At 45.0% G+C, this 135,533-nt stretch overlaps 5 protein-coding genes and 1 long non-coding RNA gene across 10 annotated transcripts; 3 read left to right on the top strand and 3 right to left on the bottom strand.

The window, feature by feature from the left end:
- The first annotated feature begins 19,835 nt into the window (after positions 1-19,835).
- LOC114843299 (uncharacterized) lies at positions 19,836-28,907 on the top strand. The gene is made up of 5 exons (XR_003783564.3): positions 19,836-20,200; positions 24,150-24,326; positions 24,603-24,920; positions 26,052-26,561; positions 26,741-28,907. It is a non-coding gene; the product is annotated as an uncharacterized LOC114843299 (long non-coding RNA).
- A 334-nt stretch (positions 28,908-29,241) lies between these two features.
- bckdhb (branched chain keto acid dehydrogenase E1 subunit beta) lies at positions 29,242-64,318 on the bottom strand. The gene is made up of 11 exons (XM_029129772.3): positions 63,889-64,318; positions 62,848-62,925; positions 61,910-61,978; positions 59,565-59,698; positions 57,852-58,007; positions 56,129-56,237; positions 53,632-53,729; positions 51,906-52,016; positions 36,926-37,012; positions 31,273-31,424; positions 29,242-30,012 (listed from the first exon to the last, which is right to left on the bottom strand). The coding sequence occupies exons 1-10, from the start codon at positions 64,061-64,063 to the stop codon at positions 31,284-31,286; spliced, it is 1,158 nt and encodes a 385-aa protein (XP_028985605.1). The 5' UTR covers positions 64,064-64,318; the 3' UTR covers positions 29,242-30,012; positions 31,273-31,283.
- A 539-nt stretch (positions 64,319-64,857) lies between these two features.
- On the bottom strand, positions 64,858-73,090 carry ttk (ttk protein kinase). 2 transcript variants are annotated; one of them, XM_029130336.3, is made up of 29 exons: positions 72,954-73,090; positions 72,365-72,452; positions 72,048-72,270; positions 71,823-71,929; positions 71,604-71,747; positions 71,372-71,459; positions 71,232-71,295; positions 71,010-71,125; positions 70,825-70,912; positions 70,555-70,715; positions 70,389-70,467; positions 70,167-70,282; positions 69,993-70,080; positions 69,808-69,907; positions 69,452-69,662; positions 69,140-69,246; positions 68,874-69,020; positions 68,541-68,707; positions 68,175-68,323; positions 67,945-68,068; positions 67,152-67,244; positions 66,879-67,036; positions 66,585-66,736; positions 66,367-66,491; positions 66,192-66,266; positions 65,919-66,095; positions 65,650-65,746; positions 65,488-65,573; positions 64,858-65,405 (listed from the first exon to the last, which is right to left on the bottom strand). In XM_029130336.3, exons 1-29 carry the CDS (start codon positions 72,954-72,956, stop codon positions 65,337-65,339), a joined length of 3,402 nt encoding a protein of 1,133 aa, XP_028986169.1. In that variant the 5' UTR covers positions 72,957-73,090; the 3' UTR covers positions 64,858-65,336. The 2 variants fall into 2 exon arrangements, with proteins under 2 accessions (XP_028986169.1, XP_028986173.1); XM_029130340.3 differs by lacking the exons at positions 69,993-70,080; positions 70,167-70,282; positions 70,389-70,467; positions 70,555-70,715.
- Positions 73,091-73,442: 352 nt separating this feature from the next.
- On the top strand, positions 73,443-77,902 carry ebag9 (estrogen receptor binding site associated antigen 9). Its single transcript, XM_029130243.3, has 7 exons — positions 73,443-73,755; positions 74,186-74,280; positions 74,415-74,496; positions 74,750-74,905; positions 75,082-75,192; positions 75,839-75,930; positions 76,448-77,902. The coding sequence occupies exons 2-7, from the start codon at positions 74,198-74,200 to the stop codon at positions 76,563-76,565; spliced, it is 642 nt and encodes a 213-aa protein (XP_028986076.1). The 5' UTR covers positions 73,443-73,755; positions 74,186-74,197; the 3' UTR covers positions 76,566-77,902.
- An 843-nt stretch (positions 77,903-78,745) lies between these two features.
- Positions 78,746-85,936, bottom strand: sybu (syntabulin (syntaxin-interacting)). Of its 4 annotated transcripts, none has more exons than XM_055503233.1 (8): positions 85,726-85,936; positions 83,364-83,410; positions 83,073-83,259; positions 82,641-82,787; positions 82,015-82,114; positions 81,766-81,924; positions 80,607-80,762; positions 78,746-80,441 (listed from the first exon to the last, which is right to left on the bottom strand). In XM_055503233.1, the coding sequence occupies exons 2-8, from the start codon at positions 83,385-83,387 to the stop codon at positions 79,364-79,366; spliced, it is 1,851 nt and encodes a 616-aa protein (XP_055359208.1). In that variant the 5' UTR covers positions 83,388-83,410; positions 85,726-85,936; the 3' UTR covers positions 78,746-79,363. The 4 variants fall into 4 exon arrangements, with proteins under 4 accessions (XP_055359208.1, XP_028985776.1, XP_028985777.1 ...); XM_029129943.3 differs by having other exon boundaries at positions 82,641-82,841; positions 85,722-85,935; XM_029129944.3 differs by having other exon boundaries at positions 82,641-82,841; positions 85,726-85,935.
- Positions 85,937-87,445: 1,509 nt separating this feature from the next.
- Positions 87,446-94,161, top strand: gdf6a (growth differentiation factor 6a). Its single transcript, XM_029130531.3, has 2 exons — positions 87,446-88,035; positions 91,847-94,161. Exons 1-2 carry the CDS (start codon positions 87,675-87,677, stop codon positions 92,824-92,826), a joined length of 1,341 nt encoding a protein of 446 aa, XP_028986364.1. The 5' UTR covers positions 87,446-87,674; the 3' UTR covers positions 92,827-94,161.
- Positions 94,162-135,533: the final 41,372 nt, after the last annotated feature.

Below are 135,533 nucleotides of genomic sequence, written 5' to 3'. Positions count from 1 at the left end.
CAGAAAGCGCTGTTGTTGAATGTGAGGGGATAAAAAAGGGGACTTTAACGCTTTGTTGCAGTGAATATCATTGCCTGCTCATCAGATTCTCTCTGTCCACCCCCACCTCCCACTGAGTACACAGCAACGGCACAGTGACTGTGGTCTCGGCAGAGATGATGGTTAAAACTAGCCACAACAGAGCAGGTCACATGACAAACTGGCCCAGATGCATGCTGATATGGAGTATGACACCGTGCTATAAATAACAGACCTGATAAGGACATTATTGCTTTGACTTAAGCGCATTTAGAGCTAATTAATGTGAGCCAATAAAGGAATGAGTGACAGGCTGAGGGCAAAGCATTCTGGGACACACCCGCACAAACAGCTCCCCGTCTGGTGGTCTGGTGGCTCAATGGGTAGAGCGTTGGTCTGGGAAGTGGGACGTCACCTGTTCGGACCCAGTTGATCCCACCAAGGTGGATTCTACCTTGAGCAAGTCACTTCACACACTGCTACTCCTTGTGTGTGCATGCGATAACTGTAGAGAAAACCATTTCCCCAAGGGGATCAATGAAGCCTGCTTCTACTACTACAGTCCAACCACCACCTTCTATTTTCTGCAGCAGAACATACACCATCACGATTTTACTATGGATGCAAGACTCACTTCATAACTCAAGCTCAATGTTACGTCAAAGCAGTCAGTGAAGAATATTTGGAATAGTTCATTGAGGCCATTGTAAGTCGCTTATGTCTAACCTTAATATCTGCAGGTAACTGACACAAAGCCTCAGGCCTTGAGGCTGCATCACTCCGTGTCCTTATCTTCACAGTGGATGTAAAATGAGCTTTAATATCGTGGTTGTCACTCAGAGGGATGAGCCCTGGGAGAATCACCGCCCCGATGGTACAACGGTACCGCTCATCCCCGGATTCTGACAGCGACGGACGAGAAACCTGTCTCATCGATCACACTCTCACTATAGTCATTAAACACAGCTGTGTTCATCGAAGACAGGCGTTCATGCTTATCGTTAGCTTATAGGTTACTCATGAGCAATGTTTCATCTAGCAGCGGTGGATCTCTCATGAGGACCTGCCCCTAATCCTACTCTCAGTCTGAATTTCCAGCGTGACTTTACTTAATTCCTTCTTGACAATCTTCCTCATTTGGCGGTTGCTCTAAAGAAGTAAGTCTGATGTAACAATGGCGCCAAAGAGCCTAAATCCCAGCGCCTTAATTTGAGATGGAGGATGAGATGAAATAGCTGTGTTCATTTGAGAGCGCTTCCACCTGAAAGTTGACACGGGGAGTTGTGAAAGACTCCTGACTGGCAGAGGGCAACAGGTAAAGCCGGTGGCAGAGTGAATCCAGGCAGCGCATCTTAGCAAATATCTTTATAATTACCTCTTACGCTTAAATAAGAGCTCAGACACTTCATCCGTCATCCAGTTTCCTGATTCCTGCTCATCTGAGTGCTTAGCTGCTCTCTAATGACTTTTCCAGTGCAAGGACTGGAGAGGGGCCAGCTTCATAGGATTTTCCTTCCCTGTTGCCGTGAAGATTTTTTTCCAGTTACAGTTTTGTCTGGAATAATTGTAATGGATGACTTGACTAAACTAACTGCTCGCTGACCAGTTCGCCGGTGACGAGCTGCTGCCGCGGCCAAGCGGCTGCGCCGTTTGGATTAATGACGTGGCCTCGACTCCAAAGGCTCGGTAATGAGAACATTTCAGTCCTTTCGTACTCGTCGCAGCAGTGGAATAACACTGAGCAGAACGCATGAGAGCAGAAAGCGGGGCCTGTAAACAGATTCCAGAGGGGTGAGTTCAATACAATGATGACGGCTGCTCGCTGCCATAGAGGACCTCACTCCTGGTCAGCAACACCCTGCAACCTGCACGTCTCACTGCAGGTCTCATCGTACATCACACAACGCCGGCTTCTGCACCCGGTGTGTGTGTGTTTGGAGTTTGGAGGCAAACAGCTCAAGCAAGTTAAAGCTGCACTGGTCACCCGTAGGCTTGAAACAGGAGAAAATGCTGCAGGTGCATTGCTTCTGCAACAATGTGGTGAAGTTTCCCCCAACTCAGCCAAAGTGTTTAAACGCTGCTGTTTTAGTTCATGCTGTTGGTTGTTTTCATGTGAGATTCTTTATTCTTTACCGAATCAATAGTTTTACACTATGTTCCAGGTGAAAATGTATAAAAATGTCAATATATGTATGTCAAAACATACAGAGCAAATATGGGTCAGAAATATGAGAAAGGGTCTGTAGCAATGGGTTTGTTCAGTCAAAAGGTAACGCAAGACACCACTGTTGTCACACTAGCACAATCTGCGCCATTTATATCAAAACACAAAAGGAAGACGACACCAAACGCAGAGAATGCAGCACACAGGCCTACAGGTCAGCAGGACATGTGAGCGTTGTTGCTAATGTGTGAAGATTTATCGACTCCTGCGGTGCATTCAGGCCGACGGTATCATTACCGAGAGGAAATGCCGCGCTCAAGCCGCCTGAATGGAGCAGAGTGATTCATAGACGTTGGATGAGGTTATAGAAGAAGAAATGGGAGGGAGCTGAGACACAATCATAAAGAGGCAGTTGTGTGATAAGGTGAAGGAGTGCAGAGAGGGAAGGTGATCCTCTTGTCCCAGAGATTAGTGTCAGGGAGGTTGGTGGGTTTATCTTATGTAAGTCTCATAGCTCACCTCAAATCACTTTACAGAGCACAGATTCACAACAAACCTTAACTCAACACTCAAGAGGAGTTTATATAAATAAATACGCATGAACGATAACGACGACGATGACGCCAAGAAGAACAACAAGAACAAGAACAAGAACAAGAACAAGAACAAGAACAAGAACAAGAACAAGAACAAGAACAAGAACAAGAACAAGAACAAGAACAAGAACAAGAATAAGAACAACAATAACAACAACAACAACAACAACAACAACAACAACAACAAATACACATGCACACAGCTCTGTGCCTGAAGCACTCTGATTGGTGCAAAAGGAGCTTGATTTGATCATAACCTGCAGGAAAACATAATTCCATCACTGCAGTGAGACGGGCGATGAATTGTTTGTTGTACGAAACAAGTCAGAGTCAGGTGACTGAGGGCTGATTGGAAGCACCAAAGCAACACCAGCAGCAGATTAAGCTAATGTCGATTGTTCTCACTGACAAATAATGTCTTATTAAACTTTACAGGGAGCTTTTTTGCATCTGCATCTGCATCTTTATCCGAGTCTGCATCTGCATCTGCATCTGTGCCTGCATCTGTGCCTGCGCGTTGGCGCAGGTGGACAGGGGTGTGGACGGGTCGGAGGCAGGTTTTCACTGAACGCCAACAACAGGAAGCAGGTGTGGTACGTGACGTGATGACGGGAGTGAACTCAGCGTTGGTCTCGTGCTCGTCGCCTGTTTCATGTCAGTCATAAGACATGATCCAGAGGAGCTGGGATGGGAAGTGTTTATTTTCCTGCCTTTATCCTTCCATGGGGCCTGTGGACACTCCCTGTCATGCACGGCCGTGCTCGTTGCCGTGGCTCCGACCTCCACTTTGTAGCCGTCCTTCCCTCTGAGCAGATGACATAACTGGCTCAGATTCAAACCGGCACTTTGAATGCAGCAGCTGCTTCTTATGAATGCATTCTTTGGAGCATTCATCGCAGCCCTAAAACTATAGTTACACACTTGACTAAAACATTTCAAATAAATACACACATGGTAACATGTCATATTATTGTTAGCAAACCATGTTATGTGACCCGACTCCCAAAGCCACACAGGCTGTTTATTATCTGATGCGCTGCCTAACACAGAACTGTTATATTAACATTGCTGCATTTACAATTCAAGAAACTCACAGCAGCTTAGAAGATTTGCAGGATAACACACACAACAGCATTCAGTCTGACAAGAATGAAGCCGTTCACTGGCTCATCAGCGTCTGGGGTGATTGGATCCGGACCCAGAGCTCGTATGAGAGCCAGGTAATTTCATACGAGAGTGATCCTCCCAGGCTCACTATACGTTCCCTCAGCAGGAATACTGTTGCTTCCCAGTTGATTCTGACTGGCTGCTGAAGAAGCGTTAGGAGCCCAGGTCTCCCTGATATGATGAATAATATGCAACTGGACGCACAGAGCAAGAGCCCACCTGCTTCTGAGCCATGAATCCCAGTGTAACGCAGAACTACTTCTACAGAGTCGGCTTCTCCGGGTTGCGAGTTTATTCTGATGTTGATTCGTTCCCTCAGATCTGCTGTCGTGAACCGTCCCTCGCCGTCTCTCGTACGAGCCTCTCACGTCCCCTTTGCTCACTGTGTTTCCATTACGGATATGGCTAAGAGCTGGATGGACATTTCCCAGTTCTTCACTCTGGGTTTTGGTCTGCACTCGTTTAAATGGATGGAGAGCTGAAGGAATGCACAGGTGCAAATATCACTAGAATATGTTTCAGCTGTTCACTATTCTGCTTTTCTGCTCGCTGTCACATCGTCATGGTTACAGGGACACTGCATCAGAACTTCTTCCACCTATACTATAAGCTCTTTGAGCCTATTATTCAGCTTCACGTCTCAAGAGAGAGCGACGATTGTGTTACATCCCATGTACAAGTCCTGTATAACTTGTTCAATATGTCACATAAGAATTCTGTATGTATACGTCCAGACAGCTTGTTTGACTCAGACGCAAACACGACGTGAGCTATACAGTAATCCCTTCAGCCGAGCTGCTCTAAGAGCCACTTGTGAGCCATGTGCTCACAGTTGGGTGAGACTGAAGCAGCATTTAGATGTGGAGGCTCCGGGGTTCGGTTCACGAGGGTCAGGCCGTGCTTGTGCGCTGTTTGCATTGCGGAGCCACGCTCCTCCCCAATCTTGAAACGGCAGGTTATGTTTCGTGTCACTTAAGCCGTCTCTCAATCTAAGGTCGTTCAAACCGGTGTTGAACCTCGGCTCGAGGGTTGTTTGTATATTGTACGTCCACTCCTGCGCTGGTCCGGCCGCGGCGCAGTAACTCATTGTCTGACAGCTGTTTTCTTTTCTGTGAGCCTGCCCCCGTTCGGGTCTTAGGGTGTAATTCTGTACACAAGACCAGCTGGGAGGTAAGAGCAAAAAAAAGAGCAAAAGAGCAAAAAAAAGCCCATGTGCCTAGCGATGACACATCCGCCAGCAAACAGCATCAGCAGCGCACTGGATCTCAATTCATCATCGTCTCCTCTGGATACTTTATATCCTCCCGTTTTGTTGCCAAACTACATAAAACTGCAGTTGACCCATAATTTAATTAGATTTAAAATCCAATCATGCGTCAGTGGGTTTCAGACTTTTTTGGACATCGTCACAGACACCTGCTTCTGTCTCTCAGCTCAGGAACAACTTATGTTAAGTGTCTTCTGGTACGCAGAATTTATTCAGGGCCTGATCTATATTTTGTCTATTAATATTGTTTCACACATTTGGCTATACTATGTCATACCCCCCTGGATCAAATGGTTCATTTCAAATCCTGTCGAAGAGCCAAGCAGAATAATGGAGGAAAACATTCCATATAACATGAGCAGGAGGGGTGATTCTGGGTTCATCGGCAGACTGCACCTACTGTCACACAACCTGGAGGCGGAACCTCTACAATATGGACCCAAGTTATAGCAGGAATACAAAAGCAGGCATAGTGTGACTCATTTGACTCAACATGCTCACACACATTAATACGCAAGGGGTAGCGGATAATAAAAGTACTAAATGCTCATGTATTTTAAAAGAACCATAAATCCAGCCAAACACTGTGCTGCAATATAAGTTTTACAGCATTACTACTGTTATGAAAAACAATTTTTTTCATTGCACACAGAAACATTGTAACTAATGGCTGGATTAAGTTACTGGCAGAACAGCGGAGGTTGGAGCGCGGCGAGGGACGAGCTCCGGGCGGCCTCGCTGCGAGCGCCAGGTCCCTTGATGAGTCATGAGCAGACGTTTTATAAGCAGTTTCCCTTTCATTTCCTGTCTGCATGACCCGAGACTCTCCGGTGGGCAGCTCGTAGCTCGCTTTGGGCACCACCTCTGCTCCTCGTGTGCAGACAGGATGTTTAACGGACCGCGTGGTGAGGTCATGGGAGGAGAAGCCCCCGGGGCCCTTTTCCCCAGATGCTGCGAAAACATCCGTGTCCTCCACTCAGAGCTGTTGACAACTGCTCGCCATTACTAAATATCTTTTAATCACTCTTTGCAAAAAAAAAGAAATCCAGATGAGGTGATTTTCATAGTTTTGGAGCAGCTGAATGATTATATGAGCAAATACTCTGGCCTCTTGGCCTATGAAATGCTGATTTCCACTTTTTGGGGGTGGGGGCATTATAAACTGCTGTTTATCCCAGTGGGCCGACAGTGTCCACGCTCAGTTAGGACAAAATCCCTCGGTGGGTGAAAAACACAGTAAAAAGCAACAAACGGAGCTGTGACGAAGACTTTTAAAGATACGGACGGCTGGGAGCTTCGTTCCACCGGCGCGGGTACCAATTTCCAACATACCTCTCTCCTCAAGTGCTCATTAAAGCTAAAATTACACCAGTTAAGGGCTTATAAAGCGCTGTATCACTGCAGCCTGACAGTGAAAGCTCAGCTCCTCAAAGCCATTCCTGTTTTGCCTGACAAGCCGTGCTCGCGTCCAGAGCTGTTGTTCAATATGATCTTATTAACCACATGCATGGTTTCCGCTCAATGCTTGAAAGTGGCTTGTTTTACCCTGTGAACAGGCTGCAGGCCTCTCCCCTGTGCTTCATGGGGTCATTGTATCTGAGTTACAGTCCCGCTCCGGGTCACGGGCCTGTCCAGTTCACGCTGAGGCCCTCATGTGATTGTTGCTATTGTTCGGGGGTTCCAGCAGCGCTGGTCCTCGAGCGCTGCAATGTTGACAACTCCAGAGAGAAATCTGGAGCGGGAGGGAGGGGTGAGACTAGAGAGGATGCTGCATGGAGAGAAAAAAGAAGAGAACAGAAAGAGGGCGAGCCAGCGGGGTTTAAATCTTGTCCGGTCGCGGCTGCGATGCCAAGGGCTAAACAAGCGTTTTATCAGTTTCTGGAGCTCAGATTTATTCTGCTGTTGTGCGTTTCTGCCTCATAAATCAGCGCATGATTCAGCCTGTGAAGAGCGTATTGAGCATCTGCTGGATAAGAGGGGGCCTCTCATTCAAGCAGACTGACGATAAAAAGCTACAGTTCCACTTCAACCTGAAACCCAAATGAGTCAGATCTTCCACAGACCCTGAAGGGGAAAACAATATTTAGCCGTTTGAGCTATTATTAATGGGACTCCTGCTCCTTGGAACGGGGGGGTTGGACTTTGGTCTCCGCTCCGACCACAGTGAGGTGAGAACAGGCGTGGGGCGGACGGAGCCCGGGTGCTGGGCCGCGTCCGTCTCCGCTGACACGTGCTGTAATTGCAGACACTCGGCCCCACCGCACAGCTTTTGTCTCAGGTTGCTGGCTGCACATGCTCCTCAGCTGAAACAATAAAGGGATCAATGCCTTTGCTTTTCTTCTCCTCTGTACGCCAGCATTTTATTGACCTGTTTCGCCCCCCCCCCCCTCCCCCACGTGCTCGGCTTTCAGACATGTCAGGAATCCGTTCCTGCTTCTTATTAGGCGCGACCGCAGCGACCCTGCGCTGCGTCGCTTCCCACAACAGGAAACACAATCACCTGCAATTAGCCAAACCAATACGGGATCTCTGGCTCTCATCACAAACCTTCGGCGCTGACTCGCTGGACGGGGCTGTGGAGACCGTAACGCACAACACTGGGATTGCCTAATGCAACGGAGACAGTTCCTGACTGTTCCAGCAACGTGGCCCAGGAACATTACTGGTCGTGATCAGTCGATCACGACAGCTCCTTGGTTCAGTAACAGATAAAGTAATGCACGACTTGGCAACAAAAATGGAAGCTTTGATTGGATCTGGGTGCAGCAGCAGTGATCCAGTTGGAGAAAGAGATGCGGATTAATCTGCCTTGCATCCTCGGTCTCTCTCTGAGCGTAGAACAGTAGCGCCCTGCGTCCACATGGTCGTTGGGCGTCTATGCGTTAGTCACTGGTGGGGGCCGGGGCCGTTTCCATACATACATGCTGGATCAACAGCGTGTGATGTCATGATCCGCTGTTTCGGACGGGGCTGCAGCAGGTGGATTCAAAGTGCGTGAGTTCAGGTCAGTCAGATCACAGTGACGTTAGCATGAGCGTTAGCGTGACGTCTCCCAGTAGCACTGAAAATGTTGCAGGGGTGAATCTGTTTTCTTCCATTTTGCAATCACAGTTACAGTTTTGTGTTGCTTCACCCAAGAGCGATTAAGTGGGGGAATGAGGACGAACAGTTGCATGTGTGAACCCGGCTGCCTGTGGAAACAGGGATCGCACCGTAAAGGGAGTGCTAGTTTAGATTAGTCACTCCCTTAGATCAGAGACAACTACTGAAGCAGACGCAGGCGCTGATTTCCAAGCGGCCGGAGCCAGAAAGCGAGATGGATGAGGACGTCCGAAAAGCTGGCCAGAAAGCGTTCGACTGGCGCTGCTCGGCATCAGCTCTGAGGGGAAAGATCTAATACACATAACTTTGGGTCTGTCACGAAATGTTGCGTCACACGACACCAAACTAGCACGTTTAAAGCCCATAAAGCATAAATCGCTGGGAAAGGCGCGCCTGAGGATGAGTCAGCTGCAGCGAGCGTTCAGAACCTGAGCGGTGGCGTCGGAGGTTGAAGCTGCGATGAGAGGGTTAAACGGGCCGTAGCTGCATTAGCCTGAACCCTGAGGTGCTGAAGAGCAGATGTCAGGCTGCATTTTAAAAGGAGGAAGAAAAGAGGGAAGTGATAGTAAAATATTAAGACCGTGTGGAGACAAGGTCACTGTGTTGACTGACCCCCAATTATCTACCTGCTGCTCTGAAACTTCATGTAAAGCGCATATTTAAGGTCTTCTCTTCCTCTCTCTGTTTCGATAAAGAGAGAAATGGTCGACTACCAGACACATTTGGAGAGAGAGCAGACCTCCTGTTGGAAAAAATGACAACATTAATCATTATGAACACAACCTGGACCCGTTTTTGATGAAACACGATGAACCCAACACAAGGACAATGTCACTAATTGACCACAGCACTTGTTTATGTGTCGCGGACATATATATCGTATCTCAGTCGCTTTTTCCAGGGCTTTTTCCAGAAGCTAAGCGATGAGGTGACGGTTAGACGGCGAGGCCATTAGCAGCGCTGCAGACCGACGCTCTGGACCCCGAGGACCCAGCATTAAGAGCACAGCTGAGGCCGGGAGACGGATTTGCCTCTGCGGAGCGGTTCCCAGGCCAAAGTTTAGACAAAATATGCAAACACTTAGCAACAAACCTGGGAGTCTCGTCCTCCCACATGGATCCATCTACAACCAGTTGCTCAATATGCGTTTATGAAAGCTGGCGTTGAGAAGCTTGCCGTTGCATTTGATGTCATGTTAAGTGACACAAACGTGTCCAATGTCCTCAGACGAGGTTCCGCGTTGGACATGGCAACAACAGGAAGAGGGTTCCTCCAGGAATCCTCGCACTCCTGCTCCGTGCGCGCATGTTTAGTCTGGGCCATGTGCTCAGCGCGAGGCACAAATCACTTACTGCGTGACTCACTGGTGAAACTGAGCAACTACCTCCATTTATCCGCCGCGAGGGTGTGATTCACCGGTCCCCGCGGATGAGCAGGCGGCAAACAAAGTTCTAATGGGCTCTTTGTTGGTTGCAAATGCAAAATGACACAGTCGTACGCTGAGCAGACCAACAGGTGGGAGGTGGTAAAAATAAAAACAAAGAAGTGAATATGCTGACATAAAATATCAATCAATCAATAAATAAAATATAGCTTCCCCAGACCCTTTGTAGAAGTGATCTGCCGTTTTGTTTTCATGGAACCTACAGCACAGGAGCACATCGGGCGTTTGAGAACAGTGTAGATGGTATTTCTGAATTTCACTCAAGGTTTCACAATCTCAACTCAAAGCATTTAGTCTCTGGACCAGGACAAAGTGACAGCAGTGAGTAGGTGGAACCACAACCTGTGAACATAAAAATAACTGCAATGCTTTTTAAACTTTACCAAAGAGTGTATTTGGATCTCAGTCAGACTCAGACTCTGAATGTGCTTGTGCTCAGACTAAAAGGGGCATGTGTGCAGTACTTAGTGAATATTATACAACATAATAGCATTATACCAACGCGATTTAAGGATGCAGGTCATCTCGCGGTTTATTCAGGTACTGGACACTGTTACAGATTATAGTGAACAGAAGCAAATGTAGCAGGCGGCGCTCACATGTCATTGTTTCTCAGTAGCAGCGACGCATTCGTGGCACGAGAGCATGTAAAGAATGTAAAATTAGAAGGGCCACTGAGTTCAGACTCCCCATAAGGTTGAGCTCCACAGTCTATGGATTCAGTAAAACCACCACAAACCCTGAAGCTCTGCTGGGAAACGCTCTGACTCTGTGTTGAGTGAAGCCGGGGACTGAGGGACGGTCCCAGATGCTGACGGGTCGGGTGGAGGTGTTTGCAGCTCCATCCTTCTCTACCGGATGTCCATTAGATCACGTTCGGTACCAGCAGCCAAACGTAGGCGTCACCGCTGCATTAGCCAAACCCCGGCTAGCGTACGGTTTCACTTTAAAACACAAACAGAAATGTAAATCCCAATGTCTTCAAGTCTTGGGTGTCCCATGAAAAGTGAGCCTTAAAACAGGTTCCTGTCAGAACGACGCACATGTCTAATCTTTCATTTTCTGGAGCTCTGGCACAAAATGACTGTGGTTCCTTGAGTCCCATTCCTGCTACATGTACTGAGAGCAGAGTCTGCTTCAGTCCTTTACATCATGGAGGTTTGTCTTATACGTTTGCCTTCAATCTAGTTTTAGAATGTGTGAAAGTTTGTTCTGGGTCATATTTATGCAGGCGCAGAGCGATTTCAGAGCTTCACAATATTATTGTGTTCTTTAGTCAAAGCCCTGTAGATGAACAAAGAGTAGTGTCACTTCCAGTAACTCGACAATATTCTGCGATGATCTCACCTGGAGGAACTTAACAGCAGCGAGGGGGACTTCGATGGAATCCACAGTCTGACGCGCAGAGAAATAGCAGCATATTGAAGGTACATGAATGCCCAGTGGCTCCGTGTGACAAGCAGCTGCTGCATCCATCAATAACCGCAGCGGCACAAGAGGAACTCTCCCGTCTAATAATCTGCAAACTGCATGTTTACAACCTTTCAGGCAGGCGAGCTGAAAGCACCACACAGGGCTGGTGGCGATGTGCGTCTCACTCTCTACACACACGCACGCACACACACACGCACGCACACACGGCCACATTATAACCGTCAGCCAGAACACACACTTCACACAGCAGTGAACACATCGAGATCCAAGGTCAGCGCTTGACGTCAGCCTCCGCTTCGCTTCTCTGCTGCTTGGAAACACAGGCGCGCGCACACACACACGCGCGCGCACACACACACGCGCGCGCGCACACACACACACACACACACACACACACACACACACACACACACACACACACACACACACACACACACACACACACACACTATACATCGTAGGGACACTCTCTAATCCTCTACCGCTCTCTCACACATAAACACATTAACTTCCCACTCTAATACACGATGAGTGGTTGTGTTCAGTCTGTTGTCAGACGTTGATGTGAGGCAGCAGGTTGCCATAGAAATCAATACACAGCCTCCATGGATAAACTAGAAACAACAGGAATGGATGCCAGGGTTGATCATCGGTTTTATTGAACTGAAAATCACCTCTGATTTATTAGTTAATCTCAAGGTGAGATGTAAGAATCTAAGATGGTCAAGGATTATGTGAATTAATCCTGCATTGTTTTGATTCTCATCTTTATTATGAGTAACCCCGGGTGCTGCCGACTGAAATCCTAAGACTTTTCACTTAAAGCTAACAAACTAAACGCTTTAAAATATTGACTGCTGAGGACTGAGTTGGTGCCACGTCTATTCACAGCTGCTACAATGGACTGACCCACTTCCATGGTTACAGTAAAGCACAATAACAGCCGCGGAGTCTTCTTTAGCATAACACATCTATCCGCTGATCAGCCGTGTGTCTATGACGCACTGAACACATCTGCATTTCAGTGCGACTCTAATGCTGCAGCAGACCTGTGACCCGACCCAGCTGGCCCTGATGGTTCTGGCTCCGCAAAGCATTTCAAATTTCACATCTTCCCATGGAACAATGTGCACCACGCACAAAATGTCAGGGTCCCAGCATGCGATAGCGGAACCCTAAATTATTTGTCTGATTGTGCCCAAACGTCTCCCGCAAAAGTCCGGTTGAGGCAGGAATGTTGGAGCCGACTGGTTCTGATAAAGTTACATTAATAATGAACACTGGGTCCAAGCTGTAATTGATTCCCATCATCTGGCCATCATCTGCTCACCAGGTCAGATAATAAGGAGCTGTCTTCTAGGCACAGCTCCTCAGTGCATGAACGTTTAGATGCCCGTGAAAACTCAAGACGAGCTGAAGCTTCGGTCTGAAAACGAAGGCCAGATTTACGATGGCAGAGTCGCAGGGCGTCCTAATGATTTTCAGCCTTGGCCTCGTGTTATGTAAGCGCTCCGAGCAGCAGCATCACTCAGTGACTCCTCTTCCCGAGGCCTGCTGCTCTGACACTTGGCTGCTACGGCTGCAAAGTGGTGACGAGCAAAAAAGAGAAACCAAAACACTGCACTCGTAGCGGCAGAGAGCGGCGCCGTGATCGACGGAGACAGTTCAAAGTCGCGTCCCTTTTCTTTTTTGACAAACTCGCTCGTGTTGCTTTGCTTGCTCTCCAAGAGACATGGGAACCAGATGACTGGCCGCGCTGCTGCGATCTAATCCCAGAATGCATCTGTGTGGCATCCGCGCCCACTGGTTCACCCCCGTTCGGGAGCGCACGTCCAGGCAGTAAATCGCAGGCTTTGGTCTCGTGCTGCATAGTTCCCGGAACGCGTGAGCGGCGCATTCAGCCACGCTCGTCATCTCGCCTCTAATCAGCGCGTGCGTCTGTTGCCTTCACACTCTGCTGATGAAATACAGCCGCTGTTGAACAAGCCCACGATCTGCTTTCATGTCCTGTGTCGGGGTGCTGCATCCGACCCTCCGGGCTTCACCTACTGACGCACTGCTAAACGAGGACCCAACGAGATGCTGACGCTGCAGGAAAGCCGAGCAGATGTTTGTTTCGGATCATAAAAGCCTGAACGCATCGCTCACTGGGTTCTGATGACTCTGTTTTAAATGTCCCATGTGAAAGAAACATAATGACATCCTCATCGTGGCATCTGTTGTGTTCCTAGGTAGTGAGCACAGTCACAGATAACCACCGTGTTCCCTAATGCTGAGCCCTTACCAGTAATTTCTATGTGAACACAGCTTTGAAGTGAGGGAACACTCTCACATCCTCAAACATTCGTGTCGTGCACATGCAGTAATTCATTCTCAGTTCCTTTAGCGCGCCTAGTTTCCAGTTCAGATCCCTGCCAGTTTCCCTCTCGTCCCGTCTCTCAGGTGGAGGAAATGACAGGACGTGCTGCACATGGTGTAACACTTGTACCACTGTGCCTGGTGGGGAAGGTTCAGCCTCTCACCGTGGTGAGATGCTGGTGTTCAGCAGGGCCCCGTACGAGGTGCTGTGGAGGAGTGGGATTATTCGGCCGGGCCGGAGGAACCGGATTGATGACCAATGCTTGGTCATTAGCAGCCCGGCGAGTTGGTCTTTAAAGTGCAGCTGTGAGCTCAGCTTGTTAAAGCTGGAGGAGAGAGCTTCACCATCAGATCCATGGTCCATGTTGGGTTTCCACGTTTACTGCACAGCCCTACAGAATCATGACCTTCAACCGTACATATGGAAATCTTCTCACAAAAAACTGAGGGAGCGATGTCTATGATCTGTATGATCTGAGTATAACAGAAACTGTGGGTCTCTGTTTGTAGGTGTGGGAACGTGGACCCGCTCATTCAAACGCTCCCACAAAGGCAGATTCTGGGCAGTTCTCCACGGAACACTGACGGCACGTTACCGGGTCTGTTTGGGCCTGTCTGACGGCGAAATGCACCAACGAGGCGGAGGTTCGCCGTGAGCTTTATGTGAATGCGTGGGCATGTGTATGAAGGAACGGGAAGCTAATATGCACCTTAGCACCAGCGTATGTGTCCCAGTGAAGCATCTTTACCGTAATTACACAGTCTGACACGTCTGAAGAGGAGATTCAACATGAGGCCAGTGTGATGTGTGGAAACCAGTGTGTGTGTGTGTGTGTGTGTGTGTGTGTGTGTGTGTGTGTGTGTGTGTGTGTGTGTGTGTGTGTGTGTGTGTGTTCTGATCCAGGACAGTGAGCAAGTCCTTGCTTTAGACCTGCCCTGTGCTGAGAGGAGTGAGGAGCTCAGGGCTCATTCGGTTCTCGTCCCTGATTTGGATCTGGAACTGGCAAAACATTTTCTCTCCTACAATAAGGCAGGTCTGCCCTGTAGCGATGCGTGTCGGTGCAGCCCTCGCCGCGGCCCGTCTCTTCTTGTCACTGAACTCTTGGTATTAACTAGGAGGCAACAAGCTCTGAGCAGCCAAACCATGAAATCATCAGAGACACGTTCATGATGAATAAATTAAACTGTTTCCCCCTCAGTTCCTGCGGAGCTTCCTGCAGGATCGATACACAGCTTTGTACATTTTGGGTCGACTGGGATCGAATCACCTGCTGCACCAGGACCGTGGTGCTAGCGGTTAGCCGCTGTACAGACACAGCACAGCTAAATTCCTTCAACGCCTTTGACTTATGGAGCCTCGCATAATAAAACTCAGACGTCTCATAAAAGTGACATTTTTATACAACTAAACCTAAACACTGGTTTGTTGTGGAATGAGCTCGGTGTCAACATAATAAAGACATCGTTTATATAAACGACAAACTGGAGACATGCTGATGGTGAACATGTAAATAAAACACTTTTCTAATCCAGAGAGAGATATAAGTGTTGTATTAATACACCATGATTGACTCCAGGAGCCTGACTTTATGCCCGAAGGCCGTGTTTAATAAAATGCCTGCTGAGTCTTTGATGGCGGCGGCGTCGTCAGATCAGTGCAGTGAATTGTCAAACTGCATTAATCACAAGAGCACAAGAAAACATGGCGTTGAAGGTTTATTCCATTAATATAACTTCACATCCGTGAACATCAGCATGTAACAGAACCGGGCCGGTGCTGGAGCGCCGCTCCTTCGTGCACGACCAGGCCCGGCTCATTTCTCTGTTCGCCACACTGGTGATGTTTGAAACCTGCGACTTTATGTTGTGCTGCTGCGTTCTTTATTTGGGATTGGGGGGGGGGGGGCATCGGCGCTTTGCCTCAACCGCAGCGTTGCGAGCCGAGCCTTGGCACCGGCCACGACACATTGTGTGTGAAACGTGTCGCGTGAAGCCAAACACAATGTGCCCTTAAACATCGGGGTTTGACGTGGGTTCGCGTCAGCTCTTTTTTTATTAGTTACTCGTTGTCCCAGAGCTGATTTATGAGTAGTAATGCATCAAGTCTTTAGTTAACTACTGATAAGACTGAAAACATATAGTGGCTCATTAATCTCTGCAGACTGTGTGACACAGCATGCTGTTCCCTGGTACTGTTCTACTATGGTATGAGCCCCAGCAAGTCTACAAAATACTGTTCATATACTGAAATACTGTTTTAGTTATATAATATTTATATTGTAAATTTTGAGCCTGTGACTGACTCGATTGAGTGTAAGACTGTTTCCAGCAGTGAAAAGCAGTTTAAACGTGATCATAATATTAAACATGAGGGAGCTGCACATACAATACGTAGATGATGAATAATGAAAGTGCTGATTTCTCTAGGAAACATGTCTTTCATGCCGAGCCTAACGGACCCAACGTGTTCCAGCATCCTAAGAGAAGAGGCTTCAGCGAAATGTGGAGAACATTAAGTTCAATGTGGCTGATAAGAACCAGCCACAGATGCTCTCCAGTGTTTTTAACGAGTCTTTTCATTGAAGGCATTTTGACGTGTCACTATTGTAAAAGCCCAGGTGTCATTAATAACATTTAGCTGCTCGCGATTACTCCGCTGCTTCGGTTTTAGGGTCCATTGGGAGCTCAGTGTGCGTGCGTACTACTGTATAATTAGTGCTTTTCAACATCTACTGACAAAACACCATTGTAAAAAACAAAATCATAGGATGAGTTTCAAAGCGCCGTAAAAAGGTCCGTCGTCGTCATGTGGCTGCTGTTGCAGAACACATTTTTGCTTTTGAGCCCGACGTTCTGAAAAGGCATCACCGTCGAGCCAGGACCCAATTAACGCGCAGTTTACGGCCATGATGTTAACAGTTGTCTCGCACATTGTTGAATGCCCTTCAGGAAGCGCTGGCACCGTCCAGCGTCCCAACAGGACGGCGTCGCTTTGAGTGAACGGATGGACGGACGCGCGGCCAACGTCCAAGGGGATTTATTCGCTCTCGGCCCATAAAGTAGGACAGATTAATGTGGCGTTTGATCGGCCAGGAAGAAGCCTGTCTCTCCCACTTCATCTCTCACCACAACGCGTTCTGAGAGACGTGACGGGCGTCTCAAAAAGTCACAAAGTGATAAAAAGTGTGAAAAGGTTCAACAGCGGTGCTGCCTGAATCTGGAGGGTGAAATCTGGACGTGGAGGGGACGGAGACCTGATCCTGATGAGCGCAAACGCTCGTTTCTAATGTGAACATCCTCCTGTGGATCAGCACAAAGCTTGATTTATTCACTTAAATATGAGACATTACAACTTATTGCATCATTTTTTAGAAGATTTGAGCCTACTTTGAGTAAGGACACATGATTTCGAATGGTCGGCCATCTGGGCCATCTCACCTCCAGATGACATCATCTGCACCCAAATCTCCTCCAGACGATGAGGCGTGACTCTTTCAGGTAAACACATAAGACAGAAGGTTTCAAAATGTGTTTAGCTCTATTTACAAGTTGGACGGCGAAATTACAGCACGGGTCCAAACTGGGGGAATTCAAACAAATGATCCGTACTGTAACACTTAAAAAGCAAAAGTAGATTTCTCTGCATGCTTGGGAGCAAATGCTGTATGTCTTCTGGTTCTGAAACGCTTGAAGTCATTACCGCGGCACGTGGTTGACTGACTGAAAATAATGATCTGCATCAGTGATCAAAACAGCATCTGATTGCGGGTTCGAGCTTGGAGTCAAACAGTGTGTGAGCCATATGGTGTCTTTGCTTCAGTTGGGAGCGTGGAGCACTAAAAGCCACTGATCTGCTTAGTGACTGGTTCAAACTTAGCCGTGTTCAGGTAGAAACAGGACCCTTTCTCCTGTTGCCCGTCCTCTGTCAATGTGTAACTGCTGCTTTTATTGCTGCTCCTGTGAGCTTGTTTATCACACTGGAGGCCAGACACTAAGTGGACGGATGACTAAGAGCATATTGTGAATGGCACAGCTGATGTTGACTGGTCGCAGTTCTCGCTTCAATGGGACGGACGGACGGACGGACACACACACACACACACACACACACACACACACACACACACACACACACACACACACACACACACACACACACACACACACACACACACACACGCCGCATCGGTCAGCATCTAACCAGAACAAGCTGTTTTCCATCGCCTGTGCTGGAGCCAGCAGGTCATTATTTCTGTTTGGATGCTGCTCGTGTCACATGTGTGTCACACTCTCTGGATGTTTCCCGCTCGCATTGCACAAAAGGGGGTCATTAGGTGTAAAACATAAAACACACACGTATATTAATGGAGCTCAGGCTTGAGATATTTTTGCAGCGACTATCTGATTTATTATTTGACGAACAGGAGCTGCAGGACAATGATACTTAGTTCAGTCTAAGTATCGTGAACCCACAGTCAGCCTAAAATACCTTTACTGTCAATGCGAGATTCAGGGACTGAGGGATGTCTCACTATGTAAGCCACTGATGAGTTTGCATCAGCTCTGGGCCCCTACTACCACACTACAGTGGTGAGAATAGTGACCTGGGGAGCATTTTGGGAAACCATTGTCTGTTCCTGCATCCACTGTGCAGCGATCACACTGTGCATCACTTCAGTGCAGTACAGTTCCCTGGGTCTCGAAAGCAAGAGAGCGTAAAGCGTTAACAAAGGTCCCTATTATTGTCTGTAGTGCTCATCTATGGCTGATGTTCATATACATATATGTATATATGGGAGGAAATATCATGTCCTAAGAGATAGAGTCTGTAAATCACAGCTAAAATGAAAATAAATCCCTTTTCCTTTAGAGCATAAACCAAAATTACTGCAAGAACAAAAGGTCAAAGGACCAATTTTTCCAGGAGAACAAGACTAAATTATTGAAATGTTAATCACCACATGTGTAATCCTCTTTCCTGGTTTCAGCACAACAAGCTTCTATTATTCCTACACCCAGAGTCCCCGTTGTTGCATGTCACCGGGGCTAAATGTCCTCGCTCCCATGACTCAAGCCGCCATAAATACGCCACACCAACGACATCAGTCAACACCAGGGCACCGCTGGAGACGCACGACGTCAGCCGGGGAATCCAAGGTGAAGGGACAGGAATTAATAAGCGTGTCATAGGACGTCAGCACCGGCCAAAGATCAGCCCCTCATGACGTGCGTCAGGGCATGAATCATGCTACGGTGGCATATGGCACCCTGGAAAGACTGCACGGCCGGAGTGATTTCCAATTCATGAGATTTCTTTACAGTTTGTCGTTTGAAAGAGTGAAACACTTATTGTTTTTCTCAGCCTGAGCAAAATTCCACATTCAGCCGAAAGAAAGCTGGTGATGCTGGAAAATGGCAAATCCAATAAACAAAGGTTTACAAGGTAACACTGTCTAAATGTTCTGGTTAACTTCTTCTTAATAATAGCAAAGGATCATAATCACATCATCCAGTGGAGCTGGAAAAAAAACCCAGCAGGAGAGCAGCCTTCCACAGCGCGTCCATCTGAAACGCGTGCAGCGCAGAATCCACGGAAAAGCATCAATTGTAATTAAGGGTTACATCAGCGCGGGTGGATGTTTTCTTCCCTCACATGGGAACTCGATTTATGGTCGAATTCTGAGGTTGGAATCGCAGAGAAAGCAGAGGCGCAGCTGTCCGCTCGGATCAGATGGGACGACGTGGATGGAGGGAGGAACACACAGGGTGGCGTTGGCACTTGAGGTTTGGGCCGGAGCGCTGAGTCGGGCTTCCTGACTCCATACTTGACTGTAGCCAGAAGGCCAAATAAGCAGCCTTCACCGTGTGTGGGAAAAAGCTACCGTAGGCACCGTTCGGGTCCGTTTAGGATACAGGAGGTTATTACAAAAAAAGCGAGGCTTGTTCTGCTCACAAGCACAATATACAGAAGGGGAACCAAACGTGTGGCGAAGGGCGAAAACAGGAAAGAGAGCTGGATGGAGTTCTGCATGATATAATAATGGGGATCTTGGGAATGGTGTTAAATGAAAATTTCCCAACGGAGGACGCCGGATGACACCAGACCTCTCGCGAAATTCCCACACGCGCGCTTCGATAAGCTGCGCGCGGGCGCAGACGGGCCGCGCGCAGGTCAGCGTCCACGCTGCCACGCTGTCATTACCGCGGACCTGAGTAAATATCTCACAGGGCAAAAATGGAAGTTGAGGATGAAAGGGGGGGGGGGGATAAAAGTAATGTGTAATTACACCGGAGCCTGCGCGCTTTGAAGCCCTATCCACGATAGCAGGGGAGGTCACAGTGGGACGCGCCCCGCGTCGCGCAAAACACCGGCGCGGCGCGGTGCCGCTCGAGGTTCTGAGAGGAAACACAGTAATTTAACGGCGCGAGCGATCCACACAGTCCACAGACAAACACAGCGGCGGCGGTAATGGCTGCTGTTCATCTGCCGACACCTGTGAATTAACAACCGGGGGCTGCAGGGCGCCGTCCAGCAGCGCGGCAGCGAAATGAAACACTGTTTTCATATCGCCGCTCCATTGATCTCGGGGTGAAACGCTTCCTGCGGGAGCTGCAAGCGGAAGGCGACGCCACGTCTCAAAGGCCGCGCGGTGAGTAATAGGACGGAATGATATCGAGCCCGTCGGGAAACCTTATTCGGCGGCGACTTCAACTTCCTGCGATGTTATTCTGACGTAACTGTGTTTTTTAAAGGTAGTAGTTGGGGGAGCGGCTGCTTTTAGTGAGCTGCAGAAGCGAGGAAATGTAGAAAAACGAGCGTCAAAGACACCTGTAGTCAATGCCCAGGGTTTACTGGCCCAATTGCAGGATCTTACCTGTGCATAAGCGTTTATTGGTGCACCGAGGGTTGGAACGTGGCAAGAATCAATTAAAGGGAAACTTGGAGAGTGAGGCACACAAATCAGTGGGGACACTGTAAAACTAAGTCCGACAATGTGTTAAAATATTTTCACATTATCCCCTCGGTTGGTGGTGAATTCTTGGAAAGCTGCGTTTTTTTTGCCTCCCTTTTAACGAATAATGTATTTTGAGACTGGAAGTGAAACGGAAACGGCCTCGGTGGAAGGTTCGGACTCAGACAAAGGACGGAGGAGAGCGGCTGGAGTGGATCAGTGTTCAGCCATGTGTCAAACAGGCGTCAGTGAGAGTGACCCGGAGCTGTGGGCAGTTTCAGGCCGAGACAAGACGTGAACCCACAGACAGGACGCTGGAAACGACGCATCAAGGAAGCATTAGAGGCAGATGTGATATACTAACGGTCCCTTTACACAGTCACACACATCTTTTCTGTGTGACTGGTCTCATTCACACACACACTGACATGAAACACCTACAGGATCGCGGCTCATTGTCTCTTCAGCTGTTTTGTGTTGAGTTGCAATGTGTTACTTGTTTATTTTTGCCTTCCTTCCTCTTTCTGTCATAGCTTTAGAGCCGTGTTGTGATACAGTACGTGCTTTCAATTTTCTTTAGATGTGTGACTTATGTATGGAGGCGCACCTGTGGCAAATTTAACAGATTAAACCCAGCCGAGATCGCAAGTCTCGTTCAGGATGAGCAGCGCTTGTGTTTTGCGGCGAGGAACAGATCCATACACGTGTGCGAAGCCGTTCCCAGGAAGCACGGTGGACTTAAATGATAATCAAAGAGGAATCAGCTCAGCAGCCCACAAACAACAAAGGCCTCTGACCAAAGCAGGGACCTGACAAACGACCACGCGTCCATGGAGGAATCCTCCAATCGGTAGTTTCACGCGAACAACAACAAACTCCAACCAACCCCCAAAAGCGACAAACTGTTGAGAAGGAAACGTATCCATGACAACCGCAAGATGGAGGTGCAAACTCCCATCATTTAAAAAAGCCGGCTCATATTTCATATTGATTGTTAACACATGAATAATGCATCAAATCCTAAAATATGCATTAGCATTTAGCCTCTCTGAGCCACAGACACAGAATCCGAATGATTTTGCATTTGGATCAAAATGTCACACATCATTAGAAGGTTTGGAGGCGAGTGTGTGCAGGCTGCGCGTGGCACCGTCGCCTAATTAAAAGGGTGGAAATCACGTGCTCTCATTCGATGACGCTTTGGAGCAAACGAATAAGAGCAGAACATTTGAATGATCATCCACCTCCTCATGAAGCCCAGCAACCACCAGTCAGATGGATCCAAGTGGTCCACGGCTATTTGTTGCACCTAGAGGCCAGAGGACGGTCTGACACTTCACCTTGTGACGGACACTCTCTGATGTCAGGTTTGAAATGTGAGCTCCGTTTGAACATTTATCAACCGCCCAGCTGGCGTACGGGTTTCATCCGCATTTAAATAACGAGCGCCGTGTCAATTACCCTTTGAAATGACCGGACTTTGATTGGAGTCTCAGCGGGAGCCGAGGGGAAGCGTCCGCCAGCCGCGCCCACACTTCCTGCCTCCACGACGCACGCACGCAGGCACCGCTATCAGTATTAAGACACAGCTTCCTCTTATCAACACGGCCACAGGGAGATTAAAACAGTTTGTTCCCAAAATGTCTATTATGCATTAAATCACCCATGTCACCCATGATTAGGGGGGAAAAACACGCTTAATTACAAGCAGCCACAATATTCATCATTTAAGCCATGATTCATTATTATTTATGCAACGATTGTGCCAGAAAGCGTCCGCTTAAACTAAATCCCTGACAGACTTGGTACGGCAGCCATTCATGCAGAGTGTAAGACCCTGGAGCAGGACAATCGACTCGCTGTCATTGGAGAAATGAAAAGAGGTTTCAGCTCCTGCGGCGGGTGGCTTGTTTTACAGTAGCTCACAGTGACCTGGACTGTCACGTTGAACAGAGCCGGTGCCGAGGACCTCGTCTGCTGCAGGCGGCCATTGTTTCCTCCATTGTTCTCCCCGGTGACTTAAATAAAGAGAGTCTCCAAAGCCACACGGCTCTAAATATGTATTTCTGCTGTGCTAATTAGAGACTGTCTGTCAGGCGGGCACCGAGCCCAGAACGAGGGACGGCTAAATATACCAAAACAAAAACAAAGCTTCCAAACGGAAGATTATAAACATTCAGGCAGAAAGTTGCGGATGGACTCGCAAATATAGCTGGAAAGGTGACTCCGGGTGCGAGATGCTTTAGTCATGTTTGTGACGTAACGAGAGTGAAGGTCAGTTGTCCGGGGACTAGTTCATACATGTAATAAAAAAAGACAACTTTTTCCAATTTTGCAGCAACAAAACTTTTTTTAATTTTGAAGGTTTTCTTTTCAGTAAGGCACATTTCTGCTGACGTTTGCACAAATCTATTGCGTTAATAAACCTTTATTGTTAGTCATTCATCATGAGTCATCTGCTGAATGAGTCCCATGTTTAAAGTGGAACCCTGGTACCTTAATTAGTAGATCTGAGCAGTGCAGCTTTAGAGACTTTACACTGGATCTACTGGTTAAATCAAATGTTTTGACGTGGTCCCTGTTAGTGATGTTTTCTGACAAAGGATGCTACAGATGTGATGCCGCTGTGAGGAAAGGACACTGTATGTTGGATGTCACCCTGCAAAGCGGCGCCAGGTTCAACCTTGTACAACACAGCGCTGAGGAAAGTTGGCGTATTAACGACATTCTTAGCAGGAACATTCCAAAGAATGTCTGAGGTCTAAAAATGGCTTTAATTCAATTTCATCTCCAAACTAACAAATTGCCCAAGTGAAACTTTCAGCTTTCTTACTTATAAACTTGCAAAGTTCACCGTAGGTGGATTTTTAGATATTCTACTGTGCAAAACCCCACAGAAGCAAAGAGTAACCAGTAAAGGCATGTCGGCATCACAGACGAGCTGCTTTACATTTTTCTCTCTGAGCGCGAGCAGCGGGGTCAGAGTCACTCCTTCAGCCTAATCTCCGCAGCGTCAGCGATCGGCCGATCGCTCGCTGCCTCCCAGCTCGGCTGCAGCGCTCTGACTCACTGTTGACTCAGTCTCCAGGAAGGTGAAGCGTTTGGCACACATTTCCCCCTCCGCTGACCTCGACTGACTCCTCGTCTCCCTCCTTGCGGAATCGCGTTCCTTGAGATCCTTCCGCGCCGCCGCTCCATGCAGCCGCCGCATCTGGGAGGCGAGCGCGGATTAAATGCTCCGTGTCTACAAGTGTTTCGGTAGAAAGAGCATCAAAGGCCGGCGAGCGGAAGCCGTGCCACAAGTCCCCACTGGCATGTTCAGACAGAGACAGCGTTTCAAACCGTAACAGCATATTTATGAGCTCCAGTCAGAGGTGTGCTGCTGTCATGCTGCTCTGATGCTTTGGTAAAGCTACTGTATTACCACAGACCGGCTAATATTACAATTAAGTCCCATATGGCACAGTTAAAAAGCTGCCTTTCAGTTGTAGAAAGGAGAAAATATCCAATCACGTTATGTGATGAGCTACAGGATCTAAAATGAGTCAGCCTCCCTGATGAAGTCTATCAGCTGCAGAGATGCAGCTGATAGACTGTGACTGACACTAGTGGGTTACACCTGTTCTCTGTGCGGCCATTGATCCAGACTGGTGGAGGTGAACGGGCCTGTGGATCTGCACTTCACGCACAGACACCTCTCAGTCCCAGGAAGGACTCGAACCAACGACGAGGCTCCACCTGCCGATGGACGGATCCTTCTGCTGGAGCCGCCTTCCGACGGTCGGAGAACGGTGGGAGCAGCCAACTGGATAAAAAGAAAAATGTAGGAAAAACTGAATGTGACAGTTTCAGATTTAAAGCCACCATAAAATTTGTAAAATTCCAAGCCTGGCTCTGCCCAGTGGCTAAATCAAAAGAGCAGCTACACCCAAGGCTGAGATGAATGTCTTCAGAACAGCCTGCACCTACTTTTAATGGACTGTGTGAGCACAGTGGTGGCCAATAGACAATAATTATTATGTTTGTTTTAGCTGATTGTTTTGAAAGGAAATTTTACTCTCTAAAACTTTTTAAAAATCTAATATATAAATAATTCCAGATGCAGAGAACCTCTGTTGGCGGATGAAGACTCTTCCTCAACTCACTTGAGGCGACTACAGCTGATACCGTCCAGAAGTAAAGGAATGAAGATCACCATGAGGCCAAAAAGGCGTCTGTGCAGGTGCAGGAGGCCATCGCTGGTGTGAGGCAACGCACAAACAAAGCCAAGACCCAACGACTGACCAGCACCATGGTTTGGACCCTTCTCGCAGAGGAAGGAAGGAACCGGCAGAGAAGATCATATGAGGGTCAAAGGTCAAGAGGGACGACATCTGGTGGAGTCCAACAGAAAGGCCTGGCAGAAGCATCAGCAACGGTCCTTATTTTCGTAATTATCGTTGTTTGTAACTTTCTTCCTCGATGCATCGCTTAAACAGCCACATTTAATCAAGGCTCTGCTCATTTTCCATTGTTGGTGCAATACATAGGAACCATTAGGACGTTTAATGATCTGTCCCAAAGAGCTCGGCGCAAATAAAGAGCTAAACGTTGTTTTCGCTGCAACCGCGGATGACGTAATCGCAGCGTTAAGCCGCGACGCTTCCTCGCGCGCACACATGGTACGCATTTGCGCGGTATCGGCTTTCGCAGACAATCGCGCGTCGCTCCCGCCGAGCTGCGGAGCAGAACCGTCGCTCTTGTTTAGCGGGGAACAAAGTATGACTCGTGGCTCAGGAACAGACACGCCTTTTGCCACGATGGGCCCAGGCCCGTGAGCCCGACGCGCGGAGCTCCTTCAATTAGAGCTGGAAATTATTTCATTAGCACCACTTACGTATGTCAGAGGAGACGGAGCTCGCGTCTGTCTAACAGGATGTCATTAGCGCACAATCGCCCTCTGGACCGGGACCGCTTTTGTCCTCCCCCTCCTCCCCTTAGAAACCATTTGTCGACCTTAAAGCCAGAATTAAAACCAAACACTTTTATGTAACAGATGCCAGGGAAGGAACAATGTTGGGTTCATCATCTCCAGCATTTGTTGGTGAGGACAAGCTCCGATTCTCAGACGGGCAAAAGTAGTTGTACATGTGTTTTATATTTTGTGTTAATGTGCTGTTTTGGGTTTTGGGTTTGAAAAGGCACCGGACCACAGCGCCGAAACCCAGAATATGCTGCGGCGCCGATGCTTTCAGCCTGAGCTAACGTGCAGGTCGCCGCCGCGTGGGTGAACTGTGAACCCGTGACTCCAGAACATCCATATGTTCTATTCTCTAGCTCAACGCGAACAGAGGCGGGTTCTCATTTTTATTCCCCTTAAGCTAAGCTGTAGCACCTGCTGCTACAGTGTCTACGCTTTAGACAGAGCACATCCATTACGCGGTTGCGTGTCAAGGCTTCAAGGCCTGAATCTAAAATGCTCAGTCATGAACATGCCACAAAAGGACTGGGATTGTGTGGAACCTTGGGGCCTGTGCAGTGTCTCACCGGTGTGTGTGTGTGTGTCCAGGAAGAAGAATGAAGCGTGGTGGCGACTCTGCTTCGCTTCCTCTGGCGCTGGAAACATGTGGCATGTGGAAGTATCGGGACATATTGTGGAGGAAAACAACATCCCCTTTGTTAGAAACGGGAGGTTCGGGCATTAATGGTCCTTCCAACAATGCAGTGATCCCAAAGCAGGTCTCAACAGCAGCAGTCCAAGACGTTTGACTGGAAAATCCCCTCGGTGCTTTTGTAACAAGCACACGTATGAAAGGTTTAACTGTATATTAAGTGTTAGCGTCTTTGTGCCCTGGAGCACGGGACCTTCTGAATAACATGCTAACTTTCTATTCTTCATGTCGAGAATTGACGACAATAGTTAGAACTGAGAACAAAGGCCCAGCATCGCTTTACACGGCAGCTTTCAGCCCGTTGTTCAGCCTTGTGCATCGCAGCGTCACCACCGTTGCTAACGCTACGGAGGTGATACGGAGGAACCATGGGCTGATGTCACGCACGGAGAAGAGGAACGCTGCAGGTGAGTTGTGTTAGCGCTCGTGTTACAGGTGTGTCGTCACAATAAGAGGGAGACCAGAGGGTGTAGCTAATGTAATAGCAGTGAATTAACATTTGATGATGCAATTTATGTTTACACTCAGCTACATTGGCTTTATCATCATTAACTTCATTCCTTTTATTTCTGTGTTTAATAATTAGGCCGATGGAGAAACTGTACGTCCTGTATAAGTCGGACTGGTACAGGAGCTTGTTTTAAATGGGCTCTTCTGCCTCTGATCCTAGACGTTCACAGTTTAACGTGTGGAACTTCCACAAATCCTTAGGAATAGTATTACACTTACTGTTGCTGTGTTAATACTGATGTCATTTAGATGAAACGATCATCAAATGCTTATGCAAATGCTTAAAAGAGTTTATGTTAAATGGATAAATATGTGACATTACTTTGTAATGTGACTCATCTGCTTTTATCGACTAGTAACAATGAATGCGTCCTAAATCTAATCCATGTTCCACAGGATGCATTAAAAAAGTTGCTTCTTCCTTGCAATTCTATAAAAAAATATTCCAAATGACACAAAGAAACAGCCAAAAGCACAAAGTGAGTTTATCTGAAGCTGTTCCAGAAGCTTGTCTTCTATCTGGCTTTTTCTGGAGCTCAGCTCTGAGTTAGAGCCATTTTCTACAGAATTATTCCCTGGACTGTAATGGACGAATCGTGTGTAGCTCTAACGAACTATCCCAGGCTGCACCTATCTTAAAAAAAATCCAGTAATGTTGAATAAACACAAATCATAGGCCATATTCCATGAATTTGTAATGATGCTGTAAAACATGCCCTGGCAACCATTAAAAATGCACAGCAGGCCACATTACAGGCTGAGTGGTTCTATAATCCCCAGTAATCTCTGGTTGTATGGTTTGACATGCACTAGAGCATCTTCACCCCCCGTAGCTTTACACAGTGACCTACCACCCCTGGTTTTGAGCGTTTCATGTAAATATAGTGTGTAATGACACACTGTCAGAGCACGGATGCTATTATAGCCTTCCTACCAAGCAGAGGTCATCTCTGCCACCCCGCCCAAAGGAGGGCTGGCCTCACCACTGTGGTCGCAGGGCTCTGCTTTCACCCAGACCAAAATGACAGATGAGCTCTTATCCTTTACATTTTCAACAGGCGTCTCTTTGTGGAGCGCGCAGGGAATCGGATCGGAAACTCGATAGGGATTTCACCGGACGCTCGCTAATCAGGGGGATGGTCATGAAGCCTTTTTAATCTTTGCTCTTCTTACCTGTTGCGGGCTGATTTAGAAGCCTGCCAGCTGCACACATGTTATGACAGATGATTATGAGACGGGAGTCCAGGATTCATCACAGCACACGTACATTCCAGGACTGAGCCGATCCACCGTCGTCCTTTGAAGGTCAGGGTGGTGATGGGCTGTATGTTGTGCAGATCTGCTCTGGTCACGGTTACCGTGAAATAAAACAGTCCACGTCTCCAAATATAATATCTTTTCAAGCCACATCTGAAAGAAATGCTGCCCACTGCGTTTAATTTAGCAACACGTTGTATCACTTGGAAGCCTAAAAATACGACAGATTTCTCCTGCCGCTCGCAAAACTGCTCGTTGCTTTTGCAAATTTCGCAAAAGTGCCACATTGGGAGCAGTCGCTCCAAAAGACGGAGATGTCGAGAATGTTACAGCAAACGGTTACACTCCAAGAATATTCAAAATAACACCAATAATAGCCAAAAGTAAAACCGGAGTAATCTCCAGGACTTCATCAGAAGCTTTTCCAGATGGCTGTCTTACATTACAGTAAAACCACGGGGCTCACGCTGGCACTCACATCTGACTTGAAGCCATTTTGCTCAGGAATTCATCCTAGGGAATATTCCCCTTCTTTTTAAAAGCCCTGTCTGCACCATGGGGAAACACTGCTCCATTCATTTATTAGTGACACTTTGAAGTCCTTCTCACCTTCCTCCTAAACTCTGCTGATGGTCCAGTTCTGCACTTACTACTCAAAGTAAAAGCAGAGACTCTGAGCTACGAGGCCATCTGGTTTAACTGGTCTGTCATATGTGCTTCCACTGTAAAGGTTTTATTAGCGGCGTGATTGTTCTGCCAAAGGCTCAAGCTGTGTAAGGAAGAAGTGTCCAGAAGGTAGAAATGCAGTGAATTATGCTAATTCTCTTATTTTCTTGTAACAAATTCTTAAGTATTCATTTATAACGTTCTCTGAGGTAAATAAGCCATTTGGGGCTGGTTTGAATGAAAAATAAATATCAATAAAGTGGTTTTATCAATGTCCTGAAGCTCACTATTTCATGGCTCCTAAATAAAAGACGACGTTGGCCATGAACTGAACTGAAAGTCGTTTCCACGGTTTTACAACTGTACTGTACATCTTTAATTCAAAGACCTAGTTGGAAAACCGAGTGAACAGCTGTCTGAGAACTCACGTTGGATCGGAAAAAGATGTTTTTCAGTGAGTCGCAGAATATGTCCCGACTTTGTAAAGCTCCCGCTTTTCAACAGGAGATTTATCAAATGCAGACGCTGCCAGTCTTGTAAATATTTTCTTACTCCCATGACCAGTAGCAACCCGAACCAGTGTGAAAATCGTTTATCGTTTTGTTTCAAAAACAAGTAAACTCTCAACAAATGGACACAAATCACTGAACCAAATGTCTTCACCAGCTCCAACTGTATTTATTTTCTTTAAAAACCCCATGTGCGTCATATTAATACAGTGAGTTTCAGTTTCCATGTCAAACTAAATAGAAGACACATTCAATCAAGGGTAAGCTCATGTCCATGTTATAAACCTTAATGCTCAATTGATATTTTGTGATTCAACCTTGTGAGTTCCTGTTTGTAACTGCCACGCATGCACAAATATGCAAGTCTTGTGCTTAAAGTAACACTTGTGCCACAGTCAGAAACGTGGTTAGGATGTATTGCTTCTACTTCGCCTTTAAGCAAAACTTCTGTATAAACGTCCAGCTGACCTGACACTTCCTCCTCCTCTATCGCCCTGCTCACCTCCACACCACCCCCCACTGTTGCTCTTTGATCTGCCTGCTCACATTTGGACCTCTGCAGTGTTTAATTTCAATGCAACCGAAAAGCACGCAGACGATTACAGTGATGTCCACAGTTTCCAACTTTCGTCTCAGAGGAAACGATTTACATTATTTTGAAAGTAAAGGTTCATTGTAGGGTCTGCAGGAAGTTGACTTGTCTATATGTTTGAATAATCGAGAGGTACTACTACTGGCGTCGTTTTAACTGCTGGAAGACACACGAGAACATGGAGCCCATCTGGATCCTGCTTCCTGATTGGATGATCAACAAAGTGCCTCTCGTTGGCTGTTCTCCACTGCGTGGATAAATGAACAGGAAAGGAGAGGGTGTACCGGGGTGGGGGTGGAGCTCAGGAGCTACCAGACGTTGCATCTGGAAAAAAGGAGAAAGGTTCGGTAAGTTATTCGAATCACTTGGTGATCCACAGTCAGTGGCAGATGTGAGGTGAGCGGTGAGGATGAGAGCAAATATGTTGGACTCAATTAGACAATTTATTGCTCTTACTCATAACTCATACTGTAGCTATAACTCAAGTGTAACATTTTTCTGATCTGAAATGATTTTCTACACAGCGACTGGTGCAGAGAAAGTGATGTGGTTGAAAAAAAAAGGCCCATGGGCTTGACCCTGTTAACACTTGGCACTAAAGCCTTGGGTGGTCCCATTATAAGTCTGGCTCCAGATACAAGTGTGAAATCACCCAAAACAGATGCTGCAGAAATCTACACGCGAGCTTCACAGTGGTGGGCTTCGGTGTCGGGGAACCTGTTAAGGCCTGTAGCGCTGAGTGACAAGCGGCATCAGCTGCTGGTGCTTGTGCTCAGTGCCCGTTCTCCCTTTCTGCTGCACACGAAATGCAGCGAAGGCACAAAGGAGTGGCTGCTCTACAGTTGTTGACAAATGCTCGCTGGACAGGCTGGCCGCAGACTTGCCTTCTTCAATTGCTGCTGCACAAGCGTTACAGGGCCATAATATTTGCAACAGTGACATTTTAATGAGTTTAATTTGTGACACAGCCTGTTCACTGGAGCATCTGAACAGATGTGGCTGCATCTGTCAGAAGAATACTAAGTCTGCTTTTGGATAATAATTATATAGAAAGTGTGTATCAAACTCATTAGATGATTTAAAATATATATGTCTGCGACAACCCAAGGGCTTGTTTCATACATTTAACCCGTGAAGCCCCAGTTGCAGGAATTTTTATAGACTACAAGAAGCCAACAGTAACTTGTGTTATGGAAAATTAAGGCTTTAGCACCTCTGGAGCTTTACCAACAGCTGGGACTTAAAAAGTACCAGTTGCAACTGCTACGGCATTGAATCGGTCCATCTTTTAATTTCCTAACTTTGTTATGCAATATCTAAAAGCATTTTCTGTACAATAGCCATTCAACAGTTTAAAAACCACGTGAATGTGCATTAGTCTGATGTCTGTCTATTGGTAGGCTAGGAAAACCAGATCTAAGTTTTCTCTCTAATGATGGGTTTGTTCACTGTCATTTCTCATCTTCTCAATTACTGTATATTGCTGGAATAAGTACTGTAGATTACAGAGCTGTGGTTGATGGGCCTTAACGTACACCGTGTGAATGAAAATTGACTTAATGTCCCCTCATAAATTTCTCTCACCTGTCAGGGCTTCAGTAGTTGATCATCCTCTTGATTGCATCAAAGCACTTCCACTTGTCTGGGATATAGAATGGCTCAAAGATATGAGGAAAGGGGGTATCGTAACCACAGACCCTAGCGATGGGAGCCTCCAGATTCAGGAAACACTCCTCCTGCATAATATAATAAAACACACGAATAATAATGAGATCCATGTTCAAACATAAGTCAGTCAGGACTCGTTTGAAAAGCATACACAGACATGTTTTCCACTGAATGCATAAATGTATCAAAATCAATATCTTTTCATAACAACAACCTTGGTTATCTTTCTCATTTCACAGGACATAAATAGCTTTGAGAGGCTGACAGGGTCTTGCAATTTTCAGTTTCCTGCTCTCCACCTCATCCCGTTTAGCAAAGACAGCTCCTTGGCTCTGCAGGTTTGTCCCAGACTAAGATCAGCCTTCCTTCTGGCAACCCAGAACCAACGCTCTCCATTACCTCATTTACCCTTTTCACTATGCTTGTGCATCCTCCCAGTTTGCATAACTGTAGCAGTGGCTATGCGATGTTGATGTGAACTGGTAGTCACGATTCAGGATAAAAGTCTAAAAGCTTTGTGCTTCTCCTAAGAGAAGCCCAGTGCTCATGCAATTTGTCCGAAGTGCAAAACAAGCCGTGACTCGTGTCTCTGTATTGCCCTCTGATCTCTTCCCATGGAGACAAGGCACAATGAAGTTGGCCAAAACACTCCAAAAGGGGCAAACCCCCCAAAGAGTTAAATGAACACACGTGGACGCATGCACACAGTTTTGCTGAAACAAACCTGAAGCCCCCACTTTCAGATTACACTGACCAGCACAAGTCAAGCCACCAAATGTTCCACAGCACCCTCTGTGTGCATTGATAGTTTGTGCATGTGCAGCCACACATAGGACCCACTTCGACATGTTCCTTGTGACACTGACAGCATCACAAACTCAACCATCCATGTAATTCCACATTACAAACCCACCAATTGGCTGCCACGGAGCAGTCAGACGTTTGGCAGGACAAGGCTTGTATGTTTCGCACCGTGTTTTTCATTTCTTATGAAACATCTGGCTCCGAGTCCAGGGGAATGTCAGACTTGATGAGGAGACCTTTTGTGCTTGGGTACTTTAACAGCTGTAAAAATACAACAACAAGGGACACCGACAGAGTCTGCAGCGGAAGCTTGCTACCCTGTGGTCCCGTGGAAGTGCCATGGCAAAAGAGGGAACTTTCCAGGCAACTTCAGGTCCAGGGATGCGTTACTCATTTAAACCCGAGTCAAGACAAATTTGAATAGATCAGGAATGGATGAAAGAAGCAATTAATAGCTGTTGAACATCTAAATCTTGAGACTTTAGATGGACACCGGTTGCAGTGGGACAATAGCAAGGTTCATTTGTGCCAATAAAAAAATAAAATAAGAAAAGAATAAAACAACACACTGGGCCTATTTTGAAGTTAGTTAGAATTAAATCAGAGGAGTTTGCACTGACTTGCTGTGTGGGACTCATGGCTGCTGGCACTGTGATCTGCCTGGCAGCTGGACTCCTGCACCCTAGGTCTGGCAGTCTGCTCCACCCAGCTAATGAACTGTGATTAGCTTTAATGACGGTACAAAACTACTACAACAAAACCTTCTTTCCCCCTTTCCCCTACTGTACAGTAGCATGGACCCCTACAATGTGTGTCCTTGATGCATTGTTTCAATCTGCTGACAACTCTCAAATATACAGTAAGTAGAGAAGTGGTTACAGATACTCTGGTGCTCAGTATGCAGCTGACTCTTTCCTGCAGGCCGGGACAGGACTATGATCATGGGATCATCAGGGTCACAAGCCTCTTAATATTAAATTTAAATCCCATGAAGTCACTATAGAAGTTGAGTCTTGTCTAAAGGATCGGGTAGACATCTTTTATGCATGCATTATTTGGCACCTGCTCCACAAAGATAAATGGAGACTCTTCTCACCTGCTGGAAAAATCCCAACTTGGAACAGTGCAGAGCTACACACAGAAGTCCTCAACACCATCACAGTATTTTAATACATTTATTTACTTTGCTTTGCTTTTGGCCTAATGTATTGATGGAAATGACTATGTGATGCCAATAGCTCACCGACATTCCAACCTCAAGATCTAGTCTCCACCCAACTATACAGACAACCAGCCAGACAGTACCAGGGAGCTTGGTCTTTTGTTTGGATCCGTCTGTAATCTCCTCTAAATACATTGACTGGAAGTGGGAGAAAAGTACAGTAGTCTGACTGTCTGCCACCACAGCTGGACAGAGGACGGCCACACAACTCAAGTTTCATTCAAATCAGTGTTTATCTTTTGGGAAGTGCATCATTATATGTAATATACTTAAATGTCAGAATAAAAATATGTCAACATGGTTGTGCTGAAGAGCTTGCAACCGATAGTGGTGCAGGATGTAAAAATACTTCACAGTTGGATCCTTAGGGCTGCAGTGATGATATTATGTCTCCTGTCACACAAAAATCAGAGATTGTCAAAAACACCCGCAGATTGGAGGCTGCTCTCAGACACTGGTAGAAAAATACCAATGGTTCATGCTACAAATACAAAGCCGGGCCAAACCAGCTTCATTTTGACTGACAACAGTCTGAACACATGTCTCAAGATGTTCTCTCAATGATGCTCAGGTTAAAATAACAGGAATGACTGATGGGCCTGATATGCGGACGTGGTTTTGGTTCGCTGAAATATCACAGAACCTACAGCAACACGTATAGCTCCAAGTTATCATTTAGCAAGTGTAAGCATTTTAACCTGCCAGCGTTGGTTGCTTGGCTTGCCTCCGCTGCACAAGCTTAGACACGGCACAGCTGAGTCCCAGGCCGAGCCAAGCCTGACAATCTCGGTTTGCCTTGTCCAAAAAGTGCCACATAATGTACTGCGAAGCACAGACACGGCCATAAAAACACTGAGGTTACCAGGCAATTTTCAAATAAACACCCACATGGGAGTTAAAGCCCGATCGTGGTAGGAGGTAAGGTAGTAGCTAAGAGTGTTGCACAAGTCTACAGCATGCATAAGCAGGAAACACAAAACCTACATTATTGCATAAGTGCATGAAACACTGATTCCATATAGAACTGATTTTAATTAAATGGAAGAATAAGCAAACATTCATGAAAAGAAAGATATTCATCAGTGGAGGTAAATTTTGTATTTAGGACACTTCTCATTAAATATGCCATAAGAAATATTAGTTCATAAATTAAAAAAAGACTTCTCCTCACATCCTGCCGTTAAACAAGCTAAAGAAAATGCTAATGAGCGTATCAGCCTTCAGGCTACTATGAAATGGACAGCAATGAGAAATAGTAGCTCAACTTTAAATACGCTCCACAACCGATCGCTCACAGGGGCGGTACCTGTATCCAATTCTCCAGCCTTTAAAGGAAGACGTCCTGTACAAACACTGGGCTTTGAAGGCTGTTAAGTGTGTCCCCTGAGGGGAGACACGCAGGGGCCCCTTCCATCAGCTTTATAGTGGTGCACAATACTCCAGGCTGTGGGCTTACTCTGCTTCACATAGACTTCTGAAAACATTCAAAGTCTCATTCTGCGCTAACACCAAGTGGGCCTGAGTGAAGGCGATAGTCTTTGGACCACATTCCAGAATACGACCACAGCATCAGGAGGAAGTGTAGCATTCTGTTATTTCCAATTACAAAACTAGGATGGAAGCAGAACCAGTAGAAGCAGGCGATCACATGGCCCCACAGAACTAACAGGCACAAAACCAAGCAGCACATCAGCGTAATGTGTATATATGCACTCTACTACTATTAAGATCATCACAATCTATTCCTACTGCAGCATTTTATATTTAGACAGGGTGTTATATCTACTTTTTATATGTACATGTGAAACACACTGACCAGCCAAAGTCTCTCCTTTTTTGGAATCTATAGTCAAGTCTGTACTGTTTAGTAGAACCAACACATGCAGGAGGATGATTCTCCATTTTGCTCTGCTCGTCCCTACAGCTCATTTAGCCTAATCTCCTACACCAAATCTTCCTCTGACCATGTAAACCTGAAGTTATATAAAAAAACACAACGTTATATTTAAATACATACACAAATGTAAAATACATCACACAAACATTTAATGAACACTGAAGAGTTTAGGAGGTCTTGAACTGGAGAAGCGCAAAAAGATGTGATTGAGTCTTATTTTTACAACTCTGCTATACTTAAGATGTTCAACCCAGAACTTTTGCCTCGGTGGCTCTAATCTGCTTGGACAGCTATTGACAAAACACAGCGATATAAAAGGTTAAAAAGAAAGGTCTCAAACCACTCAAGCCAAACAGTATATTCATCTGATGCCTGGATAGAAATCTTACGCACTTGGGGCCTCAGAGTTATCATACGCTACAGTCTTATGGGAATGGCCTGTAATTATCATAGGTCCCTGTAGGATGTCCTACCTTTTATTAGTGGGAGACACTCTGTGTAATCAAAGACAGCTTTCCCTTTGAAGAACCAGAAATACAATAAGGTTTACAAACGTAACAGGAACCTCCGCTGTAGTACAACCTGCATCCTTTTAAATGCAACCAGAAACTTTTTCTTGTCCCCCCCCCTTTTTCCAACACAAGTATCCAAGTGGCTTGAGGCTGAGCAAAGACTTCAGATCAATGCAATCAGTGCACACAGCAACAACTTACATCACTCGCGCGCAATGCGAAAACAAGAAAACATAGAAATGAGGGAGATGACTCACCGGCCGCTTAAGCCCTCGCTGACGAGGGGGGGGGGGGGGGGGGGGGGCATCTGACTGACAGTAAATAAGGAGCGGAATCATTGATTTTACTGCTTTGACTCTGGCTTCATGAACATTAACAAGGAAAGTGCTTCACGGAACACATTCAATTAGTTCCATGACTTTTGAGAAGGTGAAAAGGAGGTAAAGGAGAAAGTGGTTGCTCACTGCCTAGAGCCGCCCAGGGAGAAAACACCGCGCATGCTGAAGATCGTTATCTCACCACGCAAAGATAGATGTGATTAGGATGACGGGAAGGGGAGGACATTTCATGTAGTCATACAGTACATCGCACTTAGCTCAGACTTTGTTATCCGTTCTCTGGCGTTTGTTTGTTACACTGCCCAGGAATTCTTTATTGACAGCAACAATATTTCAGGAACCTTATATGGATACTTAGCTCTGCTGTGTCAATAGTTTCTGCTGAGTAGAACACACTTACAAATCTGTTCAGTATGCAGCATGCATTACCTTGTAGAACCCAGGCCATTTTGGTTTTACATGCTTATTGGTACTTTAAACCATACCAGACACGCGTGAATGGAATATGCTTCTTTTGATGTTGAACTACAATTCTGAATGATACTTCATAGACATGTAAGTTAGATCAAATTAATTCAACCAACCCCTACTCAATCATCGTCGAGCATCTTTGAATTAGGCATTCTGAAAAAACAGACACGATTTGATAATACGTCATGATTAGGAAGACATTTAATAGGTACAGCATCTTTATTGCTTCACACTATTATTATATATTATGGCTTTATCTCCACTGAAAAAAACATAAAATGAATTCATTGAGTACATAGTTTGTGTAGGTGTCGTACACACTCACCTGTACTGTCGAGCTGATTTCAGCAGCAAAACCTCCAGTAACTGGTGCCTCATGACTGATGAGCAAACGCCCTGTTTTCACCACTGACTGAAAAACAAAGACACAAACATATATCTCATTAATACATATAAACAGTTAATAATTGAATAAGCAGCATTAAATGTGTCAGTAATGTTATGGTACATGATATTAATTATTGGTTAGGTTTGTTTAGACACATTGTCCATATTGTGCATGTACAGTAGGCGTGTGAGAAGGGGACTATGGAGGTGAGAGCTTCACTAGTGGCGGTGCCACTGGTGAGGCTGTATGTGGGCTGTGAGACGGGTGTTACCATGTAAGAGTGGTTTACACAGTGCCTCCTGTGGTATGCTATATCTGCTTCCTCTCCGCTGGGTGCATGAGGGTGTCTGGCTGTGTGTGTGTGTGTGTGTGTGTGTGTGTGTGTGTGAGTGTGTGCACATGTATAAAATGGATAAGACATAACAGTATGAGGCTGATTTAGGCTGGTATACAGGGCCAACGGGACAATCATGAACATTAGAGGTCTCAGCCTCCCAGACATTTGCATTTGGGTTTTCTGAAACCTGACATTACTGCAGAAGGATGCCTCTGCTCCACCCGTTATCTACCACAGCATAAAACCAATACTATACTATAATCTCTTCCACTTGCCACTGGTCCAGACCAAAGCTATGTCTGCTCTCTGCTTCTTCAGCAAACCTCTCCTCTCCTATATCAAGTTGTTGCTTGTTTCCCACAGTAAACGTGTAAACACCTTTCAATGTGCATCATTTTCAACAATTCTTAATAGTAATATTACCAGTATGTACGAGTGAAAGTCCTGATCCACGCGGAAGAACGTGTGCCGGTTCTCCACAGAAATGCCACCATAGAAAACGCTCTACACGAGGGGGGACATGTCGCATACCTCTTTGTTCCCTCAAAGCCACAAACCAAACCATGCCACCATTGGAACTGGATAACCCACTGAAAATAAGCATCCCATGTCCTTATGCCACCGTGCATTAGGCCTGACACTCTTCCCTCAAAGAGGACCACATAGTGCCACACACAGGAGCTTTGTGGGGTCTGCGTTGATGTTGAAAAGGCAAACGTTCACATTGCTGAGCTCCTGGGTTTGGCTGTGAAGCACTGGATGACTGTGGCCCAATGTACCACTGTCACTCGCTAGTATGAAGGGCTAAATGCATCACTGAGCACAGTAACGCTAATGTTTGACATGATGCCACAAGACCGCAGGGCAAAGTGGAGACATTTTTACACCCTGAGGCATTAAATTATTTAAATATTTAGACAGCTTTTTAATTTAATGAAGATCTTGTGTCACTTCACTGATACGGCATATTTAGCAATCTTTAATCAGCTGAGGTAAGCGAGTTCAGTGTGCCAAACGCAATGATTACATGACACTAGCCTCAGGAATGTAGAATTTAATAACAACACTGGAAGACAATAATAACAGCTGGCAATATGCACAGTGGAGAGGAATCGAGTGAGAGGGCGATGCCTCGAGATGACAAGTCGCTGTTAAGTTGGCCACAGCGCGATGACTCATACAGGTCCGGTGGATAAACAGAGCTGCTTGTCCAGTCTGCTACCCCACCCGGAACCCATTCATCTCAGACAAACACACAGAAACAGCCCCGGTGTCCCTGTTGGTGTTTGCCATGAGGAAGAGTCCCATCGCAGCGCCCGCTGCGTCAGGAGTGCATTCTTCAGATGCTTCCACACAAAAGGAACCTGCCACTGTTTTCACAGCATCGTGGGACAGACTTTCAGAGCGTGAGGCCTGGGGGGGAAAACCGCGACCCAGTTAATAGATTTGTCCCAAATTCATGCTGCTTGAACACAAGCGTCAGCTACTGGGAAAGTGTCCACCGGCTGGTTATGAGCTAGCTTGGCTATAGCAGACGCACTGGCCAGCACGTTATATAAAAATATGAAAAAAATACTGTATAATGCAGTAACGTCTGGAACAGCAAAATAGCCCCATTACTGGATGGTAATGCAATTCATGTGACGAGTTGAAGTCATTGCGTTAAAGTGGAATAGGAGAAAACGACACACTATGACATTAACAGTGTCATTTTCTCATCCCCGTGCTATGAAAAATCACATATTATTCTACAAACGTAGCTCAGAGAAATTCTGTTTAATGTCCAATTATTCTCAACCAATTCGGTGCAAGTACAGCATTTTCAGTTGTATAAGGCTTGTTTTAGTTCTTTAATGCCCCCCTTTTATATATAATATAAATATATAAATATAATATAATGACTCTGAATCCAGCCAGTTTCAGTACAGATGGTTTAGTCTGGACCAACGCACCCTGAGAAAAAAAAGTTAAGATTTACAGTGTAATTTTTTATAAAAACGTGCCATTCAAACGGCTTCAGATCCAACCTCACACCTCAACCTTCTGACTCGCCTGAGGCCCAATCGCACACAGTGAGACAAGACATAAAAACGACACACAAACATCCAGGCTCTTGTACATCTCTGACAGGAGCCCATAACAGCACTCAAACTTCCACATAGTAATTGTGGCTGCGGCTTTTAACCCACTTGCTTCCGGTTGCTGAATGGGTCTTCAGGAGACAGAAACATCCACTATCATTGCATTGGTTTGACCCTGTCCTCTAAAGTCAGCCAGTCCTCTTATTTGCCCGTGACATCCACCTTTCATGTCTGCAAATTTGGGACTCGGAACGGGGGCACAGCAGCTACTTTTAAAAGACAGCGGTGGAGCCACGGGAAGTACACAGGACGCTGTAGGAAGATGATCAGTTAGACGCATCCAAGGAGAGAAATTATATGCCTTGAGCGAGGACAGCACGGTTAAACACATCGTAAATCTTTCAATAGAACCTCAGCAAGACATGCTGGCAGGGGGATCTCTTTGTTATGGTTACATGATGGACACGTGCCTGATGAGTTTATTACTGTGAATGAAAGAGCATCATCTTAACAAAACCAAAACGAAAGGGAGGCTTAATTTTTTTTTCCCCAAAAAGGTGAAGAAACCCATGTATCAATACCAAAATAAATATTTAGAGGAGTAAATGGAAAACTACAGGGAAAAAAAATGAAGGGGATTTAAAGAAGAAAGTTGTTCATCGTTAGAATTCCACTTATTATGACATACGGGTTTTAGAATATATACATTGTAGTATGTATGTATATGATTCGGCTGCTGCACTGCACTGCGTTCTTGGACTAACCCAGGGATCGGTTCACAATCTTGCCTAACAGCGTCTAGCTTCTGAGAAGAGCCAACAATCTCTAAGCTATAAATTAGTAAACTTATCATTTAGTACTAAAATTTTCCCAGACACTAATTACATGCCAAAACAAGCACACACACCCAGAGCCTTGATCTAAGTGCCAGCTAGGACACTTTGGCATCACCCTGATGATGCCAGCCTAATGTCAGTGGAGGGTGGACACTGGGCAGGTCCACATGCAACTGCTTCCTACAGCAGCTGATTTTATGATGAGAATTTAGAGCTGTACTTTTGTAGCAGACTGCAGTTAACTACCCTAGTTGGTCCAATATTTGTGGTCACACGGCTGTACTGTAATTGCAAAGACAACATCCCCCTCCTGCAAGATACCAGATGGAAACTTCCTGCTCACTGCCCCAGGCCTGGCCCAGAACCAAACGGAAGACTCCTGGATGACGGGGGCCGGTGGCAGCTGGGCTGGGCCACAGCCCTGGTGGCTGCAGCTTTACTGCTCATTGTTCAGCAGGGCTGTCATTAGATGCCGAGGTCGTTCCGCAGGCTGCAGGGGAAATGTCATGTTTACTGCCATTCCCATACACACCCAGACCTAATGAGCAGCATGGAGCTCATCCACATTCAATCCAAGCCGACTGCTTCAGTCCGTTCCTTCCTACATAGGGCTCCTTCCTGACTCCACCGTTCCTCAGTGCTGTGGTCAGTCTTACACATGTCACCCATTTCTCCCTTTGCTCCTCCTTTCAGCCGACCTTCAAACCATCTATTTATCCCACGCGTCTTTCATGAAGCCTATGGTCTCCCAGCATGCCCCGTCATGTGGCCTCACCACTGGAAGACTGGCGGCCAATGACCTGGCATGGCCTCAGAGGCTAAGGTCACAACTGTCACTCTCCCATGCTGTGTGTACTTACTCATATATTGGAGCCCTGCGTAGGCATAATGCACCCGCCCCCACACACACCATAGAAACACATTGAAGCATACTGTGTAAATGTACACAGGCACATATGAAAGCACTGCTTACTAACTTTCACAGATTGCCTCTTGTTCAGAATGAAGTTGTGGCATTTCTGCATTTAAGTTTCACTTTAGCAAAAAAGAAACATGGACATGTGCAGGATCCAGCAAAACAAACATTTTGTGTATAGTTATCACAAGGCACCCATTCATTCTACGAGGCAGTGTATAGACTATGGGGATGAGAAATGAGTAAAAACAGTCCACGCTTGGAGCTAAACTGGGATGTGGTTGACTGGTGCAAAAAATCACATAATGTGCTTACAAAGTTTTCAGAGGACGTGCAAAAGTCTTTCCAGGGGAAGCTGCCAACACTTAAATGTCGAATCTGTATTTTTACACCACAAAATTAGTCAAGAATTATGTAAAAATAGTGATGACTCAAACTCAGTCTGCTTGTGCGCACGCGCACACACACACACACACACACACACACACACACACACACACACACACACACACACACACACACACACACACACACACACACACACACACACACACACACACACACACACACGCCTGTAAGAGTGACTCCCTCCCATATAGCATGCCTTCTCTTTCTTCAGGCTGTCCATCAAAATGCGACAGGAAGAGAAAGTTTAGTTTTGTGCCGCCACTGAGGAGTCACTGGACCCACTGGCTTCGCTCCCTTCTGCGGACCCTGTAATTGTGCAGCCACCACAGGGTCCTAACTCATGCCCCACCATGTGATCTACATGACAAATGAGAGTCGGGACGAGGCCCGACTACTCACTGGGGCCTTTAAAGTGGCGCTCTGCGATTAGCGGAGAGGGATGAGTGCTCTGCGAACCGGAGGCCCTGTTAAATCACAGCGCTTAGAGTGAGGCAGGGCACGAGGAAACACAAACACTCACTCACTCTTTCAGTACCATGCAATTGGCTTGCGCCATCTCTCTCACGGCAGCGAGAGGGAAAGTGAGAATCCGAGGGAGAGAGAGAGAGAGAGAGAGAGCAAAAATGAAAGAGCAGAGGAGGGTGCTGGGCCGAGGGCCAAGCCATCCTCTAGAGCAGCCAGGACGCCAAGGGAGACCTCAGACAGAAATAACTCCAAACATCCCATAAAGACCCATTAAAACCAATTCAACTCAATTACTCTCTGACACATGTACACACGCACAAATGCACGCACAAATGCACGCACGCACGCAAGCAAACATTCGCGCACACGCGCACACACACGCGCACGCACACACACACACACACACACACACACACACACACACACACACACACACACACACACACACACACACACACACACACACACACACACACACACACACACACACACACACACACACACACACACACACACACACTACCTTTCTGCCCTGAAACCACACGGTACTGCTGTCTGCGCATCAGTGAGTACACACAGACACTTGGGCTACTACCATGCACACTCCTACTTGATGACAGCTCTTTGTGAACGTCTCACAGGCTGTTGCACGTATAAGGAGACAGTTGGGCAGTAAAAAGTCCATCAACAATTTTTAAAGGCCCTATAAAGTGCTGCATAACATAACAACCAGTGGCTTCTGTGGATAGAACATCCCAAATATTTCTTGTAAGGGGGATTTTAACTCAGCAGGATTACTGTATAAAGTGAAATTATATGCTGTTCGAATGAAAAGACTGGAGTTTTCAACTGAGGATGGAAAACGTATTAAAACACAAGAAGCACCACCCTCGTCTGCACAGGTCTTTCTGGTTGCACTATGCAACTTGCCTCTAACTAGGATTTGGACGCACACTTGAAGTGTTCAAATGATTATACTATGCATTATTTTTACATCACAAAGTGCATTGGTTTTTGCACGACGCTTGTTTGAATGACTCTTTAAAACTAGAGTCACAATAACTTAGAGCCTTTGAGCACAACAATGTTTTGGCGGAGCATTAATTCACTGCTAATACTTTCCTGGTACAAATGATCCCCCTCTTAAAAACTTGAGTCAAACACTCCAAACAACTGAGATGAAGCTCTTTTACCCAAGTAGCTTTAATACAGCATTGATGGTACTGTACTACTGAAGCAATGTTTTTTTGACACCAAGATATCATAATGTCATGTTGAAGTACAACAGATGAAGACGTTTAAAGTCGCCATCAAAAGACACCAAGACACCCTGCTACAGAAAAACCTTTAGATGGGATGCATTAAACACGTTTTCTCCATCCCAGTACCTGTGACATTCCTACAGGACAGCACAGTGAATGGTTCCTTCTTTATTAATGTGCAAAATGGCAGTTTAGTGTAAGGGCCCTTTGATGAGGCTATATATATTATGTTGTTTTGATCTGGGGCGAAAAAATTCATTGATTATTTTTAAATACTCATAATTCAAAGTGAATTAATTGTTAATGTAACGTGGAATAAAATAAATACAACAAATGTGCACCAATCACCATCACGGTAGTAAAATTTAAGAAAAAGGTTATTATTAAAAGGATCATCAGGTTTTAAAAAGCCAACTGCACAATTCTTCCTCTCCTTGCCTGTTGCAAAGGCAGTAAATAGTCTTGATTATTAGCCCGTATGTGTTCATGCACCGGATCGGGTACCGCATCACGGGAAACTGTATCCTAGCAGGGATAAGAGGTTAATAACACATGCAAAGCCAACCTGAAAAACGCTGCAGTACTGACAAAAAGACGTCAAAACATCAAAACTCAATGAAGCCAACAAAACTTCAGAAAATAATTGGCAGTTTATCATTTGATAATAAAACTTGAATATGAAGAAAAAAACCACTGATAAGATGGTTTATAATAAACACAAGAACTAATGTAAAACAAAAAAATCTAGCCTTTGGGTTGGATTCACTTTGGGTAACTAAATTGTAAATTGATGATTTATAGACTTCTTTTAAAGGACCCTTGGAGAATCCTTGGGCACGTACTATGTTGTGGTGTGTTCTGTGTCTGAGCAGACCTCTTGGAAGTGTTTTGGTACTTTAGAGACTCTGCCATTTTGCTATCGGCCTACTGGCTGACCTCAATGATCTCAGTCTGCCCATACCTCTGGCCAATGCTACTTAATTCGCCCCATCCTCTTCAGTGGAAAACTGACGACCTGGCCCGAAGAAGCAAAACCCAGTCCAATCTAAAAGCCTTTTTGCTTTTAGAGTGCTCATTTCAAAACAGCCATCATTACCATCATCATCATTATCATCATTTTGTACCGAACTGTTCCAACTCTCCAACAATCATAAGAGGAAACAAATGAGAGCGAAAAGAGGGATTTCCCGATTTCAATCGAACTTCTGCGCCCATTTGCACCTCCGGTATGAATCTCATTTGTCTGATGTGGATGGGAGAAAGCTGAAGGTGAGTGACACAGTAACAGATCTGATGTGTAATGGCGACTCGTTAGTGACCTCTCTAAAAACAGCAACCGTTGCCTAATTGACACAGTGTTTTCATCGCCTCAGTGTCTATCAGAAGGGTCAGAAAATATGATCTTTCAATGCTTCTTGGTGTAAATTTGCCAGATGTACGGCCACATTACTCCAGTGAGTGACACTGAATGGAATTCGAGAAATCTCCAGTGCCTAGCTGAGGTATGTGTACAGTAGCTACAGCCAGGAGGAAGGATGGAAAAGAAGTCAGCAGGAGACAACTAAGGGACAGGAGAAGACACAGAGGGAATATTACTATACCTTGAAGACTCCTGGTAAACCACAAACTAATTTACCGAGCAAATATTCTGTGATGCAAACATTAATCTAGATAAATGACCCTAGTGCGTAAAACCGAAGTGCTGGTCAACGCTTTATTCTTTTTGCAGCGTTGCATTACACCATGCTTTTCGGCAGTAACAGAACGCAAGGAGCTGGATCCATCACTGAAAAAATAACCATGAGTAATTTTCCACCGATATAACCACTGAAACACTGCTGCAGCACGACACATGACAGAGTTATGACACGCACATCAGCCAACCCCCCCCCCCCCTCCATTTCTTAACTCTAATCTTCGCACAGCTCTTTCTTACCCCACATGCTTATTTTCCTTTCCACAAAGTCCTGCTTGTTGGATCCACAGCACTCAGTGTTATCATTGTAATTACAGACAAAGGCTGCAAAGAGAAGAGTATGGGGAGCAGGCCCCAAACCTCCACTATTTTCTCTTTCCCTATTGTGCATGTGTGCGCATGACACCAAACCAGAGGCATTAACAGTGTGGTGATGGGCTCTGAAGCAGATACTGGTCAAGACCTCTCCACATAAAGGAAAACAGACGTGAGCCTCTTCTGTCTGTGAGCTAATCGCTAGCAGGCTGCCTGCAACATTCCTGGCCCCGTTCCAGACAGGGTTCATCACTGAACCGGGTGTCAAAACTGGTCAGATATCACCAAGGTAAAGACAGAGCAATGTAATAGATACAGATATAAATAAAAACAATATCCAGACCCAGATTTACATTCGATGACATTAACTACAAGTACACTTTGAATTTTTTATCAATATAATAGTTAACAGACTGGAAAGAGACTTGTGTCCCCTGGCACGAAAAAGAGTTTCCCATCTTTTTTTTTTTTTTTAATTATTTTTTCTGCACATTTCCAACATCCCGCTGACCAGAAATGTTCTCAATGTGGAATTCATTTGTTGAATTTGCAAGCATTTGAGGTGTTAATAGCTAACTTTGAAACCTGATGGTGGACGTCCAGACACCATTACCAATGACCAACGGGTGTCTTGAGATCCTCGTCATGCGTTAGCATTTAACTCTATGACATTATTTACACTAGTGCACAAAGATGAAATAAGGCTGCACTAGCATGATAAGTGATGCAAGGCAGTGTCAAATCGTTTGTCAGAAGGCTAACTACATCAGCATGTCTTCTTCTGAATGGGTTTTAAAATGCATCTCACACCACATCCAACTACAATTACAGAAAAGCAGAACTGCTTATGTTTAGGCGCTGTGTCTCTTTGATTGAGTTTGTTTTTGCATTTGTAGCTGGTAGTTTAATGATCATTGCAACCCCATGTGGTACAAACACCCCCCATCAATCATCTGTATCATTGCAGAGCAACTCGGTAAAACAAAATCCTAACAAGCATTTGTTATGGAACAACTAATATTAATTAACTTAACTTTCAAACAAACAATGCCTCTAATGAAACTTGGCTGCCTTTTCTGGTAAAACCCTTGGATAAGATTAACAAAAGCCTCAAAAGCAAGACAAAATGCAAATCAAACAAAAAACATTCTCAATAATAACACTGGACTTTCAAAAACAATGAGCAGGCAGGTCCTGGTTCATCATGTGGAGGCCACCTGTAGCCATGATTTACTATTCTGCATTGATATGACAATGACAAGCTAAAGGCACGTTTTCAAATTGAGGAAATTAAACAACGCGGACGGACCATTCTTCAGTTGGCTACCATGAAATGCAAAAGACGCTGAGGGCACAGATATTGCATGGCCACAAAAGCAAAGCTACTGGGGTATGGATAATGTTAGCGCTATAACCACTGATGAGGAGACATGCATCATCATTTTGTTGGGTACAATCAGCGAACAAGTTTTAATGCTGGTCTCACCATCATTAGTGTAGTGAATTAGATCCTGCTGTGCCACAGTCACATGCAAAAGGCCAATCAGCGTTGAGTGTGTAGGCTGTTAGCCAGCATTTGCTTCAGGACGTGCCTCTACAGATTTCTACTTGGCTGTTCAGACAGTCCATGCATATTCTGAACATGATTGCAGCTTAAACAAATATAATAAGTCTGCTACATGGCAGTACATATAAAGCAGATTGCTAAGTACTTGTGGAATGGTTAATAAGATGACATCATCATAATTTCTTCTGTAAGCTCCGCATCTCTGGCGAAGGGGATAGCACTCTTAACATTTCTTATGATGTTATTACAACCTGCATATGCCAGATGCAGCAGAACAATCCTGTTTAAAAGTGGGAAAAACCCTTGGCAGATGTGTGCCATGAGGAAACGGGATCAACAAATTGAAAGCTCACTTAACCATACTCACAGTTAGATCAACTTTTCCATAACACGTTCAAGAGGTTGAGGTTATGTTTGGTTTCCCACCGAAAGCAACAGCCAGACTCCTTTAATAGTCATAAATATTAAAGTTAGAGTTCACGGACCTTCTGAGGCGGTTTTGTTCATGATTGAACAGTTTCCATCAGAGGAAGCCATCAGGGTTTTTGCAAAAAGAAATAAAAAAACAACAAAAAAACAGACAATTGTGTTTTTTATATATTACGTATGTATAAAGTTGTAATCTTCCATACTGATGTGTGTTAATTTATGAATATTTTCCACCAGTCTATAGTGCTCTGCTCAGCTTATGGCACCTTTAAAGTGATTCCCGATCCAAATTAACAACCACGTTTAGGACAACATGCTGAGCGAAATGACAGAGGACTCCATAGCCTGTGACTAGAGATTGCTTTCAAAGTCTGATTTACCTGATCCTATGCATAGTTTATCTTAAAAAGCTTGAACGTGTCCGGGTGAGCTGAGCCTTGATAAGGATGCTTTGCGTGTACAGTGAGTCAACAGGGTCCAAAGCTTGTGCTGCAACATCATCATTTCCAAGAATCACAACAGATGCTACTTTGTTTGCGAGCGCCATCATTTCTCTCGCATGCCATGACACTTGAAATATCGGTGTACTTGTACACTCGAAGTCCTTAAGTGACTTGTGCATGTGTTGTTTCCAGGGATTAAACGAGTTCAGCCAAATTGGTTGCATCATTAGGAGGGCTGAAATCCAGTCAGCATTGTAGTCAGAGACTTCAGCTAAAGCAAAGGCCAAGAGACAGGTCCGAAGAGCCAGCTTACACAAATTTAAGAGACGACAGCGATCTTGGGAAAACGGTTACCAGGCACATCGGGGACGCAGTGTTCATGTCCTGTCCTCCTAGCATGTCATCAGAACGACACGGCTCCAAAAGTGTTCATTCACACTGGAGCTGGTTCAGGAAATCAAGTGTGACCTTACATAACTTGTCTAATATTAGAAAAACTGCTTAGATGTGTCTTAAGGCATCTTCATTTCTGTATTGTGATGCACAAATATTAGCCAGTACAGTCAGAGTGCTCACTGTGTGAGGGACAATTTCTGTTGACGCCATAATTCTACACAGTGGTTTATAAAACTCAGACAAGACTGTAATGTTCTGAACATTCATCACGAGAGCAGCAGTTTCATCGGTGGTCGTGACGCTCTTTTAGTCATTAGGGGTCACAACCGTGTGGCAGACAAAGCGACAAGCTGACAGTTGACGACATATTGCGTTTCAATAAAGAAATAAATCTGACCATCTCCGTTGTTGGCTCTGTGTGTTTTTTCTTTTGGATCCTCTGAGGTGCTGAAGTCAATAAATAACCAAACCTTTTTTTTTAATGCACAATGAAACTGTCTCCTTAAGACAGCTCAAGAGTAAATCTTAGAGTTGCTGACATAATTAACACTACCGCCACAGAATGAATTACGCTACGCTTTAATATCTTTGTTAGCTTTCTCAGCTGTGAAAAACGGCTGGCCTTGGAATGCACGTTCACCGACATAAATTCAAACTGACGACGGCTACGTGGGGGTGAGGGTAGCGCTCAAAAGACAGTCTGTGCATGGAATATAATTTAGGACTTTTATAGGAGCAGATGGGACTTGCAAACTCGTAGGCTAGCAGGAACTTGTAAGAAGACATGCCCTGACTGACTGACTCCCTGTGGTTGCAATGAAAGGGAAATAAAACAGTTGTGACAAGTCCAATAATATTGAGAACTGGAAAGACAATATATAAGCAGAAAAATTAAGGCTGACCCTTGTTTGCAGGAGGTAAGACATAGAGACTTCTTGCAGTGCAGCCTTTTGTTAAACTGAACTGTATCTTGTATTGTTACATTTAAGCAAAACATTTATTAATGAAAGTTGATTTGATTAAAAGGAGCTCAGATGTTCCCAGCGCTCTACAGTTGGCTCAGTATATATAGAAAGAACTCAATTTATACAGTGACAACTGCAACACTTCACTTTGACCATAAACGCCAAACGATGACACAAGGTTGGTCTTGAACCTATTTAGAGCCTGCACAGTGTTAGAGCTACGATTAAAGACAACGGGAAGAAAAGCTGGCCTATTTTGGAAATCCACCAGGCAATGAGGAGCTGAGTATAGCGCTATGGGAGTTGCCATCTCTAATAATGGCTAAAGGACCAATGACTGTATCATGGACCAGCACTGGCAAACTACTGATTATTCGTCGTCTTGAACCTGGGAACAAAGTTGAATCATGAGCCATTACCTATTACAATTTAGTGAACACATTTCTTTCTGTGTGTAAGAACTCACTGGGGATATTTCCGTATGCTACCGACCGTTCAATCAAATTAAAGCCAAGTTAAACAAAGGCAGATGTGAGCAATGACAAAAGAAAGTGTTGGCTCAACGACTGTCTGAATGACAATCACAGCCACAGTGCAACAGGGAGTAGAGGACCTCACTTTACTCACTTCCTACTGAAAATTACTTTTTTAATTTACTTTCAACAGACAAATACAAAACCTGGGTTCCATACAAATCAGCTTACCAAATACCACGTTCACAGGTACACACATCCTGGACTAAATGAGCAAGGTAAATGTGACTCATAGTAGTAGATAAATTATAATTGGCTTCCAGCCGGATATGTTTTGAGGCCTCTCTCACTGATGGCCAGTTAATAAATGCAACAGAAGGCCACCGTTAGCGGGATGTGTGCATGCCAGAAAAGCCAGGCGCCAGGTGCAATCCTTTGAATTAAAATGGTGATGCAATGTCTTGGCTACTCCCTCTGTAAAGCTAAGAATAGCACTGGTTTCCAGAATTCTAGTTATCAGGGGATGGCACTTTTCAAAAGGTGCCAACCAATATAATAAGACAAAATCTAAATAGTATTATAATATAATAAGAATTACGTTGCAAATTGTGCTTTTAGAATAAATAGTCTAATATCTCCAGCGCTAGAGCAAATGTTAGGTGGGGTTTTGCTCCATCTTCTCATGGGAGGGTTGTAGAGTCAAATAGTGAAGAGTAAACCCACCGGCTGTGTAGCGGCCACAGAACCATCTTGATGTCCTGCCAGTCCAGAGCAGCTGTGCATACCCAGTAGTTAGGGCACCGTGCAGGGTTATTGAGGACATGATGTTTTTTTCTTTTTTGAATTATGTCTACTCTGTACAATGTCAGAAAAGACATTCATCTTAAGTCAATGTTTTGTATATTATTTTAATTATGCTGTCATTTTGAATTGCATTCATTTATGTTAAATGTTGATTCTGCACAACACATTTAAGCCCGCAGTCATTTTTAGTGTGTATACACTTGAACAGCACGCGTGTTCTTCAAAATAGGAAATTTTCCCAACTCAAACTTGGAAGTAGAGTCTTTAGAGGACATTAGGCTGAAGAAATGTAATATGATCTAACTTATCAAGCCAAAGAACATGTGATTAACCAAATTATTTAAGCACACCAAGCGACAAACTCATTCTATACACTTTAAAATCCAGCTGCAACTGAATTCTGAACCACAGGCCCAAAAATGCAAAAAAAAAAAAAAACTGTTGAACAATCAGAATGTCATCTCAGTGTCATGGGTGAAGCAGCTTTTATGCATCAACTTTTATTTATGTGGTGTTCTCTGGAAGCTCAACAGTCAAGCACTCAGGAGTTTTCATTTTGATTTATGCACATCTGGACATTTGCCTCTGTGCCTCACATTAATTGAAACATAGTGCAAAGGCCTGTATTGTGATGCATTAGACAGAATAATAATAATATTCATGGTTTAGCTCTGAATAATTCTGGGCATTAAGTGAGATTTGATAATAGCTTGACATAAAATGTTATTTTTATGCTCAGCAAGTAGAACACCACAGAAAAGTGTTTTAATGGGAAAAACAGCCTCAGTGAATTGACAGAGAGCATAGGTTATGTATGCGATGTGCTTTTGGGGTAGTGGGGAAATGGGCTTGTGACTTTGACACTTTAAGGGCTATTTGGCTGGAGACATGACAAGATGAGATCACGCTGACAGGCCTGGCATTAGACCCACTAAGAGGTACATAAACACGCTATTCAATTTTATGGCAGCTGTTGAAATAGAGCATGAAAGACAAAAAAAAAAAAAGTAAGTTCTCTCCTTTAACAAACACGTTGCGAGTGCCAGCACAATACTACTCAGCCATCAGTTCCAATTGAGTCCTATTAAATTACTACTCTCCTACCGCAATGTGATCCTGCTGCTATAACTGTTAGTTATAAGATTTGGTTGGCAGCAGGCGCAGCGCCGTGCTCGCTGGTAATGTCTCATGTTTCAGCAGAGGAGCACGGAAACTGGACAATAAATACGCAAATTGAAATTGATCTAGTGGGACAAAGACAAGGCTGTTGACAAAAGAACATTTTATTGACATATTTGAGGGAGTGTGTAGATACAGTGTTTCCGAGAATAAAGAGGATTTAGACACCCCATACCTTCCCTGCTGTGAAGCTCCACAAGAACAAATATTGTCTCAACTTACACAGTAATAAATTATTCATTGTAAATAAATGTTGTCACTTTAGAGTAGTTCTTCAATGATCAAAGTAATCATCTGGGAATTCAGAAAAGGTAAAACATAAGGGTGTGCTTGTGTGACCATTACCTTGCAAATGGTTTCAACATCCCAGGGCAGGATGGTCTGTAGATCAATGACCTCACACGAGACTCCCAGTTTCTCCTGAGCCATGGCGGCCACCTCCCTCACCACATGGATCTAAGAGGAAGAAAGAATGTGCTCAGCTCTAATGAGCTAATGTAGTTTACAGTTTAGCCAAAGTTTAATCTGTTACAAAATAAGCTCTGCCTTACATTTGTTGTGCGTTATATTGTAAATGATTACATTCTACGGGGCTTACACTATAAATAAAAATCGGAGGTGATGGATAAATAAAACATGTGGATTTACACATTACTTCCAGATGAAAAAGCGTTGCAAGTTTTACTAAAGCAGCCAAGATATGCATAAATCACAATCTGGATGGACGTGACAATGAGCCATGCCCGTAGTGCAGCAAACCTCTACATGTACTGGTAAACACATCCTACAGGTCACTGCTGAGCTGAAAGGTGACAGTTCATAATACCTCCTGATACTCAGCCACATCACCAATAAACACAAGTGATAAAGCTCAATTATTAGCCATCCACGCCTGTGTTAAACAACTGCCTCCATGTTTGACAGAGGATGTGGTTTGCTTTGGCCCGTGAGCTCTCCTTTCTCTAAATGTTTTTCTTCCCGTCATTCTCAAGTTAATCCTGACCTTTCTTGTAAGAATATTCAAAACTATTCTACTGGCTAGTTTTTTCTCCTTATGCGAGTGTGATTCAAAGATGTTTATTTTTAAATAAGCAGATGTTCCAGATATTGTCAAATATTGGATATATTTGTAAGTGAGACATTTTTGATTGTTTGGCTTATGGAATGTGAACTGATAAAACATTGTTTTATTACCATTCCATCTAAAACACTGTGTACAAAAGAAAAACTACTAAGGTTCACTGAGTCTGTAATAGTAGCATCTTGTAAAAAAGAACTGATGATGATAGATTTGATCTGATCCATCTTGAAAAGATACATACACCTACCTCAACCAAATATATTAGATGACAATTTGGTTTAGAATGATGCTATTATTACATAATTGTAATGAGTGTGTGGGTGGGTATACTTTCTCTATTTAAGTAATTACGAACAATGACTGGGTGTTGCTCCTTATACTTTACTCTGCACAGGTTTTCCATTTATACTCATCTGGGTAGGTAGTAATGGATTAAAAAAAAATGAGACTTTTCTATGTATTGCTGGATGCTCTTTCTTCCCTAGCCACCCTTCAACAATAATCCCAGTTTGAGAGAGATGTTTTCCCTTAAGTGCCCTGTGAACCACTCTCAAGCTGGGGGACATTATAGCCTGGATAAGTCTGCGAGAGTGGGTTTGTACAATCAAAGTCAGGAATGGGTCCTGGTGAGTTACAGGAACCTAGACACAGGGCTACAGAAAAGAAAGCCTCTTGTATAAGGAAGGCAACAATAAGGGGTGTGCAGCAGAAATGAGGTGTTATCGGTTGCCAAGGCCAGTTTTTCCTTGTCGCTTTGGTGACGTCTGGACAGAAACAGCTGCATACTGTCAGCTTAGCACACCTGCCGGGTCGGGACCAGGGTGTGATAGACTTGAAAATTTATCTGCTGCCTGTCTGCTGTCTGTGGCTTTAAACAGCACTTAATGGAAATGAGACAAAGCACATTTCCTCCTGTGGCTACAGAGAATGATCCAACAATAGGTGACTTGAAACTGTCGCAAGTGCAAGGCCGTAGCTCCGATAGCTCACCTGCGTCCCCCAGGCAACCAGAGTGACATCACTTCCCTCCTGTAGGATCTCAGCCTGTGACAGTGGGATGGCGTAGGCCTCCACGGGAACCTGCTCCACTGAGGGAACACATGCAAACCCACATGTAAAAAAAGTTTTAAAAAATTTAAATCCCATCATTAATCATTCTCAGACATGCTCTGTGGTTTTCATTAATCCAAACTGATGTCTAGATGACAAAAACCGGTAAAATGAAAGACCCCCAAAAAGACAAATTTCTTAATGTTTCATGTGGCTGTTTCAAATGCTAGTTCATGCTTTTTTCCAGAACCTCATCTCTCATCCGAGGCCATATGAGGTTTTATCAGCACAACCTAATACATGATCTAATGATAACTTCAGCCAACTAGCCCATAACCCTGATTGATCTAAATGACAAAACGCTGTTCAGATGGGATGTCAGTGAAAAAAAGGCCATATAAATGGGACATCAGTCCAAAGAGCAATGGGACTGGAGACAAAGTGCATACAAGTGTATGGTTTGAATAATAGTTAATAATGTCCTGGAAAAGTGAAGCACAAGCATGGAAATAATTTCAAAGCAAGAACTCAAAGTGCAGTTTTAAACGCTGAGCTTGTAGGAAATATTTATACTATAATGACACAACTTACAATCATTGAAATGCAGTAGTTTAACTATCTTTGAATTGTGTTCACAATTATGGCCTTGGCTGCAAAATGTGCAGGGCACAAGAGTGTGAGTAAAGATTTAGGTAAGTGAAAAGCTAAAAGCGTTCCTACATGGCAACACATGAAGTCAAAACTACAAATGGCCAGACTAATTATACTCTAGGGAAACGAGAAGACATGGAGACCTTTCTGGAAACCTTGAAGAACTTCCATCATCCTTTCAAGTCTTCGAAAGGCCGTAAAAGAAGGAGAATTTGGCCATCTCTATACATTTTCTATGTTAAAACAACACAAAGAGCTCGAGTGAATCACATGCAATTCCTGTTAAAGCTTCCAGACTAGCCTAGAAAATGTTAAAATTGAATTATGAAAACTAGGTTATGGTTTAATAAGTGGAATCTCAGGCCTTAGAAAATGGTGCTGCCTCAATGAGACAGACTGTATGGTTTTTAACCTCATCTGCACAAGAAACAATTACAAACATGACTTCATAATCCAGACAGACATCATTAAAGTGGACCTGGCACAACAGCTAGCACAACAGCTAGCTAGTTAGCCGTGGTCTAGCTAACCCACCATGTGAAGCAGGATCTGCACAAGATTTTATGCACGAACAAATAGAAAGTCATGTGAACATTCATTCATCCAAGGGGCAAAAAGATTTATAAAAACATACTCCATGTAATGTTGCAAGAAATAACATGATTGAGACATCTGCTACATACCACGTATTACAGATGACACAGTGCGAGTCCCCCAAATGTCTAACAAATCAACAATGACATGTCAGACAAAGAAAGCATTGTCAAGGGGCTGGAAACCTGCTCTTGGGTGCCCTGTTTAACAACATCAATCTGGGATGTGACACTTTATTAGGTTTCCATACAGCATTTAGTAGATTGCTCAGATGGAACTCTTCACATTTTCCAACATGGGAATAAAGCCAAAAGCCATGACCAATTAAATGTCAGTCAATTCATCAAGAATTTTTCATCAGTTATAGATGAGTGGCAGCTTTCAACATGGTCGGTCCCCGACTTTAAATCTGGGATGCACATATCTGATTATCTCAACCAAGGCACCAGAAGAGCAGTGGGGAGTTGTCAACAGGTAGAGAAATATGTTTCTTAGCATCTGCAAACCACAGATTTATTAGGAAAATGAAACAATGGATAGATCGAGTCACTCTCTATAAACTAACAAGTGCTTTTGAGACAGCACAGTAACATGAAAAATGTTTTGGACAATGATCACTACTGCCTTAATTGAAACAGTCTTAGCAGTCAGCTATATAACATTTCACAGTCTCATCTGTCTCTTATCAAAGAGGAAACTAACAAAACCTATTAAAATCATACATTTCGCTTTGAGGCTGGTGGTGCAGATCTGTTCTAGTTCTGTCTTTTATTGCTATAATAAACACTGTCTTAACCATATATAAAAAAGCATATATAAATTGCCAGCAACTGTGAGGAATTTATAGCAAGTCTGCTGGACACCTTATTGTGTGGTACACTACTAAAAGCCATGCTGACCCAAACTTCAACCATGGGGCTGGAGATGTTCAGCATCAACACTTCACAGCCCATTTAGACAATCTGCTTCACACTTGTGATCGCGCTCACATTGCTTGCAGTCGCGCATGCTTTCGTTTAACTTGCCATCACACCTCTGGAAAGGGGAACATTTGCTTTCAATAGCTAACCGAGGAAAACAAATACAGGGGTGAGCCAGGCAGAATGGTGGAGGGAGCACAATATCATGCAAAGGGGAGGGGAGGGCAAATGAACCACACCAACATGATCAAGTGACACATGATCCATCTTACCTGCTGCTCTGTACAGGATCTTGGGCTCGAAGAATATACATGGGTTCTTGTCAGCGATGCAGGAGAGAAGTAGCCCCTTTGCCTGCACTGGTCCCCGAGGTATTACAATCTGAGGACCAAAAGACACACTTCATTAAACTACCGTGTGCATACTGCAGAAAAATATGCAATGCTGTATATATATATTATAGCAGTATTACAAATGATTAATATTAGAGGTAATCTTATAAAATGTTAAAGCCAAACTCTCAATTTGAACTCCTTTATAATTGTTCACAGGTGGTTCTGGGAGTCGGCTAATCAGGCAACACGGGGCCAACGCCAAAACCAACCTCACAGGCTGTGTGTTGACTCTAACCCTGGTAGGGATGTAACAATGCTAATAGTATGCAGCAAGATTAGGATTCATCAGGCTGACCTTTACACAGAGACAGGATGTTTATTGCTTTGGATGACTGTTGCTCAGAGCCGATCAGCTACAGCGGTAAACCATGGGAATTGTGCTTTATGATGTACAGGAGTTGTTTCTTTCAGTGGAATATTAACATATACACTCACCCACCGATGTGTTCAGCACTCAGCATCAAGTTTATCCTACATGTATAGAAAATTGGCAATAATGAAGAACAAAGATGTTTTTAGACATCATTTTCCTCTTCACGGCTTGGTAGCTCATTAAAATGATATCATACTGAGTGTGGAAGTGTTTGACCTCAACAATCAGGGTTTAAAGTGTTTCTCTCTGTTGAGCTGAAGTAGGAAATAGCAATAGCAGGATGTTTGGTGATTGCATTCATAATGAATGACTGCTTATTGTGGCTAAAGTGTTGTCCAATGAGAGTGCATTCCAGATGCTGTGTAATTTAAAAATGAATAACCGGTAGGACCAAGTCTTAATTCACACCTTCATTGAAAAAAAAACAAGGTTTAAGAATAGTCATAGGGGCCACATGAAGGATGCTGTTTGAGATCGTGTTGCCCAAAAAGAATGTACATAACCAATAGTGGGTTTGGTGGCTACAAAAAGCTGCAGGAATTGTGTTTTATTGTATATAGTAAGTATACAATAAAACAATAGTAGTATGAAGCAGTAACATAAGTGATGTGTGGTGTTCTGAATAAACTTTTCTCTTCAACAGCAAAAGAGGTTGTTCTATGCAAGTTAGGTGAGCCAAAAGATGATCCAGCAGAGTAATAATGGAATTAAAATCTCATTTACGTGCAAGATTAGGATTTATAGCTATCAGGTCAATTCTTAAGACAACACACTTGCAAAACTCTAAAGGCCAAGTTTTTCCTTGGTATTATTCTGTGAAAATGTTATAGGGAATGAAACCTTTATTAAAACACCTGGGGCTGTGCTGACAATATTAAAGTCATGCAGGAATACAGATATAGAGATGGATGGAGACATGCAGATAGATAAGGAATGAGGCCTTTTTTGGATCAGCTTGGAGTCATTCTTTACCTGTTTTTACCTGCTAGAACACTGACCCTTAACAGAATTGTATTGTGTATTAAATATGCATATTTCCATCATTCTGTGTTTCATTTATGAATAATATTTTTTATTATTAGCATAAAAATAACAAAAGAAGGAACTGACGTTCTGCCAAAACACTCCTGAATGTCCCTGGGATAAAAAATTACAATTAAAAGCTGCATAAACAGCAATAAACTTTTCAAATGGAAGTCAGAATCAGTAGTATTCTGCAAGTTTTACCTTGATGCCAGGACAGTGGGCAAAGAAGGCCTCGGGGCTTTGAGAGTGGTATAAGGATCCATGACCGACACATCCCCACGGAGCCCGAATCGTGAGGTTGCCGCAGTCGAACATGTTTCCAGAGCGGTAGCGGTACTTGGCTGCTTCATTGACTATCTGAAAATAGAACAATAGAATTTGGGGTAATACAATTTAGAAGCTAGAAGAAAATGAAGCTTTACTGTGACTCCTAGACTGTTGTTAGAAACACAGCTGTTATCGCTGTGGAAGAACGTGGTAGAGAATAATCTACTCTGTGTATTGAGACCACACCAGGAAAGGCTGGATCAATGCTTCATGTGCAGAGCCACACTCGCTGCTATTCCTCTTAAAGCTTTCAAAACACTACTATATTTTTAACGAGCACAATCATCTCAAGTGTTTGGTTTCTTTTACCTACTTCTGCAGCTTGTGATACTGGGTGTCCTCCAAAGAGGTGTCCCGAGTTTTCCTACCTAAAACTCAGGTGGCCAGTTAATTCAGCTTTAAGCTCTCTCTAAGGTCATTCTGGACTGTATCATTTTAAGCTACAGCACAGATGGAAAGTGAGGAGGCAAACTCAAGGCTCGACACCACATTTAATCTATTTTCTTCGTGGATCATAACAGGAGTCTGTAAGAGACAACCTCCAGTGTCACATCCTCTGTTTAACACAGCCTTGGCAGAGCGGGGTCTCACATTAATCTAGTGGAGCAAAAGAATACACACAATGACACACGCATCAACATGAATGCTGGGTAGAACAGAAGTCCTGTCCACAGTCCTGCTATGCTGGCTGGCACCAAATTAATCTTCCTTCCAAAGTTTGGTGTTGATTTTTGACGTTACATTGTAATATACGAGACAATTTTAAATTTGAGGTGAAAATAATTGAACAAGTCAGGGAATAACGTCTATCCCAAACTTTGCATTTCTTAATTTTGTTGCATACAGTTCATTTCAGCCTGGTGAAGCTGTTGTTGGGATAAACACTGTGTCCTGAACGCAGTTCAGCAGGTATAAGAAGTAGCTTTTTATTTGTGCAAGGTGTATCAACTTAGTATTTGGAAGGTGCAATGTTTGAAGGTGGAGTTACTAGAAATTGCATGCAATGACTTTCCAATTTGATCTACTACAGTTTCTTCTTAAGAGTGGACAGACACGGTCACTACTGCTCACCGCTATTGTACCACAGGGACCTACTGTAGATGTGTCATTATTATATATAATAACATAACAATAATCATCTCATTGGCTTCAAGAATTCTTCTTCGTCTATGCATCCAGGAGTGTGATGTTTGATGCAGGAAGGAATTCCTTTTTCTGATTCTAAATTTTCTTTCTAACCAAACACAGAAAAATGGCTCCTTCCAAGCAAGAGGACCTGGACCAGCTCAATATTAAAACCAGATGAAGATATTTTGCAACGTAGTACATTCTACATGCAGACAAGAAATCAATAAGTCTTGTCCTGTCCTGATCATGTAGAAGCAATTTCAATAATATATCCTAAGTGCTTAAAGAGGTATTTTAACTTGTCACAGCAGGAAATGCACACAGGCAACAGTTTTCACTGACAAATTGAAACTAGCTCAGATAAAAGGAATGCAATCTTTTTTATGCCGTCAGTTACACCTGTTCTTTTCCTGCGTTGACAGGCCAAGATATCAGTCTGATAACGGCAGTGGGCCTTACCTGGTCAAAAGCAGGAAAGATGTAGTCTGCGAACTGGATCTCTGCGATGGCTGTGGCACCAGCCACAGCTACACCAATACCAAATCCCACAATCCCTTGCTCACAGAGGGGAGTGTTGAAGACTCTATCCTTACCTGGGGAGAACGAAAGATTAGGAGGCAGGAACAACTACTTACAGGGTAGACAAACAATTGTTAGTTTTGACAATAATGCAAGGTCCATGAGAAGATTTGAAATTTAAAATGTGGCATCTACTTGGAACACTGGCCTCAACTACAGTGGTTGTTTTTTCAATACTGGGTTCAGAACACTGCACACTCAATGATTAGATGGCAAAAAAACTCTTTACCTAAAATTCCATGTAGTTCTTTGTGAATGGCTGTCATAAACAGTAATAGTTTCAGGTTGCAGTGGTAAACTTTTGTCTTGTGACTACAGTTTCCCAAAATACTTCTAAGCCCATGTGGTTGTGCATAGGTACATTGTGTGACGGTTTCTCATGCAATGTCGCTGGAGGGCTTGAAGGTTCCTCCCCAGCCTCCCTGAATCACTTTGCAATTTTATGTGCTGCAGATGGTAAAATACCTACATTCTTTGCAAACTTGTACTGAGTAAAGCTAAAATACTGATTGACGTTTGGTTAAGAGTGGTCAACCAAGACTGAGTTTCTGTAGACTCTTAACCTGATGATTTTGGAATCGGCCAGAACAAGCCAGCTAACCAAGTCTGTGATGCACACACACAAGCCCAATGAGGATTAAAAAAAAAAAAAACAACAACAATTTTCCACTCTCCACCCTATAATCTGATGGAGCCACAAGAGTTAGCCTCTAAATTTGGATAGTGAGTGTTATTTCTGCTCTCATCTTTGTGTATTTGCCAATCGGGTCTTTTTCTGTTTTGCTGGGAAGCGTGCTTCTCAGCCGTAAAACTGTGCCCTTATGTGCCCTGCTCTGTGCACCAAGAGTTCAATTAGCAACCACAGCACCAGAAACCCTTAGAGGAATGAACAATCAAGTGATCAAAATTTATTGCCCTGCTGCTCAGACTGAAGCCAACCGCAAATATGCAGCTTCATGTGAAAGTGACAGAAAATAACACGCATGTGCTTCTGTGTGTCATCAAAGCAGTGCCTTGTAAGGCAACTAATGACAAAAGAGTACACCCAAGGAGTGTGCATGTAAAACACTGTATGTGCAATGTGTCCTGGTGTTGATGTTTTTGCCTCCGTCGTTCACGCAAGTCTAGAATGAATTTTAAAATAGCCAACATGTTTGTGTAGCTTTTATAGCCTGTGCTGTTAGACAGCAGTGCTGCTTTCAGTGAAAAGGGCTAAAAACATCAGCGAGGGGGAGAGCCAGTCAGAACAGAGTCAACAGCATCTAGCAGTGGGAGAGCGGGATAACGGAGGTGAATGCACCCGCCTTGTAAAAAGTCATTCATACAGTGTCTGCCCTGCATTAACCTCTGTTGTACAAAGGCTGCGGGGGGGCAGAGGTGTGCTCCATCCTTTTCAGTAGTGAGAAGGATAAAAACAGCTTTGTGGCCATCACTGTACACAAGGATGAGATGGAAAATAATGATCCCTCTCTAAAAGGTCAACACTTCTGACGTCAATGAAAACAAAACCCACAGCCATTTTCAGTAGAATAGATCTAAGACTGCTGCTGATTACAAAAAACAAAAAAGAAACTATTTGGTTAATACCACAATGGACAAGAAATAAAACTTAATACAAGAATTTGGGGAATTTTAAAATAGGAAAACAGCTTTAACCCCTAATAGCTTGGCACATGACAGTTATAATAATAAATACAGCACGTAAATTGATAAATAAATAAATGAAAATGCTTTGTTGTCAACAGGTTCAAACTTAAAAGAGGCAAAAGGTGATGGTTGACTTTCATTTAGCTTCAAGCCATATTTTTTGTTAGGGTATCTAAAGAAAACTGAGCTTTTACTAATGTTATGTGTAACATGAAGAATACAGCAACAGCGTCTGCCTGATGTGAGCTCTTTAGCGTTACCACAGTTTTAATAGCAATAATGCTGCATGTGTCTTAGTAGCTTACCTCCTTGAATTGAGACACTTTCTCAATTCACAAACTTGTAGCTATATGCCTTGTCATACATCACATTCTGTCAAGCATGTAATGATATCCTGCTACACAGAGCAAAAAGTGCAAACAGATCCTTCTGGTCCTCCAGGTGAACAGTGAGCAGAAATATGACCCCACAAGAGAGCTCGACGGTTGGTGAGGTTGTTTATATTCCTGCACTGCTCCCTAGTGGCAAAGCCATGTACAGCAGTCCGGAGAACAGCAAAGTTAAAGTTAATATCTCACCATACTTGTCTCTCAGGCCAACTGTGCATCTGAATACCCCACCGAAAGCCACATCTTCACCGAAGATGACTGCAGACAAACACAGGAATGCTGTTAGTGATTCAAGCATAACCTCCTCAGCTGAACAGTAACTACTTACACTGTACATACAGAAATTTAATTTCACACGCATGAGCTGGGAAAAAAATATTCCTCTAGTCCTTAATAACAAACAATTCCCTACAATTTGGCAAACATTTGTTGCTTTAAATCAAGTCAAGACTGGCCTACCATTTCTATTTTCAGTTCTCAGTTTTTCCTCAAAATTCTTAGCGTTTCTCAGATAAATGTAGCCATCATAAAAGTTTATAACCACCAGTTGATTTTGGCACAGCGGACAGCTTTAAATTTTAAAGCTCCCATGTCTCAACCACTAAGAAAATGGATATGAAACCAATCAGGAGCACGAATAAGTAGTAAATTTAATTCGCTTCACTGTTGAATCATTAACACAACATGACATTTTAATAATTGTTTTCACCTGGAACTGACTCATTCCACCACTTAGCTGATTTAGGCATGCTGGTGACTGATACAGTTTCCAAGTCACAGTAGAGCTCAAGCGATTAGTCACTCAACACTGAAAAAAATAGGAATTTTTATTTCTGCAACCAGGGGCTATAAAAACAACCTGGGGGACTCATTTAAAAATCATATGGAGTAAAGCCAAGTGTTCATTATCATGAAAGAAACTGAATTTAAATTCCCTGAAATTCCTTCAATCTATGAGATTACACTGTATACATAAGTGCAAGTCAAATGTAAAGGATGCATAATTACCATGTTACTTCAAATTTATCATTATAGACTTCTGAATCCATTCCAAAACTGCATTACTGTTTTTGAGATCCAGATTTTCCAGATTGTTTAAAATTCCATCCCCTGCTTCAGCATCCTACCTGCTGTGGGATCATTTGCTAGTGTGTTGTCCAAGGCACTCGTAATTGACTGGAACAAATTCATCTTCTGGGTGGGACCTAAAAGCAGTGACAAGCGCAACAATTAACCATCATACAAACTTTATTTGTATTTGACAGCAAAAAAGCAGTGTTTTAAAGTACATATGTTTACTGTGTTGTTTTTCTCAACTTAGTAAAACTGTCACAACATGTGTAGGTTGATAACTTGCGGTGGGTGAGTCACTTGTGTGACCAAATAAGCAAGATCACATGTATCCGTTTGTCCCTTGTAATGTTTATTGAAATTCAAATTAAAGAACTATGGTGGATCCTGCAAAAGCAGCAAATACTCGAGCTGCTCTGTGGCCACTGGTCAAACTGAATGTACTAGGAAGCTTCCAGGTGTGAATGTGATCAGAAAGCCCTTAAATGGTAATGGTTCCACTAAATACTTAACTTTCAATTTAAGAGAACCTTATTTTATGAGACATTTTCATTTGCTTCATTATATTGAAGTTCGGAGAGTATGTGAATATGAAAAGGACTAAATATCCATCCGCTTTTGCCTTGAAAACTCATCATTTGGAGGAGAGGCAACAAGGCACTTACAGCTCAGACACAAGGCTTCTCCCTTATTCATCTGATAAATAGACAAGTTTCATTAGCCACAAGCCACTGAGGTCAGTTTAACAGGCGACAAGTTAGCTAGTATATAATTAAGACAAGGCTGGCGTGACAACCTCAACCTTCAGCTCATATTCGCTGTAATATGAGCTTTTCAGTGACAGTGTAACGGCACGTATTCAACGTCCAACATAAACATGTGCGTTAATAGGAGCAGATCTAAATGCAGTACGCCGTAGCTGGAGCCTACCGGCCTACTGCGGTAACACATCAGACGGAAACAGGTTTGTATCCAAGTATTAGGTACTATATGCCCGACAGAGTTTTTTCCGTTGGTGCATCTTCCAGTTTATTTGGCTCAAATGTAAAGTCGCCGCTTGCTAGGTGACGTTAGCCACCGGCTGAACAGACACTCACCATATTGTGTCGGGACGGGGTCAGGCTGGAAAGTAAAGTGTGCTGCATGTCGTTGCTGTGTTTTTGTCCGAGAACTGCAGCTGGGTGACAATTTGAGCAGACTGGCTCCAAAAGAGTTGGTAGTGGCAAGTTTGGAGTTTGCACCTCGGATGAAGAACCGTGCAGCAGCCGCCATGACTGTTGTTATGACCGGGCAGGAAGGGCAAAATGAATAAATGCGTGAAGATCTTCTAAAATAGCGCGCGTCACTACACTATCCGCTAACAAACAAAACCCAACTCACATTATCGAAATCCTACTTCCAACTAAGGCTTAAACAAGCCAAACACGATTTGTTCACTATGCACAAGAGTTGATACTACTCCGTCTTAAATATGGTAAAATACACTTATATCCCCTAAAACGTCAACAAAATGTGCCACTACTTTTGGTGGTACTCGCGAATATTGACAGAGTGAGAGCTCTTCTGGTTGTCTTTTCAACGCCAGCCTCCATGAGCAGTTCCAGGTTGTGATTGGCTAAACAGGAGGGCGGTGTGCGTCAACACAGATTTTGGACGCGTGCTGTACGCGAGCGATTGACGTTCGACGTGAAAAGCACCCCGCAGAAGCAGCTGGTGCATATTTCCACTCTGTTGTTAATCTTGTTCATTAAATGATGGTTTTGTCTATCTACAATACTTTAGTATTGAGTATCATCAGTAGGTAATGCACCTTAATAATTTTTTCATACAAAAAATGACTAAAAATTCGCTTAAATACAGTACTTCTTATGCTCTTTACGGTTATTAACCTCTTCTTTTAATTAATTTTTGTATAACTAAATACTGTATGTATGAATTATAATATGTAATATGAATTCTTTTAGTTATATCTGCACACCATTTAAGACATGAGAACTGCCTCAGAGTATGTGATAATGTTTTGTCCATCAGCTAAACTTTGTCCACAAAACACAAAAATTCCATCATCTCTTAAGGATATACCAAGTTTATTTTCCTACGTTGTATGCTTACCTAAAAACTAGGCCAGGTAATGATCTTGAATGAATAAGGCAACAAATACAGATGTGTTAGTTTCTACATATTATGAAAGAAAAGACTATTAATATATTACAGTGGTTAGGAAATTTTTAGAAAATTTTGTAAGTCTGACAAGTTTTGCATATGCATGTAAACACTCATGCTAATAATATGGGCCTTTAAAACATGTGGAGAGTACTGTCCAAGCACCGAAAGAGGATATTTTATACTGCAAAGCCTATATTAATATTACATGGTTGTGGGTTTTAACTCCAGTCCTGGAGGGCCACTGTCCTACTAGTTGGAAAACTAGCTAGTTGAAAAAGTAACAGGACAGTGGCCCTTGAGAACCATGTTTGGACACCCCTGGGTGACTTGTACTTAAAGAAAAATATAAAACAATATTTGCAATATCACATTTTACAGCTCAAGATGATGACTTTGCACACTCCGCAACATCTAGCTTTCTGCCACTGCTGCACATTTTTGCCAGATTCTGTCAAAAGATAGCAGAAAACAGGATTACCATCTACAAAACCTACAAATGGCAGTTTGAACTTTGACAATGTACACCTTACATTAGCAGCCCGGATGATGCTGTTTGGGGACTGAAGGGCTGCAAGGTCTGTAAGGATTTTCTGGAGATCACGATTAGATGGACGTTCTGAAACATTAAGAGAGCCAGTTAGTGCCATGACCAGCAAAGCTGGTGACACAGATTTGCAGTGAAGTGCGTTTACCTGGTTCAGGTGACGCTTGTGGCTTCAGCTGCAGGTATGGATGCTCTAGAAGCTCTGCAATAGAGATTCGCTCTCTGGGGTTTCGTACCAAGCACCTCTGGAAAACACATGTAAAAGGTTTAGCATAATTAAAGAATTTTACAAATTTAACATTTTATTTAACATTGTACCATGGGACAAAAATAGAATAATAATGCACTATGTAGAAATTTAAGGGCATTTCACACTTAACACATGTATTCATAGAAGCAGTTACATTGGTCCCTTACTTTCAACACATCCAGCAAATCCTTCTCCGAAATGTCAGGAAACTCAATCTTATGAGAGGGATCGATGATGGCGTGCAGCTTGGTAATCTGATGAGTAATGCTCTGAAATGGGGTCTTCCCATAGGTCATACAGTACAAAATACACCCAAGCGACCACACATCACCTTTGGGACTGATCTGTCAACAAATGGTAAAAATGTTTTACGGTCTCTCCTGGAATCAAAACTTGCTGCACAGACTGTTTGGTGAGTGGGTAAGTGGGACTAGAAGTACCTTTGAGTTAGCTTTTCCTGGCTGGGATGACGTGTCTTTGATGGCTTCAGGGGGCATATAATTCAAAGTTCCTACCTTTGTTTGAGAAACAGTATGTTACAAACACTACATGTTTAATACAACACACAAGAAAATGTGTGCATTCAGTTTATGTCAAATCAGAAAAATGTATTACTTGTGAATCCTTCATGATGCTCGTTACATCTGGTTGGATTCTGTTTGCGATGCCAAAATCAATCAGTTTGAGGGAAGCGTTCACGATAACAAAGTTAGCTGGTTTCAGGTCACTGTGCACAATTCCTACAGAAGGAGACAGAATATACATGTTTAAAAAAAAGATAATAATCTTAACCACATTGGTGCTTAAAGCAGTGAGTTTGAATGGGAAACAACCGTGTTTATGGATGGTGTGGACAGCTTCCAGCATGTTCTTCCAGTAGAACTTCCTTTCTAGTGCATTCACAGTCTTGCGGTTTCGCAACCAGGTGTTCAGGTCCAAGTTTCCGCACTCCATCAGCATGTAGATGTAGCTGTTGGTTATCTCACTGCGAGCACATGAACAAATACACACACACAAAAAATCAGCTCATTTGCAGCAGAGGGTCCGGTTTCAGAAGGAGGCCTGAAATTAAATCTTCAAACAAACAACAAGGTCAAGGTGATTTCTTGGGAAGACCATGTACTTACTATTCATAGAGCTTTATAATTTGATCGCTGTACTGCTGCAAGTGGTTTAGATGCTCAATCTCGTTTTTGTAGCTTTCTATGGTCTGAGCGTCAGCCTCTTCAAGGTCTACATATTTGACAGCAAACAGCTGCTTTTTGTGATCCAGGACCTGGTAAACCTGGAGAAAAACAAGGTGAGAAATAGCCACTGGAGACTGTTATATTTAAAAAAAATATTTAAAAAAAGTACAATATTTGCACTTCCTAACATATTTTTAAAATGTTATTTTGTACCTTGCTTGATCCACCACGTCCAATCAGCTTGAGGATGAAGAACTGTTTGCCCTTAATGGTAATGGTTTCATTCGACAACGCAGAAAGAGAAGCCTAAAATGAGATGAAACAAACAAATATCTGGGATTGGTGGCATATAATGTTTTGAGGCACAATTTCAGAATATATATCATGATAGTCCATTAAATAACAAAGGAGCTAGGATAGGACAGACCGGCTCTGCTCTGGGGGTGGAGCTGGACCTCCTACATGCTGTAGCTGAGAGGAGGATGCTGGTCCAACTTTTCTCTATCCTAGACAAGACCTCCACCCCCTACACAGTGTGTGGCTGGACAGAGGAGCACCTTCAGCCAGAGGCTGATTAGTATTATGTGCTCCACAGAACGCCACCAGAGATCCTTCCTACTGGTGGCCATCGGCCTGTACAACTCCTCCTCTCTCTGTAAGGGTTGATCTTCATCCATGCAATAACGTATAATAAAACTTAGGCTAGTAATTAGATGTGTGTGTGTGTAGATGTGTTAGCATTGTTATAATATATAATTGAACTTGATCCCACATTGAGGAAATTGTGAGTGTCTCTCTCAAGGACACAGCTGAGGCTGAGGCAGGGATCGAACTGCAGACCTTTACCTGCCGAAGCAGACAATATTACAATATTACAACTGCGCTACCAGGCCACAAATTTTATTTACAATCCCCCTACCATCTTGTGTGTACCTCTAACTGTGGAAGCGATCAAAGTGTGCAAAAAAGTTTTTTGAATCTTGAATACAGAACACAAGCATACTACCTGTGGGGTTTGGCAATTTGTTTGGTTTAGAGGCGTGCATGGCTGCTGAACAGGTCCAGCTCTGTGTGGGTCTGGGGCTGAGTTTAAAACTTCAGGAGCTCTTCTTACAACAGGTGTAATGAAGCTGAAAATGGAGCATGCATGTTTTCATGTCATCAAGAAGCAAACAATAAACAAGACAAGTTGTTACTTTTAAGATTCTACACCAGCAGACAAAGCAAAAGTATTACGTGTTAGCACTGGGGTTTCTGCAGCTGTTGTTAGGTGTTTGGCAGATGGTTTGGGAGTTCATTCTGGAGGGATGATGCAGAGATGATGTTGGAAGTGAGTCCACCACAGGGGGAACCAATTTGGGTTCAGGTGGAGTTGTCCGTTTATCCTGGGGGCAAAACAAAATTTAATGGTTGTTCAACAGTGAATAAAATCACCAAAAAAAAAATGTGTGTTGAAAGTTGGAAAAACGGAAAATGGTTATTAGTGCTATATATAACTAAGTAGACAATAAGTGAAATGTTCCAGATGCTTCAATTGTTTACCCAAAAAGATTTCAGGTGTTTTAACATTAAATACCAGCAGGTAACAGGATCATATCACACCTGTGGAGACACATAGCGGTTGAGGATAGTTGGCTTCTTCCACTCTGGTAAAGACTCCTTGTTTGCAGGTTTAAGTTGTTCCACTGAGCGTTTTACAGGGATCCGAAGAGGAAGTTGAAGCTCCTGGTTTCCATTAGAAGCGTTTGCTGCAACAACTGTCTGGGAATCTCAAAGAGAAAGAAAAAGAAATCGGAAAATTCAATCACAGTTGTTGCAGTCTGCCTTCCTACATTGCTGGGGAGAAACACATCACATCTATGGCTGTGGGTCCACAGTGTTTACATTGTGGATTAAACACAGTAGCATAAATGAAGCTTTACAATTTGCTCCTACCTGTAAGATGTCCCTCCTCTGTGGTGGAGTGCACAAGCTGCTTCTTTCCAGCTTTAAGGTTACGCATGGCCAACTCCAGCAACTCAGCAGGCTTCGCATTTGATGACTGGGCTTTGTGCAAAATGGAGGATGCTTTGATCATGTTGCCTTCGAAGGATGAGAGATGAAAGAAAGCAATGTTTGTGAAAGAAGAGGCTAGACACTATATAGTGGCTTGCCAAAAACTAATACATGTGCTAAATAAACATATGCCGGTCTGACAATACCTTGGGAGGCCTCAAATGAGGCATATGCAATGTGGACAAAAGCAAAGGATTTGCAGTTAGAAGTTGCAACTATGAAGTGGTCCCGGGCTTCATCAGGATCTTCAATGCTGTGGGAAAATGTGGTTAGGATTCAGTAGTGCTTGACAGAATGAGATGTGTGTCATTTTCTGGTAACAGTTGCCTGTTTACATAATCATGAAGTAAACCACAATAATATAAAATTAATAAATAACTACTTCTAACCTTGTAATTAAAATATTTTTTTAATTTTATACAACATCCTTAGACAATACTGTTTGCATTACCACTCACCCCTTGAGTTCTGCATATCTGACAAGTATTTTAGCATAGCTGCTGTTTTTGCTGTATTGGCTCATCGGCAGCCTGGAGAAGACCTTAGAGCAATAATCCTTGATTTTGTTCATAATCTGAGGGTTGCCTCTTTCCTCAAGGTTCGTCAGGTATGTCCAGCATAACTCTGGTGAATTTGATTTGATGATCTGGTCAAAAGTGTAAGTCACATCTGCCAGACAAAAATAACAACTTTCTGGTAAAAAAGAAGTCACAAAACACCAAATACAGTGTTTACACATCCAAAAAGGTTTCACCCATTGCTCCATGGGTTGCAGAGGGATTCAGTGAAGAATATTGCCATTGTAATATCACACCTTCTATTTCTGAAGTGTTCCGTGTATGAAGGAGTGTGGTGGTGGAGTCTACAGCTGCTTGATCTTCCCAGGGAAATTGTCCTGGACTGACCGATTCTGGCTGCACAGCAATAATAAAAGAAATCATTAAATTATATTATAAAAAATATATAGCACTGCAAAAATTGAAATTACTTGATACTTACTTGAAAATGTGCCAAGTCTGTTGATTTAGCACTTTTCTTTGAAGACGACACACCGAATGTTGGGTTCAAATTTGAACCAGATGGTTGCCTGAGAAAATTGAAATATGTTGAGAATATCAACCTTAAAAATTAGCAAACCTATTCACTAAAAAAAAAGAACTAGTAAAACTCTACCTGGATTGATTGGTGGGGACTAATGAGTCACTCGTCCTAGAGGGCTTCCCATGAATGTCCCCATCATCATTATTTTTTTCGGGGATAGAGAAGGGTGCTATGGGAATTCTGACTGGCTATGAAGCAGAATGTGAGAAGAAAAGATTATTTTTGTTTCATACTGTCTCTGAAGACAATACATGATAAATAAAAGCTACCCAACAAGGGTAAAAAGTAAATCACCATTCCAAATGTTCTCTTGTGCTGCGATACACTTCTCCAGCATGGTAGGTCATCTGATGGTCCACTGAGCAACTCAGTCCTAAACATCATTCACCATTAGATGATGTTGCATCATATAAATCAAACACATTTTAGTAAAAACTGACAGCTGCTATTTTGTTCTTACCCTGAACCAACAACACTAGAGAGCCACACATCGCCTGTTCCATCTGACATTTGGCTAAGTTTCTGGAATTCTAAGTGCTTTTTCAAAGAATCATTCACATCATTGTTGGCCAAGCTGGCTTGATCTTCCCGGGGAAATTGTCCTGGACTGACCAATTCTGGCTGCACAGCAATGTTTAAAAAAAAAATTGAAAAAGAGAAAAAACATTATAAAACTATAATGTGTCAATTTTAGCACAGCATCGATTAAAAAAAATTACTTGATACTTACTTGAAAATGTGCCAAGTCTGGTGATTTAGCACTTTTCTTTGAAGATGACACACCAAAGGTTGGGTTCAAATTTGAACCTGATGTTTGCCTGAGGAAATTGAAGTATGTTGAGAATACCAACCCTAAACATTACCAAACCTATTCAGTAAAAAAAAAGAAAGAAAGAAAAACTAATAAAACTCTACCTGAACCGATTGGTGGGGACTAATGAGTCACTCGTGTTAGAGGGCTTCCCATGAATGTCCCCATCATCATTATTTTTTTCTGAGATAGAGAAAGGTGCTATGGGAATTCTGACTGGCTATAAAGCAGAATGTGAGATGAAAAGATTATTTTTGTTTCATACTGTCTCTGAAGACAATACATGTTAAATAAAAGCTACCCAACAAGGGTAAAAAGTAAATCACCATTCCAAAAGTTCTCTTCTGCTGTGATCCACTTCTCCAGCATGGTAGGTCATCTGATGAACCACTAAAGGTCATACACCATTAGATGATGTTGCATCCCATAAATCAAACACATTTTAGTAACAAAATTTAAATCTTACCCTGAACCAATAATATCTGACATTCGGCTGAGTTTTTGTAATTCTGAGTGCTTTTTTAAAGAATCATTCACATTATTGTTGGCCAAACCTGCAGAAAAATAGCACAAATACACAGCAAACAATATTTGAAGTTAAAAGTCTGATAACAGTTTGTGTTACATGATATCAATGCATTGAAAAATTTTGTAGATTGTTCTAACCACATCTGTTTAATCATAAAAAAAATACTCACATGGTACATTTTCCTTATCCTGAGAACAGATGAGCTGTGTTTTAGCTGCCTGCATGGTCTGTAAGGCACCCTCCAGCAGTTCCTTTGGCTTGGCACCCAGTTCAATAGCATTCTGTAATATGGCAATGCCTCTCTTTGTGTCTCCTGGGAAAATGATACAGCAGAGATCATTTAATGAGGGCACATTTATATACACAAAAAAACAGCACAAGCATTTACCTTGAGATTCTACAAACTTTGCATGTGCAATGTGCACAAATGCAAAGTTCTGGCAGTGAGATCTCGCCAAGCTGAAATTGGCTTCAGCTTCGCTGACATCTTGAATTCTAATAGAAACGCAGAAAAACAACAAGACATTTTTGAGGTTGTTATTGCTGCTTTCATAGGATCTTGTCAAAAGTAATTAAAGGTGGAATATAGTTGAAAGCATAAATAAAACCTTACACTTTCAGCTCTGCAAATCTGACCAACATCATGGCATAGCTCTCATTTTCACTGTGTTCTCCCAGTGGCATATTTGAGAATACTTTGATATAACTGTCAATGAGCCTAGTAAGGTGGTTAGAGTCAAGACGAGGGTCCCCTTTTTTCTCAAGATCCGTCAAATATGAGAGGCATAATTCAGGTGAGTTTGATTCGATGACCTGGTTGACATTGTCAGTGACATCTGTAATAAATAAATTAAAGGCGTTATGTCAACTTTATGCATGCCAAAGACACATTATGTAAAAGGGTGAATATAGATCTACAGGGCACATTACCTTCAGTTAGAGACTTTTTAATTTTGTTGAGCATTTTAAGTACCATGGCATACTGCTTCTTCCTGTCTGTGTTCTCCTCTTCCTCCATCTGACATGGAACACAAAGTAAATAATAATAATAATAATAATAATCATAATAATAATGGTGTGTGTTCTTGTGTAGTAACACAAGAAGCCGTTCAAAAAAGGTCGCAGGAGGTCTAAATAATAATAAACGTAGAAATAAAGTTAAGTGCAACATGTAAATAGAGAGTTGGACGTAGAGCAGTAACGACAAGAAATGTCTAAAACAATGTGACGTCTGCTTCCAACGTCTATTATGCGCAACATTTTGGATTGACTGTTCAATTGTCAAAAAAGAGATATAAAGCATTGACATTATGATATTGTGTCAAAAATTGTGATGAAAAACTACACATAGTTTACTTTTCTCGGTCACTTGTTTTGTTAGCTAGCTGGCTAACACACTACCTAACGCCGAATACACAGGGAAAAAATCCATTATCGCCCCGTGGGAATTAGGTTAGATTATGTCTAATAAACACTAAACACTCATAATTCAAAGTATAGATACCAACAAAAATCTTACCATTCTGACGTTGTTATGAACGTCGTTTCTTTGAGAAGTAAAAAGGTTCGGCTTCAACTGTTGGTTTTCAAATATGCCACTTCCGTTCAGGTCGCGTAGCGATTGGGTGGTTTTACGTGACGACAGAATGCATTGACGGTCCACTTTTATTAGACATTGTCTGTTGGTTTACTATTATTGATTTATATAAGCACATTTGAAACAACCAGAGCTGCTTAAGGTGGCTTATTTTGTACAGTATGTTACCATGATGCTAATATTAATTCCGCTTACAATGCGCTGGTATATATCACTATGTCAATATGTGATAAGGCTTTACAGATGTTTGTACTGCCAACTATAATGTCATCAACATGTCAGATTACATGTATAAACTAAGATTCAACAGACCCTTTTTGTGCATTAATCAGTTTAGAGGACACTAAACAGAAGAAGTAGTGTTAGAATTTCCAGCAGCACATGAACTCAACAGAGCCACGACGTACTTCCTTATTCCTGTTCCTCCCAGTTCAAAGATGGCAGCCACGGGACAGAGATGAGCAACGAAACACATTTAGGAGTTTTGCCATGAAACTAATGCGGATGTGCAGTTCCTACACGCATAACCTTGACATGACATTAATATAATTCCACGCTGCTAATGTGTCGTCATTGGAAGACAATTGAGTGATTCAGAAATACTATGTTTTCTTTCGGGCTAAGCTAGCAAACGCTGTTAGCGCATAAATGAACTTGGCTTCTCTAACGAACCACACAAGAAGAAAGCAGCTGCTTTGCGTATGGTATACTGTCATACCTTAAAGTGAGTATGCATGCAACTCATCTCATGTGAAGACAGTGCGTTAATTTTACTGTATGTTGATTCTCAATGTATTTGTCATTAACCTTAACAATTGCATACCTCTTTATTTTTCTCAAAACGGCACAATGAAGAAAGAATGAATGTTAATTCTTCAGAGTAGACTCCTAGTGTTACAGTTATTTGTGTCACACCATCTACACTCTAAACAATAAACATGATGTTTATGTAACTTTACTCCGACACATTTATCTCGGTTGTTGAGTTCTAGACAAATGTTATTGATCTTATGCAAACAACTTCTCGTATAAATGTTTATTTAAGGAAGACTTGCTTACTTCACAGCCAGATGCTGTTGAGCAAGACATGACACGTGTATGTCCCAAAATCTCATCTAACTTCTCTCTAACTTAATATTCTTTCTTTTTACCAGCTGAATTTCATCATGGCTATCACCCAGTTCCGTCTCTTCAAGATTTGCACATGTCTAGCAACATTACTTTCTTTCTTCAAGAGGTTGATATGCAGGTACTTAAAGCACATCTTCACACAGTCGGTTATGTAGTATGCACAGCAAATGAGATCAAATTTTACTGCTTGATGACAATTTTTACTGCTTTTTCCAAAATCAACACATTTAATTTCATTGTATTTTTTTGCAGGACTGGAAGGGGGCGCAAGCTTAGCGGTGATCAAATAACTCTTCCCACAACAGTAGAGTTTTCCTCATCAGTACCAAAACAGGTCAGTATTGCACTAATGATCACCATGGGTTTTCCAGTTTCATAGGTCTGGATCTGTAGGTGTAATCGGTATTTCAGCCGTTTATGAATCTACATATACTTGCTTGTAGGGCAACTTTTAAATGTATAGCATTTTAAATTTATAATTAATTCTATGCTCAGTCAGCCGTAATAACAAATTCCACTGCAGGTATGTCTGCCTGAGCGACTGATACCTACAACCTAAATACCTTTTTATGATTCACTCTGCACAGCCAGAGATTGAAGAATGGAGCTCCTGGGATGAAGATGCTCCAACAAGTATTAAGATTGAAGGTGGCAATGGAAATGTTTCCCCTTCACCAAACGACTTAGATGAAGAGCCTGACTACTTCAAAGACATGGCCCCCACCATCAGAAAAACACAAAAAGTATGTTCACTTGACAGACATAGTTTATAATATATATTATACTGAATTGTAAATATGTGTTCATTATAAAATGACAATAGAGTAGTTTCTAAAGTAGTTTATCAAACCTTAATTGTAGTTGCACTACAATGAGTTTTAGTCTGAGCTTCTTTGTGTTTCCCGGTGTTGTGTTTCAGATAGTCCTGAAGAAAAGGGAACCTTTAAACTACCTGGTGCCTGATGGCTCAGCAGGATTCTCCAGCAGACTGGCAGCCTCTCAGGACATGATGACCTTCACCCCACCCTCTGTGAGCTACAGTGCTTTACTATGTAGCTATAGAGTAGTGCAAAATGAGATGGAGCGCATTGTGTCCGCGATACATTGTCAAGAACATAAGTATTGCGTTTATGAATGTCCAGTGTATATTAGTACTGTAATACACTCTGTTTAGGCCACTTTGCAAGGTTAGCTATAAACAGATCGCAGTAGGACTTTTATTAGATCAGTGGATGGCGGAAATCAAAGGCAAGTGAAAACTTGTGCAACTTGTTTAGCTTGTAATGACAGTTGCTAAAGACAAGAATTTGATGTATAAGAGCAAACCTTTATACATGTGTCAGTTCTAAAGGCTACATCACCTGTGGTGCCATATTTAAATTAATGCTTTTTTTTTTTTTTTAGAATTTTGGGCTTCTTTATAAATATTTGTTAGCAGGTGAAAAAAGGGTTTAATGTTACATCTCAAGTGTTAATTAACTAATCTTGGACATTTTAGTTTTTAAAGGAATGAAGCTTTAGTAGTTATAGAGATGAGAATAAAAATGATAATCTAGTGAATAGCTAAGACTTGGTTTCATAATTCTTAGCGGGCTTTTTGACTTAATTCCAAATTTAAAGCTGTTGTAAATTAAAGCAATGCTGTCATATGAAACTAGACAATTTGTTTTGTACAGGGCGAGTTGGGAGAAATGGACAATTGGCAGGAGGACGCAAACGCCTGGGAGGACGAATCTGATGCTGCCTGGGAGGCAGAGGAGGTGCTCAGGTAATATGTGAAAAATGCAGTGCAGATCTTTATAAATCCCTCGGTATTACTGCACATTCATCATTTGTAAGTTATAATAGAATTTGAAGGAAAACAGAAATGGACTGAAGAAAATAACCTGAATTAATTCTCTATTAAAGAATATTTTATATAATTTACCAGCTGGTTTCTGTTGGTCTGTCTCTCAAGCATTTTTAATAGCTAAATGACCATGAAGGACCCACCTCATTATTCCAATTTTTATGACTTTGTTATTCTAAATACATCCATTAAAATAAAACTGCTTTAAGATACAGATTCAAGGAAGTGTACGGCATTTACATTATGGATACTTTGAACGTCTGTTTTGCGAAAATCAGTTTTACATATATACACACTTCTGGCCAGCAGGTGGTATTGTTGGACATGGTTGAAACAATTAAACAGGGAAGAAGCTCTTAGCTGAGCTAGCTCTTATTGATGTGCTGTGTAATGATGACACTTGCAATCACGTACTTGTTTTGCCTGCCTTCAACAGACAACAGAAGATGGCTGAGAGAGAAAAGCGATCCATAGAGCAGCAGAGGAAGAAGATGGAGAAGGAGGCTCAGAGAATGATAAAAAAGGAGCAGAAGATTGCAGTCAAGCTGTCATAACATTTTAGAAATGCTCACATCTGAGCCAAAGGGATGGAAAAAACACTATATCAGTTGATTTGTCATCAAACCGACCTGGATCATCACTCTCCACCACATATCTGTCAGCAAACACTCTTCATTCTCCGCACAGTTTTCAGTAGCAGCCAGCAGAGTCTGTTTTCCATTTTCAAAAGTGACGAACGCAAAGTTCTTAACGGCAGATAACACACCTAGCGAACCTGTTTCTCATGTCAAGGTCATCTCTTTGTCCGCAGCACGGTTGTGCTACACAATCTAGTTCACCTCTGGTTAAAGGTTGAAACGCAGCACTGGACAGCACCGTTTAGAGTCTGATTAGCCGAGTGTAAATAGACCTGCGCTACCCTTTGAAACCGAGATGGGGAGCACAGCTTCTTTTCTTTGTCTTATTTATAACCCCAGGAGGACAAAGGAGTGCAATTAATTTTAAACATCACTGTTTATCAGTGACATCCATTGGTTTTTCATGTTTTTATATTTATGTCTATCACCATTTTTTTTCACCCCAATGAATTTTGCTTAATGTTTCAAGTAATTTCCATGTGCTGTGCGACCTTTGTTACACTGGATACCTATTAAAATTAAGATTGATTTTGAAAATGAGTTGGATAAATGACCATAGATGAGAATTTAGCCCAGCTATAGGTGTTGGCTGTGGGTTCCTATGGTAACCCTGGGGCTGCTGCGCTGCCATTTTAGTTGGTCAGCTGTTGAAGAATATTCAGTGATTTCTTTTGTTTTGGAGGGGACAAGGAACGCTACTTTGCCCATAACGAGTTAACCAGATTGCATAGACTCACATCCAGCCAGTAAGAAAAAGGAATGACTTCTTTTGTCAACAGTGTAAAGGAGTCAGACGTCTGTCATGAATGGTACGGCAGGCAGGGTGATCTCATGCTCAAGCGAGCTAATATCTGTTATTATCAGAGGTTTTTATTCTATTAAAACTTTGATAATCCAAGTGACTGATTAGTGCATGATCAAACTTAAAAGTTTAATTGAAAGCAGGTGTTTGCTTTTAAGGGAATTCAGCAAACTGTGTGATAAGTGTGTTCTTATTTCTGTTGAGAGGAGCTGCATGCTGTTGTCTTGTCATTTTCCACTTTAAGTATTTTAAATATAATTCACAGAGACGCTATTATTTTTCATATTTGTTTCCCCACATTGGAAAATACACCTTCACATTGTAAGATCTGTCACGGTTGCCCGTAGACACGTTGTACGAAGTACAACGAAGCAATGAGCCCAGACAGACTGTAGACCTGTACCTGCTGTATTGGCCCTACACAGGTTTTTAATAAAATTGATTTCAAGGATTTGATGCATGCAAATCATGTGTGATTTGGGGAAACACTTTTCATCACTGTGGTATCATAATACAAAACATGGCTACGCAAGGTATTACTGATTCTGATTATTCCTAAATCAGGGCTCAAATCTCTCCATTTTTAAGCAGTTTATATTGCATAACATTTCATTAGTACTGAATAACCCAGATTTAGAGATGGCTGTCATCACTTGACCCCCATTATAATGATGTCACTCCCTGTAGGGACTCTGCATCTCTGACTAAACCTCTAAGAGACTGACCCATTTCCAAAAATGGAAAATACACGTCATCAGATTTGAGGAAGGGAACAGAAAGGGGGAGTGATTGTCATAATGTAGTGTATTCTTTGTAAACCCAATGTGTTTTCAGACTTGACATCATTGCCACCTACTCCTTTAATCTAGTGCCTGACTAGCCAGTAATGTGGAGATTACGGCCTCTGATGAGTCAGTGCAAGCAGTTGTGGTTATGCAACTGAAGGCACACAGTCTGAATGAAAAAGTGATGGAGAAGGATGCAGTTAGTTCATTTAGATTTCCTCCTTTATATTCATTAAACATTAACACTGGTTATGTAATGATCGGAGAAAGTGCCGGGTGGACTTCCAGCCAGTTGGATGCTGACCCACTTCACACTCCAGTAAGAGCACAGGCAGCATTTAGATCCCAGTGAAACACTGTCAGCTCCACAACCCGACAAGCTTTTATGCAAGATGCACCGTCAAGAGGCTGCTGCTGCTGCGTGGCTGCACTCGCATCCAGACTCCCACCCTTCACCAGCATTATGCATAGACCTATTGCATAAGCAAACACAGCAGAACGCAAACAGGTGGAATTTATCATGCTTTAATAATAAAGGTACAAGGACGTTTCATATAAACCACTAGTATTGCACATAGCTCAGGCACATGACAAGTGTCGGTTGCTTTGAAGCGTCAACTTATTTCTATAAACAATTAACAGGCTGTACCGAATAAAGCTCTACTCTCAGGTAGGTAACCAAAAATATATATACACTTCACAAAAAAAAATAAAATAAAAAATTAGTTGGAACTCACATTAAAGCTTTGGCTGAAGGTTTAAGGTTTCTTTTTAAACAAACAAAACCTATGAACATAAACATTTACTTTACTTTCTAAAAGTTTCAATCTAACATAGAACTTTCAAACAAGGACTAGTGACACCACAGGACAACCACAGGTAACCGCCTACCCAGATGATTACCTTACATTAGAAATCATAAATAAATAACCCCTGGTATAAATATTCCCCTTCATGTCACCATTGTTCGTCCACTCATTGCAACTGTACAGTGCAAAATAACTGTGCTGGGACAAAACAACTGCATTGATATCAAGTGTCAAAAACAAAATCTCACCAATATTCTTGACAAGATGCTTAAGTGCTTTTAGTTAAAGGTCAGGCGTGTGCATGCGGGTCGGAAGCCTTCACGCTCTGTGAGCGGCGTGGCGAAGGGAGTGCAATCCCATGATGCAACAGCCTCTGATGAGAGCGCCGATGTTGTACACCGGGGCGCTCCCGTCCACGCCGTGTCGCGAGTAGAGCCAGGCCACGGTGGGCAGCACGGGTGCTGCCACGGCGACCAGGTCCACCAGGAAGCTGTTGCTCCAGTAACGCTTGCCGACCGCGTCCATCCCTGCCGCCGGACACGCGTCCGTGCCGCAGGCGCCAAAGTCCAGCTCCTCCATAAACCGCCGGCTCCCTGGCGGCGCCGAGCAGCAGACGGGAGCGTGGCTGGGTTGAGGAGGCGTGGAGTCGGGGGGCGCCACGGCGCCGGAGCGGGCGCCGGGCGGATCCGTTAGAGCCAGGACGCGGCCGGAGGCCGACGGAGCTGCGTCTCCTGCTGCGGAGCCCTGTAGCTTCAGCAGCTGCAGCAGCAGCGCCTGCAGAGCCTGCAGGTCCTGGGTCGCGGGCGACGCGTCGGTCTGGATGAACTTCTCCTCCGTTGGGTGGTGGGTGCGCGTGCGCTGCGCACCCGGCGCCGCCCCGTCTTCCGCCGCCTCAGCCGTCAGCTTGGCGCTCGAGTCCTGGCTGAAGTCCACGGCCGTGGACATCAGGACCTGCTCCAGGATGTCCGCTCGGTTGGCCATCTCGTCGTTGAGCAGCAGCCCGCTGTCGGCCATGGCCTCCGCCGCCTGATCGCCCAGCTCCATGCCGCCCTCGTCCTCCCCCACCATCCTTTTCCCGGCGCCGCCGGCGCTGTCACAGATGAAGTCCAAGGTGTTCTCGTCCTGGAGGCTGGTGCCGCTCTGCGCCAGCTCCATGCTCTGCAGCAGGGACTCCAGCTTCCTGTTTTGGATGTTGATGTCAATGAAGTACTTCTGGATCCCCTTATCCTTCTCCAGCAGGCTGCTCTTCATGGTCTCCACCACCTGGCGAAGCTGCTTGATCTCCTTGCGCGCCTCTTTGAGCGACAGCTGAGCCTCCACCCGGTGACACTCCTCTTCAATCCAGTCTTCCCTCATTCGGCCCAGCTGGGCCTTAAGCTCCTCCACCTCTGTCTCTCTGTTGAAGAAAATACCCAGTTTGTGGAGCGAAATCAATATCTGACCTCCATTTTAGATTGAACATTGACAAGAAAAGGTCAAGATGTTGAATATTTAACCTGTAGAATGTTTGTTATTGCTCTACCAGTTCAGTTCGCAGGAGCTTCTCTAAATATCCACCAACCTGTCACGGACTCTGTTTTCAGACTCCAAGAGTTTGGTCCGCAAGTGTCTGATGGCCACTTCCTTCTGCTGCAGCGGGGTGAGGTACTGCTCAGGGTTCGGCGGTCTAATGCCATGGTTTTCCCCGCAGGAATGGTAGCGGCCCAGACTCACTCGCCTGTCAGGAAAAAAAGGCCAAACATTAGAATCCATCTCCACCAGTCGCCAAGTCGACCGAAGCAAATCTATTAAGGCTTGAAAGTAAAATCCCTCCGCGATGAAGGCAGCGAGTGAGGCTACAAGAGCGAGCCATCAGGGCAGATGCCTGCTGAAGCCTGGAATTACTGTCTGACACAGGATTACAGTCAGGCTGGAGGCGAAGAAGCCCAACATGCGGCTCCAGTGTTTCTAAATGCAAGTTACAAGGAACAAATAATCTTACTAAAAACCTTAATCTACAATCTGATCTAATTAGCCTGCAAAAGGCCTCCAATGCGCGTCTTCATACTCCCAACTGATAAAAGCATTCGGTTCGTTCCATTAAGGGTGAGTGGGTGGATTTTAACACTATGCAAAGCAGTTTGTAAGAACCCCCCCTCCAACTGGAACGCTATATCCTAGCAACCTGGGATTTTACACGAGCGCTCTGCATCCCTGCCAGAAATAGAAGGAGCCCGGGAGAAAGCAGCGTATGAAGCTCTGTCACTCCCCCGGCGGCACGATGCCGCGCTGTGGCAGCTGTGAACCCCAGATAAAAGAGGACGGATCCGTTCGACTGCGTGGAAGCGCAGGATGGGTTGGACGGCTGCCGTTCACGCCGCCGAGGGAGGGGTTTAGGCCCATTTGTGCCGCCGAGCAGCCAGACGAGCGCCGAGTCGGCGCTCGAGGCCCTTTAGTCAACGATAGTCTGAAATATTCATGACCTTCTGTCCTCCAGACCAAGGTGCATGCGCTCTAATCCTGTTTCAAGTCCTGTGCGGACGCCAGGGTCACAGTCTGGCTCCCTCATTCAGACATCAGCGTCCCTAAATCCTCATTTATCCCGACCGCAGTCAAATCATGACCAATATAATCCCAACCGGCTGCGAGGCAGGAAATGATAAAACAGTCTGAGCTTAATCCAGCCTCTGCCGGAGTCACCCGCGTTGGAGCCAAGCACACGAAAGCGGCGCGTGTGGTACCTGGAGGTGGGGCTGGAGGTGCAGCTGCTGCTGCTGTTGTTGGCGGAGGAGGCGGCTCGGGGGGGCGTCCTGTAGGGAGCGTAGAGCTCCGCGTCGCGGTTCACCGCGGGGCTTCCAGGCGGTTTGAACATGGGGAGAGGCCGGACATGCGAGACGCGGCTTGAGGGCGGAGCAAAGGAGACCATGTGAATGTAGCGCCGCCATAATGGGACGTTTCAGTTCGGCGGCGGCCTGGTGCTAACGTCATACCTTCGGGAGGAGCCTTTCTTCAGGGCCGAGTTGGGAGGGAGGCTCTCTCTGGCCTTCAGACTCCCCGTGCTGCTGGAGGAGCTAAAATCAGCTTCACTGCCTGCGGACAAAAGCATCAGCGCCTCAGAATAGGACAGAAACCCAGACACAGTCCATGCAAAAAAATAGATAAAAAGATCAAATTCACTTGGTACACTCTCAGTAGTCTTAGCGTGAACAAAGATGCTTGAGTCAAAGTCAAACCTGAGAAGCATCTCTTTCCTTCAAACAAAACCATATTATTGTGTCCAAGTGTTGACTGTGTAAAGAAGTTGCTTAAAACTAGTGATCCTCCACCACTCGGTGAGTCAAATGAGGGGCTGTGCAGCTCGCTCAGACTAGTAGCCTCCTGCTAATCAGCCTAATTGGCTGAGGTCCCCAACGGTTTCCCTCCACCAATCAGCTCTCCTCTTCAAGTGAATAAGGCTCAAACAATGTGGCTGAGCCTCAGACTGATTCCTTGTGCAGCTGCTTCCCTGTCAGTGTGGGTTCAACCCAGAAAGCCCCTTTATATGGAAAATAAAAGACCTCTGATGTGGAATAGTTCGAATCATGCCCAAATCCTTTCACACGTTCCCCCCCTTTACCTCTGGCTTTCATGGCCGACCTCAGCTCCCTCTTGTGCCTCTGGGCGCTCCGGGCCTCTCCGCTCCCCTCCGTCATCACCCTCACCCTCTTGACTTTGGCCTTGCGCTCAGGCAGCGTGGGCGAGCCGTGGGCACTCTGATCTGAGCCTGACGGGGTTTTGGAGGGGGACACAGACTGACTAGTGGGGCAGCCGGTGTCATCTATTGTGGACAGGCACACAGACGGTAACGGCCGAGAACAGGCAGCGCTCGAGGTTCAGGGTGAGCGGCGTCTGACTGGGGGGGTCACTTTTATGAGACTTTTATGATGTTTGCAGTATTAGGACAAATTTTTCAAAGCAAAAGAAAAGCTTATTATTAAGATTAATATTCAGGACTTTCATGTATTTATCATTTATTATCCCGCCTGGTAACGCGGCCATCGCTTCTTACCAGAGCAAAAGCTGTTGGAGCTGATGGTTCTCTTGGAGCGGCCCGAGCTGAGGTCGCCCTCCTTGCCCTCCTCCTCGGAGAACGGCGAGTCCGACAGAGCCGACCCTTTGTCCTTGGCCCGGAAAGGAGGCGGGACTAGGCGCGGGATGCGGCTGCGGGAGCTCCCCTTCTCCGGCGACTTCTTCTCCTGCTCGAACGGATGCGCGTCAGAGCTCAGAATGATTTAACTTCACCGAGCACTTGTCATATGCAAATGTATGACTATTGACTGATAATGGCAGTAAGACTGACCTCATATTCCTGGAATGGTCCCATGGTGCGTCAGAGAGCCTTTTCCCCTGAATGACAAAGAGTAGAAAACTCAGATAAGGAGCTCTACCTGGACTCACCATAAACCCACCAACCCAAACACCATCTACCTGCTTTTTAGAGTCTTCTCAAAACAATTTTGCCTCAAGATGATTATTTATGAAGAGATTCGAATCTTTTTATCAAATGTCTGAGCCAAATTGTTTTGGCCCACTGCCAAAAGCCACAAAGTGTCTTCATCATTAAGATATGATGTGTGATGGAGCAGCATCATGCCACCTTAACAATGGTTTCAAGCAGCTCCAAAGCCTGGTCCGTGCTGAACTCGGAGCTCGGTTAGTGCACAGTCAAACCAGGAGCAAACATCTTTTATTGATGCTCCTTTTCTGAATAATGCAGAATTCCTGTCACGCACGAATAAACTTTATGCAGTCACCTCGTTCCTTTCTCCTGCTGGTACCTTCAGCACCGCGCCCTGAGGGCGTCAGTTGCATAAGCGCACAAGTGATTTCTTTTATTTAGTGCTGCGGATGACGCAATTGACCCCGGGGCCTGAGCCTGTTTTATCCAGACGGTACCTTCTTTGAAATCCATGCTGGCAGTTCTACTATCTCGTGGATTCTCCAAACAATCCTAATGACATCAGCCCACAACGACCTGATACATAACATTAGCAGCCCAGACATGCAAAAACACTCTTTATTCGAACTGCCAAGGACCGGTGAGTGCTGTAAAAATAGACCCGAGGTTTCATGGGAGTCCAACTCCACCTCCCATTATGAGGCTCGGAAATCGCTCCAAGCTCAGGGTGGCCTCGCTCACAGTTTCACTTTTCTTCTCAGTTTCTGCAGCCCCACCAACATCCGAACGCCGCCTGGCACAGTGACGTGGCAGAGTTGGATTATCTCGGGCTGTGCCATAGCAACAGTGTTAGCGACAGAGGGGAAAGGCTGCACCAGCGAGCCCAGCGATGTGGAGGCAGTGAACGCCTCAGCTGCTCATCCTGGGATCCTCTCCTCCGCCTGAGAGAACATGTCCAGCGTGTGGGTGTTTGCAACCAATGAATGAACATTCTGTCCTGGAGCCAGTGTGTGTGAACGTGAGGAGGCTCAACCAGCCGATTCCTGATGAGAGACGATGCCTTCCAGTGAACGTCCACTGATGAACTGAAGCAGATGACTAGACGTCAGAGTGAGGGAGTGGCTGAGGCTTTCACTGCTACCAGTCCTCCATTACATTCAGGTTGTTTGATGTTTTAAAGTCCGCTGGGGCTGCTTTAACTTCACTCCTCTCATCGTGAGTGCACTTATAGTCTTATCCTGATCAACCCTATAAAGCGGGATTATACATTCGATCCCCTGTTTGACTCCAGACGATGTCGATGGGCAACCTACTGAGCAGCAGGCTGAGCGCCGTCTAAGATGCAAACGCAGGCTGTTCGCAGGACGCTGTGCTCCTCTAAGCACCGAAACAAGCCTGTGAGAACTCATCCAAACCCAAATCAGGAGGGGGGGGGGGGATTAGCCAGGAGGCCAGTGGGAAGAGGGGGCCTTGGGCCGAGCCGTCAGTGGGCCGTGCTGGGAGATGCTCAGCAAAGCTTTCAGCCTCCTCTCGAGGTTTGTTGCGTCTTTCAGATGGTTCACTTTTAAAACAGCCTGACGTGGGTGTGGATGATAATTCTCTTAATCCACCCCAGCCTATCTGCCCTCCAAGGCCGATTATCAACACAGATGGGAATGAGACGTTTTGACATTGACCTCGTGATTCACGTGGTCCAGGAAACAACAGGTTCCACAAGCACGTCATCCATAACACTTGTTCACTGACCCTTTACCTCTATCTCTGCTTATGTTAAATCTATTAAAAATACAATGAACTGCTGTTGGAATCATTTGCCTTAAAATCACGTCTCCATGTTTACCTGCCTCCCTTTGTTCACCACATGCTTCTCACAGAGTGTTGGATATTTCTGTCTCAGTGTCGCCTGACAACAGCATCCGTTCATCGCCGGAGCTCTGATGGGCTTTTGTTTTTGTTTCATGTGGCGCCCCCACACTTACTGGAAAGGGCATTTATTTTTTGGCGCGTGCACAAATATACACATGCGTGAACAGACAGTAAAAAACATGACACGGGCGACGTGAGCGTTTAACTTCAAAGCCGACATGCGCAGGTTTTGCCCGTCACCACCCAAAATAATGCGAAAAATCGAATTGTTTGTCTAAAACGCTCCTTGCAGAACTTGTAAACAACCCACCTGCTCCCGCTTGTCATTAGCTGTGTTTGGTTATTTTCAACCCTACGGTGAAATAATTGTTCAATAATGCGAGTGAAATGTACAAACCCGCTCGCCCGCAGACGTGTGACGACGTTTCCTCCGAGATGGATGCGCGTTTGTCGGTGGACGGCGAAGGCTCGTTCCGCTGCTGATGCTGCTCTGGTGGTGCCAGCCTCCGCTCTGCTCCGCTGTTTGGACGTCAGGCGGAGGAGAGCGGCGCGCGCGCCGGGGACCCGTGCGATTGGACGAACGGCGAGACCACTGACAGCGCGCGCGAGCAATATGACCGCCGTCCTAAGTGTGTTACATAACGCGTGACGAGTTACTCAACCAGAAGAAGGACCCTCGTCTGCCACAGAGAAGCTGGCATTTCAGAAAACCCGTGAACGCAGAACGCAGCACGTAAACGTCTGTTTGTTCATTTATTCATGTCATGCTTTAAAATGTCACATATTTGACAATTATCTTGTACAAACGCCTCATCCTAAAGCCTTTATCTCAAAGGTTTGTAAACGTGTGAGCTACTTCATCCCTTATTCCTCAATTACTTTCATCCATCTGAGTCTTATGCGTCACAACGTGAGAACCACACACACATTTTGCGTGCGTGGTGTGCGTGAAAACACGTCCAGACTGATGAGCTGAGCGGGTGTTTGCTCTCCATGGTGCTGAAATCAGGGAGCGAATGCTCTTTCCTCTTTTACATATATTTACAGCTCATAGAAATGATTTTAAATAGGATAATTATTGTTATTATGGCTACACAGGCATCAGACTGGATTGTGACGACACACTGCACACTGATGCCACTAAATCTAGTGTCGGCATGTGACCGCTCAAAGGAAGTTTGTCTTATGATCATTGAGTCCCTCTGCTGGAGCCATAACACTGTGACTACGAGTTTAGATACAGCACGTACAGCACTTCTGTATTGTGCCCCATCAGTGCTCTTGTTTCTGGTGCATTCTCATCTGGGTTATTTGAGCTTTCTTGTGTTTTACAGTGCATGTTAATCTTGGAGTAGATAAATATTCTACAACATGTAAAAATCAAGAAAACACTTACCTCAACATTTTTGTTTAATTTTAGATTTTACCTACTAATTTAAATGATTATTTTCAGTTTACACAGGGTAGAATTTTTCTCTCTCTTCTATTATAAATGAAACTGAAATAAGACAGTCATGAATTTTGATGACGTAATTGTTTCTCCACTCAGGTTGTAATAAATACAAACAGCCGCTAGAGGTCACTGTTGTTATTCAAACAGCATTTGACGTTTGGCTCCACGTCCAGGTCGGATGTTTTGGCTTCAAAGCCACTGAATTAAACTGTCTCGCTGTTGTTATTATGCTCATTACTCTTTTGACTGAACCCTTTCAAATTTCGAAATTGAGTCAAATAATGTAGTTGCGTTCTCAAAATAAATTTGTGTATTATAATCACATTTTATCCTTAAATTAATCTGATTTATCATTAATATTTAATCTCATATGCCGGAAATAAAATTTCCGGCTCTGGGACTCTTTGATAACGACACCGCAACTCTGTTGTTCTTTTTCCCTAAAGTTTGTACACACGTACACTTCGGGACAGAAAAATGTTTTCACATAAACGGGCAGACAAACAAATAAACAATGGTTCAGCGGTCTTATGAATGAATTAACGTTTATCCTCTGTGGTCAGTCTACAAATTCTAAGGACCGGCTGCAAAACCGCAACACATTTCCCCACAGGTCTCTGTACCTTGTGGCGGTCCGTCGGCTCTCGGATGCTGTGACATGAAATTGTTTGGGAAGCCTTTACACTGAGCGACTATGTGGGCGTGTTTCTTTCGGCCCAGCACTCTCCACTCCTGCGTGAAGTCCAGAGCGCAAAACGCACTTCTTCTGGTGCGAACGGAGAGCGCAAAAGCAGCAGCTCCACGACCTTTAAGGCGCGCGTCTCCGGCTCCCGAATCCAACTTCACCGTGCGAGGAAGAAGTTGTTAACGATCTCCCGCGGACGCTCACAGCCATGGACGCATCTCGAATCCTAACGCTTTACATGGGACTGCTCCTTGTTGTGTTTGGGAATATACCGTGTTTCCAGTCTGCTGCTATCATCTCTCCCTCGGCGCCGCGGAGGAACAGAGGAGCCAGGATCTCTCACCAGGACGGACAAAGGTCATCTAAACTCCTAAAAGACATCTTCGCGTCTTCGCATCCCGCAGCGGCTCATCACAAAGACGAGCTAAAAGGCGCTATTGTACCACACGAGTACATGCTTTCCATATACAGGACATACTCGGCTGCAGAGAAGCTCGGACTAAACGCAAGCTTTTTCCGCTCTTCTAAATTTGCCAACACCATCACAAGCTTTGTGGACAGAGGAACAGGTTGGTTTTCACTCCGCTGCCAAGTCCATCAAGTCAGACTTTCACAATTATGTAGCACAGTTGTGTTCCCCTCTACTGACTAATATTCTCGACTCAGCTCTCGTTGAAACATACAGGCAGTGCACAAAACTTAAAAGCAACGTGTTCGCGACTTCCACTTATACGCACGCGTTCGAAAAGACAGAAATGAATGCGCAAAGGTATTTTTCACTCCACAACATATAAATAAATCATCATCTGCAGACAAAGAAGAGGAGATGGGATTAGCTTTTGCTCACGAGCAATAATAACGTTAATTTCTGCCCTCCGGTGAATTATGTCACTGTTTCCAAGTGTAACTTATGTTGCAATTAATTAACCTCTGCGTAACACGACAGTAAAACACTAATTGAATCTCTCCAAATGAAGGCTGTAAATCACTGTCAGTGCCGGGTGCAACTCAGGCTGCACGTGAACAAGGAAGTTATTGCACTTATGCTTTATGGCATTGTCTCGCTTTCTTTAGCAGCAAATACCAATCGTTCAAGCTGCAAACTATTAAGAATTATTAAGAAGCCCAGTGATGCGTAATGCGGGCCGTCATGATGCCCTTCGTGGTCAGCTTCGCTCGGGGCTACAGCAGATAGAGCGGGTCGGTGTGGGAGCAGGTGTCTGGGTCAGTCAAATGTGTAACCTAGTGATTTGTCCTGTCTGCTGGGACAAAACGACCTGACACACACACACACACACACACACACACACACACACACACACACACACACACACACACACACACACACACACACACACACACACTTGCATAAGCCAAGTTAATATTTGCATATTTCCCTCAAACACTCGAACGCGCCAGAGATGCAGCTACAGTTATTCTCAAATGAATCTAAATCTTCTCATTTTAGCGAAATTGGACTTAAAAAGCTAAGTTGGATATAATTTAGCCCCAAGTGCACTCAAATAAACAACCCGTCTCTCACGTCTGCTCCTTTTCTGACCAAATAAGTCAACTTGAAGCCAAGCGGTCCATCCGCGTCTGCCAATGTGAAGTGGTCTGATAGGAAAAACGCCTCACTCTCTCCTGTGATTTTGATGTGATGTGTCACTGGCTCTGACCCCGAGCTGGACCCTCTGAGAGCTGCTTGGCATCGAACGGCTGATTGGAGTATTTGAACTCGGTGATCTAATTGAGTGTTCATGTCATAACATATCAAACACTGTCTATTCTCCCATAATGACCCAGCTCGGCAACGGTGGGCACGTCACCAGAAAAACGACGAGAGAGAGAAGAAACAGAACGAGCACTTCCTCTGCTGTGAAGTGCTGTTTTTTTTAAATTCCTGCAGAACCTCTCGTTGCGACTGCCACTTTCATTGCGGAAAATGATTTTGTCTGTCAGCTACTTCAGCTCAGGCGCAGTTGGTTCTGGGATTCCTCTTAACACCCGCAAAGCGTTGCGTAGCCGGAACCCGCAGAACGAACCTCAGCTGGGCCCTCGGGTCCATATTTAAATCTCCTTCACCCTGAAGGAAACACTCAGGGTGGTTTGGACGCACAAATAACCTATTTTGCGTCGTTTACGCTTTATTCGTCGCCGGAGTGCGGTGCACGACTTCTTTTAGGCAAATGCAGCTTTCGCTTATACAACGAGGCAGGGTGTTTCCTGGGGGTTGGAAAAGCGCAAGATCAGAAAAGAATAACCCGAATCTGGAAATTACTTTTGGCACTTTGGCTAACTCATTAAAGCGCAGATGGTGCGGCCTCCCTCCCATTCTCTCCCTCCCTCCCTCCCTCTCTCTCCGGCGCTCTCTCTTTCTAAATCCAGGCACGAATAACAAAACATGTTTCGCATTTGTTCAAATACAACCAACAAGGTCAAACTAAAGTGCACAAGATGCCGCATTAACTATTCGATCAACAATAACAACAACAACGACATAAACACGGGTTATTTCCCAATTATCCGTCGTTAAACGCGGAGTCGAAACATTTATCATTTTAGATAATAATGAAATTAAGAAAACTTGTACAGTTTTAAACTGTCATCACGAAAACCTCTCAGTAACACGGTCAATCTGTGCAGCCGCGTTTTAAACGGAATGTTGTCGTTGGCAGGACGAGATGAAATACAAGAGGGGAAGTGCTTTAACGAGAAAGATGGGAATTGTGAACTGTTAATTATTTGGTGAACTTCTATTCGATTTGTTTGAGGTCTTATTTAAAAAAAAAGAACCCTAATGGAGACCATACGCGCAAAGTCAGTGAAACGAGCACAAGGTTTCAATCTGCTTTTACTGTTGGACTCGGCAGGAGGGAAACTGACAAGTAGATTAAATATTTCTCTCCAACACGTTTTACAAATGGTATCACATGAGTGTTTGGATGTAGAGACTTCCATTTGTTTCAGCCTTTTTTCTCAAAATGTTTGGAGAGAGGTGGACACAACCGGCCGACGCAGCGAGCTATTATTTTGCGTAAATTGTCAAAAACACACAATCATCTTGAACATTTTTCGACGTTTAGTCTGAAAGTACAATACCTGCAAATATACAAAACAAAACATTCAATATGCGCGAATCCCCTCGTTTCCAACACGCATCTATTCGATTCGCCTTAAATACGATCTTCAATTTATTACTCTTTTATTTGCTTAAACACTTTTAAAAGCCTCGATAAATATAACAGAACGTAACATAACAGAAATATTTTATCTGTACTTAAAACAAGAACCGTTCCTTAAAAAATATGTATAAAAAATTAAATCACTAAACGACTTGATTAAGTTCAGTTATTTAAAATAAATAGAAAATTAAAGCATACTCATCCCATTCATGCTCTGCAAACTGTAGCTTGTTATTCATAATAACTATTTATGAATCAATGTGTATTTAATTATTGCACAACAGGTGAAACCTCAGTTTATTGAACGTGGTATTTTCTATGTGCTTGACGCCTTTTCATGAACTGTCTCTGAGGATTACATTCCAGTCTCACCAGTTTCCCCTTGATGAAATATTTGCAGGCCTCCTGGGCATCCAGCAGGGAATAATGCATTAATTGTGTATTGTTCAGTTGAGTGTACAGTATGTCGCCTCTGGTCCGTTGTGTCTGGCAGCACCCAGGGACCTTCACATCACTAGGCCCCTTGTTTTTTTCTCTCTGCCTTACAATTCAAAAGAAAACCAAGCACATTTTTGATGTCCCGCCTGCTGCTTAGATTTAAGACTCTGTGAGGCTGAAAGGAAAGAAAAGTTTGCTTCCACTCCGCCAAAGTGGTGGAAATTAATAATCAATCTGTCATCAAGTCAAACGAAAGCGGGACTATTTTCAATGAAACATGCTGGAATTGATTAAGAGTGGCGTGGAATTAAAATGTTGCCAAATGGTGCGTGTGGCTGCTGCTGCTGCAGCTCCAGAGAGCGGCTTTTGACCTTCATAGCAGGTGATGAGCAGAACCGAAGGGAGGCCTTCTTTACGTCGAATCCTTTTAAATTCACGTGCAATAAATCTGCAAGAAAATTAAATAAGCGCACCATTTGAGGCAGGACGCCTTGAATTAAGTTTTAGGTGTGTTTGTCAGTTTTATCATTATTACTAACAGTTATTCAGGTATTTATGTATTTTGTCATTGAATGAAAACCCTATTGAAAGTGTAAGCGTAACCTTAGAGAGAGAGTGTGTGTGAGAGAGAGAGAGCGCGAGAGAGAGAGAGTGAGAGAGAAGGCCTCTGTGGGAGAATGTGAGCCCCCCCTCCCTCTAAACACTGTACACCCTAAGTGAATCTGACTGCAATTATTTTCTTCTTTTATCCTTGCAGACGATCTTTTGCACTCTCCTATACGAAGACAAAAGTATCTGTTTGATGTCTCAACCCTTTCAGACAAAGAGGAGCTGGTCGGGGCGGAATTAAGGATATTTAGGAGAGCGCCCGGGGATTTGCAGACTTCGCTGCAGACGACGGGTCTCTACTACATCCAGCTCTACCCCTGCCGTTCAGACAGGCTGCTGGACTCCAGGTCTCTGGACCCCCTGGATGCCACTAAAGCCGGATGGGAGGTTTTAGACGTGTGGGAAATGTTTAAAGCGCACCAGCATTATTATCATCACCCCCACCATCATCACTTTCAGAAGGGGAACGAGCTCTGCTTCCAGCTCAAGGTCACTCTTGGCAAATCAGACACCGAGGTGGACCTGAGGCACCTGGGACTGGGCAGGAGCGGCCGGTCCCAGCAGGAGAAAGCCATCCTGGTGGCCTACACGCGCTCCAAGAAGAGGGAGAACCTCTTCAGCGAGATGAACGAGAAGATCAAGTCGCGGAGGTCGATCGGCGAGAAGGAGGAGGCGGCGGCGGCGGCGGCGGCGGCAAAGGATGCGGGCGAGGAGCGGGTGACGCACAGGGGAGGCAAAGCAGACGGGCCCCGGCGGCGGCGAAGGACCGCGATGAGTAACCGCCACGGGAAGAGGCACGGGAAGAAATCCAAGTCCAGATGCAGCAAAAAGGCGCTGCACGTGAACTTTAAGGAGCTGGGCTGGGACGACTGGATCATCGCGCCCCTGGATTACGAGGCGTACCACTGCGAGGGGGTGTGCGACTTCCCCCTCAGGTCGCACCTTGAGCCGACCAACCACGCCATTATACAGACGCTCATGAACTCCATGGACCCCAACAGCACCCCGCCGAGCTGCTGCGTCCCCACCAAGCTCAGCCCCATCAGCATCCTCTACATAGACTCCGGCAACAACGTGGTGTACAAGCAGTACGAGGACATGGTGGTGGAGCAGTGTGGGTGCAGGTAGCGGCCATTGTTGGCTTCATTAACCCGCAAAAGACCGAAAGATCAAAGATGAAGCCTTGGTGAAAAGTCCACACAGGTCTGAGAAGCTTTGAGACGTCTTCGTTCGGAAAGGGACGCACACAGAGGCGACGTCCGCTATTTATTTACGCTCAGTCACATTCATCCACACACTCTGCCTTAAAGTGTTAAGTCTTCACTCCAATCTTGCGCAACGAGCGATCGCCTCATCAGACGGGCCTTTGTTTCACGCGTCCGTGTGGCACAAGGGATGGGTGCGTGATGCGTGAACTGGCCGCGGCCCACGGAGTTGAGGCCGCGCACCTGTTCGTGCCGAGGCCAGAGGACAGTGGGTTTGTCGCAGCTCTGTCGTGTGATCCTGCCTGCCAGGCCCGGGCCCTTTTGGGTATGTGCACTCAGGCCGTGAATGCCCCGGTCCAGCTGGAGTCATTACAGGCCCGAGCCAGCGATTGCTTTCCAAAATCAGAGAGAGAAATAAAAGGGGGAGGACGTCTAATCTACCAAACACGCACGCACGCACGCGCGCACACACACACACACGCGCGCGCGCGTAGATTGGCCAGTAAAGGGGAGATAAGATGCCGGTGTTAATGCCGTCTAGAGATTTCTTTTGCCATACTGGACACCAGTTCAGAGGCGTCGTGCGCCTTTTTTGCGGACACAATGGACACAAACCCAGACTTGTGCCCGACTGGGGCCCTGTTACATAAAAAAGCACACATTACTGAGGCGAACTTTTTTTTTTGCTCAAAAGTCTGCATCTTTACGAAATGCACTTCCGCAACTGACTGCGCCGAGGACGTGCGGTCAGCGACAGAGCTCGTCTTCTCTGATGATGAACGTAAGGAAGGAAAAAAAATAACTCGAGGCGATATTTAAATGCACATTAGCTTTGAATGCACTGCTGTTCATTATTATTATTTTTTTCGAGCTGTAAATATTTGTACAGTCAAACACTTTACAAAGTGTAACGAATGAAGAAATGGGGGAAAACTGCATTTCTTTGTAAATATATAAAAAATCGGTATAATTTCTATTCTATAATTATTTTATTATTTGTGATGTACAGAGTTTCATGATAATCATATATTTCTTACATTGTCAAGAGTAATTTAAGGTGTATTCGATATTTTTTTGGCAGAGGGTGGAAAATACCGTTATTAATGTCTACCTCATAATTGCATATAGGATCTGAGTTTTGAGGTGCATTCGGTTAGAGTGTAAGGAGCTTTTACAATGATATCTAAGATCAATTATATACATATATTACTGGATAATATTTCACACCATTACTGTACAAATAAAATTCAAAACAAAGTCCACCGGTCTGATGATTAATGCCATAATAACATAACGTGTCAGTCATTTAATTAGTATCAGTTTTCATATGAGAGTCTGACTTGTTCTCCCAAACCACAAAAGGACTTTTCCACTTTGAGTCTTAAGGTTACAGTCAGGTCTGCTTACACTTCATATTCTTCACTGTGCAATGTGCCCATTCTCTCCCGGATGTGTCCAGTGCACGAGGAGCACAGACACCTTTGGCTTCAGGTACGCTCCGATCTCCTCCCCCGCTCCATCCCTCATCTCCAGACAGCATCTGTCACTATTCAGCGACTGGCCCGGCTCAAGGTCGCACCACAAAAGCCAAATAAACATATGGTGGCCATCCAAGTAGAAGCAAATCCACTGACTGACTGTCACTGATACGGCACTAAATGTATGAACCTCAACTATTTCTCAATGAATTAGCCCCGCCTGGGTCAAGTTTACTTAACACTTTAATGTTTCCCAATCTGTGGATGTTAAAAAAAGAGGTTTGAAAGAAAGGATTGCTTCCATATAGGCTATCGACCTTGGCCTGGAAACAATTAAGAAGCTGCTTTGAAATGTTATATGTTGTCCAGGCTCTTGTACAGTATCATGTCACTCCCCACATGTTTGCTAGAGGGAAACAGAGGATGCTAAGTGCACTCTAGCGGCCGTCGCAAATGACTGACACAACAACCATTCCCCTGAGTATAACCAAATGGCCCCCCAGGCGACATGTCTGCCGCGCTACCATGATCTGCTGCACTCGGACAGGTCCGGCGCTCCAGCACCGCTGTCCTCTCCGTCCTGTATTAGAAAAGAAACCGTGGAATAAAGCTTTACGTTTTGATTTATATTATTTGACAAGCTCCTCAGTCTGGTGGGCACTGGCCTGGAGGTGAGACTGAATGTTAGGGGAACCGTTAAATGGTGATGAAAGGGAAAGGAATGCTTTGTTTACCCGCTTCAATCCCTCACTCTTAAGTGAAATGTTGCTATAAAGTTCTTCATCACAACCGCCGTATTGTCCCTCCACGCCACACTGAGGCAGAGGGGCCCAAAGAGAGAGAGAGAGAGAGAAAGAGAGAGAGAGAGAGAGGGCTGTGTTTATTTGAAACTTGGTCCTAATATATTAGTCTAAGCAAACTGAAATTGGCAAAGAGACGGGTCCTTTTCATCAGAAATGCGGAGAATGTATAACACAAATAGTCTTGACACTCCACATCTGTGCGAGGAGACTTCTAGTTAGAGATCTGTGAGGCCGCATAGCTGAAGATCTACAAGGTGCTGCTCCAAGTGGAACGCCCAGGAGCGTCTCCAAAATTCAAGAGAGAGCAAGAGAGAGAGAGAGAGAGAGAGAGAGAGAGAGAGAGACGTTCTCAGACATAAATGTTCCTCATAGTTCAACTCCCTGTTATCAGTGATGTCCTCATCAGCCACAGGGAAGCCATTAATCACGCCGATCTTTGAGACGGTGAGGTCGGTCTGAGCAGGCAGAGATCCGTTATTCAGTTACCTTGTGGATCTCTTGCTCTAAAAGTAGAACAAGGAATAGAAGAGAAGCTGCCAAAGCCTGACTTTAAAAACTGCTACTGATAAAATCCAGCGAGCGCTGCTTGTTTGGCTTCCCCTTTTCCACGCAGAACGGCCTCGCCTCTAGAGGGATCTCCCTTTCTCTGGTTTCTCCCGGTTCCCACCGTTACACTCTGGGCGCACCCTGCCATCAGGCTGGACAACCTTCCTCCATCATGAGCAGGGACCAGCGCGAGGTGCCGTCTCTATCGGAGCTCGCGGGTCGAGTCCTTCGAGCGGGGGTTTTTAGCGTTTCAGCGGACAGAAGGGCAGCGGCGTACACAGATGGACAGATAAGCGGTGCAGAAGAGCAGCAGATGCCTGAAGTGACCCCTCCTGCCGCCTCCCATTGAACCACCGGCTTCCAACACAAAGGCGGGGGCAGCCCCAAACATTAAATACACTTGCTTGTGCCTTAATGCCAAAGGTCACACGTTTTTTTTTTTCGTCCCATTTCTTAAACCAGTTTTGGTGGAAAATGAAGCCTCTGAACCAAATCTGCGTTGAAACTGTTGGTTGCCATCGGCAGCTGCTGTATTAAACCCCAGACATAGTAGTGAGACAAAAGCCCAGGTGTTACTGTGCTGCCGCGGTCCTGTCGGGCCATGCGGTACCAGGAGGACGGCCTCACCACGCGTTAAGCCGCCTCCTAACGGGGACGTCGGATGTGAGCGAGCAGCCGCTTATTTCAGCCGTGGAAAAAATGCTTTGCCATAAAACAATAATTTGGGAATTTTGTTGCTAGGAAAAATTTACAGCTTTAGCAATAAATGGATTTATAGCTTTAAAACTAGCAAAGGAAGAAGTCAATGTGATAGATTTGCCTGGTATACCTGTTGAGAGAAGCCTGTTTTTGTCCTGTTTATTTTCTGAAGGAATGTCTGAGGCTGCCCTTTCACCCCGCCTCGTCCATTTACTGCCCCTGGTCTATGTTACAGATGCTGACCCGAGCCCTCGCCCCGTCCCCGATTAACAAGTACACCTATAGATTCCCCAGCAAATCTTTGCCGAGAGGAAGGGTGTCTTTTTTTTGTGTACGCTCGCAGTCCATCTCTTATTCTCTCGCCGAGTGTCTCTGTGTGTTTGTGCACTGGTCTGAATGGGCTCCAGTCAAAAGTAAATTTACTCAGTTAACTCTGACAATGCCCGGGTTCGGGAGCAAGGCAAGGACATGACCTCGCTGCCAATTCACATCCGCGGAGGCTTTTGGAGAGGAGAGGGAGGGTCATCGACCAGTGGGGGACTGGACAATGCCATCCACTGGTTTCAGGGGACATGTTAGGTCTAGAAAACATGCAGCGATTAGCTATGTCAAAGAAAAGAAGATAAATAGAGGTAAAATATTAGTAATTTTATTATTAGTCCAGAATCACCTAAATGGACCAACCTATATTGGTTGTGCATTTTAAAAGAAGTCATGTAAGCCAACAGACAAGGCTCAGGGGCAACGAGGCAGTAAGACAAGGATCTGACTTTGGAAGACGGAGGGACGAGGGGGTGGGGGGGTCACGATGGGCCCGGAAGGTTGGAGGGAAAAGGGCTGGTGGGGAGCAGGAGGCCTTGATGGACAACTCCACAACTCAGCCGAGGCAGAGCTTTCACTTAAAAATGGTGCCTGGCCTATCTCAAAGGGTCAGAGCCCGGAATGGCAACACACCACATCAATCAGGAGCGGCCGAGGCCTACCTGCCCCGCGCTCCGGCCGCGCCGCGCGCTGGATCGTCGGGGCTCCGCGCCAGACCGGGCCAGACCGGTGCATCGGCGGTGCAGCCGCAGACGAGGAGCGCTCCACGGGACGCCTGCGTAGTGAGCCTCTCCGCTCCGCTGACCTCCTCGCATGCGTCCTAGCGTCTCCTCGCACATGCACCGTCATATGCTTATGAGGCACAAACGCACACACCAAAGCATTGTGCGGTGAACCAAAGGGAGCTGAAGGCTTCGTGCCCTCCCAGCCCCCCTCTTTGGTAATTGCCCCATTATGTGTTGGTGGTAGATGGAGCCATTACAGATGTTTTATGACGGGACCATTTTCATTTTGTCTTCCCATTGAGGGACAGATTTATGATGCAATGCGGTCTTATATCCAGGGGTGAAAACCTTACACCACCACATTCCCTCACACACACACACACACACACACACACACACACACACACACACACACACACACACACACACACACACACACACACACACACACGCACACGCACACACACACACACACACATGCTTGTGTTTACGCACACTGAAAAATAACTGCACATTAATTTACTGCAATATCTTTTATACGGCCGTCATAACCTGCGCTCGCCTCGCCCAGCTCCCTCCAGTGCCCCCCTGGCTGGCAGCCGCTTATGAGATGAATAAATGTTTAATGGTCCCATGGAACGAGGCACACTTCCAGGCCGCTCGACAGTGTGTTCCCAAAGGGGGGAGCGGCGGGTGGGTACTTCTGGGGGAAGGCCTCCTCGAAGAGCCCCCCGGCCGCGGGCGAGTAGTGGGTCCGGAGAGGACCCGAGCGGGACACCTTCCTGCCCAGTGTCGTCCCGCTTCAAGGAACCGTCACAGAAGGCAAAGCAAACGGCAGTCTGCTTTTCAGAACCAATCTCTCTTAGCGCCCAGTGAAGTGTTTTGAAACTCCGAAGGCTCCGGGCCGCGTGGTTTCGTTTGCGTTGGCTGTTTTGGTGTGGTTTCCCCGAGTTCCCGTTTGGAAATCAAATATTCCGCTCAGTAGCTTTTTTATGCCAAGAAAAATATTGGTCGTAAATTGATGGCTGAATAGGCAGCCTAATTACAGGGCTGTGGAGTGAACATTTACCCTGCAGCTCATGGCTACAATTATTAAGGTTAACAATAGGGACACTGGGGTAGCGCTCACACAGCTTCAAAGGGCTCGGCTCAGTTTATGACCTCTTTAAGTGGCGCAGAGAGACTTTCTGAAATGGAAGAAGGTCCCCGTCTGCGTCCGGATCGGTTTTCTTTTCGCGCGCTACGTGTGGAAAGTTGTCAGGTACAAGTCTTTCAACAAACAAGGTCAGCGGAGGAACGCGGAGTATTAATCATTTACCAGAGCGGCACGAAGAGGCCGGGAGGGACCAGATAGCCTCATTGTGTTACCGCCGCGATACTCCCGTCCACTCTACCTGGTGACCTCCTGGAGGTCGGCCTTGCCTCTCTCCTTCCTGAATAAAACCCAAACGGCAAATGTCTCCTGCAGCTGTGCGAGCGGCACCGCGAGAAGCGACCTGGCTCCAGAGGCGCGGTGCGTAGATGCGGAGCTGAACGAATGATGTACGGCTCAGCGTGTCCGAGGTTAGTTTCTGTCAATCCTCTCAAATACCGAGCCTTTATTCCGTACAACATAAATTCTGCTGCTCTGGCACGAGGAATGGAGTGAGGTTCGTTTGACCAGATGTAACTTTATCAGGGACTCTCTCTCTCTCTCTCTCTCTCTCTCTCTCTCTCTCTCCCTGTGTTTTATTCTCTTCCTTGGTTTTCTTGTGTCTGTCTCACAAAAAGTGAGCTCTCACACAATATTTCTGTTTGCTGTAGTCTGACCTCTTTGTGAACTGCGGTAAAGTGAAAGGCACTTTCAGCCGGGGGGGAATCGGATGGCAGTAACCATATGCCTTTCAACTGATACAAAGGTGGGAAAGGGGGAGACAAGGGGTGTGTGTGTGTGTGTGTGTGTGTGTGTGTGTTGGGAAGGGTGTGGGTGGGGCTGCATGCGAGGGTAAAAAGGAAAGTGCCGCGCTGCATCTTTTTGTGTTGGTAAAGTGGTGGCAGTTTAGGGTCGGGGGCTCTGGGGCAGGAGGGGGGGGGTGGGGGGGGTCTGCTGTTGGCTGCTTGTGGCGCAGAGCTCAAGGCAGCGTCCGGCTGGAGGCCTCTTATGGATGAGTGCAATGAGTAAACAGAATTCCTTTCTCCCCTGTCTGCGTCTTTATTTTTGTCCCTCCTCCGTGTTTAGTGAAAGCACTTCACCTCCCGGCGCGGCTGAGGTTCTCTGGAGTCACTTTTCACCTCACCCCAGACTGACCAGGATAACGCGCACTCGCTGTAAAACACTATCCCAAAATTGTGCAGAATCAGTTTGCGTCCTCTGACTTCAAATAACGAGCTGGATGAAAGTGCTGCTGGGATTTCGCTCAACTCATTATATTCAGTTCCTAAAAACACATGATTTGTGTGTTAGCGGGATTCCCAGCGTGTAACGTTTGAAAGCTGAAACTCCCCAGAGACCCTTATTTTTGTACTGTAAAAAACATTAATAACATAAACTTGCATGGTTAATTAAAACTAGTATCAGTTTCGGTCTCAACCCTAACACACCCCTGATTTAACAAGGGCTTCTAGACCCGGCCTCCTGTATTGACTCTAGGGTACAGAGTTGGACTGAATATTCAGCTTGAGCCTACATTTGAACAGCATAGGTTTTTAAATTAAAGTTGTTGAGTTATATTGCTGTTATGAGTAAAACATGTGGACAGGTTGTTTTTGTGGTTATTAGAAATTAAAACAATAATATACATTTTGTTCCTTGCATCCGTGTTTAGCAAAATGAAATAGCCACACCCCTAGTTTGCTAAAATGTCTTGCTATGTTATGTTAATTTAATGATTACTATAAAATAAGTTTCTCATTTTTACCCTTGTCCAAGGTCAAACTTCACCGACAGCTGGTGGAGATTTTTCCTTCAGTACCTGAGCTGGTTGTTATCTGGTCCGTCCATTGAGCTGCAGTTCGAACTTCCACCAGAGCTGGAAGGTGAAGCCTTAAGCTGTGGACCTGGACACTGTACCGTCCATCTATTAGAGCACACTGCCTAATAGATATAATAATAGACTGCCTAGTGCTTCCGTCCAAGTGCTTCGACGTCATGGAACGTGAGCGCAAACTGCTGGAGTGGCCCTTCACGTCCAATGTGGCCGCGGGAGACGGATGGAAGGAAAAAGCTGTCACCGCGCACGAATCACCACTGTTTAGTGCCCACTGCGCTGACAACAAGGGGCTGGAGTGGATGCTCGATGATTAAAGGAAGGATTACAGTTCGTGTTCGCGCGCTCCTCCTGTTCAGTCCGCGAGACCCGCGGAAAGAAGTAGGTTAGACTCAGTCGACGTTACATAATTGGATCGAGCGGCAACATTTCGAAAGAGTCGAGGCCGAACGCTTTATCAGTTTTGAAATCATAAAGAGTCCGCTGATACATCTTAAAATGATTTGCTGCCTTGTTGCTCTACAGCGGGTAATGTGTGCATGGTTACAGTGGATGCAGGAAAGCAGGACAGACAGGAAGAAGGTTTGTTACAGAAGCAACATTAATCTATTCCTCTCGGCGCCCTTTGAAGAGCGGCAGCCGCTATGACAGGCTAAATGTTTCCAGAGATGTCACATTTCCACAAAATCTAAAAAGGCTCTCGCGAGCACTCATCCTTTCATGTTTGATTGTGCGTTGGAGATCCTATGATAAACAGACGAGGGCGGTGGTTGGGGGGGGCACAGGGGGCTTTGGATGGGAACGCGCTGTGCTGCGCTCGGCCTTCCGTCGCCACCGGATCCAGATGCTGCTGCAAATGACCTCCTGGTCTGCACTTCAGAGAGCTTCACAGCGGGTTATTGATCTGGAACTAACGAGTCCGAATCGACATCGTAGACGCTCTGGAAGCCAAAGAGAAGCCGAGTTGGACATGAATATAAACAACAAATAGAAATGGCTGGTCCTCACGCTGGAACGTACGACACGCGGCCTCCCGTCCCGTCCTCCCGCATCTCTCTCCTCCTCACCCCTCCGAGGTATCGCGTCCCGTCCCGCTGTCTCTCCCAGCGCTGCTCAAGTGTTTTGTGTCTCAACATTGTGTTGCAGAGCCATAAAATTCTTGCGGAGAAAACAGAGCACTTCCAGCTGAACTCGGGCAAAAGGAACAGTGGGGAGAATGTAAACGACGGGGGCCGGGAAACAATGCGGAGAAAGGTTCTGTTCCCATTAAAAGCCAAATGACAAAACAAAGCAAAACACAAGCGTAGTAAAATGTCTTTTCATTTTATTTTAATAAAACATCTTAACAAGCGTGTGCCATTCACTCAGTTCGGTTTGTTGGCTCTTTATGAATGAAATCTTCAGCAGTTGTTTTGAATTGCGAGTAAAGGTTTGGGTTTTTCAAAATAAGACGTGAATGTTTCACCTCTGGGACACGGCACGGGGCCTTCTGTGCTCTGGCATGCAGACAGAGCGCGCACAGATGCAAAGCATTTGCGCGCATAATCCTCCACCTCTGGGGAAGTTGGTGGCAGTCTTCTCGGGGTCCGCGAACGGTGCGGTCACAGATCTCCTGGCGAGTTTGGTATGAGCCATTAGGAAAGGAAGGAGGCGGTGGTGGGAGGGGGGGCATTCATGACTTCCAGCCAGGCCGCTCGGCAAAGGCCTCCACCTCATGTGTCCCACAGCGGCGGTGCTCTCTGCAGCCAGCAGGGTGTCGTGTGACTGGCACATCTCGTTAGCGCCGGGAGGAGGGGACGAGCGAGGGTGAAATCGAGAAAATGAGATCGGGAAGGCTGAGTTTGTTTGTTCCCAAACCCGCCGCCTGCTTGTTCTGGGAAAAGAAAAAAATAAAAAAAAACATGAGGTACATGAACGCATCGTTTGAACACTGCTCAGCAGTTTGTGACCAAAGAAAAAGAACATCCACAGGGTGGAACCAAAAAGTCATATATTTAATAAGGTGTTAGTTCAGGCATGACTCATAAACCTGAACATTTCAGGTCACCTGAGCTGCAGGTTTCTGGGCTGGAAACTGCATCCCCTGCAAAAACAACAACACATAAACAGAGACTAACACTGGATTTCACATTGTCCCTTCAGAGATATTCCCCCTATTGCATAATGTAGCGGTTTGTCCTTGTCTGAAGAGCACGGCCCCATGACGGCCATAATACACAGGCAACCATGACTCTTTGGCTGACGTTCCTGGACTCTAACTGGATCCTGAGCGCATCTGTGCACAGTAAACTCTTCTGTTTTCTATTTAGTCTGGCCACAGCATTCTGCTGAATGATTTTGAAACGTGTCCCTTTAAAAAAACGAAAAAGAAAGAAAGAAAAAAGCCCTTCGACTGAGAACTTCATCCAACCTTTGTCCGGCCCGTGGAGAACAACAGAATGAACTAGCAGAGAGGGGCAGTGCATCTAATAATCTGCCTCAATAAATGCTTGGATTTACAGACATGTCAATTTTATGAGCCCCTGACAGCGGTGCCAACACTATCCACTAGCGGAGACTTGGTCAAATAAAATGGCTCGACTGTTTGGGATTGACTGTGCTCACAGAACAGTTAAAGTTTGGCCTAGTCTTTTTGCCAACCTAAGGCAGCTTTTATTATGTGTGTGTGTGTGTGCGCGTGTGTGTGCGTTATTACTAATGCGAACATCTGCTCACAATGAAAGTCCCACGGATTTAGCGTTTTATACACATGTGATACAGATGCACACGTTTCCACACATAATTCTGACTCCACTTCCCTTTTCAGAAAGAAATAACAAATCGTTAAACCTTGTAATCTGTGCTTGTAAAAGAAAATGACATGAGCCGTTTGAAATCGATAACAGAACCCCCCCTCATCCCTCATCAGATATGAGCCGATCCGCTGTGGTCTGCTGATTTATTGTCCCCATGCTGTACACTACCGTGTGTACTCACTCGCCTTGGAAAACATATGGATGGAAGTTCCAGCTCCTTTCCTTTCTTTTTATTTCACACAGACCACATTGGGCTCGTCACCAATCATATCGCAGGCGTCACTTGTGGTGGGAACCCTTGAAGGAGGGCCCGAGCTGACGCTGGGTGGGTTGAACGAGGGTGGTGGGGGGTGGTGGGCGAGATGCGGGGCGGGTGGGAGTCAGCTTTTAGCCAGACACTAGGTTGAATAAATAAACCCGGAAACATTAAAAGCCCTTTTCCCCTTCACCCCTGAACCTGTGCATTAGATTGTGTAAACACACATCAAGCTTGTTCTGACACTGTGCTACACACGCCGATGGTTCCTCCAGCGCTGCCACTGTCTCAAACGTCCACCAAACCAAAAGCTTGAGTGGAAATCTTTAATTCATAAAATATAAATATAACGGAGGGAACATGGTCAAAAAAAAAACCTCCAGTTATTGTAAATTATTGTTTTGCTAGAAAAAACAGATAAATCAACCACATGTGAAGCTGCACCGGTAAAATAAAAAACAAAACAAAAATGCTTTATTTCTTAAAGAAGAAATGCATTTAAGAGCAGAATTAAACATCTACAATGCACGTGCAAAATCACATTAAGCATCCGGTACCTTGGGTCCAGCACAATGTCCTTGTCAGGTCCAACTCTCAGGCGGGGGATGAAGCCAGCGCTGTGTGAGCTACCTGGGTGGGCGGGAGCGGGCCAGTCAACGCGCGGGCCCACGCACTCGGTCGCGCTGGGTTAAAGCGGGAGCTCGGGACTGGAGCGGAAAAGGGCTCCAGCTTTTGGGAGAGCACGTTTCTGGTCCGGATCAGGGGGGGAAGGGGAGTCCCCCCATCAGGAGCGTGTGATCACAGCCCCCGCAGTCTGATTCAGTACACACGAATGCAAAATAAATGAAAGTACCTGTGTCCTCTGATGTTGTGTGTTCGCCTCATGCCCCACTGCATGTGTTTGTGCATATGACCTGCATTATCCTGCTTTACTTCGGTTACAGAATCCCTTTTTTTTTACCGACTCAGGAGCTGCGGCCTCGGGGCAGACAGCAGGGGTTCCATACTTAGTTTCCTGTAAAAAATACCTCCGCACTCCACATCCTAATTAATGTGAAGGGCATGCCCAAGATCCCTATAAAATCATACAAGACTATACCAATTTCCTGGTAGCTTGCTTGCTACATGTGCTTCTTGTTCCTCCGCATAAGAGTTTCCTTCCCTGCAAACCCTGTGAAGATTTATACACCATCAGCATCCTCACCCCCCCACCACTTTTCATTTTTCTTTTTTAAACATTTTCCCTCAGTGTGATTTGTACTTCATAACATGATACACACAGATTAGACTTTCGGTCCTTTTTACTCTGATATAAAACATGAAGATCTCATGAAAAGGCAACATGAGAAACATATGGCGCCCGCTGGTTGAATGACGAACTGGCTTAAATCATTTCACTTGGAAAGAAGTACAAAAGTGTGTGTGTCTGCGTGTGTGTCTGCGTGTGTGTGTGTGTGTGTGTGTGCACGCTTCGGTTCGTCTGACTGTGGGAGTTAACATTGAGGCTAAGAATCAGACTTAGGGAAAATTGGTACGAAACACACAACGATTGCATGCGCGGCTGCGCCTCAACGCTCAGGAGCTGCAGCACAGGTTTCAGAGTGAAACGGAACAGATCCCCTCTGAAACACATGCACGCACACACACACACACACACACACACACACACACACACACACACACACACACACACACACACACACACACACACACACACACACACACACACACACACACATGCATGGCTTTTCGTACTAAATAATTTCTTTTGTTCGTATTTCATCATAGCATGTGATGAATTCATGACCCTTTGACCTTTTTGCCAATCTAAAGTGGAAAACTTGAGCGTGATGTGATCTTACTTTCATATGGTATAAGGCTATATTTCAATCATCTCTGAGGTTCATTGAGGTTATTTCGCAGGTGCCACGCACACCCTTTTTCCAGGGAAACTCCAAACTCTATGTAATGAAATAAGACCATAACATTCAGATAATGCAAAACCTACAGCTTCTCACTTTGGCATCAGCTTTCTTTAGAAATAATGTGGCAATTAGTAAACTCTGTGTTGTGTCACTTTTGACAGCTCCAGGCTAATTGTGTCCCCATCTAACTGACTGTAGGCAGGGTGTGTTTCGAACCGACGACATGATGACCGTAGAAATAAAGAAGATGCTGACCGAAATATGATTAATGAAACAAATGACTGGAGACTCAAACATCAAAGGACGGGGCTCCGAATGGATCGACTGGATGCTTCCAAGTTTCCCAGTGAGACTCCAGTAGTGACCCACGTTGCTAATGGCCTCTGCTTTTATGGCGGCTCGAGATGAATCATCGCCGCTCACTCACGTCTTTTGCACAGACCAGGTCCCTTCTGGAGGAATGTCTGTGAGTCACCGCTGCTTATCGGACTCGAGCGGCTCGCCTGCAGCTTCTCTGCCAAATCGCTCCCCGGAGACCCATTCAATCAATCCCCCATATATTTTGTAATTAACTCTAACTGATGACTTTATGCAGCAGTTGTGTTTTACTGTCTCCTTTAAATGTCATTTATCATCCTCAGGGTTTAAAGGTCTGCTCTGAGAGCGGTGATGCTGCAACCACCACCTCCCTGTACCAACCTCACCCGCCCTCTCTCTCTCTCTCTCTCTCTCTCTCTCCCTCTCCTCTCTCTCTCTCTCTCCATCTCTTTCATGATCGTAGGTCTGAGACACTTTTATTAGCCTCCAAGCAACCTAGCAGGAAAAAAAAGGGGGGGGGGGGGGGCTTTTGTAGGGTGTTAATGAGCTCGCTGCCAGTCAAGGAAACAGCTGGCAGAAATGAGATTGATGATGAGACTGAGTGAGGATTGATAAGGCTGCAGGCTGGAGGAGTGGGCACTGCGGCGGTGTGCACGAGGAAAACGGTGGGCTGCCTGAATGAGAGGAAAAGGTGGAGATGCACCCCATAAAGTTGTTTTCAACGCAGAAAGTGCTCGCTGCTGTGTTTACGGCGCTCCGAGGGGCATTCCTCGCAATAATAACATACATTTTCAGAGCGTTTACCTGCTTTTTCCATATATATAACTGCGCACCGGTGTCATTCTGCACGAGGCCAAACAATAACCTGCGCTGCCAAGGCTGCGCTGCTGCTTTCGCCGCGTCGTCGCCAGATGTCTGGAGGATGTGAGTCCCCGAACGCTGGCCTTCCTCTCCAGGTGCTGTTGGACGACCCTGACGCGCTGGGACGACCCGGGGAAGCAGTCGGAGCACGGCGGAGGCTGAGCGCAGTCAAAGGTTAGATGTTCCAGAGGCCTTTAATCAAGAAACGTTCTCAATTTCCTCCCCCACCGCCCCCCCCGTGTTCCTCACCCTGCCCCCATGGGTCCTTCAGACGTGTACTGTAACACCCAAGACAACGCCACTCTTTAATCTTCTGCTCCTCATTAGAATTACTAATATGTCAGCGGCTGACGATGTGTGCGACCGTCTGCGTGTGTGTGTGTGTGTTTGTGCACTTGCCTCCATTTAGCAGAGCGGGGAGGGAATACCTGAATAGCAGCCCAATAAATATCAAGGGTAGGTTTATTGGTTTTGAAGCATATTTGCCGTTTGTTGGGAAACACTAAACCGGCGCGGGTTCCTGGCAAAGTGGCAGCGTGGTGCTGGTCCCAACGCAGAGGAAATCCACTCTGACATTAACAGGCCGCTATGGGAAGCGTTCCGGTGAAGCCAGGGGTCCACGTTGTCCGCGTTCGTCCTGTCGAACGATGGGATCGATGGAGAGACGACCCCTTAAATGCTGGAGGTGTCGGTGCAGCTGCCCTCTGTGCGAGAGGCTCCATGACGCCCATGACAGAGATGGAGGGTGAATCATGAGATGGGCCAGTGCCGAGACTCGCTGGTATTGGGGGGGGGGGGTGGATGTGGGTCCCGCTTGTTGTTCCTTTAAAGCCTCTTTAAAACTCTGAGGTTCTGGCACCACGGAGGTGTTTGCTCAAGGGACCATGTGTTCTGGGTAAAGGGCACTGATTCCCTGTTGGCACCGCTGCACCCAGCAGGAGACGTTCTCCGCTGAGATTTAATGCAGCGCAGTGGGGAAAACACCACGTGTATTTCATGGCAACGCATTTTCTCTGGTACCACAAACAAATGGAGCGTGGGGCTGCTTCGCTGGTTCTGTGGCAGCTGTTTTCCAGAACCACGAAGTGTGAGGGGTCTTAAGAGGATTTCAAGAACGGCCACACAATGCAGGTTCTCATTTCTGACACTTATTTTAAAGCTTGCTCTTGTAAAAACTGGATGCACCCCCCCCTTAAGGCCTCTAAAATGTTTCAAATGAATAAAGTGTGGACGGGAAAATCTCAATGTTCAAATGAACACCAGGAAAAAAAAAACAGTTAGTTCCCAAGCAAGAAAACACGCCTCGACTGGGATCTTTCACAATAAAAGCCCAATGCAAACAGCACGTTGCGCAGCTCATGAGCGATGAGCAGGAGAGCTGTGCAGAAGACCTCACATTCAGCCAGTGTGTTTGAACCCAGACTAAATAGTCACTGTGTGTGTTTACACAGAGAGGATTCAGCTTAGTCACAGATTAATTCGAAGTCCGACTTCGACTTCAGTGAACGTTTTGCTGAGGTTTTATTTCTGCGCCACTGTTTTGAGCTGCATTTCTAATGTTATCTATTGTAGGTGGTGAAAGACAAAATGCTTCATTTGAAACAGAGGTGACATTGATTATTTGGGTTTCATTTCTAACCATGATGAGTCTCGCCTCTGACTAATTAACCTGCTTATTTATTCCAGGCATCAAACTCAAAATGTGTTTTAGGCTCAATAGGTAAAACATAAAATCTGCTTAAGTACTTTTGCACAGACAATTGTTTGTTTGTCACTGATTTACACAAAAGCAAACGTCTGAAATGAAGTTAGAGCATATTAGAGCTGCTGCTGTTTCATAGTTCATGCAGATTTACAGTAACTGTGCTTCTGTGATCGGGGGATTTCCTTACCTGAATTTATCATCCTTTATTTTCTGCACTTTACTGGAAACCTTTTTCTTTTTCCTCCTCCTCTCCCTGTATTTTGAGAAGAAGGAGGGAAACACGGTTCAGCTCTTTGTCCCTGAAGGTGGGTCACAAAACCTGGAATGCACAGGAAGGAAGTTGCAGAAGCAAGGCTATCTGTACCCACCACCCCCAGCACCCCTTCCTCTACTTCCCTCTGTCTTTGTTCCTCGCTCCTTCTCTTTCTGATAAAGGCGAGAAGGGATGATGGAGCAAGAAATAAGTAGAGTCTCATGATGGGGGTCTGTGCATATGAGCTGTGTGTGTGTGTGTGTGTGTGTGTGTGTGTGTGTGTGTGTGTGTGTGTGTGTGTGTGTGTGTGTGTGTGTGTGTGTGTGCGCGTCTGCATCTTGTGGGAGGGTTAAGCGTTTCAGAGGCGGTGGCCTCCCCTCCTGGGCTGTCTCTCATCACTCCACTGGCCCCCCAGGAAGCTTTAGATGTCCGTCTGGCTTCATAATTCTCTTATCGAACTAATCTGGGAGATAACAAAGGGGGAGTTGAAAGTGTAAACCCAGCACTGCAGTCCTGGAATCCAGTTGCAACAGGCTTTTCTTTACCTGCCAGGCTGCCCTCTTAACTTTGTGTGTGCACTGCATTGTAAAGAGACTTATGTATCAGATATTTTTGCTTGTGTGTGTGTATTTGTGACTATAACGCCCCCCCACACACACACACACGCAGGTCTGCTGGAGTATGATTGATCTGGGCAGAGGCAGTGGTCACATCCTGAACTGGGGTTGATTTCCTCTTCTCCCCAAATACAGACCTGGTGTTTATCATAGGCTCAGTGTCATGTTTGTATGTTTTCATAGATCAGTGCTGTTATGGGAGGCGGGCGAGCGGTGGATGAGGTTGGCCCGAGCCTAGGAGGAGGAAGAGGAAGAAAGGGAAGAAAAAAAAAAGATGTTGAAATCAGAGAGCGCCTTCTCTCCTCGTTCAGGCATAAATCTCCGGGCAGACGGAGCGGATGCAGCTTCTCAGGGAAAGTGCTAATTAATCGACTGCGGTTGAAAAGTTTTGTGTCAAACCAGCAGATTTATACAAGATGCTGTCACTAGCAGAGGTATGGTCGGTGTCAGTGGCTTTTCCGCTTTGTTCTCTCCCTTCCACACACAATTACACCAGGGACCTGCGGACATAAAGCAACAGTACATTATAGAGCTGCTTTGTCATGAAATATAATGACTTAATACTGATGAATTACCCCGCAAACACTGCAGCACATGTACAGAAAGCGGCTATTTAAGAAATGCTTCACCTATTTTTTTTCAAAATGTCAATCGCTTTGGTTTTTTTCAGATGAAAGAATTCTGTGTCTCATTTCGAAGCATTGAGGTTTCAATTCAACATAAACAGTATCTTTCTCGTCCTTTCAGACCTCACCTGCATTTAGTCTGTGACTCCCAGTGTTTTCCTCCAGCGTACTCAATAACCTGCCCACTGCAGGATGACGTGGTCTGAGTAATGGAGGCTTTCTTTTGGGGGTAATTAATAATCAAAGGTATAATTTAGACGCCCCGGGTTCACAGGTTTCACGCTCGCGTGTTCCCTGGGGCCACGTGACTCACGAGCGTAACGCGTTTTTTTTGTGTGTGTGTGTGTGTGTGTGTGTGGGGGGGGGGGGGGGGGGTCTCTTTAAAGGCCACCGGACGAGGGGTTGTGTGCGTGTGCAAATATGACCTGAATGCGGCGCGTGTGTCAAAACAGCGCCGGTGACTTTGTGAACTCGCACGCCTCCTCCCTCCACATCCGTCTGTCTTCGAGCGCTCTCCTTCCTCCGAGCTGTCTCTCGTCCGAGCCCTAGATTACAGAGCGGGCCGGCTGCAGCGTCTCAGGGCTATCACAGGAATCGAGTAATCGCATGGCAGGACAGGATCCTGCCCTCTAATTACCCTCCGCCGATGCTTCGCCGCCGCCACATTTTCCTGCTCGTCCGTTTTGTTCTTTCTGCACGTTTTTCCCCCCTCAGCGCTGCGTTGCCACCGTCTCGCCCCCTTTCATCTCTCCGCTCTCTGCTGATCGTGGGACGGTGGGAATTGGAGGGTAGACGCTGTTCCACAATGACACGCCATCACTCACACGCCACTCTCTTCTTTATGTAATGAAGTCGCCACGGGCTAAACTCTGCCCTCATCCTCTCTGACACCGTTTAATCTCCGTGATTCATATCTGACAAGTCACAGCATTCACCTACTCCCCTTCAGCTCAGGTAAACACTTCAAGGGGAAGTCACCGCAATACCTGACTGCTTCCTGGCTCATCCCTGGTTGTGCAACGCTATTATTTCATCATCAATGTAAAGATGTTATCTACTTGCCTCCTAAATGAGGGGCGGGCAGTTGTCGATCTGCTCAGCTTCATCTTAGATTCGCTACCAAACACGTCCAACACTCAGATGTTCATCACGGATGCTTTCGCCTCTATACTCAATCAGGAATAATGTGATTCGCGTCAGCCATATGTTTCTCATGAAGTTGAATCTTGAGGAATGTGGACTTCGGTGAGAAGCTGCCATGATTTGTGAGGTGTGTGTGGTGGAAGGACAACAGTGGGATGGAAGCCTGCGGGGGGAATTTTTCCCCTCCGCGCGGCCACGATGCTGCAGACCTGTTTACCTACAGCACAGCCGTCCCTCCCGCCTCTTCACAGTTTTGCACCCACTTATTTAGCCATGTGTTTCAAATGTGTGCGTATGTGGAGTCCTGTGTTCGCGCATAAGCATGCATGCGTTCGGCAGTTTTGCTCTTGGCAGCTACGATGTATATGGTCCAATATCTACACGTTTCCCAGGCTTTCAGGCCAAGCCCAGTCCCCACAGTGCGACCCCTGACACATGGGTCCCAGCCCATTTTGAGCTCATATACGATGAGGCAATGCAGGACCTGGGGAGGCTCGCAGTGAGCAGACATTAGTCGGAGCGAGGACAGGCCCTCTCCTCCTCTCCTCGCTCCTCTTCTGTCTCTCGCTCAGACAGACCGGGGAGATGCATGGCCTCGCTGACAGGCTCGGTTGGACTGGGACCCTGTCGTCCTCTTCCGTTTCTCCCAGATGGTCAAGCGAGAGCGAGCGAGCGAGCGAGAGAGCGGCGAGACCTTGCCTGCGTGCCACACGCCTCGGCCGACTGCAGGGGAGCCTGTGTTGAAGGCTCTCCCATGCTAATGGCTTCCCCAGCTCCAGAGCAGCGCTGCAGGCATGGTGTAAGACCATGTCAGACTAGCACGTAACATACACACAAAACGCACAAAGGAGCTAATACAATATTTAACAGGACAGACGTGAACTGTGTTGCTCCTGAACTGAATACGATTGCTACATTTTCTGGTGGATAAACTGCTTTTCTCCCTCAAACCAAGTTCATATAAAATAAAATCAAATGAAACTGAATGTAGGAGATCTGACACTGTGGTGCTAAGGTTCAGACTTGTATTCTATATGTTCCAGTCATTGCTGAGTCTTCCTGTCTGGTAACGTGACTAAAGCCAAACCTGTTGCACAGCGAACAATTGAAGCATATGTTCGTGCACGGGCGTTTCTAGGCTCGCAGGGTTTCCCAGACTAAAATGCCACAATTAGTGGGAGTGTAGCCTGGACCACATCACAAACAGAGTTTGTAATTATTAAAGAGCAACGTGGGCTCCGCTTCTAAAAAGCCAAGTCAGAAGGGGCCTTTTCCTCAGAGGTATAGTTGAGATCACTGACCCTGTACATTATTTTATGTCCGTGCTCATTACACCGGCAGATAAATACACACTGTAACTGTGCAGCAGATGACAAAAGAGAATTCCTTGACTATCTGGTAATATCAGCTCCCACAGTGAAGGCGCGTCGCAGGGCAGCAGCACTGGCTGGATTGTGTCAGACAGCCCATAAGATCTTATGGCCTTACCTTTAGGACCTCTGTACATCTGTACTGTCACCTCCACCCCCTTCACTCACAAAGCATATTATATGATCCTCATTGGCCCAAGAGGATGAGGGATCTGCTCTTAATCATATGGCCCTCAAACTATGTAATATAGGCAGATAGGGGGACTATTGGTAGGAAGTGTGTGTGTGTGTGTGTGTGTGTGTGTGTGTGTGTGTGTGTGTGTGTGTGTGTCTGTCTTGATATGGCCCAGTCTCATTTTCACCCAAGGGACCCCAGAGGAGACTGAGACACATACACAGACACTGACATCCAGAGCTCCATGAAAAGGAGCCAGACCTCTGATCTGCTGCTGCAGAGGAATTGAGATTGTCATATTTTATTGTCATTAGTAAAGTGGACATTTCAGACATTACAATGTAGCCACTGGTTTGTGTGTGTGTGTGTGTGTGTGTGTGTGTGTGTGTGTGTGTGTGTGTGTGTGTGTGTGTGTGTGTGTGTGTGTGTGTGTGTGTGTGTGTGTGTGTGTTTGATCGCGCACAAGTCACAAATGTTTTGTCAAAAACAACAACACAAAAAAACAACAACTGCTGTACAACCCACAAACGTTTGGGTTGAGCCTGGGTTGAATAACTAACATCATGTCATTACATCACCACAGACAGTCAGTCCCATAAAAAAACAATCTTCAGTTCTAGATCCCCAGAAGAGGACCGACAACCTTGAATTTGATTTCCTGAAACAATATTTTTAGCTCAGTGAAGCAAGTATTGACCAATAGTGTTTGGCAAGAAACATAGAAGAAAATAAAAATCATCCTTCCTGGAAATATTGTACAGGGCAGGCAGACTCTAGTCCGTAAGTGTACATGTCTATTTTAATCAATGGGAGGTTAAGAACAATCTAAATTGATACTTAATTTGCAGTAATTAATAAATATGCAATAGAACATACTGTAGTCCTTTTAACATGCATACCTATTAATATCAGTAAACTAATTAAATGATAAGACAGTATATTAAACTCTGTTATATAAACACAGTGACTTATTTCAGAGACATTGGCACCTGTTGTGAACCTGAGTACAGACTAGAAAGGGAGGGGGGGGGGCGTTGAGGAATGGAGGCCGTTGTAAATGTTGGAAGGTTGACGTATGGTTAGCCTACTTTTCATTATTATTACTCAGAGGGACAGTTCCCTTCCCACTGTGGTCATCCAACCTCCTCTCTGTTTGCTTAAGCGAGTGCTTCCATATGGAGGAGCACATCAGCGCAGCATCTGGCACCGCAGCGAGAGGAGACAAACAGGTCTGGAGCAGGACACGTGTGTTCACAGCAACTATCCACTACTGTATGAAAGTCCTTGAGTCAGCTCTGAGACCTACAACCGCTCTGTGGCCGCGTGATGTTTTATTCGCCTGCAATCGTAATTTATATCAACGCAGCCGGCTCTTTCTACATAAATAATTATTTCTGACACATTTTTGGTTTGTCAGAGAACATTAAATAAAAAAAAAATGGAGCCAGACTGTTATGCAATGTCTGCACAGTGCTGAGCCATCGCCTGGTATGAATTTAACAATGCTCTATAGGTTATGAGGATGTGCTAACTAACTAACTAACTAACACTGACTTGAATCAAGGTGAAGTTGTTTTATTAGTTATTTATTAAGTTGGGGGACATAGAGACATGTGGAAAAACACATGTCCGCATACACACACGTGCACACACGCAAACACACACACTTCTTAAACATACTTTAACAATTACGAGGCTACACTTAAGTCAGTGCTGCATTTAGATACCAGCTAAATTGCAGTGCTTAGAGAAAACGCATCATTCCTTGATCACGTTGAGCATAGTATAAACAACAGCCTCAGGCTTCCTCTGTGATGAGCGGTGATGAGCCCTGTGTTGGTCACTCAAGCAGCTGTTCACTGTGATGGATGGAACCTAAGTAAAACTCTCTGTCTGCGTTGACTGTATGTTCATCTGTCTCTCCCATGTGATCTGGGAGGTGTTCCTGGTCATGACGAGTCAATCAGGAGAAACAACACCTCAGTCCCCCATTTGTAGATATTTGTATATCTACAAATATAATATGTATGTTACACATTTAATAGGTGACGACACACAGCCTACTGTGTGTGCGATACACAACACGATCCCATGCATGATGATCCAATCCGCCATGTTGGTCAGAGCAGGCTAACGGCTGGCTACATGTACTGGTGCAGCTACAGCTAACAGCTAGCTATGCTAGTGCAGCGACAACTAACGGCTAGCGGTGCACATCTGTCCACGGACTTCGGAACAGACCATTCTGGGACAGGATAGCAAAATGTGAAAAAGGGACAAAGTGAACTTCTAACATGCCAAAATGTCTAAAAAGTGGATTTTGCATAATAGCTTTTGTTTCTGGCAAACATTCAGCATATGTTTGTAATAAATATCTGATTTCACCTGGACTTCGTTAGAATCAAACTAATATTAAAAATGTCTACAATGTAATTTCTGATCCAACATTGTAAGTAAATCAAGTACAGCAGATTCTTTTTTTTACATAAAAGGAAAGTAGGAGCTAAAAGGGCTGCACTTTTACATTTTGCTACTGCTTTAATTGCGCTGGGCACGTGAAAAGTGCACTAGTAAATAGTTCAAATCTGAACTAGAGCAATATGATCGTGTGTTTGGTTTCAGCATGGCTTCGAGCTGTCATCGCTACGATGATGCATGTATAAACCCGATGTGTTTGCGCAGCCCAACACAGCGAGGAGGGCTCCTACTAACAGTAGAACTTTCATCCTTCAACATCCAAACATTCCTCATCCCGTGGAGAGCCATGTCGGTTTTGGGTGTTGGAGAGGAAGTTAAACAATGACTCACTTTACTGACAGACAAGAGCAAATCGATATCACATGTTTGAAAAAAAAAATCTTCAGAGGGGCTTTTACCTGGGAGGTTCAATCGGTTGTATATTGTGAGAAATCATTATTAATTACACCTTTTCCCGTTTCGTGCCAAGCATGAAGCTATAGCTTTTAATCAAAGCACTCTCTTGGCATATGTTGGGCGTTTTGAAGAGGAGATTGAAGATAGAAGTTTTTGGGGTGGAGGTCTGGTGGTGTGATGTTGTTAACCCTTGTTTCACACCAGCTGCTCTATATGGAAGGGTCACAGTTCAGCCTGTAATATACCTCAGGTGTTGTTCATTTTTACACCAGTGGCCCCCGTTAACATGGACACACTGTGACCGTGTTTCTGTAACAGCATTTCATTACAGCAGGGAGGCAGAACATCGACGGGGTCACGCAAAGCTCGCCGTTACTGAAGAGCAGCAGAAACCCTGCGCGGGTTGTTGAAACCTTGATTCTACTGTACATGTTGTCACGGTCACTGGGGTATCTTTCATTCGCTGTAATGTCTTTTATTGAACATTAAAGTCTTAGTGCTGCCACTGTAAACATGCTTTCAGCTGCAAGATCCTATAGCTCCTGATGGGTATGGTGTCTCAGTCACACTTTGGGCTTAAGGGGAAAAAGCAGGAGCTATTTGGCTGAAATAATGCCAAATATCCTCCAACTGCTCATAAAAGAACACAGCTCACACTACACCTATATCCGTTGTTTTGTCTGAGGCGATGGAGGAAGAGGAGCAGGGAGGAGAATGTGCGATCCAGGCCCCCGGAGATACATCCACTATTACCGCACCTATAATTATCGACTGGTCTCAGAGGCCTTGGACAGCGGGTACCACAAGCCTTTTTTCCCATGCAGATTAAACCACACTGCTTTAAGGTTGTTTCAGACAACATGGTTGCTGGCGGGTCAGAGGGCAACCGCATACTAGTGGCTAATGGTAGCAAATAATGTCAATCACACCAAATGAGCCACTGGTGGGACTCTCCCCTGCTTCCCTATGGAATTCGAGGAATGAACTCTTCGGGTGAGGGCTACGGCCTGAGATGGAGCTCGTTATCTCCCAGCTTTGATACCTCGTTTTACTAGTGGTTGTGGTAAAAACAAATGTTCCACATGTGAGCTGTATTTCTGACTGGTGTCTGTGACACCCCCTATATAAAGCAGACAAAGACATGGAGTGAATCATGTTGTTAGTGTTCAGACTGTCCTTTATTAATGGCTTCATGGTGTTGAGTCATAGGTCATATAAGACCTAGGTTTATCCTCACCTGTGGCATCCGGTCCGTCCCCTCAGAGAAGGTGTCAAGGTGTTTACCGCAGCTTTAAATTGCAATGTGACTCATCCTTTAACTTGCACGATGTTTCCCAATCAGTCAATGTGCTTTCTTCTGTGAAGGCAGATGCAAACACTTACATTGAGCATCAACTTCAGCGGGTTTTTATTACCATCACCAACTGTGTGACTCAGGAAATCAGGATTACACAGGATTTCACTTATCACATTAACATATTATCTTATGACATCTCTGTCATATTCTTAATATCGGGTAAAGAAAATAATCAATAATCTTATTGTTGACCTGCAGTTACAAACTAATCTATTAAGAAATCAAACACCACAAATTTGAAGAGCAAGTCTTTGTGAAACTTCTGTCTACTAATATTTGACCCTTTTGGCTTCACTGAGCAGGTCTAATGTAATCCTGATTTCCCCTGTAGACCCCTCTCACTCCTCTTTTGTAGCCCCATTGCTCACTGCTGCTGTAGTTTTTATATCACCTCATCATTCTGCACTGGAAGAAAGACAGAGGTTCTGTCTTTTCCAGAAGTTTACAGCTCCTCCTTGTTCAGCTCCAGTGGTGAGAAAGGCCCAAAGCAGACCGGGCTAATCAAGGGCTGACCTGTTCCTTGACAGAACTGTAATCGACACAGAGATGTCAGGGGCCATGCGCCGCATTCCCACAGTTCAGCAGTTCTCACCCCAAGTCTCTGCCACTGCTAAGGTCTCACCTTCCCAGCCGCCTTCGTGATCTCTCCCCTTAACTCCCTGAGGCCGCATGACTGCAGGCCTGAAACAGCACCGAGGGACGAGGGGCCACTTTCAGACTTACATCTGTCCCTTAAGAGGGATCAATAACCTTTTATGGGGAAACTGTCACAGCTCTGTGACCTCACATTACAGCCTCGATATTTTCTGGTGCCATTTTGTCACATTGCAAAAAGACTTTATTAAACCTTCAGTGAAACATTATTTATATTCTGACAGGTGACGTGTGTCTGTAGATGCACGCGCTTGTGTGTGTGTGTGTGTGTGTGTGTGTGTGTACAGTATGTGTGAGGAGAACATGTGTGTTAAGTAGGTGGCAAGAAAAAGCAGCTGAAGGCAGGGATGTGGTCTTTCAGGAGGAAAGATCAGTAAAAATTCCTCTAGGGGGAAAATACACACATGCCACTCTGTGTTGTAGCAGCTTTATGGCTCGGCTTTAACACTGAGCTGCACGAGGGAGATTGATGTAGCTGTCAGCCAGGACAACGTGCTATGACTGTCTGTGTCAGGAAGGATGGCTAGTGCCCACCAGCTGCACTACTTTGTAACCATATGTCCATCTACAGTTTGTAGACTACATGATAAATATGTGGCATCTACCGAAACTAAATATCCACACATGTCCATATTTTGGACTACCTATAAATTAATAACACGCCAGGTATCGTCAGAATCGAATCTACCGACTCAGCAACATCTTAACTAGTAATGAATATAAAATAATATTAATAGAAAATAAAACTTATATTGTCTAGTGAATGTTTCTCTATACAAATTCGAATTTGTACGTGTATCAACTTTATTAGAAAATGCAAGTATGGCCACATTAAGTATCAGAGTGCAGATGTTATAATGTAAATAAAGCATTTTAATCGTGTGAACGCCATAAATACTTAATGACATAATGTTTGTGTATGAAGGTGCAAACTTAATGCAAACTCATTAAGTCCTGCACACTGTGTGTGAAATGTGGTTGGACAAAGTTTATATTAGCAGCAGAAGCAGCAAATAGGATTTAAAGCGCAGTACAGTAAGTTACAGTGAACGAATGAATGAGCCCAGAACGCTCTGCTCTCTGTGGGACTCATAAAATAAGCTTTTGTGCGCTCTTGTGCCCACAAATTCCCTGAAGTTCACCCTCGTCTTTTCACTCGCTCACAGTCTCCCTCTTTGTTCTAAATGACAGACACGGACTATATCACAGTAAACCGCAATGACACTCAAAAGCAAGTATTTTTACAACCTGCAAGCATCAGTGACCAAATCTAAAAGATTGGTTAATTCCGCTGTTGACCTGATTAGCAGCTGGTGGATGTGTCTGCGAGAGGCAGCCAGGCCTTTTCAACTCAGCAAGGTGCCAGGGAAAGAGGGTAATGAGCTTTAAGCTGCGCTGCTATGCCTCGGCCCGCCTTCGCCCGGGCCACCTTTCAAGTCCAAGCTTATTTTGAGGAGAGGCTCAGAGCTGTAAACCTTCATAGTAAGTTTTGGGTTCGCTTTGCCAAGCGGCTCTGCGAAAACATCTAGGCCCTTAAGTGCCACATGTGATTTTTCTTCCCCCCTCTCGCTCTGTTTTAAGAAGGAAATCTTTTGTTGCTTTTCCTGAATCCCATCAGAGCGAATGGAGCCAACATTAGAAACGGAGGGATAAAACTCGGTTTGAAACAGCTCACAGGACTTTTATTTAACGCCGACCCCTTACCATCCCTCATTCACCCATTCGCATGGGTGTCATAAGAGCGTGTGGCAGTATATTTATCCATGTGTTTTACGCACACGGGGGAGTTTTCTCTGCGTTTCGTACATGTGTGACAGGACCTCGCTTGCCAAATGTGCTCCAAAGAGTCAACAAAACAACCGGGTTCGGCTGAATTTGTCACTCCAAATTGACCCTAAAAACAATTAAGTCATAGGGACCATTAACTATGTACAACCGCCATAAAACATGTTCCTGCGCCAGCAACGAGAAGGGGGTAAAGCTGTGGTCACAGGAAATGAGGTAATAAGGGCCGCGCAGCGAGCCGGCCTGTCTTGCGGCTACGCTGCCTCGCTGACCTGAGGCGAGCTGACTGAACCTCTGCTTGGGGGGGGGGGGGGGGGGGTCGGAGGGGAGGACGGGTGGCAGGGCAGTGGTGGTGGTGGCTGTAAGGGGGGGGGGTTACGGGGGGATTTGAGCAGAGCACGCTCTCTAATCTTGCACTCAGCCAAGCGATCTCATGATGCGAGGGGCTTAGCCACTGCAGTGAAAGCAATCTAATGGCCAATGAGTAATCAACACTATTGCCTGTCTCAACTAATATCGCGACGGCCCGGTCCGCTGGAGCATTGGACGCTCCTCATCCACGGTCTCCTCGGCGGAACACGTGTTTCATTGACTTTAGAGAGAGTTTCTGACCATCACGAGTAACATTTGTTTGGTAGGCTCGCAGGAATTTAAAAGCTGTCACATGCTTGATTCATTCCCATAAAGCAGAATGTTTTGCATGCTCAACCCCGCCCCCCCCCCACTTCTTTCCCAGCTTGCTTAAGAATTTCAGCACAACCTGTTTGACTATAATCAAGGGATCAACCGAAGGATAACAGAGAACATAAGTCTATAGGTCTCCTCAGAGCGAGAAAGTAAAACATGCAGCGTACGATTTTAAAAAAAGGCCTCTTCCTTGTTCTTGGAATTTAGGTTCTGATTTTTCAGCTGTGCCTGGCATGAGGGAGCGCTGGTGAATCAGACGGAGTTTGATTAGATTTATGGAACGCATTAACCAGCTTTTATTCAGCTGGAGGGGTTAGGTGGCCCTTCTGCGATCCACCTGCCAGGCCCCTGGAGGAGGTCAGTGCCTGCTTCTCCTCCACCCATATGCATTCCTTCATGTTCAGAAACATCATGGACGTGTTTTTATGGTTCTCAAAGACACTTAAACAGTTTGTCCTCAAGCCAAAGGAAACACACTTCAGTTTTGAGGCTAGAATCCACACAGTTAACTCTTGGTGCGGTCGAAATGTTCAATTAAAGCAATTTCATTCGCTGATGTCTTAATGCTGTTGACTCTGGTCTAAATGGGACATAGCGTCAAGAGTAATAGCTATAAACAACTCAAACTTATTCTTAAGGGTGATTAGTTGAGCTTATTCCACAATACATTTATTCTATCAGACAGGGAAGTTCACATGCCAGGATAGCAGTGGCTTGTGCTTTCGTTTAAATTCATCCCTCGCCGTCACACTTTTTAAGATTAGTCACTAAAGGCTTGACATGCCCATTCATCCCACACTCCCATAGTGAGTTTGGTTGTGCGTGGAGAAATTTCAACGTGACATTATAACCCAAACTAGAATTATGTTCCAGCCCAGGGTAAACATGTGGGATCTCTAACTGCTAATAGCTCTCATGTTTTCTTTAATTTGTGTTTCGTTTAATGCTCGAGTCGTGACTTCGCCAGCCTTGGCCTTGAGGTTTTTGCTTCGGGGATGAAGGGGTTCAAAGTGGATCACTCAACCAATGCCCGCGACGAGATCCATCTCTCAGAGAGAAGAATAGCAGTGAAAGCGGAAGCCAGCTAACCTCTGTCAAAACTGCCATCCATCACTCAGCGTTTTAACCCTGGCCACAATGAAAGACAGCCAATTACTTGGGCCAGTGAATGAAATAAATACGTCCTCACATTAGGGCCCATTACCAGGCCTCTCTCGCTCCCATTTCTCCCCCTGGTCTGCAAAGGGACTGAGGAGTGGCTCTGCCCCAGACCATTATGTCTGTCTGAGATCCACCCAACTATAGGCCTGTTTTAAGAGGTCTCCATCCACCTGGCCACTATGCAGGACTCTAATGACTGGGCAAATGGCTTAAGCTGCTCACCCCCCTGAAAGAGAGCGTGTGTGTGTATATATATACACACACACATATATATATATATATATGTTTATGTTTTGGATGGATTCTCATTTATTGCCATTTATTGTTATTTGATGATAGCTAACTCTTATTGTTGGAACGTAGCAGAGCGAGGACGGTCTTGGTGTCTGGTGCGAACGAGTGAATACGTTTAGCGATGCATTAGCTTTAGTTGTGTATTGTAGTAGTGGATCACTTTAACAACAACTTTATTATTCAAAGTTTCACTATTTTAGCATAGACATCACATCCTCTACATCACATGTCACACTCACAGCATTCCTCACAACCGACTACCAATTAAATTTCCATTTCACAGTTCAGAGTGAACCTGGAACCCGGAAGTTCACACACAAACTAAACCAGGTGGTTCATTATCGTCGCCTGTTAGCGAGCCAGCGAACGAACCCGAAAAAAAAGAAAAAATGATTGCTCATAATGTGAAAAAAAGATTTTTTTCTCAATAATGTTAATGTTGACGAAGACTAAAGGTTGCATATTCAAATTTTATGTATTTTAATCTTGATCCTATAATAAATAGTCTTTCTTCAGCTTTACTCCTGAGTCTGCATTAGTAACCAAGTATGTAACCTTATGGCTTCTCATTGTAAGCACAGTGTATAATGTGCCTGCTTTCATTAACTACAACGCCAAGGCAGATTTTTTGGAGTCCTACCTACCTTAAAACCTAACCCTAAGCTACAGAGATTGTGAAGAGGCTCCTCATCAATCCATTAGCCACCTACGCTACTTAACTCTCTTTTGGTCCCATGGATCTGTATTTTAGTTGATTCCAGGTGTCCGAAGTTTATGGGCATCTATCTTTTTTTCCTCAAGAACAATAAATTCTGAGGGGCTCGACTAAAGGGGACCAAGCGGGGAGGGGGGGATCGAGGGAGAGGGGCTCTGTTTATTAGACAGCAAATAGCTGGCCAGTGGGTTTATGATGTGGAAGGTCATTGTTGGTTAATAAGTGGCCACATGAGTGCAGACAGGTGCTGTGTTAACACCTCCCCTTAGCTCGCCTTTCCAGCAGAGGCCATTCATCAGCCCAGTGTTAATGAAGGCCATATAATTAATAGGTGGATGGCAGAGAAAGCCCCCAAGTTAATCAATGCGGGTCTGTTTGAAGAGCACAGCTAAGATGGGACCGTTTCTGAAAGGGGGGGGGGGGTGTTGGTTGGAGAGTAAGAGCTTTCAGGAGCCATCAGGTCAATGGGATGGAGAGAGGGAACTCTGATGGCCTTCACTCCCAAGCTTTATGTGTGCTTTACATTTGTGCTGTGGTTATTTTTGTTTTAAGAGGAAGATGGAGGGAGCTGGAGTGACGTTGTAGACGCTGTTCCAGTGCAGCAGTTCAAATGATTTAACCTTTTTCTTTTTTTCTATTTTTTTTTCAAACCGTTTTTCTGCCCCCATGCTCACTCCTTCACCTGCACCTTATCTCCACAAATGGAGTGTTGACTTTCTGTTCTTCAAAGGAGAAATACTGTCAGGCTGCTGCTAATGGGGATCAGGAGAGGCTACTGTTCTGGGACTTGTCAAGCCTTGTCCAACCTGCCATCCTGCCCTGAAGTGTGGGAGCTATTTAACCTCTCCTCTTCTTTCTCTCTCACATTCTCTCATTTTGTCTCTCTCCCTCCTCCTGTGCATTAACTCTTTTTCTCTCCCCTTTCTTCCCTCTCACGCATTATGAATTTTTCCTCTCATACTTTCGGCATGCCATCATATGTCATCTGATTACGCAGGCAATGTGCCTTTCATTCAGGTAACTAACTCTACTGTATGCGATCAGAGGCTCGCATTTTTGTGGAATGATTCCACCCCCTTCAAAGCCGACAGATTATCGCCTCCCACCGTCCTTTAGCTCCTTGGACTTTCTTTAAAATAGCCGACAATAAGCACAGGCCCATCTCTACATAACTGTGTAACTATGTTATATCAACAGGAAAAAGGAAGCTAAGTATTCAGAATGTTTTGTTTCTGTGTATTTCAAAGCTGCAACAGAATTAGACTTTTATTTTTTATGTGCATGTGAATTTCTGTGTGCTGTCCAGGTAATATTTCTATAGCTGTGCACATAAATGTGTAGATGTGCTGGTGTGTGTGTGCTTTCTGCATGTGCACTCATATTTCTGCAGCCCTGCAGTGTGTGTGTGTGTGTGTGTGTGTGTGTGTGTGTGTGTGTGTGTGCAGACGCAGGCTCGGTAGAGGGGTGGGCGAAGCTTTACAATGGTCAACTGAAAAGAACCATTCTTTTATTCAGCAATTAACCCCATCTGGGTAAATAATACGCTGTTGTGCAGCGGAGCCGTCACTGTTATACGCCGAGCCCTGAACCCGAGAGCACTTCAAACGGCAGCCGGTCACCCAAACGATGACAAGATGCTGCAGAAACTGCTTTTCACAAAGTATATAATGCTAAGTATTGTGTTTCACTGTACAGTTTTAGAGGAGCAGGAGATACCCTAGAAAGAGAGGGCGATGGCAAGAGAGAGGGAGATGGGATAAGGGAGAGAAGGAAGGAGCGGGAGGAAGAGAGCTAAAGCACCAGTGATATCACAGATAACAAGTCTGGATGCACTTACCTGCCTGGAAACCTGATCTTATTATTTTAAATTCTGGGGGCTCAGGCACTTATAAACAGAGAGCAGGGGACTCTGGAGCGGTGGAGGGTGAGGGGAGGGGGTGAAGGGCCTCGGCGTAGCCGGCGGGTGAGGCTGGAGGGAGGGAGGGACGGTCTGTGGACGTACGGCGTGAGAATTCAATTTGCTCATCTCCTGTTATCGTAACTCAATTTCCCGTTTTGCACGCGCACACGCCCCGCCGGCGCGCATTAACGGCTGTTCCAGTCATCCGACGAGTGAGCGGACTTCCTCGAGGAGGAGGGCGGGTAATTAACGTCAATCGGGGCCGCCGCGCGCCGGATTTACAGTGAGAAGGAAGTGAAGGCGATCCGGCGGGACGTGAGGAGCGGCGGCGGGAGGCGGCGGCTGGCGCTGAGGGGCCCAGGGCCTCGTTAAGCGGGGGAACTGATCTTTCCACAGAGATCAGGGCCCATCAGGATCCCCATTATAGCTTCACTCCTGGGGGCCCCATTAACTTCACTCCCTCAAGCTTTTTGGAATAAGATTTGGCTTTCAGCGTGAGCCTCCTGTGCGGAGCGCGAAGCACAGGGACCCGTGGACACACGCCAAACCACTGAGGGATGCAATATTGATGTCAAATGTCATCTTACCGCCTCATGCGCTATTGTGAGGGATATATTATGCAGGTGTCTCGCTCTCTTGAAGCAGGAGTGAGAAGCCAAGGTTGTCCTGATTGTTTTCCAGCTATCGCTGCTTTCAATTGGCTGAACAGCCACATTATCGGCAGTGGACAGGGCAGGAACAACTGGGAAAACAAGCAGGACAGTGTCAGTGAATGGTGCGTGCACATTTTCCCATTTAATAAACAGTGTGTAGCTTCCACTGTAAACCAGCTCTGAGTGAATTTATTTACATGGAGTTTGTTTAGCCTCTAACAGATGACCAAGCAATTTTGATTTTGAAATAATTGAAATATTTAAAAATAATTGCAAATTTAAAAAAGTTTGTTAATAATTTTATGCGTTGTTCCGTTTATATATATTAAGTTATTTGTATGCATTGAAAAACTCGAACCTCATAAACCACAAAAATTGGACTTTTATTAATCCCGAGACAACAACGCTAAACTTTTCACCTCACTGACTCTTTGCGTTGCCCCCAAATTGCACCTGACCTGCACCGTAGCTATCAACGGGTTCCAAATTAGCTGTGAGCATTTTGTGCATGAACTCGGAGGACGGGGGTCGTTGGGAGTCGCACACAGCGCGCACACACAAACACACAACCCTAGTTAGCGCACATTTGTCATTTGACAACGGAAATACATCACTTAAATCGAGCGGCGAACACAAAACCACGAGGAACGGGAATGGGCTTGTGTTACACGCTCTGGGAAAGCGTGACTGATTTAAACAATAATAACGCTAATTTATTTATATTTCCTCTTGCCAAATCATGGTTGGCAGCGCGCTGGGCCTCTGTTATTACCTCAGAACTAATCTCCTCAAATCAAACATTGACAGAAATATCAAAGCACCAATGATTTGTATGTTGTACTTACCAAGTTGCAAAATCTGCGGCCGGCTCTCAACTTGTGTAATTTCTTAAGCTAACGGGTAAACATCCTGTGTTTACGCAGCAGATAAATGTCTTAAAGTAGTTCATTCCATTCTTGATAAAACATATTTAGATATATGAGAAGTTGCCAACACATGTTGAATATCAACACTTTAAAGATCCTTAGAAATGTTTGTGCAGCGCTGGTTTTTATCAGGAGTCGAGCACTTTAGCTGACAGACGATGCGTCAGTAACGGCTAAAAAACATAAGAGGTCGTCACGGTTTTCTGTTCTCTCTCTCTCTCTCTCTCTCTCGCTCTGTCTCTCTCTCTCTCTCTCTCTGAGTCCCAGGGTTTATTATCTAATCGACTCGGCCCTCGGACACACAGCTACGTTCAATGGACCCAGACCACATGGCCAATAGAGCACCCAACAGACTGTGTCATCTCAGCCCGCTGAATCAAAAACAAACACGGCTCGTTGGCTTTTTTGCCGGGTACGAGGTTTAAGGGGGGACGCTGTCCATTTATTTAGCTGCATTTTCACTCCACGACTTTGATTTATTCCCATTTCTTGCCACTGTCATGGTAATGCTGTGGTAGCACCCTTGCTGTTGAGGTCTCCTCCGCTATCTGTGAAATCTCCAGGCTAAAAGTCGTTTTATTGGCTCCTCAACACTTTTACTTTGCCCTAAACGCTGTATTTGTGGAATCTGAGGCTGCCGGAGCTTCTAAACGGCCTCCAGTCAAATCCCCCACACATTCACTCACACACCTCTGGATTACCTCAGAGCAGAATAGGGGCAACAGAATCTGACAACATCACAAAACAAGACAACAAGGCACAATTACAGAGCAGCCTGGAGACAATCCCGCACTTTAATGAAAGTCCAGTTTCCCCTGCCCCAGGTAAGTGCTCAATGTGATTGTGTCTGTGAAACAATTACACTGTCACAATCAAAGGAAGCTGCATTCAAATGGTCTGTCAAGGCCCTTAGTGGGGCTAATAATCACTCATCTCTTTCCCGCTGTGTCACTGAGGTACTGAATCCTCCCTTTGTTCTGCACATCACCTGCCCCTCAATGGGCTGCTTGGTGTTACACTTCAGGCACTTAGACGGCCACGCTTTCAAAGGGGGGCCGGGGCCCTGAGGGTATGCGAGCTGTGAGCAGATAACTGGCAACTACCGTTTTCCAGTCTGAAACCAGAGTTGGCGAGTTGCTCCTTTTTTTTTTTTTTTTAATGCCCCCTCTCTCCTGTCATGTCTGTTCCTGGAAGAGGCCCCCGCGGGTCGAGCCGTAATCCCGCTGGAAGTCAGGTGCCAAAGGGAGATAGTATGCGCCTCTAATTTATACCGTCATCGTATTTCCTCATTAGAGCACAAAGCGCAACCGTGCACTTCCGCAGTCCCGCGGATGCTGTGTCCACCCCCCACCCCCCCACAGCTCTTCTAGTTAATACCTGTTTCATGTTTAACATCAATTAAAGGTATAAGGGTAATTACAGAAGACATGGGAAAAAAGAGGGTATCCTGCAGTTTCTCCTCCACAGTTTAATGATTCGCCAGCAGCCCCGACATGTGGCATGTGTGGAATGTTTGTCCCTCCATTCAGAGCATGAGAGTTATTGTGTCGGGGAGAGGGGAGATCTGTGTGGCTATCTTCTGCACACGCACACACACACACACACACACACACACACACACACACACACACACACACACACACACACACACACACACACACACACACACACACACACACACACACACGTGCGAGCGACTGGTGTCTGAGCGTGTGTTTGTATTGTGTTTGTGGAGTCCGTGCCCACTGGTCATTGTAAGCAAAGGTAAAGACGGGGTTAGATTGTTTTAAATGATTCGCTAGTTGATCCATGTTGCCATTCTCGTCCCCCCGATGCAGCTGGTTTTAGTTTCCCTGATTCATCACTGTACAGAAACACACACGCACAGTAATGGCTTCAGATTTTATTCCTTGATTTTCCCTGTCTCCTCGTTCCTTTCGCCTGTCCTCCGCGTCAGGGCACCGACTCCTGCTTTTCTCTCCCTCTCTTCCCCACTTTTCATTCCCTCTCTCCCCGGGACACCCCATTCATTTATTTTTTATTAAACTTCAGCGCTCTCCGAGACTCATTTCCTGCGGTTCCCGGTGGAACAGAGAGCACGCTGGGAGTTTCCCAGAGACTGGCAGGGGTCGGAATGATGCCGGAGGAGCAAAGCCAGGCGGGGGGTTGGTGTGGTTTGTGATGGCAAAAGAGGGAGAGACCGTCATTTTGACAATGCCTTTTTTCAAAGTGCAGTTAATTAGAACGGCTGTTTGCTTTACTGAAACATGGACTGTTAAATACACGCATCGATTTTGATACAGCTTTACAAACAAATACAGGCACGATGAATGGAAAATGGCAACAACAAGTACAGGACGGTATCCCAGGTGCAGGCATCCTGCCTCAACCCCATAAACCAGGGGTTATTGGCTGCACCTGCTCACTCAACTGGTATCTGCTTAGTTATCTTAGAGCAGAAAAGTGCACCAGAACCCATCATTTGGGCTTCATATGTTTTCATATCAAGAGAAAGAACCAAAGCATGTCATGTCATAGCAAGCATGGGTTCATTAGTTGCATTTCACTGGCGCAGCCTAAAGTGCAAGAAATGAATGTGATTTGTTAATTCATGAAATTATCTCGATTGCTATGGAAATGTCACACGACTCAACATGTCTATAGACGAGTATGTACACAATGTTTATGACCAAATGGTGATTGACCGAAGCATCAGGTGGAATTTACCTCGCATCCTTTTCATTCATCAAGAGATCAATCAAAAAAATAAATAAATATACTTTTGGACGAATGAGATCGGGGACAAACAGACAAACGCAATTCTTGTGCCCAGATGTGACGTCGCAGCGAGCCAGAGCAAACACGTGCGAACGGAACGGTGTTATTCTGTTTAATCTACATCTGTCAGACACCTTCCTACTTCTCCCTGGGTCTGAGCGAATGGAAAGTAGCGAGGCTTAAGTCTTAATGTGAACACACATCGGACCATTCTGGTGTGTGGAACAGACACGTGTTTGTGCGTTTTGCGTGGACACGCATGGAGAGAATTAGGGAATAACCTCAGCAGTTTCACGAAACATGTACAATAAGAAAAGCGGGTTCTAAGCGAGCCATCTGGGTACTGGTTGGAATAGACCCCAGTTTTTATGAGCCCTGTTTTCTTTGCTGACATAGTGAACATTGCTCACTGGGGCAGAAACCTTTGACACAGGGGATGCAGACGACGTCTGAGCAATCAAATTACCCTAGAAAATGGTTATGCATGAATTGCTCAGGGTATTGTTTGCAAATTAGTGCAATACCAAATGTATCAGTGTGACAGGCGAGTGTTTTTGGCCTCAACCTCCAGTAAAACACTTCAGGCCAGTGGATGTTGTAATGCTAACTGGATATACAGTAATTCTTTTCCCTGAGAAATGTACTTGTTGTCTAACGCTCCACCATCAGGCTCAGAGAACGTCTGAAACAATTCATTCTGGCTTCTTTCTTGTAAAAGACCACTTCACAACAGTATTTATGTACATTATCTGTTGAGTGGTGGAGAGTGATGATGGGGAACAATCTCACAACTTTGAGATGTCTGACAAAAAATACCCAACGCCGCAGTAATGTAAAATGTTATCCACAGTAAAAACACGTTTTAAAATGTTTTAGACTTACAGACCTGGAAAACATGAATGGAAGCTAATTACACAGTCATAGCTCATGTCTGAGGACTCATCATGACTCAACAGTCTGACTTCCTGTCTCCCGTCTGAGTGTTCACCTAATGAGCACACTAGCTTTAACGTCTTCCGTGAGACAGCTTGCGCCTCCCACTAACCGCTAACCACCGCAGGTTAGCAGGTAACTTTACATTATTTTTATATTTATATAGTTTTTTTTCTTAGATTGAATTATGGGTTGAAATTATTTTTACATTTTATTGTGAAAGTGAGGATTGTTTTTCCTCATTGGCATATTCTCTGCAGTGAGGCAGTGTTTTTGGGGAAATACCATGATTATCTATGAAGATAAACCAATGAAAAAACAGATAATAAAGATTAGACGGAGCCAGAATTTGATGAAGAATATATCAATAGAGTTTCAGAAGTCTGTTCCAGCTCTGCATAAAGAAACGTGATCAGTTCTGTGCAGAGACAGTCCAGTGTAGCAAAATGATATCCAGCAGCCTCCAAGGCCTTAGCTGACTTAGCGTGATTGTCAGCATTTTAAAAAAAATCACGTCTGGCTTGGCTGTAAATACTGCATAATATCATGAAGAGGCTTCTAGGTGCAGACGAGGAATCTTTCGGAATGTTAGTTATCGTGTCATCGCGGAAGACGAAGAGCTGAAATCCACAACTTCACATTTCCAGTGTAAATATTTTGCCATTTATTCACTTCCACAGATGTTTTTATTAAGTTATGGAATGTCTCATATCAAACTCCAGCATTAAATGTGATGCATTGCACTATATAAGACCACAGTAACATAGAAATAGCAAGTCAATATTAAGTCTTTGCTGTGAGCTACCGCCTCACGACCTCACAACAGCAATCACCTCCCTCCCGTTTCACATTTTTCTCCAATTTGCTCCAGTGCGAAGTCGCTGCATTTTGAGCAGTTTCAGCAAATCGTCTTTATTGTTTTTCTCAGCGTTCTAACCCAAACAGGCGACTCCATTTATTGTCTTTGGGGGAGAGCGTATTCTCTGGGATATTCTCTGGCGCAGGGCTTGTTTGGAGAGGGGCTTCACTCGCCCTGCTCCCAGTGTGTGAGGGGTCCATTGGTGTGAGACCGCTCCATAAGCGCTAAGCTGGAGATAGTTTTATCATTAGAGCATTGTCGTTCACACTGATGCTATCTTTCCCCATCTCGCTGCCAGATAGCGTTTGTGTGAGGACGCTCTGAATCAGACTCGTGTGATTGTGCTAGAATCTCTTAATCCCTCGTTAAGATAAGAGCTGTCTCTACAACCCTAAAGACCAGCGAAGAGAAACGAGTGACTGCGTGAGTCTCAGCTAATCTCATAGCTTTTGTCCAGGAGAACTCACACTATATCTTGTTTTGATTTGTTTCCAATCAGCAGGTTAATGGATGTCATTGAGCTAGACAGGTACACAAACAACAGAGAAATAGGTGGCGTAGGTGTTTATTACTGTGCTATTTATCTTACGATGCAGTTTTGTTGAAGCCCGGAAGCATATTAACATCAGCGTTCTAAAACAATATGCTTCTCATCGCACAGCTGTTACTCAAGGCAACAGACATGAGTGTACGATTAAGCCACAATTAGATTCGTTTGACCCCTCGGCCGAGCGAGGCCTCAACCTAAGGTGGGACGCCACACCGAGGACGCCATATGTACTCGTGCACCCCCCCTCCTCCTGGGTGAACCCTGCAAGCTCTCTCCTCACTGCTCTTTTGATAATTATGAATTATTACAGGCCGCGGTTTAGTTAGTAACTAATTTTGCGGATGGTAATTGATCACAGGTGTTTTTTTTGAAGTTCTCTCTCTCTTTTTTTTTTTGCTCCTTCTTTGCTCTAGCAGTGAACCGAGGTCGTCTCCCAGGCAAGCCCCTGTTGGAGAGCTTCCCCTTTTCTTAATACCAGGCGTTCCTTCAGCGCTTCAGATGGGCTGGTGTCCTTTCATCCTCCCCGGTGGAAAGGAGGACACCGCTAGTGCTTGCTGCCTGTCCAGCTGGGATGTGGCGCAACTCGCTACATTCCTCGTGTTGCTCTGGTCACTCGGTGTGTGTGTGTGTGTGTGTGTGTGTGTGTGTGTGTGTGTGTGTGTGTGTGTGTGTGTGTGTGTGTGTGTGTGTGTGTGTGTGTGTGTGTGTGTGTGTGTGTGTGTGTGTGTGTGTGTGTGTGATTCCCCTTAGCCGAGCCTCCACCTCGCAGCCAAGCGGTTTTGGGAATGGCCAGAGAGAAGAGGATATTGGATTAGAAAAAGGCAGGGGATATAAATCTCTCAGTGAGTTTCTTCAGTCTATCTCCCGTTCAGTGGATTTATGGAGTCAAATAATAAAGAAGAGAAACACCAAAAGAAAACATGAAATAGTGCTTTTTTCTGAATCTCTCCGCTTGGCTGTGTTCGCGGCTCCGCTCGGTGATTGATAGTGAAGCCTGCCGTTTGTGTGTGCTGCGTTTCTTAAAGGCCCTAAAAGGCACAGGTGAAGAGAAGACGGGGGCGTTGGGGAAAGGGGGCTTAATTGGCAGCGCTCCAGTTAGATAAATGCGTATCCGCTCTGGGTGGTGAACGCTGAGGTAACCGGCTCCTCCCTGGAACACTTTCCGACCAATTTATGTACAAGTAAATTAATGGTAAGTATTTCCAGTTTACCGTTTAATTGCAGTCAGCTGGAACATGTTGCATTTTGACACATCAGAGCAGGAGGCGCGCACACACACACACACACACACACACACACACACACACACACACACACACACACACACACACACGGGACATTTTGCGGGCAGCAGGTGTGCTCATGCGCCAGTGTCTCGGTCCAATTCGCCTCAAAACCATGACTCACTGGGACTCAGTCTTTCCATCAGTTCAGATTTTTAATTAAGAGTTTCAACCTCGGTCTCACCTCTGCACAAATCCAATGAGACACCAAGGGGTTCTGTAATGCCGCGTGCTCACGTGCCGCTGTGCGTGCGTCGCATCGCTGGGCAGGACGCAAAAACATTACAACGAAAGTCAGATTCAACAGGAGCGGCCGCCGTGATTGGTGGAAGCGGGAACTCTGTCCCTGGACCCCACAGTGAGGTATCTATTGCAGCAGCGACCGAAGAAATGTCCTTTTAATTAGCCACATTTATCTTTTTTTTCGTGTTTTGACAGAAACGCTTACATAAACACACATCCACAAAGGGACGCAGACCAACACACGGTCATTTTTATGTCTGACAGTCGGAGCAGCAACAACACTGACCCCGCTCCACTGTGTTTGGGCTGGTTGTAGCTTTCACTGTTACCTCTAATCGTGCTTTTGCAGCACCTGCAGCGAATTTAATAGTGTGCTATTGCCAATCATGTGCACATCATTACTGCAGTTGTGCGTTTTTTTTTTCCCCCTTTACCTCGTAAATGTTACATAAGACTTCCCACAATCTGAAATTAATTCGGGTTGTGTTTTTCTTTTATCTTCCTAGCGCCCTTCTTCCAATTACGTTGCTCACAACCAAAAGCCAGTCCTCCACTTCGCAGCAGTGCGGCCCGTGTTTGTCGGCGCAGCCATTCCTGCAGGACTGCGTGTGTTGTCTGTGCGGTCATCTGGCTAGTGTTTGCGGCGGGCTGCTCCGCGATCGGACAGCTGATCTTGGCCAGGAGAGAGCTGTAGCCTTCGGGGACGGGGGGCCGCGTTTGGCGTGGTGGCGGCACAACATTAAAATTCTTGCCTGGACGTAACGTTTTTTGTCGTGTGAAGTGAGAGGGAGGTGAGCGAGCGAGTCTGTGATGGAGAGAGAGAGAGAGAGGGGGGGGGGTGCAGATTTGCCGCGACCCTCTGTGTTGTCACCCTCGCGGCAGTTGTCGCAGCACTTGCCTGTTCTCTATTATGCCACATTTCCATGTAGTTTCCTGTCAGATATAAAAAGGCTGGTGTGAATTTTACTGAACCCAGAACCACATGTGGACATTTTTCCCCCCACCTGGTCCCGGCCAAAACAGTCGGCGAGGCGCAAAGTGAAAATGTACATTGAGGTAGTGGGAGATGATGTGTTACGCCGAAGTGTTTCACAACAAACACTGACGGAGCCATCGGAGCGTTGGCGGCGGGGCCGTTTGGCCCGACACCGCCTCTTTACAATGTACAGGTGCCGAGGAGGGGGCCCGAGAGCTGGGGCCGAGGGGCTGCGGTGCCACGGACCGGCTCCACCTGCTCGCTGTGGTGGCGTAATGGGAACTGCCAGCTGTGGGCGTAATTACCAGTGGAGTGGAGTGGTGAAGGAGATCGGTCCTGTTTCTCTTCTGGGACACGCGGCCGAACCCATGTGTAGAGTCCAATGTTTTCAAGGCGGATGAAGAGCACCGCCGGGAGCTGGACGTCAGCGGGAGGAGGGTGGCGAGACCTGCCTCGGCTTGTTCACACTGAGGAAAACAGAAAGCGCCAGGCAGTTGAGGAAAACTACGGTGTCCGGCCTTTTCAAGCATTATTGAGCAGCCGACTGGGAAAAGAAAACTTCTAGTGGAGGATCTATTCCTGTATCACTTCCATAAATCCATTATCCCAACTGCTTTTGCTGCTAAGGGTCATGTGGGTGCTGGACTCAATCCCAGCTGTCACCGGGCAAGTGGCAGGATACGCACCAGACAGGTCGGCATCATAAACACCTGAAACATGTGTAGAGCGACAACAGAATGACTGGACGTACGACTCGCGTCTCAAACTCAACATGGGTTTTCAAAAGCGACTGATTTGTTGAGGTTATTTTTCACAGATACCTATAGAATGCTCCTTTTACACACAATACTTCAATTATGTATAATGCAGTGTAAACATGAGAGTTTATCCGGGCTACAGCAGCAGCCTCAGTCTCGTAAACAGGACGGAGCATTTGTAGTAGCCTCAAACCTCAGCTCACCTTTTAAAAAACAACCCGGTGTAACACCCAGTATCACGGCGAAACCAGATACTGTGCGTTACCCAGTACCTGTCACCAGCGTCACCTCAGTTGTTACCTTGTTACTGGAGACGCCAGCTGTGCGCGTAGCCCTCGGCGGTGATGCACGGCCGCTGCGACGCATTGTGCTTGGCTGCCTCTTCTGAAGCATTTCACTAATGGCGTTAATGTTCTGTCCTCCGATCTCGGGCCGTGCCAGCGGAGAGTGGAGACGGGGGGGCAGTGGTTGAATCTAAGCAGATGGCACTTGTTTTACTTTCTGCCCGGCCATCTGGACTTTACTTAAACTGATGACTTCACCATCAGCCGCCGGCCCACCAGCCAACAATAGCACACGTATATACACACACTTACAGGACACAGCGGCGAATGTCCTGCACACAAGAGCACGCGTGTGCTTATGTCTGTTTTTGTGCGGTTGGCGGCTCGAACCTTTGCAAACACATACAAGTGCGTTAGCGGCCCTGTTAAAAATGTCATCCCTCTGTCCCCTCAGTCCTTACTCAGAGTGACCTAATACTGGCCTGGAGGATGCCATCATCAATCTAAACGTCTCTTGGCATTTTCCAAGTTCTCAGTCAACTACATAAAAACTTTAATGACCACATTCACAGAGGACTGATCCCTGTCCCAGTTTTACAGTCTCCTGGAGGAAGTCAAGAGCAATCAGTTGACTTCATTTACTTGGAAAAGCCTGTTGGTGACACCTGCACTAAAAGACGCGAGGCTCTGAAAGTGTGCTAAAACCCGTGAGGCCCCGGGTCATTAAGAGATGTCCTGCAGTAAGAAGGGGCACCTGAAGTAGACTGTGCACTTTGTTCCAGGACAAAAAAGATGAGATGTTTTTAAAGATGCAGCCCAGTACAGCTGATCCTCTAATTTGAAAGGCCAAGCTAATTCTTCCATTATTATCAATCTTTAATCTTAGGCTTGACTCTTTTTCTGTCTTTTTATTGTGTAGTTTGTGTTGTTGACTGAACAACAACAAGCTCTTGTCTCTCAAAGCTGCAGAATTACAAGGGCAATAACATCATAGCATGCGACTGCAATAGCTTGTTGATTGCCTCCAGTGCATTTAAGTGGGTTTCCTCGCTCACGGACATCTACACATGTAATTTACTCAGTGTTTCGTCGATGTGAAGGTGAAGCAAACAAGCCTGAGAGGGAGCTGGATGGAACCGCTGGCTACCAAGGCTCAGTGCAACATTAAATGGCTTCCTATAATAAGGCAGAGAACAAAGAGGATAACAAAGGACATTTGGATTCCTCTTGTCTTCTCTCTGGTGTTTTATAGACTAGCTGCGAGGGTAATGCTACAACACGACCACAGAAGAATCTTTTTGTTGTGGTGAGAGGCTTTCCAGGTTAAGGCTGTGATTGTTCTACATCTCCCCCATGTTTTTCCATTGGGCATATACTT

The sequence above is a fragment of the Betta splendens genome, chromosome 16 (assembly GCF_900634795.4).
Source record: "Betta splendens chromosome 16, fBetSpl5.4, whole genome shotgun sequence".
Taxonomy (NCBI): Eukaryota; Metazoa; Chordata; class Actinopteri; order Anabantiformes; family Osphronemidae; genus Betta; species Betta splendens.
Note: the sequence above shows the minus strand (reverse complement) of the source record. Positions and strands in the feature narration are given on the sequence as shown.

Coding starts and splice junctions, on each gene's coding strand:
- bckdhb (XM_029129772.3), bottom strand. CDS start 64,063: ATGGCGGCTGCTGCACGGTTCTTCATCCGAGGTGCAAACTCCAAACTT. Junction 62,926..63,888: donor CCCCGTCCCGACACAATATG/GTGAGTGTCTGT, acceptor CACTGCTTTTAG/GTCCCACCCAGAAGATGAAT. Junction 37,013..51,905: donor ATGTTGAAACCATTTGCAAG/GTAATGGTCACA, acceptor TTTGTTTTTCAG/TCAGTGGTGAAAACAGGGCG.
- ttk (XM_029130336.3), bottom strand. Junction 72,271..72,364: donor TAAAAAGTCTCTAACTGAAG/GTAATGTGCCCT, acceptor TATTTATTACAG/ATGTCACTGACAATGTCAAC. Junction 70,913..71,009: donor GTCCCCACCAATCGGTTCAG/GTAGAGTTTTAT, acceptor CAATTTCCTCAG/GCAAACATCAGGTTCAAATT.
- ebag9 (XM_029130243.3), top strand. CDS start 74,198: ATGGCTATCACCCAGTTCCGTCTCTTCAAGATTTGCACATGTCTAGCA. Junction 75,193..75,838: donor TGACCTTCACCCCACCCTCT/GTGAGCTACAGT, acceptor TGTTTTGTACAG/GGCGAGTTGGGAGAAATGGA. Junction 75,931..76,447: donor GAGGCAGAGGAGGTGCTCAG/GTAATATGTGAA, acceptor TGCCTTCAACAG/ACAACAGAAGATGGCTGAGA.
- sybu (XM_029129943.3), bottom strand. CDS start 83,387: ATGGGACCATTCCAGGAATATGAG. Junction 83,260..83,363: donor GACCATTCCAGGAATATGAG/GTCAGTCTTACT, acceptor CCGTTCGAGCAG/GAGAAGAAGTCGCCGGAGAA. Junction 80,763..81,765: donor ACCTCCAGCCCCACCTCCAG/GTACCACACGCG, acceptor TTTTCCTGACAG/GCGAGTGAGTCTGGGCCGCT.
- gdf6a (XM_029130531.3), top strand. CDS start 87,675: ATGGACGCATCTCGAATCCTAACGCTTTACATGGGACTGCTCCTTGTT. Junction 88,036..91,846: donor CTTTGTGGACAGAGGAACAG/GTTGGTTTTCAC, acceptor TTATCCTTGCAG/ACGATCTTTTGCACTCTCCT.